The sequence below is a fragment of the Gallinula chloropus genome (assembly GCF_964237585.1).
Source record: "Gallinula chloropus genome assembly, chromosome: 7".
Classification (NCBI taxonomy): Eukaryota; Metazoa; Chordata; class Aves; order Gruiformes; family Rallidae; genus Gallinula; species Gallinula chloropus.
The window spans coordinates 6,012,295-6,137,736 of NC_140092.1; the positions used below are offsets into that span (position 1 = coordinate 6,012,295).

General features: G+C 40.9%; 1 protein-coding gene across 1 annotated transcript; it reads right to left on the minus strand.

The window, feature by feature from the left end:
- Positions 1 to 32,549: 32,549 nt before the first annotated feature.
- TAPT1 (transmembrane anterior posterior transformation 1) lies at positions 32,550 to 78,096 on the minus strand (the record flags this gene model as incomplete). The annotated part of the gene is made up of 14 exons (XM_084266941.1): positions 32,550 to 34,704; positions 37,309 to 37,469; positions 41,658 to 41,734; positions 43,162 to 43,230; positions 44,576 to 44,635; positions 46,210 to 46,319; positions 47,171 to 47,251; positions 53,126 to 53,195; positions 53,359 to 53,456; positions 54,069 to 54,204; positions 58,001 to 58,163; positions 68,871 to 68,989; positions 73,045 to 73,175; positions 77,859 to 78,096. The coding sequence occupies 14 exons, from the start codon at positions 78,094 to 78,096 to the stop codon at positions 34,475 to 34,477; spliced, it is 1,743 nt and encodes a 580-aa protein (XP_084123067.1). The 3' UTR covers positions 32,550 to 34,474.
- Between the last annotated feature and the right edge of the window lie 47,346 nt (positions 78,097 to 125,442).

Genomic DNA, 125,442 nt, shown 5'->3' on the forward strand with positions numbered 1-125,442 from the left:
CCTTTTCATAGTGTAGCTCTGCCTCTGTTGCCTTTTTCAGCAGCACTAGTTAATAGAAATAGTTTCAATCTCCACATCGGTGTCCAGGCCATTCATTCACACAAGTGACAGCAAAATAATGCAAACAACTCGGCCCAATCCTACACCAAAACCCTGACTTCCAAAGCTTCCAGGTCAACGAGATTCTAAAGACCAAAGACTTCAAAATTGGTATTGAGCCTGAAGTCTCTCCCACGCTTTTAGTGTCTCTGGTAAGACACAGGCTAGCTTCCTGAAAACCAGTACTGGCTTGCAAAACCAGTACAAGGCCCTGCTGCGGCCTTGTGTAACAGCCCACACTGCATTCAAAGGGCGGAATAAGATGAAGAAAAACATGGAACAAAGGAATACAAGACCAGATCAAAAAAAACCAGGCAGTTTTGTTTCCTACAAGTCCGACTGAGTTCAGAAAGCCTTAAAGCTATCTTTCCTCCTCATGGCTAGTGTAAACCAAGAAGAATGAACAGTAATAACGCTATGAATAGCGGAATTATCCAAACCCAATTCACAAAGGCGGTGTTAGCAACCACTCTGAAACACGATGCTCAACACAGCAACATTAGAACTTAGGAAAATACTCATGGTTTGATTATGTTCTTTCTCCAAAAGAATGTTTTGTTGAAGACTACAAAAAGGAAAAAAAAAAGAAAAAGAGTTCAGCTCCAAAATACTATTTTTCCTCCTACTTTTCTTGAGACTAGTTTTCTTCAGCCTAGAAGTTATTTTTCAGCAGAACTTTAACACATTTATTTCTCTAGGGCTGGACATAGAAGCAGTTAGAAACTGAGAATTGCTTAGGTGGCAGTTTATTATCAAATTTACAGAAACTCTGTGGTACCCAAGACCAGAACGAAGTGAAAAAATAAATTAATTAATTTGCCTTGATAACAGAACAGTGAAGACTCTGCAAGTTGGATACAATTTGGTTTTCTTAAAAAAAAGTTTTAACAGTTTTTGTAAGTAAAGCTTAGTTTTCTGAAGACTTCTCAAGCAGTTGAAACACGTCAATGAGGAGAAAAAGCCCATACATGGTGACTGAGTCTCGATTCCATGAATTAAGGAAAGAGGTAAAAAAGCCTACAGTAGAGAGAAAATTTAGGTGTGTTTGTGAAACCTGAAACTGGGAGGAAGACTGCCTCCATAACTGGTGCCTTAAGGCAAAGCTACAAGGCAGGGCACATTCTTGTCTGCCCTCTCCACAGTATAACAGAAAGTACTACTGAGGAAGTACATACAACTTTAAACTGTCCTGAACTTAAAATCTAATTTAAGAAAAAAAAAAGTTGTATTTAGTTGTACAAACATGCAAATAAGTGTCTTCCCAGTACAGGAAAATAATCACTATGCCTGCTAAAGATGTTAAGTCCTGTATTAACCAAGACAGAAAGTTGGTAGTTTTAATAAGACAAGGACACTTCTGACATTGCAAGGACACTACCCATACTACAGATAAACAACATTCTGCTAAGTGGAGACACAAAACCAGCCTTCAGTTCCAAAGACACTACTGAGCAGCTCTACGTAATTTTCAGGTGAACTTTCACAAACCTCAGGATTTTTCAGCAAAGCTGGTGGGTTTCTTGCAAATCCAAGAACCTGCAGAATTCTGACCATGCTCTCTGCCCCTCACTTCATGTTCACAAATATATCACAATAAACACGGTGTATATAACCTTACTGGGTAATTCCTTCAGGCTGACACCAAATCTCTGTACTACATAACACACTAATGTATTTTCAAGGTTACATTAATAATGATCAGAAGCTTGCAAAAACACTACTAAGGATACCTCTGAGCATTCAGTGTGTATTCAACCAACCTAAAAATAACTCAGATGGAAAAAGCTCCCAGCAGTTATCCTTATCTTGGTATCTAAAAGAAACTTAGCTGGGAGCATGTTAGTAGTTAAACATGCAAGACAAACAGCACTAAAGACAAAGAACATATCCGTGATTTTAATTGTGAGAAGTGTAAGAATGACAAACACCTGAGTGACAGGAGGAGAATTACTTCGCAGTAGTTGCCATTGCAGCCTGTGGCCATCCCACTCCTCAGAAACAGTGATGGCATCGCTGCAGTCACAGAGCTGCCCTAACTGCCAGTAAAACTCTCCCCAAGTTCAAGTAAACAGTCAATGAAAAGAAGCTGTGTGAACCTCTGAAGTGCTTACATTAATTATCAGATAACCATTTCCTTATCAAGTTTCAATTAAAAAGAAAACAAACCAAACTCAAACCCTGTTAATTACTTAATACATTAAACACTTCCGTTACTATACATCTTATTTTCTGTGTGGTTTTCAAGAGTCCCTCTTTAAAAGACTAAAAGCTTTTGCTTTTTATTCTGCAATTGTCACTAATACTCTCCAAATGCAAGTCACTAAGCATAATTCCTGGGGTTTTAACCACTATCTGTGGAGAACATCATCACTCTTTCACAAACTACGCTGCAGTAAATAAAAATAGTAGTATTTTCCAAACCAGATAAACCTTCAGCAGCTTCACTGGAAGTTTGGGGGGGAGGAATGGAGGGAGGAGTCCAAGCAGTAGATGCAGAAGTTCAGCAACTACTTCCACGACACACCAACTCTAAAAGACCAGAGCTCAGGAACAGCCTGGTATCCAGCTCTTTGTCTCAACAGGACTGGCCTGCCTCTGTTTAACACTGCGATCTATGCAAATACAGCGCTGCAGTGCAGTGATGCAGCGATGATTAACCCTGTGAACTGAAACTCAATCATCCAGAGACTAGACTACTAAAGCTCAGTGTGGGAGCCTGCTGGCAGCAAACCACAATGGGATGGTGGAACATGCAGTCGTCCAGAGGAAGCCCACACAAAGGATTTGGCTTCATCTGTTAAAATTCTGAATTAGTCATTTGAAAAGCCAAGTCCATAATCCCGTTCAGTAAGGTTGCTCCAATGACAGCAACCACCATGAGAATGAAACGCATGAAACCAGCTACAAAACAGATAGTTATGGGTAGGTTACAACTCCTAAGTATGCATTAAAAAAGCCCAACCCACAAACACCACCTTCTCGTTCAAGAAGCACAGCGCAGCAAGCCAAGCTAGATGAGGACATGTTGAAAAGGTACAGCTTTCCATTACAAAAATCGGTCCTAAGCCTACTAGTAACAATTACAACCTGTTGCCATAGGAAGAGTAGGAAGCAAATAAAGCTAGTAAGCACTAGGCACTGCAGAATAGTGTCTGGCAGCACCAACAAAACCCCAAAATCTTCCACACAAAGAGGCCTCAGCATGCATTTGACACGCTTGATCTACGAGCAAAACGAGTAAGTGCTCAAGTCAGAAGAATCAGATATTCAGAACCCAGGTTGGTTTTGAGCTGCTACTTAATAATTTGAAGATAAATAAAACAGCAACACCAACCCCCCCCTGCTGTCTTACCAGCCACAGCAATTTGCAAACAGCAACAGACCTGTAAAAAGTCATCCCAAGAGAGATGTCTTCCCTGGAAGATGAACAAGCCTGATTTTTGGCTGACTGCCTAAATGCTTAGAGTATATTTTCACTAACTGAATTTTAAGTCCTAGACGTTTGTTTCTGTTGTTGAGTGGCGCATTTAGCCTAGCATTCACAGAACATTCCCATGTGAGAGCACTTTTCAGCATCCCATTGAAAAACTAAAGCGCGGTACAGCCCGCCCATGGACAGGCGGCTCGGACACATGTGAGCTGATGAGGGCTGAGTACGTGTCCCGGTACCAAGGCGCTGGGACTACGGACCCGGAGCACTCCCACTAGCAGCCCAGACCGAGCCGGTCCCTTATCTTCTCTCCCGTTACTGAAACCGCAGGCACCTCTCTTCCCCAGCCACGCGGCTCAGCCCTTGATCTGCAAACTGCAGAGTAGCGCGGGTACCGCAGCCCTGCCTCTGCCGGAACACCGACCGATTGAGCAGCTCCCTCAGCCGCTCCCCTGCACGCCTGTGCAGAGGAAGGCAGAGCCCACGTTCACCACCACTGCCGCCCCTTCCCATCCGCTCTCGGATGAGGCCCCCAGCTCAAAGCTGAGCTCACCCCCGACGAGAGAAAGGTCTGACCACCGGGGGTGGGCTGGCACGATGCTCCCAGGTACGCAGCAAGCAGCGAGGCAAGCGGCAGCACCGCCGCGACTGAACTCCTCCGAGGCGGCATTCGCCGCAGCGCGCCGCCGTGCCCAGCAAGGGACGCCCGGCGGGAGCGGACGGGCCCCTCTCCCCGCTCACATCCACCGTGTCACCGCAGAGCTAAAGCAGCGGTTTGCCTCCTTTGCTTCCTCTACCCCTGACGAGCCAATTTCGAGGCCAGCACGGTGTCTCCGCCCTCCCGGTACCGCTCAGCTCCCCCCTCCCCCTCCGGGCAGGTGCCCTCAGCGGGCGCTCTCCTCCCCGCGGAGCGTCTCCCCAGAGACATCCGGAGCTCTCCCCACCCCTCTCTCTTCAGGGGCCAAAGATTTACAGCCAGCTCCCGAGCCTTCCTCGGCCGGCCCCGCCACACGCGGCCCTCCACGGAGGAAAGCCGCTGCACTCTCAGCGGCCGTCGCTCCGCTCTCCTCAGCGGGCGGACCCGCCCTCGCTCCCCGCGGACCGGCACACGCTGCCCGCCGTGCCGCAGCCCCTTCCCCTCAGCCAAACCCGACCGCCACGCAGAGCCCCAGCCCTCACGCCCGCTTCCCCGGCTTCCCTCAGCACGGACCTACCCGGCGGCCGCTCCCTCTGCCCCCGTCTCACCCCGCGTTTTTCTGGGCCGGGGCTTTCTCCTCAGCGCCTCCATCCCGCAACTCCCCGCTCGCAGGTCGCTCTCCCAGCCGCTTCCCTCGACAGCCAACCACCCGCCCTCACCCGGGCGGACCCTGCTCGCCGACATCTCTTCTCCCACGGTGGAAGTGGCCGCACTCTCCCATCCAGGACCTTCTACCCCCCCAGCAGCGGGAGAAGCGAGGCCCTACCCCCACCTGCTGCCTCCCCTGGCCTCGCCGCCGGTAGCGCGACGGCGGGGCAGCGCAGCTCGGCATCCCTCCTCGCTTACCTCCCTCCCGGCAGCACTCGCCAGCGAAGCGGAGAGAGCAAAACGGAGGCGGCGGGGGCACAGCACCGAGCGACCCGCCTGCCGCCTCAGAAGCGCCGCGGTGGTGGTGGTTGTAGTGCCGCCTGCGCATGGATTATGGGGGCGGGCTCTGCCCCGGGCCGGGGCTGGGGGACCACCCCGGCAGGTTGGGGCTGGAAGGGGAGGAAGAGGAGGAGCGTGAGGGATTTATCGCCGTAGGGACCCGCCGGACGAGCCGGGGGGGGAGGGTGGGAAGGTTTCGTGCCTCGACTGTTTAAACGCGACCGGGTGGGTCAGTCTGAACCTGTACCCGTGCGGGAAGGCGGGTGGGGGCACGCAGCGAGCGCCGATCTGTTGCTCACCGGATGGGCTCCGAGGTGGGACCTGGTCCCGGCCGGAGGGTGCCCCGACACGGCGGGACAGACGGCTGGCATCCCCGAGCCGCGTCCTCCCTTGCCGCCCCCAGGGGTGGCCGTGCCAGCTCTCTCAGGCGGTTTCACCTCCGGCCTGGTTTGAGTTCAGGCGTCTTTGCTTTCCATATCGAGGTGTCTTACCCCATTAGCTCTTGGAAAAACATCTGAGGGGGTGTCCTATTTCCTGATGAGATCAGGGCTGGTATCTGTGTTCCTTAGCAGGTTTTGTTTCTGAGGACCAGTGATTTATTGGTAAGGCAAGAAGCACTTTTCCTACAGGTCGCAATGCAGTAATGTACTTTCAAAGGCTCCCTCGCTTTCTTAGAATCACAGAATCTCCTGAGTTGGAAGGGACCCATAAGGATCATCAAGTCCAACTCCTGGCTCCACACAGGGCCAGCCAGGTCAGAGCAGGTGACTGAAGGCATTGTGCAGATGCTTCTTGAACTCAGTCAAGTCGTCAGATCCAGAAGAATAGCTCCCGTCTTAAGCTTTGGATGGAAATTATTCTAAATATAAGGGAATGAATGTTCCTTGCAAACAACATGCCACAAGTGTCCAACACCATTAATCAGATGATCTGGTGAATCTCTTGCTCCTGTACAGTGTTAGAGCAGAAAGGCTGAATCTCATTGGTGTCATTTGCTCATTGACTGATTTTAAACTACCAAGTAAAGGCTTGTGGTTGCAGTGATCAAAAAATGGCAAGGGTGGGATAGTGTGTGGGAACCTGAAAATAATGTGGAAACATGGAAGAGAACAGTGTGGAATGAAAGGTCGGGAAATCTAGCCTTGTCAAAGACATTAAGATTTTCTTCTGGATTACTAATTAATAAAATATACTGGTTTACTACTAGTTTATGGTAGACTACCACAGGACCTCTAGGTGAGGAATGGCAGTAGTTTGTTTAAACAAGAAAATGCAACTAGAATTACAGGGAAAAGATACTGCCTGTCACAGAACTGGAACTAAATCAACATCAACACTACTAATGGAGGCATTTCATCAGTAGACTAAGCCAACATCTATTTTTCTGTTGCATGTCATCCATGTGTAACAGCTTTCCCACATTTTATAGGTGGTACCATGAATATAAGAGACTGAATGCTTTCTGGTCACATCTGGGATTCTTTGTACTATTGGTATCCAGCCCAAGACAAGGAGCTTGCCTGAGGTCTCTGGAAGTGACTGAATTAAGATAATTTATATAGTATTAGGTACTGAAAATAGTTTCTCTGAGTAGCACCTAGTTAAAATGTCAGCAGTTGTCACTGTGAGATGGTAAATGGAAGCATGACCTCTTCAGCTGCCTCCCATTACATTGCTGGCAACCCTAAGTACATGTCTGACCTGAAAGTGCTCTGAGCAGATGTTGACCTTTCCTTGATGTTTCTTCTCCGCTAACCACGTCAGGTAGAGGTGGACAACCGTGAAGTGGAAAATCCTGCACTAGTTTGCAGCCCTTCCCTTTGCTCCCTGACTCCCTGCCATCCAAATCACAACTGTGTCTGGGCTTCCCTAGCCCTAGCACACTTAACTTGTCATTTGGCTGTGGGCACTAGGAACAGTGTGCTGGCATGCGGTTTGCATGCGCAGAGTAGGACAGTCACACTGGAGAAGCAGAATGTGTAAAAAGAGTGTGGAGTCTTAGCAGGCTCAGAGAGCATCAAGAAAATTTGTCTTCTGGGGACTGAACCATCTTTTTTCTCTGGTCCTTAATGCCTTAGGGTGATCAGCCTAGAATGCCTTCAAATTTTATTCTCTGGGGCCAAAACATTTAAATGATCTCAGCACTTAGAGCTGCGGTCAGGTTCCTGAGACAGCTAAACCCCTAATTGCTCACATAAATGAGGATGCAGTCTTGCAAACCACAGCACGGTAGGTGCTAAGGCCTTTGAAAACCTGCTTTATTAAGCATCCAAAACAGGAACAGCTGGATAAAAAACCCCTGGCCCCTACTCCGTGGTGAGCATTTGAAAATCTGGCTGCGTATCAATCATCTCTGTTATCTCAGAAGAAAATCCTCAGATAACAGGAAGATACATGTGATTTAGAGCTTAACTATAATGGTTGTATCATGTAATTGATTTTTAAGTAGAGCTTGTGATTAAAGGTCTGTTAGATAGATAGCCTTTTTCATTAGTTGTAGTTAGGCTAAGTATAGTATTGTCTGAAAAGACTTGAAATCATACGTCCAACCTTTCCACCTTCCGGAAAGAAGAAGTTTGAGGTTGAAAAAAAATCTTTTATCTTGTATTTAGTGTTTCTCTGGCTGTCCCCTGAGCATGTGTTCAGGGAGAGAAAGATGCGTTGAAGTGAGATAGAGGAGCAGCATGCCTTCCCTGCACCACGGCTACAGAGAAAAGTGATTTATGCCCTTTTCCAAGAACACCCCTAAGAGAGAATTCTGCCAGCACTCCAAAATCCAATCAGTCTATCTATCCCTGTTGTCAGCTCTACCCTGTAGCCCAATACCTGCCCAGCTTTCTGTGGGTTACAGTCTCCAAGTCCTTCCCTGCCCTCCATCACAGTGCACTCTGCTTAGCTCTGCCCTCCCTCCTGCTGCCTGATGCCACCCTTCCCTTTGGGTCTGGCTTAGCTCTTCAGTTCCTGCCACCCTCCCAATGAACTAATGCTGCCCAGCAGCACCCACTACCTACCTACATACCCTGTGCCCTCCTTCTGCTTCGCTCCCTGTTGGCACTGTTTCTCCCCTCTCCAACATCCGCAGCTGCATCCCTTCTCATCCTTAATTCTCCTGTGGGATGTGAGGCTTAAGGGATTATGGGGTCTGTGAGTTCGCAGCCTGAACTCCGAGCCGTGAACTATTCCAGACTGGAGCCAGGCTAGCCCAGGCTTTGCAGGCTCTGGGGGAGCAGGGAACTGGGCTTACAGCAAGCAGGAGGAGCGTGTTGCTATATCAGTCACAAAACACATTCATTTTGAAAGAATTATTAGGATCTGTAAGAATGGTGGGAAACAGCACAATTGCTGTGTGCTATAGCCTGCCATGTATGTGCTTAATTTTTTACTCCTGAGGCAAAACAAGGAAAGGAAATGGACAGTCTTATTCACATTCATTCCCAACATTCTTAGAAAACGTGACATTTCATTGTAGACCTTTGATTCATGCCAGTTTAGGATATGATTTCAGTGAGGACTGCCTTCATTTGAAGGGAAGATTTATCCTGCTGTATATCACTTCAGAGAGCTGATGTTTTGTCAGCTACACATGTCTTGCCATTACATTCTGCTGTGCCCCCTTCTCGCAACTGTGATAGATCTTCGTGACAACTCGTCAAGGAACTTAAAAATTATGTTCATCACTTTTCATCTGAGGAAATCACTAGTAGTTCCTATAACAGATTTCACAGCTAAACAAAGATACAAAATGACAGGGATTACATGATGCATGTACTTGGAGCTTGTAGCTTCTTTTATGAGCTTCCTCCCTCCCTGTTTTTCCATCATCTCTGTGTTTTATTTCTGCTTGCAAGCTTTGACGCTTGACATCCTGATAAATTACTGTGTCAGAAAGGCTTGAAATTAAAATGGGAAAGGCACATCTCTTTGACACTGGAATGAAAGGAGCGCAACTTGGTTCGGATGCTGTTTGATACCAGACTGGGGAGTAATGGCCAGCTACCACCGCAGATTTTGGTTCCAGTTCCAGCACCATATGCTTCCCTGGTGACATAAAGGAGCTGCAGAGCAGTGCCCATGTTCTCTTTCTGTGGGAACATAAAGGCCCACCTGATAGAGGCTGTGGCCATGTCAGCAGTTTGTTAGAAAGCAACTTATTGCCTTAAACAGATGCTCTCAGACAAAGCCCTGACAAAATCCCGCACAAGTGGAATTACACCTTATAGAAAAAAAGATTTTAAATGAGGATGCTGCTGCTTAACAAACTTGCACGCAAGGCCTGATGCCTTTCCCCTCAGAAACGAGGGCATGGCCATGGGCCATGTCTGTTCTCAACCACTGCTAAGTTCTCCCTTGTGACCAGCTAGTTGCCGACTACCACTATGGCTGGGCCTTGTGTTGTACTGGTATTTAGTGGAGGCATGTAGGAGCTTCAGCCAGGCTGGGTCCCACAGGCACAGTCACAAAGCTGAGCCCTGGATGAGGACGTCACCTGTGTGTGCGGTGCGAGTGGCCAGCAGCTGTGTGAGGTACAGGACTGAGCCTGGCCTAGTGCCTCACCTCAGGCCTCAGCCATGGGCACCTGCAGATTGAGACTGACAGTTTCTTCATTCTCTCTTGTGGCTTATGTGTTTGATTTGATTTTGGTTTAATCAGTACATTTATTCACCGCTTCCAAGAACTAGGACCTGAGCTGGACTGCCTGGACAGAGGCAGGAGAGGCTGTAATAGGGGGTTTACACAAGCTGAGCATCTAAGAAGGCTGCCTGTATGTCAGCAAGAGCAAAACGCTACAGAAATAATTAATCAGCCAAACCAAGTACATGCCTGAAAGCTAGCACAGAAGCAAAGTCAGTGATGTCAATAATCAGTTATCAGGGAAAAGAAGACCAGTTTTCATCCCTCTGTGTGATTCTATGATAAGCAGACGTCCCCTCAGTGCAGAGTAACTATCCCCATGCTTCCCACAAAACATAATCCTACCTTAGGAGCTTAGCTGCTGCAGTGACCTTCTTTTGTCTGCTTGCTCTGGAGTAAATTCTGTCTGACGTGAGTAAAGAAGATTTGAAGATGGTTATTTTTAATATCAGTATAAAGTAATCTGTAGCACAACAAAATACAAGAAAGGAAAGCACCCGTTCATTGTGGGTTTGGGGAGAATGACACCACCACCTACACCATGTTGCAGGAAGCTCATAAACAGCACACATTGCAGGATTAACCTGACAGGGCCCCTTCGCTCTAGTTTCTATTATTAACTTTACACCTAGTGCAAGTCTCCTCAAATGAACTTGAAGAGGTATAACAATTTATCTTACAAGACCGTACCTCAGCTGAAAATTTATGAACAGAATAGTAAGAGGCCGGGGTTTTATATGCCCTTCACAGAAACCTGCTGAGTCCTGATCCCTAAGTTTCTTTTAGAAACTCTTAACCTAGTCCAGGCTTCTGGTCTATGTGGTGAGCTTTTCCCACCCTCTCCTCACACTTGAAAAACATACCGTTTCTGCCCTTCCCTATCCCAAGGCCCAACTTTCCACCGACTGCTTGGGATGGCAGCCTACTGTCTGCAAGCTGTTATCACACAAAACAGAAGTGCAGCTTCTCCTCTTTGTCACGTCCCAGATCCAGCTCCCTCCTTGGTCTTCTCAGATCTGGCACAAATATGTTAATTGGGGCTGAACAGGAGACTGCAGCCCTGAAGATAACATGCTCCAAGCAAAACACCATTTTCTATAATACAAAGGTTTATTGGTTTGTGGTTGTTTGGGGTTTTTTTTTAATCAAGGAAGAAGTTTTCAGAATTTTATGGAGGAAACTGGCTTTTTTAAAATCCTAATATTCTCATTAAGTTATTTTTTCCAGTATCCACCCTACCTCCCTGCTGGTTAAAGTAGGAGAGACCAAGAATGGGAAAAGTATTTCCACTGTTGAAGCATGCAAGGCATAAAAAAGAGAAGCTGACCTTTAACTCTGCTCCTTTGCCTTTCTGAATGTCAGGATGTCAAATGGCTTTCCATATTATATTTCATGGCAGCGCAAAACATTTCAGAACAGGGAACATTTATACTGTCAGAGGACACCTGAGGTTTGTTGGTTCAAAGTTAAACCGTATTCTCAAAATCTAGCTTGAATAAGAGATGCCACAGGGCTGTGTTTGTGCAGGCAGCAGAGCAAGAATCAGCCTCGTGCTCCAAGAGTGTGCATCTTGGTTCTGCCCTGCTGCAGGCTACAGCTTCCCTCCCTCTGTGCTTGAGTTCACAGTTGTGCTGATAAGTACAGCAGGCTTGCACCCACATTGTCATGTTGGTTTGCTCTTGGTCAGGTTTCTAGTCCCTGGCTGCACAAGTATTCATTCATGTGTAGTCTCCAGACCAGCACAGCTCAAGGGATAGTGGTCCCTGGGGTGCGGGTTGTTCGCTGAGCACGTCCCACAGTCTGCACCCTTTGGCCTGGGGATGGAGGCCCATACAGCTACAGAAAACAGAGACATTGCACACATAATATGGGCAAAACAAAGCCCAGTTCTCATCACCTGCTTTCCTAAAAGGGAGTGCAGCAAGTTGTGCACTCTTTGGTCTACTGTGTGTCTGGTGAAGAAATTAATGATCCGGTGGTGTTCCATAAGCTCCTTGATTCGTAGAGATTTTTAAGTCCAGACTGTTCTGATCCCCTTGTGTGTGATTCATATGCACAATGGACATGAAGCTGGGAAGACTCACATGCTAGTTTCAACTTCAGGCTCATCAGGTACAGCAGACTTCCAGAGAGAGGTGGCAGGAGACAGTAGATCTTCGTTGTATTGTGAGCTCTCTGAATGACCATATTCACTCATTACTGCAGATTAAAATTTTAGCCTTGTGCTGAGTTGTCTGGTTTCAGCTTCCAATCTCTTTTCTACTCTTCTGAGCTGTCTGGTATTAGCCATGAAAAACACAGTGGCTCTAGAGCACCAACCAATACCAGAATTAGGTGTGGTACTGCTTAGTGGTGACACTAGTCTTCAAGTCTACACTTCACACCCTGTTCCAGCTGTTTGGGGAAACAAACTAAAGCAGTTAAGACAGTGTAGCCCCATTCTTCATGAGAATCTTGCTAAGTATAACTTCAATGCTTTTATTTCCTTTCCTTTTCTGAAATAAATATTAGAAAGAACCATGTTAAAGAAGGTTTTTTAACACCCAGCTGCACAGTTCTTGCCTGGCCATTTGATTACCACAGTGCCTGTGATTGAATGGTGTTGGCTTTCCCTGCCATCAAATATGGTACAAGCTACACAGTGTAGAAAAGGAAGATCTGTGCTTGGAAGAGGCAGTAGTCTAAAGCAGACATGACAGTTGAAAGATAGGGATTTTGGTGCCAGTTCCAAATAGAAACCAGCAGTATTCTCTTCAGCATGTAGAGCCTGCAAATCCTACACTGCTGCTAAGGTAGGAAAAGTTTCCTGACAAATCTGGAAGCCATTGTTGGTTACTCTAATGCTTTATGTATAAATCTTAATCTAACTCCTACTGTGGCAGTTTTTCTGCTCTTGAATTCCCTGGACTTTGAATTACAGACATTTGAAGAACTGGAGATGTAATAGTCAGAGCTTGGGTTGCAAACTCTTATTCCTCTCACTAAATGGACACTTCATTTAACTCCTCTGCATATCATCCTACCTATCTGTTACCAATAGACCCTACGGGACAATCAAGGGCAGCTACCTGACATGCAGAGTATTCCCACAAATTTAAGGGCTTTGTGTCTGTGGGGCTTTTTTTATTTCACTTTACAAGTCCAAACAATAGTAATTTTCAACATATTTTGGTAAAGCTTTCTCAAGGCTACCAGATCTTTGGCTTCTCTTGCAGCTCACTCTTCCTAGCATTTGTCTCTATAGAGGCTTAAACATTTCCTTTTATGTATTTGTAGTGTTTGCCCACTGCTATTTGTAGTAAGGAAAAGAAACAAATTCCCAAACCATGCTTCAGTTGTACAAGCAATCCTTGTATAAAAAAGTAATCCACACAATGCTGCAGTAAAACATATTATATGAGCTATCTGAGAGTTGATACAGTACAGGCATGCAATTAAAAACTGCACATTAAATGTATTTTAAGCTTTCTTCAGCAGCTGTTTAATATTACCAAGCATGCACACTGCAGTGGTCTTGTAGTTGGATTTAAGCAGCTTGTGGAGTATCTCTACACACGGAGTGAAACCCAAAGCAACGTTCTAAAAGAGCGTGCACAGCAATTCTGCCCGAGCTGCCAAAGCAAGAGCAGGGAGATCGCATGAAAAATGTTTCCTGCCTGTGTGAAATCGTTGAGAATTCCCAGGAAGGCTAGCAAACAAAGCCTGCCCTGGGACAGGCAGTTTACATTGAACCCCACGAGAGGAGATATGTGTGTGCAGCTGTCAGCCAAATCCGAATTCTGGAATACATCAAGTGTTATTAGTTTGCACTTAGTGACACAGCATACCACAGTCACTTGAAAAAAATCCTTCCAGTTGAATTTCCAGCCTAAGTTTTATGTATATTATAACCATTCCAATTTTTATTTTATGCAGTCACTTTGCAGCATCTGACAGACAGTAAATTAAATATCTTGTCTTTTGATTTTGACGGAGAAGCACGATTTCTTTTTTAATATTGATGGTCTGTGATGGAGGAGGGGAGATAGTATTTTATAATTGGATGCTTAAAGCTTTTACTTATACATTTTATCACTGATATTAGAGAAAGGGGGAAAAAAACTCTTCTAAGACATTTTTTCTGCTGAAGCAGGATTTGCAACGCTACCAGGGACTGCTGTTCTATTTGTGAGCTAAGATTACTCTCAGTGAAATGGCTCAGCTCCCCAAGGTTCTCACAATTCCCGTTACGCCTTTGCCAGATTCATGATAGTCTCACATTTGTTATTTCACTAAAAAAAAAGGGGAGGGGGGGAAAGAATGTGCATGACTGAAATAAAAAGGAAAAGCATGGCTGAAAAACATCAGAAGCATCTCTGTAGACAACCTATGGGCTGAAGAACATTGAGGATCATTACCTGCTTATCCTGGAGCTGTGTATCCCAAGGTTTGGAACAAAAGACTAGGGAGCAGGCAGATATTGTGAAGCTAAAACCTCTCCCTGTGAATCTGTCTGTCCCCCTTTCTCTCACCTTGAGAAAACCACAGTACTCGCTTGCAGGTCGCTGTAGAGGTTTGCAGAATGGTTATAATAAAACTTGTCCTTTTTTACAGCTTTCTGCCTGTGTGTATTTGAGAAGTGCTTCTGGAGTCCTGTTTGTAGAGCACCGTGTGGTACAGTGCAGTGTCTTGGGAAATCACACAGATGCGTGCCAAGTTTAGAAATTATTTGTCTGTTAAATGAGATCATAATTGGTTAAATTGCTGGGTAATTAAGGAATCTTTGCTCTTCTTACTAGATAAACAGACTTCCATTGCAAACAGTTCACGTCTTTCTAAATCAGTTCCAGGAAACCCTATAACGTCAGTCACTATTAGCATTTGGAATAGCATTAAGAGCTTTATTCAAGCTCATATTAATCTGTCTAGGTTAACCTTTGTATCCAGGCTGCCTCAGTTGCTGTATTTCAAATCTGCAGAGTATCAGTTCTTCTCGGTGGACAGGAAGAGGTTTAGCAGAGATTTAGTGGTGCTTTGATCATAGTATGAAGTCATTTTGAACTTACTTGTGACCAAAAAAAAATGTCTCTGGAGCACTTTTATTCAGTTGTGTCAACTGAGTTGCTTAATCAGTCAGAGCAATATTTTAGCTTCTCTCTTTCGCTACAGAAGCTGCTATGAAGACCAGATGAACAGTAAAAGACAGTTAGTAATGTCAGGGATATTACATTTCATTCCAGCACTGGATCTTAGAACTTCAGAAATACCATAGAAACAGAATGGGGAGGGTGCTCAGTTCCCTATTCCAGCTGCAAAGTCCGCTCAGAGCATCCTGATGCGTTTGCCCAACCTGCAATCCAGCACCTCCCATGAGAGCAGAGTCCTCAGGCAGTTTGGTCCAATGCTTAATTATGCTCATAATTACAAAGTTTTCCTACTATCTAACCTAAATACTCTTTGCTGCAAATTAGGTTCCTTTCTGCTCATCCTTCCCTCAGTGGACAGGCACCGCAATGGATTCTCATCGTTTTTATAACAGTGTTTGAAATACTGGAACACACACTGGAACATGGTACCACGTCCTTCCCCCAGTCTGCTGTTTTCTGGATCAAAGCCCAGTTCTTCAAAGCTATCCTGAGAGCCATGTTTTTATGTCTGTCTTGTGACCTCTCTCCAATTTGCATATGTCCTTTAAAACATACAGGTCCCCTCTGTAAACACCCGTCCCCAGCTGAGGGTGCCCTTCCCGAGGAAAGCAACCTAGTGATGCCCCATACCATACATAGTCTTTTCTTCATGCCCTGTTGAATCTGCCTGCTTAGTAAGAGCATCCCATCCTTGGCACATACTCAGAGTGTGTGTGTGTGTTGCTCCTTGTAATATCCAGAACTGATTACACAGCACCACTGCCCAGGCGAGCATTTCCTGAGGATTTCTTGTGAGTTTGATTTTTTTCTTCCTTTTCAGTTTGCTTCCTTTAATTTCATATATTTGGCTTCAGCGTTTTCCAGTTCATAGATTATTTTGAATAATCCTTTCTCCAAAGTGCTTTCTTTTTGTCTCAAATTGGCATCAGTTTCATGTTTTACAGAGACATCTGCAACTCCCTTATCTATATCATTGAGGAAAGTATTGGAAGGCAAAGAAGATCCCACTTCAGAGGTTGTCCCCAAACCACGGATATTTAGCTGAACTGCCATGTTATGTGCAATGAAAAGATTGACACACCATCAGTTTCCTTGGCTGCATGCAGAGCAGGGTTAAGCATGGTTTTGTAGTAGTAACATAAAATTAGGAGCCAGAGTTGGTGTTTTTGTCATTCATTTTCTCCCCAACTTGAAGACATCTTGTAGGAAGTCATTATCACCTCATTTTTCATTGGTTTCCTTGTCTGTGAAATGGAAATGAAGACGCTTGTGAAGTACATGGCTCCTTAGGAGGAAGATGCTATTAAGTGCAGACTATAAATCGTTGTGTGTCTGGTCTTGTCTTCAGTCATGACAGTTGAAACTAACGTTGCCGAATCCAGTGAATCTGTAGGACTTAAATCCTTGGTATCAGAGCCCAGGTCTGTACCATGCTGTGGTCTTGTTGGGACTTTTTGCTTCGGTTTCCTCGTGGAGCCTTTGGCAGCAGGACGTGTGTTTGTGCTTAGCTGGCACCAGCGCTGTGTGAAACGCGGCTGGAAACAAATTCTAATTACAATTCTCTGTGTGCCCCTGGCACAAACTTTTTTCACCATTTCACCATTAAAATGTACCCCAGTCACCAGTGGAGATGGGGTGTGGGATGAGTCTCTTTGGTAGTGGCTGTTGCTGTCTGTTTTCAACTCACATTAAAACAGTTGACTTCTTTCCTTTCTGCTTTTCCGCTTCCTAGCAATGGCACAAACCAGTTTTTTAAAGCTTATTTTCAGCAGAAGATTATAATAATACAACAGCTTGAAGCCACAGCCAGATCTGGAATGGCAGAGGTAAACAAAACTGGTTCCAAATACAAACGTGCCGAAGTGGCTGCTCAGCGCTGCGAGCAGCACTGGGTAACTGATTGGGGCGGCCAAGCCGAGCACCAGCCCTGCAACCCAGGGGAAGGGTCCTGCTGTGCCAGGGATTCTGGACCCTGCCTGGCCTCCTCCTGCTCAGTGGCACCAGATGCTGAGCCTTAGAGGAGAAAAGATGAAAGTTTGATGATCCTGGGGGGGGGGTGAGATGGTAAAAAAAGCATTGATGTTTATGACTGGCTGCTTGCTTGCAGGGAGACAGCTGATAAATATTTAAGTAGCACCAATTTATTTAGTGCTGTACATGTTTAACAAGATGAATACTAAAGAGGCTAAATAGATTAAGATCTCTGAAATGATTGTGCCACATGTGTCTCTTTACTTCAGGCCTCCGCGTAGCAAGGATGTTTCCCCACGTGTAACTGCCTCTTAGTGTATTAATAAATCTTGTGCTTTGAAACCCCAATGAACATATTCTGCACCCAGGTAGCCACGCTGAAGTAAGCTGTATTTTGTGCCTCTGCAACACATCCATGGTCTGTGTATGCCAACAAAACACCTCCAGGTCAGACCAGGCCAGGGATTCTGCACCTCTGTGCTGGCTGTCACCTTGAACATCTTTATCCTCTCCTTAAAGGGCTTTGCTTTTGTGTGGAGATGGTTTGAATGTTTACTAGTGCCCTTGCACACATGAACACTAGTCTCACCAAGCTCATGGGTAAATATCTGTGTATATACATTAAATGTGTGACCCCTGTGTATTCCTGTGTCAGTCACGTGTGGTGAGGAGTAAGTGTGAGTGTGGCAGATTAGCTGGAGTACTTTATATCACATATAAAGCCTCACTGATTACTTGATTACTTCTCCTGTCCTGACCCTAATACAGAGGTAAAAATATTTAATGGCCTGTACTAAATTAAGTAACACCAGACTGTGACTCAAGTATGCATGACTAAATCTAGTTTAGTGATTCTTATGTTTCAAGCATGTTCACCGAGCTCCCCCCAGGTTTAGGTAAACACACCATGGGATCAGCTTGTAAAAGAGGAATCACTTTTGAATACTTGTTTATATTAGTCATAGCCACGCAAGAGCCCTCTGGCAGTGCTGAGCTTTTGTTTCAGACAGTAGAATCCCCTTTAGAAATGAAGTTACAGCATCAGCATCACTGAGAGCTTTTTGCTTTTGTCATATTTCGCTGGAGAGGAAGCCTGCCTTCAGCGTGATACTGTGCAGCTAGGGTGGCCATTGACATCACTGGGGAAGACTCCAAATATATATATATTATCTACCATTTAATGCTTTCATTAGCTCCCTCTGCACAGAGATTCAACTTCACATGGGTCAGGACGGGACAAGGCCAGTGCAAGTCGTCTCAATGGAGCAGACAAGGCTGAACTTCTGTTTCTTTGACAAGAACATCTCTCTGAAAAATAGGGGCAGAGTTGCCTCTGTCCCGCCACTGGAGCAGCCCCTGCCCCACACAGCCGAAACCCTCAACACCAGTAGCAATTCCCCCTCTTGTAGGCAAAGGAGGCAGTGGCTGCCTCTTGTAGGGCTTTTACTGTCCCTGTCAGGCTTCTGGCTTCAGCAACTGCCTGCTTTGCCCATGAATTAAGCCCCTTAAAGGAGGAGGAGACCTTCTACATGGTGAATTCTCTTTTGAGCAGAACTGGAGCCATAAAAATCTTACAAATGGTTTAGAAATTACGCTGTCATGTGTGAGAAATACAGCCTATGAGTCCATATACATATATATATATATAAAGATATAAAGAACAAGATTTCATATTAAATGCATTTATCCTCATTCTGTCACCCACACAAAGTTATTTTCACCAGTGAAGTTCTGTGTGACAACTTGTTTATCCATTCTGTGTGCATTGGATGGGAGATGGTTTTCCATATCCAGAGCAGTACATACATCATCTCAACACTTGAATATCATACTGGCTTGAGATGCTTTCTGGAAGATTTAATTCCTTTATCAGTCCCAATGGTGTTTCAGACAGGAGCAGAGCACTGGGTTCTGTACTATCTGTAAGATCTTCCATCACTCTTACTAACGTAAGAGAAAGAGTGTTGAAGCTTTTCCAAAAAACAGCAAGGAAAGGACACTGCCAAGGAGGCAATAAAAAGCTTATGGGAGGCTACCAAAGCCACAGAATTATTTTATTTGGAAGAGGTTTGGAGGGAGGCAGGAGTCCTGGTGCCTCAGGCTGGGGGTTGAAATAAAGACCAGAACACTGCTGTCAACTAGAGGGAGACCCAGGCCTTCAACTAAGTCCCACCAGTTTATCTGCTGAAATCAAAGACAAGGCAAATGGGGTTTGCTTGTCCTCTGTAACTGGAAAAATATATAGAGGAGCTATTTTCTCTGGATTTCACAAGACTTGGTTACTTTTACTTACCAAAACATTATGGGAGGGTCTGAAGAAAGACTCCCCAGCATGTGGCCCTGCTTTCAGAAGGTACAGTTCTTCATGCTCCAGCCAGGCAGGGTTACCTGGGGCTTCCTCCACCACCAAGACCACTGCATTACCAGAGCCAAAAGGCAGCAGATAAGATGTTGGGATAGAGGAAAAACTAGTTGCCTCTTGCCTTCTGTATTTACGATCATTTTGCCCCAAATACAAGCACTGCAATCTACTGCAGAGAGCCGTTCAGGGTTGTGGAAGCAGAGGAAGAGGTCAGGGTGAGTTTGTGCTGCTTCTGAGTGAAGGTTTCAGTAGCATACAAATACTCCCAATGCTTGGTCTCTTGCTGTGAAAATCCTTTTTTTTTCCCTAGTCCTGGGGTGAATTGCAGTAGGAGTTACAGCCTTTAGAAAAGCATTAATTAGTATTTCCAATCCACAGCATCTAGCTTCAGCCAGCTGTTCGTTGAGATTCGTCTGCAGCACATGCCCATCTCTGCGACTGTGCAAACCAACCAGACCATGTGTGTGTACTTGTTTGCAGCAGCACATGAAGGGGACACGCTTTCTGTGTGCATTTACCCTCCAGCAACTGAGAAGTTCAGCATTTGAAGAAGCCAGGCATTGGGAGCTCCCATCCATATAGTCACAAAAAAGGCTTCGTAATGAGTGAAGGGTAAAAAGGGAGAAGGAATCATAAAAAAATACAGTTCCCAAGTTGTCAGTCTGCCTCTGTAATGGCTGCAGGGAGCTGTATGTGTTCACGTGGCTTAGACTTATTTTGAGCATTATTATTGCCAGGCTCTTCCTGGTATTTTCTCCTCTGTTTCAGAAGCGATGGGTCAGAGTTACTAAGGTTATGTGCATTATTTACACACCAGTTCTGCACATTTCCATCATCCACCTACTGAAATTATCCAAATTCAACAGCACACTTGCCTATTAATTATGCATAGCTTCCCAAGCCTCAGCTACACCCTTCAGGCCATACTTTCCTACATAAAATTACTTAGGCTTTTTTTTCCTATTTATTAATTTACTCCTTCTTTGCCCTACAAATATATATTAATAATTTTGAATATTTTATGCAAAATGCAATACTAATGGGATTTGAGTCTTACTGATAAGGATTCAGGTTCCATAACTGGTATGCCTATAAAACTTAGTCTCTAGGTTTCAAAATAGATGCAATTTGCCATGCAAAACTGCTTAAAGGCACAGGAATAACGATGTTTAGAAGGGGAAAAAAAAAGTAGTAAGTGTCACTCATGCAGTTCCCCAAGAATTCTTCCTGAACAGGAAGTCTTTCTTTTCCTCAAGAAAATTACAATACTGAAACCTCTACCATTACCTGTTCGGAAGAACATGAAGAAAAAAATATCTATGCTCAAGTTAGCAGATGATTCGTGCTGCAGGAGTCTTTTTTTCAGTGTTCGTGGTGTTCACAGTCTGGTGTGTGGCCAGCTGAAGCTTTAAAGGGGGGGAGGATGACATCACCCCCCCCCCCGTGGCTTGCAGCAATTTGCACCCTGAAAGCATAAAAAAAAAATTATAGAATCAGTTCTTTTAATTCCTAGTTGTACAGAAATAGAAATATTTTTGTTCAATCTGGACCATTCTCTCAGTATTTTCTGGTTACAGAATCACAAGGTTGGAAAAGACCTTTGAAGATCATTGAGTCCAACCATTCCCATCCTATGCTAAACCATATCCCTAAGCACCTCATCTACCTTTTTTTTGAACACATCCAGGGAAGGTGACTCAGCCCCTCCCTGGGCAGCCTGTTCCAGGCCCTGACAACTCTTTCAGTAAAAAATTTGTTTCTAATATCCAATCTGCCCCTGCCCTGGCACAGCTTCATGCCATTGCCCCTTGTCCCATCTCCTGTCACCTGGCTGAAGAGACCATCACCCACCTCTCTACAACCTCCCTTCAGGTAGTTGTAGGTGGTGAGAAGGTCTCCCCTCAGCCTCCTCTTCTCCAAGCTAAACATCCCCAGCTCCCTCAGCTGCTCCTCATAGGATTTGCCCTCCAGCCCCTTCCCCAGCCTGGTTGCCCTTCTCTGCACTCGCTCCAGGACCTCAATATTGTCCTTATGGTGAGGAGCCCAGAACTGGACCCAGCACTCACGGTGTGGCCTCACCAATGCCGAGTACAGGGGCACAATCACCTCCCCAGACCTACTGGCCACACTGTTTCTGATACAAGCCAAGATGCCATTGGCCTTCTTGGCCTCCTGGGCACACTGCTGGCTCATATTCAGCCTGCAGTCAACCAACAGTTACACCTAGTTATACCCTGCCATGGGCTGGGGGTGGCTATTTCTTTCTATCTACCTGCAGCTTGGTTGACTGGAGAAATTTGGGTGTTATTTGCACTCATGATGCTTCTACTCACCGTGATAGTCCATATCATACTGTGTCCTCATCACTCAGCATCCCTCTGGTAGGCAGAAAGGGCTAATACTGCTTTCTGTATGGCATTCACTGGTCAGGGAGAGCTCCTTCATGCTCTCAAACCCAGAGGCAGGGAATCCAAGAGCCACTCAGATAATTAAGCTGAAATCACCTGTAGCTTGCAAACAGAGAAGTTATCTGGCATGTGATTATACATCCCAGCTGCAAAGAGTCTGAGTTTCCAGGACAGAATATTTACAAAAACACTGGGAACTGACTGGGCATCTTGTCAAAATAAGTTTTCTGAATACCTGGCCTTTTAAATTTGCCTTTTTTCAAAATAAAAACCTTAGAGGAGATAGTGGTCACACGAGGTATAACTCTCTGATATGCATCACAATAATTCCTGTGACAAGACCATTTATATTCCTCAGGTGGACATCAAACAACTGGGCAGAGCAGCACACACAAACCTGCAGAATTTCTCCCCAGCCTCCTTCACAGCTATCAGATTCCAGCTGAGCCTCTCAACTGCTGAAAATCCGTGGGGAATAGATGAACTATCTCTTGCTCATATGTGTGCAAGCATCTTCCCTGATCATTAAAGCTATTGGGAGTATTACAGTGTCTGAGAAACAGACGGAGACGAATGCAGCAGGACGGGTCCAAAGCAGCCTCCCCTGGCAGAACTCCAGCAGCTGGGTTCAAACACTGCAACAGCTTGTGTGGTGCTGACTGACTCTCCCTGCAGAGTTCAGGTTTCCAGCATATGGTGGCCATAAAAGGGCAAAAACAACTCGCACTTATTCTGGGAGAGAGAAATAAGCAGTAAGAAAATGGGAAGATCAAAGAGGCTATTAGTATCAACACCAGACACTCCAGAAAAAGTGCTCCAAAGTGACTGGAAATGAGAAATTCATGATAACCCTGTTTGTGTGCTAATTCACAGTTGCATTTATCTCCATCTCCTATCTATTTCCACTGAAACAGAGTCTTCTTCAGAAAGGCAGCTCCTGGTGGGTATGCTCAAGGCACTGTCCTTTGATGGCCACTCTGAGGGTCAGTTCTCCAGTAAAACCCACAGTGGGAACAGCTGTGTTAAAGATGCCATTGTTTTAAACGAGATTATTTGGGTTTGTAAATGGCCTTGTAACAGGAAACAAACACACCGAGGCGAGCATGTTCAAAGGAAGGTCATGGTTTGGGGGAGGGAAACTGTGTGCTGAGAGGGGAGCGTGTGAAGTCCCACAGTGAGCCTTGGCAGTCTTGTTCAAGCTCATTTCTTTGCATCAGTGACCAGGATTAACTCATTTAAACCATACCCAACCAGGGACAAGGGCTGCTACAGTAAAGGGGATGTGTTTTCGGAAGTGGGGTCTGTTTGAAGAGGAAACCCTCTGTGGCTCTTACTGAGGGCAAGGCTAAGCCACAGAGCTCACCTGGGTATGGCTTAGGTGGGTGTAGGGTTGAGCACAAGAGAAGGAAAAAGAACTCAGAGGAAGCCAGTGGGGGCTGCCACGGGTACAGCTGCAAAAGCACGTGCAGCAGAACCCTAAAAGAAAGTCCACAAAGCCCATCCACCCTGGCTCTGGGCCAGGGTGCTGACTGTAAGGCTGAGGAGATGTTAGAAAGGAAACGTCCCCCTGCTTGATCTTTCTCAGGCTCTGCTGAACAACGTCAGGGCCTGTGTCAACAAGCAGCACCGCATCAACACTGCACCCGTGCTCAGCTCCTCCTGCAGCTGAAACGGTTTGAAAGGCCCTTCTGATCTTCCACTGCCTCAGCTCAGTTGTGCAGCAAGCCAGAGTGAAACCTGTGAAGATGCCAAGTAAATCCCAGGTGAAATTGGTGCAGTGACCTTTGCTGCTCTAGGGCTTGTCGTTGCATTATCAGGAACAAGACAATATGAGCATTACTCTGCTTCCAGAGCCTCTTAAGAAAGGTTCCCATTAAAGACCCCTGAAATTAATGGGATGCTTCGTGTGTTTGTGTTGAAGAATATTTGGGAAACAGGACTAGTTTCAAACAGCTTTACTGAGTCTGTGATCAGTTCTATACGCTGGAACCGTGCAGGTGTACGAGGTTTGGCTTTTGAAACAGGAGTGCTTGATTTACATTTTGTCTTTTCTTGAGAACAAGTTTGAACTACAACTTACTCAGAGTTTGTTGAAGAGAATTAGCCTATCAAAACTCCAGCCTAAAGCTCAGTTAGATACTAGTGAACAGATGAAAACTGCCTGGTTTGAACCAGAGGCGTTGCTGTGCTGCTCCATTTTCACACTCTCATTCCGTTTCTGCAGGGGAATCCTGCTAGAAGCCAATGGTACTTGCTCAAGTCAAGTTTCCAGATCATCAGTTGCTATCCTTGACTGTCTACACAGTGATGGTCATTCCTAACACACGTTTATAGCTCCCCCAGCACAATGTGACCTGAACAGTGGTTGGCACATGTCAGCTATAGCTGTCAAATAACAAATCCTCCTGCTAGAGAGAGAAGTACATTCAGAGCACATCTCCATGCATGTGACTAGTGCTGAGTTTCATTACATTTTAAAGAACAATTTCTAGGTAAGGACTGAGCAACAGACACTCAGATTGATGTGTTTTGAAGGATGCTGCTTGAATGGAATGAAAATAGAAAGATGCTTTTCCAGTCCTTCTCCCATCTGAATTCTGCTGTTAGCTCTCTGCTACAGCCAGTGACACTTCTGCCAAATGCACTGAGGAGCTCCAGTGGAGTGCTGCTGCCACAACCAGAACTTAACTGGTAGTTAATAATGTATCCTTTGTCTTCTGGCAGCAGTATGATCATTTTTAGACTGCCATGCTAAATTTGGTCCAACAGTACATCAGATCTGGAGCAGACCTGCCTTCTGATCTCTAATTGTACCATTGAAGGATGCTGAGGAATTCCTTGGTCAGGGAAGCACCAGGTGTACTCTTTAATGACAAAGGCTGAAGAGTTAAGAATTCTCAGATAAACATGAAAGAAAGAAAAAGCCTTTGCTGCATTATCAGGTTGTTATCTTGAGAGAGCTGTAGGTGACTCTAAACTCAACAACTTATGACAACTTCCCAAAGTCAATTGTCCTGCAAGCCAAGTATCAGCTTAACCCTGTTCATTAAAGGGTCTGTTCTAATTGCTGCCTTGAAACAGAGCTGCATGCACAGCCCAGGCAGCACTCACCAGTGTGCTCACGACAGAGATGGGAATTAGGAGCTGTGCAGTTCCTGCAGCGACTGCTCTTAGAAAGCCCATGTCATTATATGCTAAAACTACTTCTGTGGATTCTCTGCAATAGGGGAGCATTTTGCCCTGGGAGCAAGCTCTCAGCTCAGGTGGCAACCCTCCCTTTGGCACTGCTGTCCCTCCAGTCCCACAGCACTCACACCTGACGTATTTCCCCAGCCCAGAACTCCAGGGGCCTCCTGGATTTATGACAACTTGCAATGTATGTATTTATTTTAGAGAAAAAGCCTCCAGCTCTCAGGGTTACAGGCAAAAGCTTCCCAAATAATAATAATAATAATAATAATAATAATAATAATAATAATAATAATAATAATAATAATAATAATAATAATAATAATAATAATAATTTATTATAATAATATTATTATTATTATAATTTATTATAATTATAATAATAATTATTATTATTATTATTATTATTATTATTATTATTATTATTATTATTATTATTATTATTATTATTATTATTATTATTATTATTATTATTAAAAAAGATGTCCCAGGGGTCCAGGGAAAGAAAGTCATGTCTAAACCTTATTCTTTTTAAATCTCATGGTGCGTATCAATCATGGTGCTGCAGAGAGGGGGGAACCTGCTCAGCATTTTATCCACGGAGGACAGATGATCCTGAAGCCTAGGCTCAAAATACCTTGCCACATTCCCTTCTAGGAACCCAACACAATGACAGTAAACCAGTTTCATTTCCTTCAGGGAAGTGCTGTTCTTTAGGGGGGACCAGCACTATAGGTCCTTCTGCCTTGTTCCTTACTACCAGACAGATTTTGGGGCAGTGAGCTAGATGCCCTGTGCTTCCTTTCATGAATTTCTTAAGCAGGAATAGTCTTTCATGTCCCACTGTGGGAGGAAGGGCTGCTGCAAAGCTTAATTGAGATTCATTGTTTTTGAGATTATTGGCTGAAATGCACAGGGATTTATTGCACATTTCAAAAAGCAGGAAGGATTGTGGCTTAAGTGAAAGCCATTACAGAATTTGGGGTAGACGTTTTGATATGTGTATCACTTTCAAGCAGACATAAGCTTTTAAGTAGTGCCAGTTGTTTGCTAGGGGGAACTATAGCGTATTTCCTAATTAATTACTTCAGATTAAAGGTATCTTTGAATGTGACTGCATCAAAGGGCAAGTTGTATTGGTGCTTTCAATTTACAACCTAGGAATTACTAATTGAATTTGTTTTCATTAGGAAAAAGTCAGCTAGAACTGTGGAGCAGCCCCACATCCTTTTGAAGACTTTTGTGAATTGCAATGCCCTGGAAATCTCTATCATTTGCCTTAAAAAGAGCGTGGGGTGGGATTTCTTTGTTAGGTGGGGGTTTTTTTTGTGATGTCTTGTGTTTGTTTTGGGGGTTTGTTGCCGGTTTTGTTTTGGTTTTGGGCTTCAGTGGTTGGGTTTTTTTCATTAGATGTTATGGACAAAAAGTGGAGCCTTTACACTGAATTAGCACTGAAAAAAATACATTCATGGCACAGGAAACCTGTCAGGGTGAAGCATGTCTCTGATTCTTTGTGGTCTGCTGGTATTCCACTGAGAGTACAGGCTCAGAGACTTAACTTCTTGCCTGAAGTATTTTATTTCAATTCTCATCCAAAAATAAAACATCAAAATCTTTGACACCTCACTGGAAGTGTAAATGTAAAGATTACTGAAGTGCAAAGGAAATCAGGCAAAGCTTGCACCTTTCATCTCTCCTTCACAGGGCTGCGCCTAGGATTTCACATCAAGATAGTGACATTGTAAGTGGAGCCAATATTGCATCTTAATTGCCTGCTTCAGGTGTTGAAAAAAGTGACTTGATGATCTGTAATCAAGGCATCTGGGTCCCAAAGCAAACCCATTAATCCATCGTTGTGGCGATCTCACCTTCATAAAGAGAAGTGACAATCGCAACAGCATACCCAGAGTTGGGTTTTCTAAAAGCACTCAGGTAGCTAAATAAAATTCATTAGCATTTAAAAACCTTAAATGCACTGCCATCCAGAGAGACCTGGACAGGCTGGAGAGCTGGGCAGGGAGAAACCAGATGAGATTCAACAAAAACAAGTGCAGAGTCTGGCACCTGGGAAGGAACAACCGTTTGTATCAGTAGAGGCTGGGGGATGACCTGCTGGAGAAGAGCTCTGTGGAGAAGGACCTGGGTGTCCTAGTCGATGACAGGTTGGCCATGAGCCAGAGGTGTGCCTTGGTGGCTGAGAAAGACGATGGGATCCTGTGGGGCATCAGGAGGAGTGTGGCCAGCAGGTCAAAGGAGGTGATCCTCCCCCTCTACTCTGCCCTGGTCAGGCCCCACCTGGAGTGTTGTGTCCAGTTCTGGGCTCCCTGGGATAAAAAGGACGGGGATCTCCTGGAGAGAGTCCAGAGGAGGCTACAAAGATGATGAAGGGCCTGGAGCATCTCCCCTATGAGGAAAGGCTGAGTGAGCTGGGACTGTTCAGCCTGGAGAAAAGAAGACTAAGGGGGGACCTTATTAATGTTTATAAATATCTGAAGTATGGGGTGCAGGGGGAATTGGCCAGCCCCTTTTCAGTGTCTGTGGGGACAGGACAAGGGGCAATGGCTGCAAGTTGGGGCACAGGAAGTTCCACACCAACATAGGGAAGAACTTTTCCCCAGTGAGGGTGAGGGAGCCCTGGGACAGGCTGCCCAGGGGGTGTGGAGTCTCCTTCTCTGGAGAGATTCCAGCCCCGTCTGGACACCGACCTGTGCAGTACGAGCTGGGGAGCTGCTTTGGCAGGGGGGTTGGACCCAATGGGCTCTCGAGGTCCCTTCCAACCCCTGTGATTCTGTGATTCTATGATTTTATGAAAAACCTTTCAAAGTCTGGCCCAGACTCGGTGCAGTTGGCCATGCATCACATGGGAAATGTCCAAAGTTTACCTTGACAGAGATAATTAAAGATTTGCTTAATCAACTACAAGATGCATTAATAGGAGCAGAACATGGGAAGCAAATCATCATTCTGTTGGTTTTGAGCCCCGTGAAGCCTTGACAGGAGGTCTGCCTCCTCTCTTGGGGACAGCACTTCAAAGGTGCAGAGAAATTACAGAGAATTGGAGAGGAAAGAACACTCAGCTGCTTTGGTTTAGAAGGAAAAAAATTGATCATGAAGAGGTATGAAAAGAGTCTTCCACTAAAAACATTGCTAAGTGATTCATTGCTTGCTCTGTCTGCTGGGGCAAGGAGAAAGGAAATGAATATATTGCAGGCTTCCTCTGCTTCCACTCTTAACACGTAGCCACCAGATTAAAGGTGGGTTAAACTACTGCTCCAACATCCTGCCAGAAAGTAAGGATTTGCTCCTTGCTGGTGAAAGTAATGGATGCCTCACCAAAAAAGCATTTCACAGTCGTTGCTTCAAGGAAAAAGCAGCAGGGACTGGTGGACTTTCAGCTGGGTGGGACAGAAGTGCTCCTGCCCAGAAGACGAGGTCTCTCTGTCAGCACCCAAAGGACAGCCAAGACTCATGCACCAAGTTACCATGGCTGCTCAACTAAGATATATTTAGCAAAGGCTTGGACAAGAGAGAAAGCAGGGGCAATGTTGCTCTAGACGTGTGGATCCTAATCCTTCTGCTTGAGGATCAGGTAGAGCCAAATGCTTCCTGGTGACAAGTGCACAGATGATGTTTCCAGGATGGCTTGGTCACCCTCAGCTGTGGGGTGACCTTGTGTGAGCTGTTGAGGAAGATAGAAGTCCTCTTGATAAAGGAACACCTCTTTGCCTGACAGCTTCCCAGGGTGGTGGTGGTGGTGGGGCTTTGGGAAGGAGAGAGTAACATGAGCCCACTGGTAGGCAGTAACAGCTCGACCTGCACAGAAGTCTAAGGACCAAAACAAATTGGGTCGTTATTTAAATCCAAGGGAAGGACAGGAAGGAAATGGGGAACCCCTCTGCTGAACATTTCAGATGCCAGAGCACTGCCTGAGCTGCACGCTGCTCCCTCTACCCGGGCCAGCAGAGGACAGGGATGGGAACAGAGATGCAGCCCTCACCCTGTGCTCAGGGGGACCCACAGCAACCCTGTCAGTGCTGAGGTGTGGGAGGCCTTTCACCCAGCTGAGGACCTATCCTGGGCACCTAAGCAAAAATCTCCAAGGAGTGCCTCACAGAGCTGGTAGTGGTTTTCTGGGGTGTTAAAGAGCAGCCTTTAGAACAGGGAGCCAGGAAATGATAGATCAAACCCACTGCAGTCCTCCAGAATTTTTCTGGGCAAGTAATCAGACCTGGGGTTTGTTCTTTTTAGTGCTTGAAAAGTAGCATGGAGATGAATGAAAGCCAGCAAAAAAATGTCAGATTGCTTTAAACCAGTGCATTTCCCTTCAACAGCCTTAATAATACACCATAAGGTGAGAAGCAGCAGATACCACACATGTTGGTTTACATGAGGCTTTACATCCTCAAACCAAGGAAACAGAGTGCTGATTGAAATTGCTTGGAGCAGCTGACAAAACTTGGGAAACTCTGCTTGGGGAATGTTTCTCACCATTCATCACACAGCAGAGAGGTTCTGCAGAGGTGTCTTCACACTCCGTTGCCATTCAGTGGTTTCAATCCGTAGTGGTGCGCTGTGCATACGCTGTAGGGCAGGAGTTCAAACCAGACCTGGCTAACCACAGAAACAGATGGCAACAAAATTAAACTGAAGCCGCTCTCATACAGGTCTTACATAGTGGCAGCACCACAAGTACAGGCTTGGGAGCAATTGGGCAGTTCCATAGAAAGCACTCGGGTCTCATAATGCCATCGGCCTCTCCTGGGTCAGAAGTGACATCCTGTTTTTAAGAGGTAGAGCCCATACCAGGATGTAGAAACTAAATCTGACTGAGGTAGTCCTCAGGCTCAGCTCAGCTGGGTAGGAAGGCATCAGCTGGAGTTCTGCATCTGGGACGAGCACGGGACAAGCTGCCCACACAGAGAGAAGCTGAACTCATAGGGGTGGTTTAGCAAAGGAGCCTTAAGGGAAACATGAAGCTGTCTCAGCTGCAGAGGGTGTAGGAGAAAGAGAGGAGGATGAAGATGTGAAATTTATTCTCCATGCATAGGATAGATAAAATGTGTGTGTGTGTGTGGGTAAATTTCATTAAGGAAGACTTAAAACAGACAGTAGGAAGCTTTCCATGGGCATTTGCAGTGTACATATTTAGTGTTCAAGAAGGTTGTGCCACCTCTGTTATTTAAGGAAGATGTTCAGCAAATATCTATCAAGAGGTACATTGAATCAGGATGCTGCACTGGACAGGACCTGATCTAGGGTAAGTAGTTCTACCCAGCCTCTGATACTGTCAAACAGGCCTGATTAACAGGATTGTTGGGCTGGGTTGTTTAAAAAAAGGTAGACAAATAAAACAAGCGAGTGCAGCAGGGTCTGGAGCTCCAGTGGCCTTCCCCATACCTCCCACAGTGTATGTCAGGCTGCTACACACACACCCACCCCCCACTGAACATGGGAAAGTGGAACAAAGTCCCTCTGCCTTCTTCCTGTGTCAGTCAGGTGACATCAGCACCACCAGCACAGCACCATCCCTCCCCTCAAATGTGACTCCTGAGCTACCTTGACACTTAAATTTTATCTTCAGCAGGAACAGAGGAAAGAAGGATGTGTCAGGACTGGGCATCACAGGAACATCCTCCTTCCAACACTCTAGTTGACATAGACTGAAACTTACTGCTTTTGTCCAACAGACCAAGTACAGATGGGAAGGACCAAGATCAACTTAAACCCTGAACTCTCCTCCAACACCAGAAATCAGCCTATTCAAAATACACTTACCTTGCAGCATCACTCTCACACCAATTCAAGATCAGTACGAAACGTCTGATACAAACACACAGAAGCAGTAAATGCAGTGTAACATCTAATACATGCAATGGGTTTGCCTATTTGATATATTTTCTTTTAGCAAAGTTTATAGTAGAACTGCACTAGTCACCCTAAAAAAAACCTGAAGAGGTAGCGCTGCTGCAACCCACATCTCTGTACTTACACAGCATCGATGCTTCTCCTTCTCTCCCTGCTGGATGCTCACCACTTGCTGCAGCTTGGCTGTAAGAGAGAACTTGCCTCCAACTAAGAGTGAAACTTAGCTCTGCTTAGCAGCATTTACTCTCCTGTGAAGTAGCACTGAATGGAAGAAATGCAGAGCCTGGAAGAGCAGCTCCAAGTTACAGGTGTGCAGTCTACGTACAGTAAGGTCACGTTTAGAAATCTGAGTTTGTTTCATCACAAACATTGTAATGTTTTGGTCAAAAAACTGAGAAATATTAAAAAAACCTATCATAATGGATTTTTGTTATCAGAGCTGTGAGCTTACTAGAGTGCTCTTTGGTGTTATGTATTAATGATCCCTCTTACAGCTCCTCTGTAGGCAGCTTGTTTTCTAAATCAGAGTGTAAGAGATACCAAAGTCCTCAAAGGACTTTGGCTAGACTCTGGCTCAGCTGGCATGGCCAGCAACTGCCTAGGAGAGAGCACTTACCCTAAAGAAGTTGTAAGTCTGCACTTTGTTTAGCAATTATGAAGAGCATTTCTGAAGCTGTGAAGCCCCAGAACTGTCACAGCAGAACCAGCTTACTCACAGTGGAGTGTTTGCAAGACAAAATGCTGCCCGTTCCAGCTTCAGAGCTGGGCTGCACTCGTGCTGTTAGTTAAGCTGCATTCACCCTTAAGGACTTGCCATCACCCATTCAGAGTTGTAGCCCAAGAGCTGAGCTGGTGTAGCAGCCACAACTGGGCAAATACCACCTTTAACAGGTGACTGTTAAGAACTATGCTGACTTACCAAAACTGACTGTTCTAAGTATTTAGAACACAGAGAATTTTTCACTAAAAAAACCCCCAAACAACCCAAACAAGACAATTTGAAAAGTTTCAACAAGCTCTCTCTAAATTAGAGGCAAGTAAATTAGCAGCACACTTGTGACTGTAAAACTCCTTTGCTTGAGGGGAAAATTCTGCTCAGCTGATGAACATCTGAAAGGCTTCAAAAGATTAATTAAATAATCCTGTGGAAAAACATGGTTGTTCCTTAATGCTCTCATAATGAAGAATACTAATTATGAATATAGACTGTACTTAGTATGAGCTTTTGAAATTATTTTGGCACCTGTGACAACTAAAATATCATGGTTTGCATCAAAACTGGCTCAATTTTGGGTCTGGAGGGATTTGTAAATTGAAGAACTCAATTTATTCACTGCTTAACCTCTGATGCTCTTATTTATTTCACTGTTAAGACAGCAGCTTTTCAAGAAAAGCTAAAGCAATAAAGAACTGTATCTACAGATGACAAACATGATGGTGCTGGGTTTTGTTGTGGTTTGTTTCCCCCTCCCCCAAATCCAGTCACCGGTAGAGTTTCGAGCCCCTCAGGGCCAGAGCTGAGGCTGTGACCTTTCATTAAAGATGCCCCATTAGATATCCAGGGGATCCCTACTGATCACAAACAAGAACACAAGAACAATTAAGAGAGCTTGGAGGAAAAGAAAACAATGACATTTCATCTTCCTAAAGGTGGCAATAACCAACTGCTACAGAAATAAATCTGAAGTAAAGCTATGCAATACCCCACTCCTCAGGCACATTTGTGCCCCACCTTGGCAAGAACATTACTTTAATGGAAACTGGAATTTAATGCAGTAAATACACCTCAATTTCACCAACTCTGAACACCAAGAAAGAAGTGTTGACGCTGTACTTTTCCTTTTTTAAACAAATATTACAAAATTGAATTTTATTGAGTTTCACACAAGATGCACTTATAAAATTGATACAGAATGTCATTCAACAGGAAAAAAAAAAAGAAAGCAATTCCAAGCTTCCTTTAGCAACTGCTAAATAATTCAAAAATAAGATACAGCAAATTGACAGATAATCTGAATTTCAATGTGTGAACATGTCCAATTAGTATAAAATACATCAAAAATTAAAGGATTTCAGATTTTACCCCAGCACAACTCCTCCTATTTTTACTGTCATCCCTGAACCATAACCACAGATTTTGGCTGTGACTCCAGCTACTCTTGATGGGAGAGAAAAGGCTGAAAGACTGCAGCAAGAAGTTCCCACCACAGCAGACCAGCACCAGCCTGCATGGCAAAGCCATCCCATTCCCCAGTCTGCTCAGACACATGGTGACTCCTACCAACTGGCTCTGTTTGCCATTAGTCCTGCAAGTTTCAGGGATCAGTATATACATTAGACTTTCACACATTCAGAAACCAAACAACACGCTTTGGCTTTCCCCACTCTCACAAATTATGAAACCAGCAAACAGCAAAATTTGTTCTCCTGTGTTCAGCACTGAAGCACTTTTATGATGCTGTTTGGAAAGTGAAACTGGTACTTAAATACCCAAGAGGCATTTGAAGTTAATGTGGTCTTTTAACAACAATATATAAAGAATTTATCATTAACTAAGGGGTCTCTTCTGAACCAAGTTTCCAACCTATGTTTCCAGCTCAATTTTATTCCATTCTTGGTCTAAAAATTCCAAACCATATTTCATCAGACTCCAATCTTTCCACCAATCTTTCATCAGTTCTTCCACAACTGCATCTCACACCAGAAATTAAGATGCATTGTAATGCTTAAATGCTGTTTATAGATCTAGTCCCTCTATTTAAGTTTGGCTGAAACAAAATCAATCAAAATGGAAAATTCCAGTTTGACTGTCAGCATGAGCTTTTATAGGCATGTTCTCAGGCAAGTTAATACACAGATGTCATTTGTATCAGAGGCAAACCCAAAATGCAGTGCAATATTCCTTTCTGCCCTACACACAGTTCTAACAGCAGTCCCCTGCTGCAATTAGAACTGCCTTTCCCCAACATATATAAGTGCCCCTTTATTATTCTTTTCCTACAGCAACAAAAAAATCCTCAGCTTTTAAAAACAGTTTTATAAATAATCTGCCTTGCAGGACACACAACACAAGAAATGATTATGCTTCATATTTGCCCAGTTAGGCAGAACCTTCATTACTGTGATCTTTCCTCGACGCTCAGCACTGAGATAACATAGTATGCAGGAAGTCTTTCATTTAAAGGCAAAATTTTATTCTGATTACAAGATCTTCAAGATACATCTTGAAAAGACTTCTGCTGACAAGAATAACTATCCTGACTTACTGTTGCATGTACCAATGGTTTTATGGTTTGTTGATACAAGTTTTGAATTCTGCTTGAAGATGTTTAATGAAACAGGTAACTGGGAAGGCAAGCTTCTGGTCAAGCTGTCACACGTCCCCAGGACTATCCTTACACTGGAGGAACCTTCAGGAAGGTGGTCTGTTCTGGAAGCAGGTTTCAGAACGCAGAACAGGGTTACAGGGTTTTTGTCCCCAGTCTGTTTCCCAGACGTGTGATACTGCAGCTCCGTCACCGGGCTAGAGACTGGTAATCCAACACATTTTCCCAGAGCCAAGTTAAAGATCACTTACTTGACCAGATACCAAGCCAGGTTACTTGTAGAAAGAAATTCATATTTTTTTTTTCCATTAATAATTTAATGTTTTTAAATAAATATTTATGTGCCTTTTTTATGGCAACTGTCCATCCTGGTAGCATCTGCTGTCCCAACAGCTCAGTATCCTTAGCACATTGATTTTTTTTTTATTTAAAAAAAAAAATCTTAGTCAATTCTGTTTCCACAAATAGTAAACCTGTCTATCTCCAGCAAGTCTTTCTTTGAAGACCTGTGTTTTAATTCTGAACTGTCTTGGCTTATATCTTTTTCTTCTCCGTCAGGGGTTGTCAGAAATTGATCAGGATTGCTTGTTAGAAGAAAAGAGGGCGCATTCTCCTTCTGATGCACAGGTTGATTGGTAACTGATGTAGATCCATTTTCATCTGTGGAAATTCCTGTTGGAACAGAAGACAATTAAAAAGATAATCATGAACTTAACCCAGTCACATAGATAAATCTCTAACATCCAGATTCACCCAAAGCTCTCCTGACAAAGGGTGTATCAGCAGAAGCAACAGAAGAATCCTCTGTGGAAGCCACTATCTCTTCTTAGTTTTACCATAACATTTCCTTTTCTAATTTGGTAGTGGGATAAAAAACGAATTCTACAGAAGTTCAGATCAGGAGGAAGAGCATAAGCAGCAGATGTTAGGACATACACTGCATTCTTCTGGTTTACACACTCATTTTTGTTGGCTGAGGCAAAAATATTTTTGACAGTCATGTGAATCACAAATACTTTCTACTGAAGTGAAGAAAAGGACCTAGATGTGCCTCATCCTATACACACGTACAACAAACCTGGCTTCTCTAGGGATAGCTAATAAATGACTCATACACTGCTACACACTTGTGAATAGCACTGGCTCCTAAAGCAGCTCTATTAAAGATGTCTATTTTTATTCCTGCATCTTACTTCAGTGGAACTGAACAATGGCTCCATTAACTTAAGATATTTGTAAGTAATATCCACGTATTGTTTCCACAATTTGTTAGAACATGTAAAGAATTTGGCTGCCCAAGCAAGCAACAAAAAAAATGTTTTCTTATTTACTATCCCCTCATAAAGATTGAGTTATTGATTCTAAAAGAATCTGAAAAAAACCTGACTAATGTGGAGAGTACAGCAGACCAGCCCATGGGAACATTCTATGCCAGAAAGACAGCACTGTCTGAAAGTGCCTTTCCTACAGCGGCTCTTCACAGTGTAAAACCATCTACTACTTGAAGGTGAACGGGCTACTTTTGACCATCTTATGCATGTTAAGGTACTAAACATCCATCAAGAAAGGAAGCAAATAATGCTAATTGTAGAACTTTGTTACAAAGGTAAGAGTTTTCTAACCCAGAAGCTTCCAGAGAAAGCTGACAAGCGGTTATCAGTCATTAGAACTTGCACCCTTCAAGAGCAAGGAGAAAATTTCCTCCTTCAATTTTAAACTGTTTCTGGATGAGATGGAAAGCTCTCATGAAAGTAAACTGACTTACATTATGAGCTGATAAAAAGCAGACCAGATTAATACCCTCACCCTCATTCTAGTAAGAGATGGGTTGAGAGACTGTATTTTTAAAAAAAAGATAAGGGGCAAGGGGGGTGTGCAGGGATTAACCAATATTGCAGAGCCCAGCAGTAATAATGCAGACACACAGAAACTGGGAAAGGTGAAATCATTCTTTCACAAAATTGGGGTTTCTACTAAATAGTGAGCTGTTAAAAGCTATAGAAAACCCTGAAAAACTGTTAAAACCTGAGCTTTTTCATCACTGATGGAAGCTAAGAATATTCTCCATAACATCAGCAAAAGCTTTTTCATTGCTACTTTTCAATCAAAATCTTTCAGTTTAAGGAAATAAGCATCTCTGCTGACTGACCTGGCAAAATTGCTGCTGCTTCAGCCAAAAACAGGCTGCAGGATTTATTTACTGTAAGTTTAAGAGTCAATCTAAGTCAGTATGACTTACGAAGTCTCACCTCCAAGTGTAGTACTGGAATGTTTAATTAAAACATTATCGTTATAATAGTTATCTAATGAAATGCAAAAGACATTCAGACCACTTCATGTTACGTTGTTTCACCCTGAAACTAAAGCAAATCTATGAATTTAAGCTAAGTTTCTGCATGATGTGATTTGACACAGGTGAGATACAGCTTCACGACTGAAACACCGACAGATTCTTAACTTCACCAGTGCTGGCGAGACACTACGACGACTAACAGGCACCTGACATTTCAAGCTGCTCAAGCCTTTGGCAAGCAGTGGGGTGAACACAATAAAAGCCTCAATGTGAAGTTCTCTAGGGCTCTCACTGAGCTCTTCACAGAGGAAGACATACAATCCAGTTCAGTTGACTGGAACAATGAAGGTTTCTGTTTCCTTCCACGATGCATCGGAGGAATATAACAACGCCCCACTCCCCCTGTGTATGGACTGTGAATGCTGAGGGTAAAACCTGGCTGCACGGACTTGAAAGAAAGGAGAGACCAGCAGAAAATCCTATTTGGATTTCATAAAGCTCTTCATTAATGTGTTTATGACAACTACACATAGTTATACCTGTTGTGTGCCGTGGTTTATGTTCATTTCCATAACAAGCACATAGATTTACTCCTTCCTAAACTTCAGCACTGCCAGACATACTGTGTAAATACTTCCTTAACTGTGTAGTGACATGGCAGAAAGGGTTGGACTAGACAATCCATTCTGTCATTGTGATTTTCAAACAGAAACGTGCTGCTTTTCTGATGTTTCTATCACCTCCACACATCAGAGTGGGATCTTACCAGAGACATGAGTGCTTCTAACTACAAGAAATCACAAACTACAAGTGATAAATTCTATTACATTTCCAGACTTGTGTTTGCAGCTGTGATATTGTACAAATAAAGTCCAGCAAGAAGGTTACTGTGCAGCAAAAAAGCACTGTACATCTGGTTACTCAATTCAATTCAAAAGCAACTTTTGTTACACTTGAAAACAAAACAAGGTACTTAGCCTTACCTTGGTTAGATTTAAACATGCCTTGCTGTTTGCCAGATGGCTTCCCTGGAGTGGCAGTTAGGACAGGATTGAATAATTTCTCCTCCATTTTTGCCTCCTTTACGTACTGACACGATTTCCCCAGCAACACAATACTGTTAAGGACTTTTAGAGATATTAGCCTGGGAAAAAACAAAGGGTTTGTTTACATATTTTCATTAGCATATGAAAATAATTGCATGGTTACTGCTGTCTTGGAAGGATTAGCTAACAAATTATATCCCTTCAACAGCAAGATCAAAAGGTAATTTCCTTTTCCTAACAATTTGCTTCAGACTCAACGCTTTGCTTTTTTTTTTCCACCTAGAGAAAAACTTGAAGCTTAACAAAAGGATCAGAAGGGCAGCTAAGCAGCTGTTTAATACCTCAAACAGTTAAACACAGAACTAAAAACGGGCCCTCAACAGCACAAGCCCAAATAAAATGCAGTGCTGTTAAAACTGCAGTCTTATGTGTGCCCAGCCAAGGATCAGTACTGGAGCTTGAACCACAAGAAAGCAACTACCTCTTTCTCCAATGACACAGTGATCATAAAAAGTCCTTTTTCACACCACAAAAGACAGTCAATAAAACTCAATGAATCCAAAGGGGCAGCACTACACTGCCATCACAGCACAGTCCAGTTGGTGGCCATGTACCATCAGCTGCTTTTAAATTTACAACTCAAACAAGCTTTGTAAAAATCTACATTCCATTGCTAGTGCTACATGACACACAGACTAACGTGGAGACCAGCAACAAGTGGTGTTCCTCAGGGGTCTGTACTGGGACCAGTGCTTTGTAACATCTGTGTGACATGGGCAGTGGGATCACATGCACCCTCAGCCAGTTTGCCATCACCACCAAGATGTGTGATACAGGCAACAGGCTGGAAGGAAGGGATGTCACCCTGAGGGACCTTGTCAGGCTGGAGAGGTGGGCCCATGCAAACCACATTTAAGTTCAACAAGTCCCAGTGCAAGGTCCTGCACATGGGTTGGGGCAACCCCAAGCAAAACTAACTACAGGCTGGGTGGAGAATGGATTAAGAGCTGCCCTGAGGAGGATGACTTGCAAGTGTTGGTGGACAAGAAGCTCAACACAACTCAGCAAGGTGTGCTTGCAGCCCAGAAAGCCAACCATATCCTAGGCTGCATCAAAAGAGACCAGTAGGACTCCCCCTCTTCTCTTGTGAGAGCCGGTCTGGAGTACTGGGTCTAGGTCTGGAGTCTCCAGTACAAGACAGGCATGGACCTGTTGAAGCAAGTCCAGAGGAGGGTCACAAAAATGATCAGAGGGCTGGAATACCTCTGGTATGAGGACAGGCTGAGAGTTGGGGCTGTTCAGCCATCAGAAAAGGCTGCAGGGAGACCTTACAGCAGCCTTCCAGTACTTAAAGAAGGGCCTATAAGGAAGTTGGAGAGGGACTGTACATGGACAAGCAGTAATAGGACAAGGGAAAATGGTTTTAAGATGGAGAAGGGTAGATTTAAATAAGATATTTGAAAAATTCTTTACTGTAAGGTGGTAAGAGACTAGAAGAGGCTGCCTAGAGAAATTGTAGATGCCCCCTCCCTGTCAATGTTCAAGGCCAGGCTAGATGGGGCTTTGGGCAACCTTGTCTAGTGGAGGGTGTCCCTGCCCAAGGCAGTGGGGTGGAAATAGATGACCTTGAAGGTCCGTTCCAACCGAAACTATTCTGTAATTCTGCATCCACTCCAGAGGTGAAGGCTCAGTATAGAAGAAGGAAATAGTGATGTATTCTGTGGGATGAACAGAAACATTCTTCATGCAATTAAAGTATGTAACAGAAGTGAGCCAAATGCAAACTCTAAATTCATTCTCCACTCTGTAAAGATCTGTTTATCATGTACATCACTAACAGATTAAAAAGGGGACTTCAAGTGAACATTCACAGATTAAAACCCATGGAGTGGGTCTAACGGCCTCATCATAAGGTGACCCAAGCATACTTCAGCAGCAGCTCCACCACCTCTGGCTGCACGAATGCAATCAGAACTTGCCAGACTGCAAAACAAAGTACACTGCACTTTTAAGAGAATTTTATGCATCACCTTTACTTGTAGAGGAAATTTACAGAAATGGAAGAAGGAGCAGAGTAGACCACTTTCAGTACTCAGAAGAAACTGACATTTTAGTATCCAAGCAACGGCAAAGATGGTATCAGTTTATACAAGTTGAAAGCCATGATTCTCTCCAATTTTATTAGGTTATCAGAACAGGTATTTTTCTCAGAGTTCAGCAGCTCTCCTCCATTTCTAATAAGCTTTAGATTTTTTTTCCCTACACTTTGTGCAACATTCTTTTGTTCTGAAAGATGTTTACAGCATGATTTAACTGTGATTTAATGAGATCAGAAGTTGAAAAGGCCACAAATCAACACTTCACTGTATCAGTTCCAGCTTCTTGCGGAAAATTATGCAAGATGTTCTTGCAATTCTCCTTTATTCTTGTCAGCCAGTCTACCCCAGGCTCAAATTTCTAACAACAATCTAAGTTTTCAGTTGTTCAAAACCCTCAAAGAAGAAAACTCAGGTCTCTGGGGCTAGGCAAGACTTAAAGCATTACAGTTAAATGTCAATACAAACCAGCACACTCTACAGTCTCGATCCTTTGCTTGGTTACCTATTTCAAACTTTATCACATTTTTTTCTCAGTTATCTGATGAAAACCTGAAATTTATCTTCTGAACACAAATTATTTGAAAGGTGCAAGTGGTGAGTTAGCACCAAAACTGAGATCGTGGCTGAAGTAAAAAAGTGTGGCAATTTTTTAATAAGGACAAAATAAATCAAATTATGATTCTGATGATCAAAATTAATTACTCTGATGACTTGTGCCTTCAAAGGGCAGCATTTAATCTTTCATGTTAATCACATTATTTTCTGCCCTTCACATTCCAAGCCAGAGGCAGGTAAAAACCCAGGACTGTGCTGCAGCACTGGAACAGGAGATGTAGGGAAACACAACATATACTGGGAAACAGGAAAAAACACAGAGCAAAATGAAGGTGCAGAGCTTGGAATACCACAGCTTCAGTGTGATGATCAGGGGCTAGTGCTTTCAAGTATATAGAGCTGGCTACTGGGAGAACATGAGCACAGCATGTGGTACGCTTGGGAAGAAACCAGTGTGGCCCAGAGGAATATGGCTAACGGTTCAACGTTTGGCCTACATGCAATCTCTCAGATTCCCAGTTGTCTGACACTGAAGAGATGTGTCTCTACCACAATGCAGGCTGGACACACACATCAGATCAAGTTGTTCCTTTTTTGCAGATCAAGATCAAATTAGAGTCCACCCACTGATAAAAAAACATGTAGTAATCCCATTCTTTTCAGAAGGCAAGACAGCAGCCTCCTGTCCACCAGTGTATGGGCTGAACCACTGCCCCAGACCTAGAAGTCTCTTACTTCCCAGGTTTTGTTTCCTTCAGTCACAAGCACAACTTGTTAGGGCACTGGAAGAGCTATTCCCACAATACCATAGTCACGTTCCCTGTGCTGCAGCGGTCTGAATCACTCAATTCTTTATGATTGATTTGAGGCAGATTTCAGTATCAATTGGTACTGAGACAACAAATGCTGACACAATTCAGTATGCAGCTTTCCTAGAAACTGGTCATCCCCATACAGTCTACAGCAGGTGACAAGACAAGCAAACCAGACTGGATGTGAAGTACAACTAAACACATCTGAGAAGAACGTATCAACTGGTGAGAAGTTAAAGAAGCCACAAGCATAAACTGAGGTGGCAGTGGAGGGATGTTTGCCAATCAGCAGTTTTGGAAAACAAATTGCCATAGGACATTATATTTCTTAAGATTACTTACTGACTCCATCCTGCCCAGCAAGGTGAGCCTTGCACTTACTTGTTTTTCATAAAGCAGTTTCCTAACTCAAACAAACCTCACATTTAACCACCAAGAGCAGAATTCATGATCTGCTCAGAGCACTTAAAATGCTTATTCTTGTTGGCATATTGAACCTTTTCACAGAAAGTTTCATTCCTTACAATTCAATTTTCCCTTTTACACAGAGGTATGGTGCTTGTCTGTCCAATTTTCCCATAATTTTTCCATTAGTTATTTTCATTACTGAAGGTAATTATTGAGGGCTATAATACCCCAAATGCAGTTAGAGTGCTTAGGGACCAATCTGCACTCCAATTTGTTTATGAGCCTCAGTGGTTTACTTATGTTCTACTGAACATAATCTCTGTTTACACTTACACTGAGAAGTATCAGCAGAAGCTTTTTTTTTTTTTCACATATCTGATTAAATAACAGTAAATACTTTTTGATTACTTACCCACAGTAGAACAGCACAACACAAACATAAGCTAAGACTCCTTGAACTTTTATTGAGCTTGTTACGACTCTGATAAGCTGTTTTAAGGATAAAAGTTAAATAATTAGAACATTTAATAAATAATTGTGTGCTATACTTAAGATATTTCTTACTTGGTAAATTCAAACACAAGTAGAAACATTTACATTAACAGTTATCTATTCCAATGCACTCCTTGGTAGTGCTAATTATTCAAGACTTTGGGATGAGTAAGTATTATACCAGCAGATTTGCCAAAAATACAGTCTGATGTTTCCTTCACCACTGACTTCCAAGTAAAGTCACAAGCAAAAAAACCACCTCCTCAAAAGTCAAGGGCTGAAAGCTGAGTTAACATTTTGAATACAAAATTGTTTTGTGGACTAGACATATGAATACCAAACTTCACTAAGAATGATCCTGAAATCTCAGGCTTACTTCAGTATTTCAAGTTAGGGTCCCAAGTTAGCAAGCACTTCAGTTTAAAACAAGCTTCTTAGTATCCAGGATATTGTACCAGAACACAATGAACTTGAAAAAAGTACTTCAATGGAATTTGCACTGGATGTACTGTAATTAGTTATAAAAGAAATCATGATGATGATCATAGTTGTTTCAGGTTTCTGTGGTTAAGGCCTCTTTTTGTTTTGTTTGCTTGGTTTGGGGGATGGAAGGTTGAGGAGGAGGTGTGTTTAAATCCTGGGTAAAAACCAGGCAAAGCCTCTAACTAGTAATTTTTTTTTTTCATCTTCATGGGTCAATTTAAAAGCTAATTCATATTAATATTCTTCCAAGAAAATTAAAAATCAGCACATCTGCTGGCAAAGCAAAGACACTCCCCATACTATGGCTACTGCTTTTCTACACGTGTGTATGGGGAAGGCCAGAGCAGCTAATTCTAGACAACATTCTGCAATAATTAATTCAGTACAGACAGCCTGTGGACATGATCCCAGTAATGAAATGATTCATTTTATAGCAGCATGTCCATGTAGCAGGGTCAAGCATTTCAGAATCATGTATTCTACAACAGTTCAGTAGTTCAGTGCCCCATATAAAAGAAAACTTAGTCACTAAGCATACCATTACAGGGACAGCCACAAGGACTCCTATGAAAACCTAAAAAACCCCCCAACTTAGTACACTACTGCTAACCTTCTGGCAACCAGCTGCTTTGTCTATTCTGAATGAATGAACAGGATAATTGCCAAAAGGAAGAGATGTTTAATTAGCACAGATGTAGTTTAATTCCACTGCTACAATTCAAGTGCTTATAAATACTACACATTTAATATATATTCAATTTTCTATGAAAGGTTGTCACTGTGTTACTGTTTGTCAAAGCCATAACTAGTATGTGATATAAGTTATATTGAAGTTACTTAAGGTGATCATTTCATCCTCAACACATCAAAATGAGCTAGCTATCTCACAGGCACATATTCTCCATCTTATTGGCAGAAAGCTGATAGAAAAGACAGCTTACTAAAACAGCCAGTGGAAGAGGAATGAAACCCATTCTCCTGGAAACCGAATCACTATAATCTGTATATGCCTAGGGAAAAAGAAGGAAGAATAATGAGTTACTTATGCAAAGGAAGGAGCTTACTTTAGCTTGGCACATCCTCTCTAGATAAGAATCAATCTGCCAACAAACACTATACTGGTATAAAGCGTACCTATTCACATTTTGAAATTCAAATGCAGATAGCTGTACTCTCAGACAAAATGTAATACTACCATGACCAGCAAGATTAGCCCCAGTGCTCTAAATCAAGAGCAACTGAGTATAATACAAATCTCTAAATCGAGAGCAATTAGGATACTGAAGCCAAACGCGCTCTGATATTTCATCTGTACATTGTAACCAGCTTAGAGAGCTTTTTGTATTAATTTGACTTTGATCCTCAAATACTGTACAGAAAAACCCATAACAGGGATAAAAGAACAATCATCCATCCCACTAGCAATTTTAAATAATTCTAAAACCATCTCTAATTAGCCCCAGGATAACTGTGCTAATATAATTTTGACAATATGTTTACATTTGAGATCTCAAAATACAACTCCTTTGCATGACAGCTTTCACACAGTACTGAACGTCATGCCAAAGTTAGGTAGCATCATACAGGCACTCATTTTCCACAGAGGATCCTTAGAAACAGTAATGGCAGATTTCAGAACTAATAAATGAAGTGGGTTTTTATTTTATAATTTGTTAATGATTAATTACTTGTAATTGCAGATGTCTAGCTACTCGATGAGGTATATTACATTCCCAGCAATAGTTATTAAACATGCAAGAAAACGATATAAATTCTTATAATAAAGTTCATTTAATAGAGCACTGATCCAGAGCACTCACAGGCAGTTAAAGTTTTGCTGTAGTCTTCCAAAAAACATATTAAACACAAGCAGTCTGTGTTCTCTCTGCATACCCACACTGCAACAGTAACATGCATGGTACAAAAATCCCTATACATCTGTTCACACTGTCTGTGAAGAAACAGTATAAATTCCAAGTGAATACTGTACATTGATCCAATAAATGGAAAACAAAGTAATTTTACATTTTACCAAGAGTATCTTGTTAAGCCTGCTTGCTTCTCATATATCTCAAAAAAAGTCAAAGTTGTTGCAACCATCACCTGACTACAGATATATTTGGAAGAAGCTTCTCAACAATATATTAACACCTGAACTGACCTGAACAACTAGACAGCAGGAATATTTGTGACTTTATATTATTCCTATCTCTTCTTAAAAAAGAAGAGTAGAATTTCAGTCCCATAGGAGAGTAAAGTTCTGTATGTATTTCTGCAAGGACTTGGTTCCCATATCCTCTCCCCTGCCTAATTATGTTGGCTAATACAAGAAAATGCCTTGATTTTCAGGCTTACATTCTTCTGTCGACTGCTCACAAGGTCAAACGCAAGACTCGCTCTGTATTCACTGTAGACCTGGAAAAAATCCAGCAGATCAGATGTGTGATTAATTTGTTATCACACTTTAAAGAAGCAACAGAGATATTAATAAAATATTTCTGTAAAAACATTATAAATACTTATGTACAGGCTGAAGGAGTCAGACAGTTTTTCTGAGGTTTAACTACACTCTTCATATATATGACACCCTGCAATAATGTAACTCACATATGTACAGAACAAACAACTTAGGAACTGAACCAGACTTTGTAAAGCATTTACTGAATTTCAGGGACATCAGAAACACACTGATAAATATTTATTACTTTTTTCCTACAGCTCATGACTTGCTTTAAGCTCTTTGAAAGGTAGCACTGGGTTAAAATTAAACAAATGAGAGTTTCCTTATGTACTAAGCAAATGACTCCATGAAGAAAGCTGATTGTATCAGAAGCTTTTCTTTCTCTTTAAAACAGTTCTGCATATTAAGACAGAAAAGCATCCATGTTAAGGATAAGTGGCAAGGAAAACTTGCACTGAAGGTGTTCAAAACTTCTGAAAAAGTCTGACCTAGCAGCCATAAATCTGTAGAACTTCATACAAAAAAAATAGTTTGTTAAGTAGTCCATGTAAAATTGTCTCTCACTACTCCCTTCCTCCAGCTGTTTCAGCACACTGAAGCATGCTACAGTTTTGGCCATCATGACTTCATTATTACTCTTTTCCACACTCTCTCTATGAAAGTAGGGCATGTATAAAAGCCTCTAGCATCAGGGAGCTTATTAAGCACATCTATTAAACTTGTTTCTAGACCGTACAATGCAGTTACTTCAGAGATGTTGAAAAATATATCACTTCCAAGTTCTGATCTCATTTCCTGAAAAGTGGTTTTAATAGTGGTAAAATGCTACCTCATTTCATCACACATTTATCAAGTGCATCTGAATTCACACAATAGGCAAGACAAATGCTCAGTGCATCACACTGCTCTACACAAAACATAACCTCATTTGCTACTTTGAAAGAAGAACTGCAGAAAATGTAGACTGCAGAAAATAGATGGCCTAAGACATTCCAGGAATGGGAAACTAACATAACCTACTTCCTGTGAGAGCCCCAGGGACAGTAAAAAACCCACCTGATTTTAGATTCCACCTTTAACACAGATACAAGAACAGAGATTCTGCAGCCTCACAATATCTGTTTGTCCTAAATCCTGAATTTTAACCTACAACCCATTCTGTTCAGAAAAGGCACCAGGTGTGTTCAGACTGTGGAACAAGTAACCCTCTGTCAGTTTAACCAGAGATCACAAACCGACCTGTGAGTTATGAGAACTCTGGTTATTATTCAAACTGTTACACAACACTTTTAATAATTTATGAATCTGGAACAACTAGTTTAGAAGCAGAGGTGTTTGTTCCACATTATAAAGATCCTCACAAGTACATTGTATCAGGAAGTTACCCAGCTTTCCCAAATGATATCTTATAGATGAAAATAACAATTTTTACATTTTCTGCACTGGAATCAATTTTAACATTAAAACAATATTAGTAAAATAAACTGCTACTTAAAAAAAGCACTCAGCATTCCAACAGAATACCTACATCAGCTGTGATGTCGTTGAATTTTGTGATAAAGGCATGTTTCACAATATCCACCGCAATTTCTGAGGCAACCACCATGCAAACATCTGGGAATAATACCCAAAGATGATCTGAAGGGTGGGAAGAAACAAGTCAGGCCATTTAATTTCATGCCAGTATACAAACCAAAAATTGTAACACTTTTACTCAACAGTGAAAAGACCTCAGGAGCCTGAAGAATCTCTAACTTCACATCACCACTCAGCATGTAACATCCAACTTCCTGTCCATACCACTGCTGTTCTAGAAACCTACTAGTACTACACAATCACACCACAAGTAGAAGCACATTCTAAAGCCTTCACTTCATAAAGCTTTATAGATACCAGAAGACAACTTTTGCAGGTGTACTAGACAGATGTTCAGTAGGTATGAGGAATAGACAATCATTTAAAATTGCAGGTGCTCTAAGGTAAAATTCAGGTAGACTGGTAACATTCAAGCAAAACATATCACACAGATCAGGGTTGAAAACTATCAAAGCAACAGTTTTAATTTAACTCAATATTTATCCAATGAGATAAAAAAATCACAAGTATAATCAATATTAAATTATTAATTGTAATTTTTAACATAATCTATCAAATTCCAATCTCTTAGCCTCATAAAAAGTTCTCTAGGGGATCCTTCATCCTCAATGTACTCCAAGGAAAAGGAAGAGCTGGGAAAAAAATCTATTCAAGATAGTACTTGAAACATTACTATGCATATTTGTAACATAACAGCATGTTACTTCTAGCAGAAAGAACATAAGCACTCTTACAAAAAAGCCAGGAATAGAAAAATGAGAATCTAAGGTGTCTGACAAATTAAGATTCCTAAATTAAATGTCTTGGTTACCTTTACCTTTCAGATTGAGCAAGGGATATAGCTGACAGCACAGGAGTTTGTCATTCTGTATTTCTTCTTCTAACTCACTCACCTGGATTCCATGAGAACTGTTCCATATTTCTTAGACACACAATTAGTAGCAGCACATAATTAGTGAACCTCTCCTTTATATCTAGTAAAAAAAAAAATTAAAAAGAAAAGCTGTCAACTTCAAAGAAACATTTATTTGCAAACATATATATCTATTCATTCTAAGGCTCCATCTTTTATTAAGTCTTGGATTAGACAATCTTTTCCACAAACTATTTGATTGGATTTGAGGGGAGGGGATGCTGGGAACCTCACCATGGGCAGGATCTCTGTCATATGCCTGACTAGACGTCTGCCTGATGCTGCATCAATTGGGTTCCCAGCATCAGGTGGTGTTTCAGCTGTAACTTGCTATCACCTTTTCTAATACATTAATAAAAGAGTCATCTTTCTTGACAGAGTCTGTAGTTTTCTTATGGGATTCAAAAAGAACCAGCACCTCCTGGTGCAAAAATGGAGACAATACAGCTATCTGTCAGTTTTCTACAGATCACAGATATTCAAATTGCAATATACTGGGTCCAGTTGTAAAGGGGAGGGGAAGACAACTATCAACACTAAGTTCCTACTAGCCTTTCCCAATGCCACCTTTAAAAGGCACAGCAGGCTGAAACTGTATGATTGTCAAATGGGATAAAACCTAAAGTCAACACAAATTAGCAAGTCTGAAAAAGTCCTTTTAAGTGACAGAAATATTGTGAAAATCAGTGAAGACATCGTTATTGCTTGCTACACCTGTTTTAGTAACCTTAGCAGTAACTTTATGGGCAAGTCATCCCCAAATCCAAAGGGTTCATCTCCTTAAGTACTTCAAATATTCCATAGGCTTCTACCTACTGATTTTAGTCAAGTTTGAAAGAAAACAAGGACAGAAGAAGTAGAAACGTTCATCGGAACACACAATGATTGAGCTGGCCAAAAATGTATTTGCTATTGATTTTGTGTCAGCAGCTTCCATCATCTCAGACTACAGACCCACACCAACGTTTATGGCTGCAGTTGCCATGGTCTATGATATCCCTCATTTAAAAAAAAGAGTTAAAAAATACTGGCAAGCTTGAAGGAAAGGAGTAGAAAGGAAACTCTTCCAGGAGAGGAAATGAAAAGCACACAGAAGTCAAGCAGCATGAGACTGCATGCACACGTGTAAAAAGGCACATTTCAGGGTACATAAACTCATCTCAGTACAGGCTGGGGACAGGCTTGAGAAAGCACAAGTTTCTAAAACAGAAGCAGCTGTGTATGTGTGGGGAAAGAAACCATGAAATCCTTCAGTAAGATAAATTTAAAACCCAGGAAAAAAAAGAGGACAAAGACCTAATCATGTTTGCTTGGTTTCCTGCCGATACCATTCCAACAAGTCAAGTATGTTGATCTATGCCTCTGAATTCACCAAGTACCACCTAAATTATCAGAACACAGTATTTTCTGGTAAATCTGGTTATGAAATTTCATTTAGTGCTAACTCCAATGGATTAATAGGCAGTCTAGTGCTCCTTGATCTACATTCTTTATCACACCTATTAGTGACTTGAAAGTAAATCACTGAGTTTTTCAGACTTCTGCCCCAAAAAATCTTATATCATAATTCTGCACTGCCATGATACATCATTGATCAGCAACGTGTAAGGCAATTCACAGATCCCCATCTCTGTCACTTCTGATTCTAGGGAGGTGTGTACACAAAGACATTCTCAAGTTGGAAGGAAGAACCTTAATTAAAGGCCTGAACATTAAAGCATGTCTCAAGTCAACCCTTCAGACATTTATTAACTGCTCAGTACCTGTTAAGACTGCCACTTGACAGGATTAAATTAAGGGACATCTTTGGCTTTAAATTTCCTTCTATGCTGTAACAATAAACGTTCTTCCCCCCAGAAATTTCTGAAACTGGATGACAAGTTGATATCTATTTTTCCTGTGCTCACTGGGCTCCCTTCTAATCTCTGCAGCCACAGCTGTTCAAGGCCACTGAGCGAGAAGCGTGTGTCTGCTTCTCTCTTCATCCTCGCCCTCTCATCAACTGATTCTCAGTGATGCAAGCAAGGGAGAAAGGGCATTTTACAGCAGCTTCAACAGCAAACCCAAATGATTCAGAAGTCATTTCCTCACCCTCAAGCCAAGAGCAAAAAAGGCTTCAGGATATACAAAACAACCAACAGTAATCACTCCTAAATCCCTATTAAAATCTCAGAATACAAAATGTGCACTGATAACCTTTCATTATTTATTAACAACTCATTTGATGTATATGCACACCACTTTTAACAGGTGGGGGGAATCTGCTGTACTGTGTATTGCTACAACTGAGACTAGATCACTAGATTCACACTGACACACTTCATGCTCTTAAAGAACAACAACAAAAGGAAAATAAATTACTGTATTGGTGTATCTGGGGACACAAGCCTGCAGCCCTAGTGTTCAGTTAGGAAAAGCACAGGTACTGGCAAAAGGAAATCTCTCTTCTGCTTTAGCATGATGAGTGCAGTGTGAAGAAAACTGCATCTTTTCTTCATTCCCCTCGTGAGAATCCTTAATAATACTGTTATAAGCCATTTCAACTCAGTCCCAAATGTTATCTCACAGAGCATTGGTGATGAGCAAATCACGAGCCTTTTCAGTTAGAAAATGGTATAGCTTAAATAACCCTTGCCATTGTAAGACAGGGTTAAATAACAGCCAAAACCACAGGCTGAGGACATTTGAAAAGGTCTTCAGCTCCCTCCACAAGCAATTAAAATTCTCACTGTTTATGCTCCTAAGCATTGAGAAGCTGGCATCTATCAGTAACTCCGACACACTGATTCCCTGACTGGTCTCTCATCAGCACATACAGACTGCATTATAATACAGTGCTTAAACTCTAGCCTTAATAGGGAAGTCTGGCTGCAGATCATACTATATACTTCCCATGTACACTTTAGCTGGAATTTCTAGCAGCTGTTCAAAATCTAAGATCTTTGCTGATGGCCTACACTTCAAAGACAACAGGTCTGGCTTTATTAGATAACTGGGTGACCAATGCATATGTCACGGTCTGGTCAATTACTTCTAATATAGATGATTCACAGTTTTTCAGTCCTGAAGATTTAATGAATTAACTGTCACAGCAGAATATTAAGTGACCATACAAAGGTGAGAAGGATCACTGACTCCACTGACACTAAGTCCAAAACAGGAATTACTGGGGAAAAACACTACAGCAACACATCAGTGTGTTACCCACAAGCCAGTGCTGAGCCCAATGCCAGGAGAAGATTATTTCACAGTTTCCAGATTTAAACTGGTAGTTTGGTGGCACTTCATATCCCAGTGTGTCTTGCTGTGTAGTGCCTTCAATATCATGCAGAGCTCAGCAAGGTATTTCAATGCATGATAAATGACGTGTCTTCAAGTACAACCAAAAGGTCTTTTCTATTTTCATGCTTCTGTTCACAACATTACTTGCCTTTGAATTCTATTTGTAGCAACTTCTCCTGACCACAATGTCTGTCCTTGAGGCCATTAATATCTTACTTCTCCACTAGTTCATATTTTTCTTTTGATTAACATGTTAAATAAAGAGGAAGTTTCACCTATTCATGAGTTCCTCAGATACTTCTGAGATTGACCTTATTTCTCACCCCCCAAGAATTAGTATATGTAGCTTCTGTGTCCTAAGCAGCACCTTTTTGGTTTTCACCGTTTTTCATTTAACCCATAATATTCTGAGCAGAGCAACAGAAAAGCTGGGGCACAAGGGCATGCATACAGCCTGTCAAAGCCTCATCAGCTACTGTTGCCATTGTGGTCCTGCAGCACAGATTGCAGACCTGAGAAAACAGCTGGAAGAAGTTTCCCACAGACAAAGGTGGGAAACATATGGAGGAACCTATATGTAGTGCTTTATTTTAGCCTTGTTTAGTGTCAGTCCTGGCATACAGTTTAAGCATACTGTGTTCTAGGATGCACAAGGCACTCCACAGGCTAACCAGAAGCTCTGTCCACAGGACCACAGTAGCCTCAGTTCAAAGGGCAGGATGTAGCAGTGGCACAGGATGTCAACACCAAATGCGCTACCGTTTAAGCTACGGGAAGTAAAACATTTCAGAGATAACAACGTTATCAGGATACATGAACTGAAGCAATGCTGATCCTCACTGAGCTGTGATGCAGTAAATCTGTTCAAGTTCAAAAGAGGTGAAAATCCCTCCTAAGAACCCGTCTGTCTACGTTATTTATCTATGAGATGAAAAACACTGCTGTCCATAATCCTGCTGAGAAGGGTTCCAGGAAAAGTTATCTGTTTGAAGGGAATACATTAGCTTGCTTGTGCACTCTCCTGTGTGTGTGCTCACCTGCTTCCATCCCCGTATTGTGTAGGGAATGCTATCACTTTTTCCACCAAGTGATAAAGGAAGACCTGATATTGCCATTATGGGTCTTCAATAAAAATGTCTAGCAATAAACTATTGATATACATTTCTTCTAGCATACTATTGCAGGTGCTCTTTATGGAGGCAATTAGTAACCATTTCTAATAGCAGTCCATCATTTATTTCAGTGTTTAAATCAAGAAAGAGGCCTGACCTTTCAGTAGGAGCTGGGTGCATATTTGTAGCTATTTGCTACAAGTATTGTGATTAATGAGAGAAAATTTGTAACTCATCTATGTTTTCTGTCAATATTTTAGTAACCATCACTTTTACATGTTGTCACTGTAAAGTTAAGTTTTTTAAATGAAAAGTATTTAAGTATTTAAAACTTGGAATCAAAAATACAGAAAATAAACACCTTATCAACCTGGCTGGGAAGACTATTTTTGGGGGGTGGTTTAAGAACTTCTACGATGGCATTTTTTCTGTTACATGTTTATTTAAATAGTCTTTCACCCAAAGCATCACAGAACAATTACCATCCGCACGTAGTATCACTGCGGTTTGCAGGTGAATTAGACAAAAATCACACCAGTAGCCAATTCAAAACCTGAAACAAGCCCACTGACAGTTTAGCTCTTGATAAAAAAAATACAAATCCTCCATTTTTAAATAAGCAGCAACTTTTTAATCTCAAGGGTTTGTTAACATTTGAATTATCTGGCTTAAAAATTAGGAGCTGGAATAAAAAAACATATTCTTTTAGTTTATCTGTATAGCTTTGACCAAAAACAGTCAGATGCACAACGTAACACAAACAACTGTGTTTAAAGATCAGAAAATAATACAGCAAAGAAACTCTAGAACAACCACAAAAGTGTAATCTCTATTAGTTTTGAAACCAAGAATTCAACAAATATTTCAGGTGGCTGGTATCAGTATTAGAAAAAGCTCCAAAGGATACCTGTAACAGCTTTGCCTCGTGAGACACACTGAGTACAGCTCACAAATTTCCTATTAAGCAGCACTACAGTTAAAAAGTACCAGAAGCATAATGTGTTTCCAAGGATCCTCTACTGTTATCTTGCTAGCTTCTCAAAAATTACAGTAATCTCTGGTATTTTGTTCAAAAGCCAGCTACTTCACCATTACATTCTTTTTAGGGAGAGGAAGTATTTTAGAATCCATCCTCAGAACTGCCAAACACCACGAATTCTAAGGTCACTGTCAGTGTAGCACACTAGAAAGTTAAGTTCTTTAAAACACAGATGACACTAGAGGCTTGAAAGCATGGATGTTTTAAGCATCATAACTTAAACTGGGAATTTGTACTTAATGACAAGTTTAGTGCACAGTCAAGAGGTTGTTTTAGCACTTCAAATGAAAACTAGCCACTTAAGGAAAAACAGTCTTCAAGAAAGCAGAATCTAAATTGCATCCTACTGAACCAAAGAGTAACAGGTAAGATGATGAATTCAATTCACAATGCTGCAATTCCCCGCAGTAAAGTTGTTTTAGCATGAATATTATATTAACAAATACATTAAAAAGTCACCTCTCATTTCATATTTTGCTCTGATTAGGACAGCTACACTTACCACTGTTGGACATTTGAAAAAGATTGTTCTTCTCAAACTTCTTGAAAACACTTCCTTTTATTTCAACAAACTGCAATTTTCGAGAAACATTTAGTTAGTTCTTATTGATTAAAAAGTGATATTAAAAAAAAAACAAACCAGACATTCAAGATGCAAATAGACATGTGATGAACAAAGACAAAACATCCTGGAAAAAAATTTAGGGTAGCTATATAACAAGGCTACATACTTACATTGTTGGACATCATGATGGTAAGCAGTGATTTATTGTGGGAGTTGAAGGCCACGTTAAGGGTTGTTGCTTGAACCATTATAAGAATAGCATGCAGGACTGTAGATAGCAGGGTTAAGGAAGCATATTTGGAAATAGTTTTTCTGCACAACAGTACTGAATAGCACCAAAAGTCAAATTTCCTATTTTGTTTCCAAAGTTTTAACAACAAAAAAGTTGTCTATCTCCTGTCAAAGAGATTTGCAAGAAGACAGTACTTAAACTTTCCAGATCACCCATATCCCTTTGATATGAGGTTACTTCACAATAAACTCATTTGCATCCTGAATATGTATGAGTTTATTCTTTCATTTCAAGAAAACATTTTCAAGCTAGGTACTTGTAGCATTGTACTAGATAACAAAACCTGACTGTCTTCAAGACCCCGTGACATAAAATACTCAAATACAAATCAGAAATCAAAGTTTTCATGAACTATCTGATAATTGGTTTTCATTTTACTAAACATTAGGTTTTTTTAAAAAAGCTGCAGTGGAATACCAACGTTTTTTAAAGCAGATTAAAAGGTTTTTTCAATGAATTTTGAAAACCTGTAGTAATGAATGCTGATTTAGGAATGCTATCAGTTTTTCAAATATATTGAAGTAATGTGAAGAATTATTGTGCAATTTCATTTACAAAATTTTACAATTTATTGAATAAAAAGGATACACACATACAGCACTGCCATGAAGAAGTGAGGAATCACACCTATGTGAGCTCTTTTTCTTTCCTTAGGTTCTGTAGCTGTCCAATAAAGAGCATCCAAAATATCTTGTCCAAATGAAGAAAACAGACGATCAGCCACCTAAACAAGAACAACTTTTTACTGCCTTAAAGCAGAATTTTTCTCTCCAAAACGTGACTGTGCCCCTGTAAGTACAGCTCAATCCAAAAATATCATTTCACATGATATATTGCTTTCCATTTCTTGCTCATTCCATTCCCACTCTGGGTTTCACAGGGATGTTTTTCCTTTTCTATACTCTGCAGCCACCTTTCCTTCTCAAATTTACAATCCCCTTTTCAACAGCATTTTCAACATATAACCATGAAGTGTCATCTTAGATGCTTCCTTGGAAGACATCCAAGTATAGTTCAAACTTCAGCCTTTGATAAAGCAATACATATTGCATCAACTATCCTAAATGTGTTTTTACCATCCCTCTGGGTTTAATAGGTGGAAAATAATAACGAAAAGTGAATTTCAAATGTTTGATGGGGAGCAAACATTTATAGGTACAAAAAGGACTGAAATTCAATTTGGTTTTACTGTTTCCTTACATCTTGGAGTAGAGTACATTCTCAATACGAATCTCTGCTTAAAGCAGAACTCAATATTAGAAGTATTACAGCGCAACAGCAAACGATCAGGAGGGACTGAAAATTCTGCCCAAAAGGGAAAATCAGTTTAAAAAAAAACAACAAAAAACCTATGAACATCTGAAGTGTAACCCAAAGAATATATGAACAAGTAGGAAAAAATATCTTGCAGTAATTTGAAAGAGAAGAAAAATGTAGACAGCGATCTAGGCTTGTAATTCAATGCCACAACAAGAAAGGCTACATGGAGTCCCACTAGCTCTCAGTATTTCATCATTAGCAGGCATGTAAAACTGAAGATTATTACAAGGAAGGTATTGTTTTCTGTCTATGTACTACAGCTTAGTAACTTTAAAACTAAGTTGCATGGGGCTACAGAGAGAGCACTTCAAAAATTAAATTCAGTGTCACAAAGGCAAATGGCTGAAAAAAAAGTTATCTTTCATTGCTTACAAATGCAACCAAACTGAAATAGTTACGTATGACAAACTGGTTATCTATACTTAACAAAGGCAACTGATACTTCCTCTTCCTATCATTCTGTAAAACAATTTTGGACATGTTAAAACTAAATGTAGCAACACAGAAATAGGTACATGATGTGCCTGCAAATGTTGATCCATACCTATTAACTAGAAAATCTTGGGGCAACGTAAGTAAACCTAGATTTGAGATCATTTCCTGACTTTGCTGATTAAACGTTCTAAAAGTAAAGATTCTGAAGGGAGGGAATGCATTTACTTAAACTGATTCAAGCCAGCATTTATTGAAGTTTTCTTAAATGTGCAGGCTGAATTAAAACAGATGATACTAGATGCCTCAAACTACCTTTTAAGCATCATCGATGAAATAAAATAACCATAAACTGATGGATTATTATAAATCTGAAGCTCAAATCCCCTTCACAGTTGGAGAGATATTTACAGTGATACTGTTTTCGGCTTTTAAATTTTGTGAATTAAGGTGTCTGAGTTATTCGGTTCCTGCTCATTGTGATGACCCACTGAGTCACTGCACCTGGTGTGGCAACACCAACTACAGAATGCTTAGAGTTTGGTAAGTTTTTGTTCACAATATTGTGAGGGTTTTAATAGATAAAACGGTGGCTTTGCTTTCTTTTTTATTTAAACAGTCCTTGCTTCTTAGCTGACAGGATAGAATGTATTAAAACCCACCACACAATATTGTTGGTTGCTTTTCCAAACAGGACTTACCTAAACCCTACATGCCGGCTCCAGGCTCCAGCAGGTTTCCATGGTGAGTGCTGTCACCAACGTAACGCACACTGGGGCTTCACAAGGAGCAGGAGCCGGTGGGTCTGAATCTAAAAAAGAAAAGTGTCATTTAAGCTAAATGTGCTGAACGCTCCCCTCAGGCTATGTGGAGCATTCAGCACGTAATTTGAAGATTTTGCATTCCTCCTACCTGTCCAGGACAATATTCCCTGGACTTGCCAACAGCCGAAAACATTAGGACATTGTAAACATCTCTGTGGCTATTTCAAATTTAAAAACCCTTCCTGTATTGAAACCTTGTGAAAATGCACTTTATTACTTAAAAGAAGTGTATTTAACAATTCCTTAAGAACAGTTGCTTTGCTTGCATTAATAGCAAAGACACATAAAAATATTCACCACAGTAGTCTAAGCAAGCCAATGCTGCTGAAAGCTGGCTACTGACCAGATCTTTCAGTGGGATCCCGTGACATTTTCTGCTGATACTTTGGCTGCAACCTACCATGGTAAAAAAACCCCAACTCTTACAACACATGTCCTCTGTCTGGCACCTTGGGTTTAATGGTGCACCATGGAAATTAAATACCATTTCCAATATGAAAGTATAATGTAATTTTTCACGAGTGGTATCAGACTTTCCCCTTTCCTTAAAAAAACAAACCCCAACCAAACACCAAAACAATTCAGGCAGCACTTTTTAGCTGAGACACACGTTTTTGGTTCTGCCAGGCAGCAATGAAACTCAGTGCTGCTTCTCTTCCCTCAAAATGGAACAGCACATGGCTTCCAATTCACAGCTAACACTCCAGTCTCTTTCAAATTATGGGTAAGCACATAGTGCTGTACTTTCTCAGCTTTAAGAGTAGTGACACAAAGCACTCTTCAAATAGAGAGAAAATACTATTTTGAGAACATGGATTTCTTTAGTAATACATCTCTCTCAGATTATGGAACTATATATAGATGATTATTTCCCAATGCAACTAAAATCCACATAGTAACTCAGTGACAGCTTCATATTTGTACATGTTTTTCAGCAAACCTAAAATCAAAGGAAACAAAACTATGAAGAAACAACTGAGGTGGCTTATATGGTATCTATTTAACTTAGAGCTGTGTTCCTTGTGCAATATTTTCATATTTTGAGGACACTAAAAATGTCTTTAGACAAAATAGCCTCTGGACAAAGTGTAGCTCTGTTATAACAGTCTTCAAACAAAGGTACAACAGATGTTCAAACAAACATTAACATTACCCAGAGATCCCAGAATCCTAGTAAAGTAACTCTTGTGTACAAAGCTCTGATTGAGTCCTTTTAAGAGGTCACATTGTTAATATGTCCTGTATTTACAGGATGGAGATAAGACTGTAGCTACATTACTTACTTTGTGAATCATTGATGATGGAAGTGGAATTAAAAAAACCTCATGCTTTACACTAACAGAAATGTTTTTTTTCCCCCAGATTTCTATATATCTTACCTCCCAAACCAGAATGCCTTTTCTTGCTTCACTATATTCACTCAAGTTACTGTTTATGTACTCAGGCTTTTGTCTGCTAGCCAGGACTGAGACAGGTTAAGCAGTAACGTGTATCCTTGCATACAATGAGAGCCATACTTCCATAATGAAGAACGATAAACCAAATTCCATGTCTTCCTTCCTTCTCTGTTCTATCTCAGGATCATCACTACTTCAGATAAATAGTTTCTACTTTACTCAATGAGTTCAAAGCCTCATTCATTCCACATTTCTTCTTCCATCTCCAGTTCTCAAATTTCATTCAGCTAAGCTGATTAATAAGCTTCAGGAACTAGGCAATAAGAAATAGTATCCACATAATAGTTTATTTTTCACAAATAGATGTGATTTTTCACAAGTTGATGTGATTTTTCACAAGTTGATGTTTCACTACATCTAGACTTATTATCACAGGTTTAAGAGAATATAAGATGTGCCATATTCTAATCACAAATACTGTAGCACAACAATATTTTAGATAATGTGAAAAAAGGCATGCTTGGTATTCCGATGGCAACATTCTTACCTCAAGCATGTTATAGATGATGTAGAGCTTTATGACAGACTGTCCCCTTATCAGATGATACATCATAGAGTAGTCAACATAGTGCATCATGAAGTAGCAGATGACCAATATAACTCCTTTGAGAATGTCACATACCTGAGCAGGTTGTAGCAAACGTCTATCACTGAAATACAAAGGGCAAAAAGTTCCACTAAATGTCATATACCCACAGAATACAAATGTTATCAAGTCAACAAGAATTTACAGATGTTGTTAATCAAGTATATATTTTAATGCAGTTCATTACTGCCCCTTCCCCTGCCCCTCACTCCAACACATAAGGAACACCATGACTGTGACACACTGCTATAGATCACACTCCTGAACAGGACCATATTCTCTTATCTGAAACATCCATTCAGTTAAAATACTGTATTTGTTGGGTAAGAATCTTCCACATGCATGCCCTTTGGTTTTTTACCTTCCCTCTTCCAGCCAATTCTACTTATCATTTTGACTTCCTCTGTTACAGAGGTTGTATTTGCGACAACCAAAAGAAAGAGAAATGAAGTAGCCATCTTCAATTTCAGTGTAAGGAACCAGATGCTGAGGAACAGGTTCTAAATGCAATTCTGTATCCTCTTTCAGCTCTCAGGTCTGCAGCAGCAAACGAAAATAATTTTACATCAGAGCCTGAGGTTGATCCTGATTCTATCTACAGTCCCACAAGTAACCCAGAAGACTACATGAATCATTACAAATTTCAGCCTGTAAACTAAAAACCACAGAAAGAAAATAGCTTTGCCTCAATTACCACAACAGTAGCCATAAGCACAATTACATTGCAAGGCAGTGTTTACTTGTCTATTTACTTATTTATTATTAATAAGATGCAAAACATTTAAAAAGTCTTCAAATTAAATCAAAATGTTGAGAATAAAATATTTTAAAATAGAAGAATAATTTCTATTACATTTATGTATATTTAATATACACTGAAAGGCCTTCACATAAGATAATGTTTCACAAAAGTCAGAACTAATTAGCAGAAAGCAACTTATATATTTTCATTCTCTGTATCTGTAAATCAGTAGGTTATCCAGGGATTAGACATGGCTCCCATAACCTCATAACGTTTGGAAAAAAATTTACAGTAAGTTGATAAAAATTCATGCTGCTTTAAAAAAAAAAATAAATCCTAACAGATACTTATAACCCCTGGGAGTCACAGTATTCTACAGCCCCTGCAGATAAAGTCAAAAATGTCAGCTACCCGACTCATTCTATTTAAATTAAACAAAAGTGTTATATGTTGAGTTTTTTAGCTGTCTTCCATTCAAAAGAAAAAAGCCCTGAAGACAGCACTCATGCACTGTAACATGCACACAACCACTCAATGTCAGTCTACAATGGGCCAACAGATCATGCTCGTTCAATGAGGGAGAAAAGTTTCCAGAACTCTCAGAATTACAAATAGATTGTCAACAGAGAGCAACTGCTCCTTTCATTATATATTTTTAACTGTATAAACTGTATTAAAATGAACTATTTTGTGAATAATGGAATCCAACCTGATCCAGCACATGAGAAGTGCGTAGAGTAGCTTTTTGACCCCAAGAGACATTTTCTTGTTTTCAGAAGTCATCCAGTAACAGGAACCATGCCAGATTTTTGTTAAACCTATCTTCTGCTCGTGTTAACTTCCATCAGTGTGACTACAGTCAAGTAAAACCAACTCAGTAGAAGCCAACATAAAGGCAGATAGAAACCTTCACATGGGAATACAAACTCTGACAGTACATACAATCAAGAGCACAACTGCTCTTCTAAAGGTGATCTCAACTCCAAAAACTACTCAAGAGGATAGTGCCATATGAAGTTGCATCCCAACTTGCATATACTAATTCCTATACTTTGGAAAGGTGAAGGTATTTTAGGAATACACCGTGTATAGAACAAACAGAGTGTCACTACAGCTTGACTGAAATGCTGCCCAAAAGGGACAGATCAGCTAACCTGGACTGCTGCACCTTACAGGAATTAAGCCTTTGTAGAATATATTCAAGCAATAAGAATTTTATCTCTCTAAGTCACTTGGATTTAGTTTCTTAGTAGTCTACCTCAAGAAGACTGCAACCTTTTTTTCCTCTTGAAGTTTAATTAAAAACACTTTATTAATGTTCTATTCAAAGTTGTGCAATACCCACTCTTCTCACGTGAAGCAGAATCAACAGTAATGCTCTGACAACTTCTTCAAAACACATCTTTAAAAGTTGTACAAATATCCTCACAGTTTCAATTTACTCAGTTTGATGACAGAAAAGCTCTCAGCACCTCTAACCCTTAGCCAGTACAAGGGATCACTGCAAAGGCTGACTACATAAACTGTTACTTAGAAAGTGAAAAGTATATCCTGGCATTTAAATATAAGCCAGTGTTCTTCTAAGGCACACTAAGAAAGACCCCCTCATATTGACTAGGCAAGTAATCTACAGTCAACAACTAACAAGTTTCTGATCAAAAGAGATTATCCATGACTACTGCATATACCCACAAAAGTACTTTTATTGCAGCAGGGTCCTTTTCTACACTGGCTGATAACATTTACAAAAGGCTTCTGAGGTGTGGCTCTGAATATAGTATGGATAAGGATAATTATTTCCTACAAAGACATGGAAATAAAGTGAGAACTGAACACTGCAGTTTTAGTATATGATCAGGCTCACACTGGTTCAATCTGTATTTGTGACAATTCCTATACTTTGTTCCAAATTGTTTAATACACATAAAAACAGAGAGGCTGATGTGATTTTATGCCTGTCATAAAAAGTCTCAGCCTACCCATTACACTTTCTGCATCCATTTTTCTCAATGTATGTTTCTACTTATTGTCTCCAGTAACGGTGCCAACACTGGAAAGTACTTTCACAACAATTTCGAACACTAAGTGATCAGATGTCACAATTAGTATCACATACAATCTCATAACACTGTATTCATCCACACTACCAGTACTACAGAATCTCAAAACAGCAAAGAAATCAGCTGGTATCAGCCATGCTGTGACAGCAATACAAACATAAGAAATGAATGATAAATACATAGCATAGTGGTGATAACACTTTTGGTATCTCATTTGAAAGGAGGGTGCCAAGAAGTAAGAACCAGACAATGCTGAGCTACTCTAGTACTCTAGAAACCACTGAACATAGGGAATAATGGCAAAAAATAATTAAAGTGAAAAGAAAGGATTCTTTTGGCTTGAGGTGCTTTCAAAGGCCATCCAAATGCCCTACAAGTTATGCTCTCCAAGATGCTCCTTACCAAATTTTACATGTGGTTTCATTATGCTAAGCCTCCAGTTGCCACATTTAGTTATACAGACTGGTCTAGCAAGTAATCAAACTTTTCCTCTAAAACTTCTTCAAATGTCAAAGTACTTTCATAGTAAAGAATAAGGCTTATCCATTCTTTAGATTATCTACTATGCAGTATCTTGTATTACTTTACTATTACTACCACTGAGTACACAGAGCTGTGTGAACACAAGGCAATCCTTCAATCTGCATGAACTCCGAGTGAAAATCCACATATTCCTCTACAGACACTCTCTCACACTGTAATGCTAATTAGTAAATTAAGAAAATACAGAAAAAACATACAGAGGGACTTCAATATTCTACAGCACGAACTTAACAAGATGTTCAAACTCCTCAGCCTTTGGGTACATTCACCATTATGTCTACTAATTTACAGAAAATCTCCTCTAAAACAAACTCTTATGTCTCCAAATAAGATAATTATACAAATGTTTGCTTAAGGGGAGATAAAAGCTTATTATTCATTTTAATATAAGAAAGTGATGTGCAACCCTTACCACTATACCTCCCTATTCCACCACAGCATGCTTCTGTTTCAGACCAACCAATTAACAAAAGGAGATGCCAAGCAAGCTCATTGTTCACCGTGCACCTTTTGAGGCAAAGTGAAAGTATGGCAAAAGTTGTACTATGCACTGACTGGTGTCAACTGAGAGCCAGGGATTCAGAAAAACACTCTGTTACAGAAAAAAAAAATATGCTTTTTTCAACACAATTCATAAGGCTTAATATTCATTCTTCCAACTTTCCAGTCTAGGGCTTGTCCAGTTTGAGACATTTAGAAAGCATGAATCCAAATCTTTCATCCGTTTAGAAAACTGTGGATGTCCTCCCCACTTTAGAAAGCAAATTCCCTTATGAATAGTTAGTAATAATTACTTGGTTACTCTATAAAATAAATTAAAATACTATCAAATTAGAGTACTACTTAATATTTTGGCTACCCACAAATTTGTTCTATACAGTTTAGGAACAAAACCAAAATATGCTTTATTTTTTTTTTTCATTATGTCTTGTGACATTTGTAAGAAAATCCACTCTTTAGTGTTATAAAATTGAGTCAAACTTACTTCAAGTTACACATAAAGCAGCCACCCGGAAGAAAACATTTGGTGTGAAAAATGGTGTTCACCAGAAGTTTGCCAACCTCCTTAAACAAATGAGTTTAAGGAACTTGACTGTCATTTTCAAGGTATCTATTTGATCCCATACTCAAAATGCCACATCCCACTTTTCATACAGTAAAAAGAGTTCTGCCTCCATCTGCTGGTTGAAAGACATTAGGTTCAATCACTCATAAGGGCTACGACCATAGAAATGGTCATACTGACGGTATGTAATGTTTGTCACTGTTCCAGCTGTACAGAACGTTGGATTTCACACTATATTTCCTTTAAGATATTAAAGCACAAAACCAGCTCAAGCCTTTCAGTGCTTTAATTGGGCATCTACCCACCAGTCCTTTATTTTTTTTTGTCCCAAGAGCTGTACAATACAGTCACCTAACACCAAGTGGAGCATTATTAAAGATAAATGTCAGTACACTGATACGTAGCTTTAATGTGCTACAAATCACAAGTAGATAATGCACTAAGTGAGTGACTTCCAAAAACCCCCAGATCAGTTAAGCGTTTTAATAAGCTTTGCTTATTGAACTTAAAAGTAGTTGAACCTTTTGGAACATAAAATGCACCCTAGGAAAAACAGGAATTTGTTCTTACTGTATAAAAAAGTCTAAAATAAAATCCCACTTCAATTATCTATTACTGTCACTGCAAAATGAGCAACATTTTCACTACACTGCATACAAAATAATAAGAAGACAAGTGTATTTGTCAAAATACTTAATTACTTTAGCATTCAATACATAAGCACTCTGCATATATTATTTTAAACTTAACTCTGCACAGACTGTCATACGCTATCAAACAATTTCTTTACTTTGTCAGGCTTTCTAGTGCCCCTCAATTCTTCACTAGTCTTTAAAGTCACCTTGCAGAGTTGTTTGGGTTTTGACTGTTGGTTTGGTGGTGTTTGGGGTTTTTTTTTAAACTAACAAGAATTCCATACATTTTACAGTTTGCTGCATTTTAACTGGTTATTTTAACAGTCTCACCCAAATAATTCAGATGACTAAACAATTACTCCTTTAGACTGTGCACAGAAAAAAATCTAACATCAGTTTCACAGATAATCTAAAGATACGAACATGCTATCATGACAAGTTTCTAATCTTACACAAAGCATGAACAAGAATGATCAGACTAACATATAGGGGAGTATTTTCCTGTTAGTACACTAAGTACAGATGTCAGGGAAAACAAAAATCAAAAAAGCTTGTCTGGAGGGTATACTTGCCTATAAAGCTACAAACTAAGAATTTTCAAAATGTACAAAGTATTCTACTGGAAATATTTTTCTACTGTTATGGTCAAGCTTGGAATTCAGTTTGGCTTCAGGAAGAAAAGCTATTTTGATCAAATCAATATCCAGTTTGAGACTTTAAAAAGAGATGCACCTTAGAGTATGAGGGATTTTACTGTTGCAAAACTGTGAGATACACAGACTATGTGCTGATGAAAGTACGTCCCAGATTAAGAATTCTAAGATAGGGAGAGCTGAGTTTGCCAAGATTAGATGGCATGTCATTTCTCAAACAACAGGAAGCCTCTACATGCACACAACAAAGCACAAGACCATGCTAAGAATGAAATAAAACCAACCTTGCTGTTAGGCCCCGATGAGAGCTGTCTCAAAATAAACAAAAAAAATTGAGGTTTCAAGTAAGTGACAACTAGAGTTACCTTTCATTAACCTTTCATTTTTAATAGTAAAACAAAGTATAACTGAAGTCAGTAAATGAACACACACTAAAGTGTTGTATTTTATTATGCAGAGAATCAACACACTTTAAGCCTAACACTAAGGTACTGGATAATACTAAGATACTATGGATAATACTAATGTAACTGGCAATCAACTTTCAAAACTCAGCAAAACTAATGTTGAGCACTACAAAAAACCCACAAGCTGCTTGAAGAGCACACAAAAACACAGCTATGTACCTGAGGCATTACTTGGAATAAATGTGGAAAAGCTAAAGGCACTATAAACTAAGTACAGCAGGGGCTATAGTTTTCCCAAGGTATCATATTTTAAATGGGGCTGAGCAGGTCCACAGGCACACTACATAAATAATGTTTTTAATCTATCAGGTTCACAAGCTACTTCCACAGTGATGGGAAGTTACATACAAAAATATACCTAAACAGCACTGAATCAATTTCATGTGGTGGTTATTAAAACTAAGTGTTGCCGACTCCTTTGAAGTTGGTTACTGTAGATGTACTACTCAATTGTAATCAGTGGTTTTTTCTGATTACATGTAGATGTGTGAATTTGGCTGACAGCATAAAAGGAAAAAGAAAATCAGGATTTACTCACCAAGGAGGAATCCCTGTGACACCACATTCCATCCTATAAAGGAAGTGAAAGTGCTCTTCCCTTCGGTCTGATTTACAAGAAAGAAAGAAAGAGAAGGTTGTAATGTTGCTACACTATGCACTGTTATGGAAAGGAGAAAGGAGTATTTGATCTGATAGGTCACTACAAAAAATACTGAATGCACCTTCCTTTTTCTGGTTGGAAGAAAGCCACTCATTTTGGTGGACAGGTACACTACTTTCTCAGTGAACTTAACCAGACAATAGGAAGTCTATGTATTTAACAGCTATAACCCTTAGCAAAACAAAACAAAAAAAGAAAAAAAAAGAAAAGGCTTGGGAATAAGTGTGCAACAGAGGTTCAAATTTATTTAATAACCCAGTAAGATGAACAAAGTAAAAATGCCCATAATAAGAATGCCAGTATATTTGGGGGGTTTGGTTTTTATTCACCCCAAGAAACTGTAGAAAGAAAGCATCTTTCTCAAAGTAATACTGCTCTCTTTCCTAATGAAAAGTGCACATCTGTGATTTCACAGGAAGGCAATGGCAATTTGAAAAAGTATGTATAATGCAATTGAAGTTAATGATGCTGCTGACAGCACCTAAATGCACTTATTTCAAGTAGCAGAACAAAAGAGAAAAAAAACAACAACAAAACACAAAACACCTTTATAATCTATATCTATTTCCACATGGAAGAAATGTAAAGATCTTGTCAATCAATCTTCACATGTAAGAAAATTCATAATCTATTTCTGTATTTTTCTGAGAAAACTAGAATTTGGAGAAAGAAAAAAATAAAGGTCTCACTTTCCATAACAAGTCCTTTCTTGCTTTGTGGACAAGATGTAAAATGCCTCAAAGTGTAATTAAATTGGGAGTCCCATCAGAGTTTCACTAAAATTCATCTTTAGTTTCATACCATGGTGTTTTTCAAATAATACAGAAGAGTTTTATTATGTTCCCACAAGATCTTTTATTGGTGTGCAACATATTTTCAAGGAAAATACCCATCTTGGCTCTATAAAAGCATTTCAAAACAAGCACAGATATTAATCTGCCCAGAATCTGTAGGTCTGGGGTATTAATAAAAAAAATGTTCCTTCCCTGTAAGAGGAAACCATAACTTTCAACCACAGGTAGAGTTGGTTTTAAGAACCTATCATCAACGACTATAGTTCTGAAGAGAACTCCTCTAGGTCCACTTCTGTCTCTACCTTAGATCTGTTGTTCCAGCAAAGTATGTGCTTTTATGCTGTTAAAGAATATTTTAATAAAACAAGAGCCATTTACAAGATTGAAATAGAGTAATTTAGGAAACTTCTTTCCATGACTTAGAAGAAAATACAGCAGAGCTGCTTTTTTTTCCGTGTAATTTCAAAAGATGTAATTTAATTTTGTGAAGTGTGTGTTTTGTTTTTGGGTTTTTTTTTTTTAAGAGTGCCCTGCTATTTCCACACCATAGCAGTAATGAAGTTGCACCTGCCAAAACCACTACAATCTGATGAATCGCCTCTACCAGTTTGACCACAGCAGTCTAACCAGCAGTTTAGGTATTGACCATCTTAGATTCTTTTGACTGCAGTTTCTGAGGTTTTAGTGTCTCTCTAAAATAACTGTATTAACACCACTATAGCTCTGACAAATAAACAGAAATAAATTTACTCAAAAGATCAAGTGATGAGGAATGATAACTTAGCAGCCAAACTGAAGCATTTATGCTGCCTCGGCAGAAAAAGGAAACAAAGGTATTTAAGATACATTACTCTTTGCTCCCTTTCAGATCTCTGTATACCAGAATATTAAACATGTGGAAGAGGCTATAAAGCACTCCCCTACATTTAAGCACTACACACAATACCATAGAATCAGCCCATCTTACATAGAATGTGGTTTTATTGTTTTAAAGAAACAATGGGTAATATAATCTTCGTCTACACTGAAAAGAGAAGAGTTATGAGGAAATAAATGAAGAGTAAACTAGAAGGGAGACAGAACACTCACTGCTCAATCACTTCACTGAGATGTTCAGAAAAAAGTCAGGATGAAGGGAGGAGCACTTTTATTTACTACACAGAATGGAATATGATGTGGCAGGTTCAAAGAACAACTAGTCATGTCTCTCAACACTTGATGTATGTGAGGAAAAGCAAGCTAAACAGCCACCTGCTTTGTAAGTACCTTTTTTAATTACACACGTTTTACCTATGGAACTCTATCTTGTTACAAACACATCATCTATTTCCTGAACTAGAATAAAATCCAAAATCTTTTGCCATACACATCAAATCCTAAGAAGGAAACAAAAAAAAAAAGCCCTTGAAATCAACGTGCAGGGTCTGAATATTTGCAAGTAAGAATCACCACATCTTGAAAAGTTGCATTACGTACTATAAGCATGAACTGACTGTCAACCTTTCAGCAAAAAGCCACCAACTTCAAAACATTAATGAACTCAAGCAGCAAACAAGAAATTCTAGGGAAATAAATTCCATAAACATTTGAGGAAACTGTGACAAAAGAAATTGTTTCAGGAGTTGTTACCAAAACAAAGCTGCCTTCAGTCCAGATAGTTTGACTTTCACTGCATCTTACCTGATAACACTTTAGTTGAATAGATTTAAACTGGATTCTCTCCTGCCTCACACACTAAAAAAATGTCTTAACACTGAAGGTATGGGTAAAGGTATACACACACACACGTGTGTGAGTGCATACGGTATTTTCAATGTTGCAGCAGCTGGTCTTTCAAATTGTTAACAGTAATTTCAGAAAAGCAGGGAACTTGTTTGTGAAAAAGCAAAGCCGACTTTAGAAACAAGGAAGAACACTCTGAACAGGAAAAAAAAAAGTAGTACGATCCAAATGATTGGTTAAAATTCATTCTATTTACCTGAATTTTAATAGTTTAGCAATAACATCTGTACAGATATGTACAAATAGACACATCATTTGTTTTGTCATCAAGCTAAAACTAAATAGCTGTCATTTTTCACACAGCTAGGAAAACTCTCTTAGCATAATGAAATCTGAGATTCAGCTGAAAATTAACAGCACAATAAACTATTAGAGACTGCCACCTAGTGCCTACGTTAAGCATCACCAAGTACAAACATTTTGACTTCAAGACTACTTGGAAATATTATTTCTTGTGCAACTGCACTAGCATTTGCTCTAATGAGAACATACATTCTAAGCTATGCACCTAAAAGCACTTAATATATAAAATAGTATTAATAATGCAAATGCAAACAACTCAAAAAAGCTACTGTAAATCAACTGTAAGTTTGGGGAAATCCAGAATGCAACCTTGAAGTCTTCATTTATTCAAGAAAAAATTACAACGTCAATATAAACCCTCCTTTTCTTCCAGGCTACATAAGGCTTACATAATAAGCTTTACCATGAAGGAAATTAATTCTATCCAATTTGCTATGCCTATGCCAGAAAGGCAAACCAAAATTATTATGTATTACCAACTTTTTCTTAGTACTGATCTGAACAAAAAAGCAAGTTAAGATCCAAAATTTCTTAGTATTATTTCATTTTGTCAGTCCCATACAGTTTTTTGAAGGAATGAAAATAAGTATATTTTATACATGGATCCTTTGGACGAAATTTACTGTGGAAATAAGGAAAACTTTTATTGCAAAAAAATCAAGCTCGTGTTTCAGGATCAGAGAGTCGATCAAAAGATACGACCCAAGTCAGCAACTCGGGTCTAAGGAATCTTAAAACAGGGCTGAAATAAATGCTAGTTAAAAGAACAAAACCACATGGTAAGGTTACCTCTCTGTCCCTTACTAACCTGAATATGCCTAAGTGGCACTGTTATGAAACGTATGTCTGAAGGAAACCATGATAACAGTTACTTGCTGGTGCCAAAGATTGAAGGTCTCATGCACTCCTTCCTTTGCTTTAGCTAGTTTAGACCAAAAGTTCTGTTTTACAGTGGAGGAAGTCATCGTTTGTTCAACTGGCACTGAAAGGCCATAAATTTAAGAACACACATAACAGAGAAACGTTATTTAAGGGTATCTACACCTTTCTCTTGAATCAACTTACCGTAAGCCATAGCAAGGCAACGTGATGAACCGGAACATTGCCAGAAAAACTCTCAAAGGAAGCAGGGTGAATACATACAGAAAAGCATCCAGGCACAAAAAGATTCCAAAAAACATCAACTAAATTACAAAAATAAAACAGAAGTATGTTAGTAGTTTATAAAGAGTTATAAAAATTTTATAAAGAATTTTATATTGTTTTATGAACAATACATTTACATAAGACTAATTAACCAAGTACAATACTCCCACTTGTTCAATCAGTTCGACTGTAAGAAAAATAACATGCTATCCACTTGGAAGACTATTCAGCAAAATTCTGCACCACAAGGTCCAAGAAGCAAAGGCTTTTGCTCAGACCTGCATAGCTCACCAAGCTCAGTCTTTAATGAACAGATCAGCTGCACTGGGATATAACTAGCTCAGTCTCCAATGATGACTTTCCTCCCAACTCCTTTTTAATATGCTTCCCCCAACCCGTCCTTGTCCAAAGAAAAAATATTCTTTTACCTTGCTAATTTTCTATTTCACAGCTAAGTACAGCTGTGGTACTACTCCTTCAGAGAATATCCATCTTTTTCATACAAAGAATATAAAATATGAAAAGGTAAACTTCCATTTGCCCTCAGTTTAAATGGTTTATCCTTTATTTACAGTGACAGTTAAAGCCATTTCATTAAAGGCACAAGCTAAGCAACTCTATGATAATTAAACTGCACCTGCACTCAGCAATTAGAAAGCTCTGATGTACTAGACTCTCCCCACATGCCATCGCTTCTTCATCTGTTCTTTCAATGTATCTAAGATTTACCTGATTTTTATGCTTCTGTCAAACCAGAAGCTACTGTATTTTTCCTGCAAGGAAAAGGACATAAAAACGCAAGCTTAACTGGCTATACAATTAAGACTAACAACACTCCCTAAACAAGCCTAGATATCCATGACAGCTATGTATTTATGTGTGAAAATTCTATATACTGATGACAGGAAAGGAAGACACTGGTATGAGGGTGGAAGTAAACCAAAGCACAAATTACTTTTACCTTCCACAATCTCTCTGCCTTTCAAAACACCTTCTTTGTCAGTTTGCACAACAGGCAGTTAGTTCAACGTTCAGTAACTAACAGCACTGAAATGCACCTTTGTTTTGCTCTTGCTCTTCATGCAGCCCTTCAGTGTACACCCCAGTGTATCTGTCTACAGGCCATGTAAGATGCTCACTCAGACATAAGAGCGCTGCTATGATCTCCGAGCTGTTGCCTTCCCCTGTAATACTATTTCTACCAACTCTGCAGTCTGTACTTCAATACCATCATGACATTAAGGTCTCCACCCTGACATTCAGCCACCCATCTCTAGTAACATTTTCTAAAATTTCAGCAAGGTTATTCAAAATTAACAGCAGCAGTTACAAATAATGGATGACTTGATGTGTGGTATTTTAATATGCCTTTAAGTTAACTATTTGCTAACTGGATATCCAAGCACTGACTGAAGCTGAACATGTATCTGTTTGGGTTTCTTTAACTACTTAACCCAAGTAAAACAGAAAGATGGCCAGTCATTTTGCCCCATACTTTGAGGGGATCTTCATAATCTAGAAAACACCTCTGCATTTTCTCTTTGATTTAGATAGGCTTCTTCTCTGCCCGAATGTAATCACACTTTTTCACATTCTATAAGCTCATGTTAATATTTGCAATTATTGTTCTCCTAATTTTTTACTACATTGCACTCGCACACTTACATGCACATGCTGAAACATAACCAGCACTGAACCTTCCACTCATTTCTGTTAACGCTATTTTTGCAGCTACACTCCAGGTACTGAGGAGCTAACAGAAAAGACTAGAGAGCTTTTCCATCATCATAACTATATTTTAGCAAGAGAGCACAAAGTTTAATTTTGAGATCAACTGAGATCAACTGACAAGTGTTGCCTTAAAATGGATGATCTTTTCACTTAGTACAAATAATCTATTACGATGAAAAGCTTCTATTGAAACTACACAAAAAGCTCAAGTGGAAGTAGAATTTATATTAGAAATTATTTAGCTTCTATAAATAAAAAGGGTATTCAGAACAGCAACAAAAACTACTACCCTTTTAATGTCACACCCCACTATAAAATTATGCACATGTAGTAGATACATGCTGAAGAGTATCTTCTGATTAGGCTTTGATAAAATTACTCCACTTATTCTCACTCCACCTGATTATGATTTTTATTCCTAGTCTGTAACTACACTATTAGGTAATAAACAATACAAGCCATTAAGAAAATTATTCTCTGTCTTTCCTACTGTCTCACATGCTTTATTTCAATTATTTGAATCACAGAGTCAAGTGACTCCTTCAATAAGTGATGATGTCTATACTATTTACTTTGCTTTTTAGATGCTCATCATACTTCTTCAAGTTTTTCAACAAGTATGATTAAATTTGATATAGCCAGTAGGTATACTAACCTGGACTCAGCCTATGAAAAGGACTAAGAAATTTATTTCATAATCTCTAATGCTAATTTAAATATACCACCTTATTACTCGGTACTCATTACTCTTCCATATTCAAAGTACAGGCTGAAGTTTCATTTACAATGCTAAAACCATCAATTTCACCACTTATAACATCAACCTTATACAAGACTGCTGGCCCTGACTTGTTCTTACACACTTAAGGTTTTATTGGAAATCTGTGGAAATGATCCTTCAGGATAATTTCACTGGCTTGGAGACAGCACATAACAGTCCACATCATCAGCGTGTAGGTGATGTAGAGCTGCTGTATTATTCAACTGTGACTACACATAACTGGAGTATTCCATGAACTGGAATGGTTATGAGGATGTGAAGGCATCATCCCGGGAAATGTTCACAGCTGAACTAAGCAACCTGCTGTAGGTGATGGAATTTTAGCAAGGGCTTGGACTATATCCTGTCCAGAGGTCCATCTCACACTCATGCATTCTGTAATCTGCAGTAACTGTGAATTTAAGTTTGTAAAACCAGATCTCATCATGATCCAAGGGTGAATTTAACATTACTGAAGGGGGAACCTGGGTACTGCTGACAAAGGAAATCCTACTCTCTCCCTCCTTCACTGGTTTTTTATCATTCTACCCCTACTCAAAGCTACCTGGCTCCCCTTCTGCCCTTGTGTAGACTCTGAATTTTCAAGAATACTTGCTGAGCGGTTCAGCTAACTATCCTAGCAAATCAGGTAACTACCCTAGCAAAAAACCACCAGAGCAAGGAAAGCAAAACATTCACAGCTAAATTATGAGCTGATTTAAGTCTCAGAATGGTCCAACAAGCACCACAGCACATGCAACACAAGCAGCATGCATAAGGCAGGAGACTGGAGTGAGAGGAACAGTGAAACAAGACTTTTCCTTTAATACAGAGTTAAATTGATTCAGTCCTACCATGTAACTTCATCCCTAGAAGTTTTGGGAACTTTAGCAATACTACTTTTAATGCTATCATTACACTGCACCCCAGCCAAACCTTACTACCAGTGTTGCCTTATTCATCATCCTTGAGCATACCACTGACAAATTCACACAGCTAAGCCATAATAGAGCCCTCTTCTACACTACAGCACTCACCACAGGGCCAGAATTATATCTAAGTTGACATAAAGGAGGTGGCCTCAGAAAGGGCCATGGCACTGGGATAGAGAGAGAAGGTGCAGGAAAATGTGGCAAGTAGTAAAATAGAAGGCTATGAAAAGTTAAAAAACCCTTACAGAGAAACTCATCCACCACTGTATCTTTAAAGGACTGAAATCTTCCCACGCTCAAAAACATTTTAGTCTGGAAAAATCTTCAAAACTTTTTTATTAGATGTAAAATTACATTCTGCTGTAAAAAGTTTTCTTTTGCTTGGCTACTCCTTTAAGGAGCAGAGGCAGCTTTCTATCTGAATTGGTGTCATCATCTGGACTTGGAAGTTAGTTATGTCCACCTCTGTTAATAATGTAAGTTGCCAGCTGCAGCAAGCAAACAGGCAAAGAATGGAAACACAAGCTTTTCAGCTACTAACATTAAAAATTAATCATTATAGATGTTTAAACATTTTTAGTAGCGAAAGTGTTTGATAAACATTTCTTTAAAGAATGTAATGCAATAGATTTCATCTCTAAATTAAAACAAATTTTAAAATATACTTCACCTTTTCCAGTTCTTTTGGTATCCGCATGCATGTGTATACTCTCTCTCTCCACTCTGTGTATTTTGCTTCATTATGTTCAAGGAAGTAACCTCTTGTTAGCTCAGCACTGATGAATCTCAGCAACGAAAGATCTACATTCAGGAACACACATAAGGAGAAGACACTTCAGACATGACCTCCAAAGAGTGAAGAGACTGCTATGCTTCCGTTACTTGCTGCACGTTTCATTTACACCACATCTAACCCAGGAGGTTTCTGCTGATTGCAACTGGAACATCAAATAACTTGGTATGGAAGGAGCTATTTGGGAAACCAGACATGGGCTCTCCCATTCCTGTTGCCTCCCAACAAATAAGCAAGCTACTTTTCATCAGACATCCCACTTCTCCAGAATGTTACTCAAAGCAACAACACTGAAGGCAAAATTGATATAATCCTTAATATACTGACAGTCCTAAATTTACTAAACTGTTTTACTGTTCTTGAAAAGTATTTTCACTCTCAGCAGCACTAGCAACTTGTTATTTTAAACAACTTCCTCCAAGATCAAAACTATCACGGATACATGATCCCAAGCGATTCAGTGCACAAACAGGAGAAGCATCCTGATCGTTTCATGATCAGACCAAAGTCTTCCAAGACCAAAAAGCCAACTAGCACATACAACTCTTCTGCATTTTAATGACTGTAGGCAAATAAACTGAAGGCTGACTGACCTATGTTTGGTCAACTCACGTGGCTTCTAAAAAACTTTGTGCAGCACAGCCTTGCAAAACAAAACATTAAATTATAATTATGAAAAATCAGTCTGTCAACACAAGGAGGTGGGGGTTGAGCTTAAGCTTTGACACTCACTGACAAGGTCTGACATTACCACTTCCTGGTAACACTTCAGACGTGACAGAACACTACAATAAAGTTCAACATTTCTGGGTTTTATTTGCATTTAAGAAGTCTCAGTGTTCAGACAACATCCAAAAGGTGAAAATCGCTTATCTAGACAGATGGGTGAAAACCTACAGAGCATTTATCATGACACAAGAACGTGCTCACAAATAGTAAATTCAGATTTTAGCCAAAGTCTTAGTGCCTACTGAGGGGGGTGGACCTTGCATGGGACACTGCTCCACAATTTGGTAGCGGGCTGCAAAACACTCCCTTAGTAAAGCAGCCTAGATAACAGCTGTTAAGATGAGTAATGCAAGTATAGATGCTACGTGTTAAGTGTTCACCCAAAACTGTCTGAGATAGTGGCTTCCCACTATTCATGACACTGAAAATAACAAAGACCATTAGCTGAAGAGTAGCAGGAGTTTTAAATCAAAGATGGAATAAGCTTAAACAGAAGTATAAAGAAGCAGAAGAGGCAGAGTGTGCTATAACCTAAAATGCCTTGAGTTGGGGACACATATCGAGTGCAATTAGAACTTGTGGGGGTTACAAACGAGAGTTCTGAAGTTTGAGGTGATGCATTAACATTCTCTGTACGGCTAGAATTGCAACTTATGATGTTGCTGATACTGATCACAGCTATATAATTCACTGACTGCTGGTTAACTATGTATTGTTAATAAATCACAATTTGCTTTAAACTATGTGAACTAAGTTCTTCCCTGTATGAGCTTGTTTGGATAACAATTTTGATTTATAGACTACTGGTCCACTTCCGGTAAGCAGGCCCAAACCACTGTAAACCTTAGAGGTATTTATTTAAAAACCAAACAAACAAAGCCAACATGTAGTTTAATGAGTAGTAAAAAACCTAATATTTACATGTAAAGTTTCAATCAAAGTTCATTCCAGTGAAACAAGGCAGAAGTTCATATCACTAAATCATTGTTCAGATCTCTTGCAAACTTCCTTCCGAGTCTTCAACTTTCTTGGGTTTCCCCAATTCTTACTTCTTAAAAAGTCAGAGGTAAAGAGAGATAATCTTTAGGTATAAACACCAAAATTAACTACTCTGTTAACTGCCCAGGTGTATTTTCTTCCACCTCAGATAAGTGACCTTATCTAACACAAAGATCCAATACCTCCTGCAAAGTATATATATGCACGTGGAAAACCACCATGGAGAAATTTATGGGTCTGTTCCAACTTGAGATAATCTATGATTCTAACCCATGAGCTATTTGTTCCCATTCCTCCTTACCTCACACAATCTGTTTCAAAAGCCTATTGCTGAAAAACAAGATTTTTAAGTTTCCTCCACCTGGCTAGACTTTCATGCCCTAGATATTAAAGAGAGAATCACTCCGCATGACTGAGGCTGATCAATACACGAGCACCAGACTGTGACTGCAAAACAATCTCTGCAGTGACAGGGGATGATGCACTGAAGCACACAGTCACTCAGCCACCTCCTTTCGGAGCACTTACTGCCACCCAGCATCGGCCCTAGTTCTGTGCCAGCTGTCAAACAGATCAGTGGCTGACCCTGCAGGAAAAACACACTAAGCAAAAGAACAGGGTGAGACACCAAGGCAGGAGACAGATCTGTTAATCACCCAGAAAAGAGCTTAATTCTGCTATCAAAGTATCATTTTCTTTTAAAATTAAGTAAACACTCTAATTCCTACTTCAAATTCCTCCCCTACTTGAAATTTCCCTCCTTTGCAGTCAGAAAGTTTTAGACTGTGACCTAACAGTTTAAACTGTTCAGATAACACTCTTAATGCTTCAAAGTATTCTCATTTATCGCATCATCTCAGGACAGAAAAACACAAGCATATTCGAAACATAAAAGGCCACTAATTCTTTCAAGGGAAAAAAGATAATGATTTCCCAAAGCTGTACTTCAATGCAGAGCTATGCAAAGGATAACCATTAACCAGAAATGGGGAGGTGAATTTGTGCAAGCGCAAAGCGCACTGCGCCTCAATAAGTTTCTACTGTTACATAACTGCAATTTTAATCCTAAATGCAACAATTCCAGGCACTCACTTCTTTCTCACCCATCCTAAATACACACTTCTTCCACAGACACTCAGATCAATCAGTCAAGCCAAAGCCAACACATTTGTTTAAAAAAAAAACCCAAACATCCCTCTAAACAACTTCTCTGGACAGTACTGGTCCTGCTTCGTCACCATGAAAAAACCCTACTTCTACCAGGAGTCTGACTCAATAATCCTTATGGGTCCCTTTCAACTCAGTAGATAGAATCACAGAATATACTATTTCATGTATTGCTACCGTTAGATAAGGTTGGGATTTTTAGCTGCTCCATCAAGAAACCTTTCCTAATGTTTTCTTGTCCTGAAGTGTCAGAGCAGGCCAATGACTTTAAACCATTTTTTAAATTTACAATCAACTGTTGGCACATAGGAATTTTACACAGACAAAAACAACAATTTCTTTACCTTTTGTTAAAGTTTTTTGTTCAGCTGTCTTTCAGGTACCTCGGTATGTATCCTGACCATTCCTTTTTTTCCACCACACAGTAATTCATACCACTACAATCACGGCAATTCCGTACAACTACAGCAATTACACAGCTTCCATCAACACCACAGAACTGCACTCCCTAAGATGTAACGTGTCAGGAACAGACACAGCACCTGTCAAACTCAGAAAGAGAGCATTCAACTGTTGGCAGATTATATAAATTCTAATCCCTATGCTTTCCTTTTTGGATTTGGTAAGACCCGCAGTACCCCATTCAAGCCAGCAGAACCCAGCATTACCCCAGGCAGAAAGCCTGGCAATTTGCACACCACTTTGAGCCCTCTCCAGATATCTGGCAAGCTGCTCAATTAAGAGTATGGTGCTAATAAAGTTATTTATAAACTTCCCAACACTCAATCAACCCTGCCACACCGAGTGACATACTTTTTTTTTTTACAAAAAACAAAGGCAGAGCTGTTTTCACAAATTACTCAGCAGGTACCTGCAATATCCAGTTCAAGTGTGGCAGTAAATACAGGTGCAGACTGGTAACAAAGGCCATGACATTCTCCCCTATTTTCCCCTATAAAATCCTCTGCAAACTGCATTTATTTTAAGAGCCTTCCAATAACTGCCTACACCTTCAAGGCCGTGACAGCCCCGTTAGCTATGTGCATGCAACAAGACCCGTTAAGACCACGAAGCACTTCTGGTGCTTCGGCCAGGGCCGAGCGAGCGCGGCGGGGCTCAGCCAACACCGGACGCCGTCCCGAAGTGCTCCCGCCGGGGAGAAGCGCTCGCTGCGGTCACCCCTGGGCAGGTATCCGATCCAACAGCCCGAGTTTCATACTCCAGCGTGCAGCACTTGGGCGGCCGATGCCCGCGTCGCTTTAAAAACCTCCCGACGACCAACGTGCTGCGCGACAGGGCACGGGGACCCCGCCGCTCCCGTCCCCCCCGCCGCAACAGGCTGTGGGGAAGCCGGGGAGGCGGCCAGTCAGGCTACTGCACCGACACGGCCGAGCTGGCGGACCGCACTCAAGGGCAGGGGGGAGAAGAGGCGTTGCAGCCGGCGGGCAAGCTCCCCCGCCCGCGCTGCCGGAGCGGTTCAGCGACGCCGCTCCCCAGGCCCGGCGAAGCTCCCGGCGCACTTTTTGAAGTCTGTCGCCGAAGTTTGCACAGGCGGGCGGCGCCGGCGCCCTCAGTCGCGCCTCAGGCACCCATCCCGGCCGCTACAGCCGGGCCGGGAGGCGCTGCGAAGAGCCGCCGCTGGCGACCTGCCCCGGAGGCGCCGCCCGGCCCGGGTAACACGGCCACCCCGCTCTCCCCCCTGGGGGCCGACCCAACGCCAGGGCCCTCGCTCCCCTCCATCCGTCCCGGATCTGCGGGAGGAGGCCTCCCGCCCCGCCGCCGCCGCCGCCCCTCACCCGAGAGGCTCCGCTTCTTCTTCCTGCCCCGGTCGCTCTCGTAGAAGCCTAATGTCTCCGTTCGCTGCTGCGGAGACGGCTGCCCCGGGCCGGCGGTAGGCGGCCGCAGCTCGCTGCTCCCCCACAGAGTTTTCGGCTCCCCTCGGGCGCTCTCCTGCTGCTCCGGGACGCCGCCGCGCCGCCCGTCCCCGCCGCTGCCCGGCGCGGCGGCAGCGGCGGCGTCAGCAACGCCGGCCATGTTCGCCGCCCGCTCCGCGCCTGCCGCCCCCGAGCCGCGCGCCGCGCCGCGCCCCTGGCGGTGACTCATCACCGCGCGACAGCGGCGCGGCCCGACCGCCGCGCGAGTGCCCAGCGCGAGGGGCGGGGGCCGAAGGTGACGCGGCGCCATCTTGCCGCCGGTGTTAACCGCTGCGGTGCCGGCACTTCTGTGCCTGGCTGGGCACGACACCTCCTTGCCCGGGCCTGGCGCTTACTCTCGATTTACAGATGCTGCAGTGCGGAAATAAAGATATCCGTGTTAGGGGAGAGATCTAGCGGGCGCTTTGGCGTTGGGGAAAAAAACAAGGGTGGAATGGTGACGGCTTCACGCAGGCTGGGGGGCAGGAGTTGGGATCTGTTGCAAACAAGGTCGTTGATCTACCCCAGCGCCATGCAAATAAAGACGTTTGAAAATAGGGAGAGGTGAATGATTAACCCTAAACCCAACAGGAGTTCGATGAACTGCCTCAACACGTGTTGGACTAGACAGGGCACGGGCGGTCACAGGTTCTCGTGCCCTATTTCTGTGGCTCTTCCCGTGTGAGGCCCCTGGAAGGAGCCACTGCAGCTGGGCTCACCTTGCCAAGGATGGCTCGTGTGAGGCTCGCAACGCTGGTGCTGGAGGAGCCCACAAAGGTCAGCAAGCCCCACCAGCCCCCGAGCCAGGGGCTGAAATTGTGTCATTCATGAAATACTGAGGCTGGAAAAGCTGTTAATTCCCGCTGGCGATAAGGCTTGTCAGAAGCCATATTAATGAAAAATAGTTGTTCCTGTCCCAAGTGTGTAGAATTTGCATGAGTAAACATGAATATGAGAAGGAGGCAACTCAAGGTAACGAGACTTGTTTGCAGAGGGAATTCACATGGGCGCAAGGTCAGAATACCTGGCTTGAATTTCAAGTGCAAGACCTCCTTCACATTCAGTTCTCATTTTCTTATCGTGCATTCCGAGGCCAGATTCAGTCAGCTTAATATTTAGCCACTCGTCCTGGGAAAACAAAGAGTGCTTTATTTTTTATTTGGAAGGCCACAGCAGTCTTCCTCTACACCTCTACCTCTAGGTTAATTGTGCGGTTGTCTCAAAGAGCATTTCAGGCTTTGGATAGACTTGAGGTGCCCATTGCCATTACTGGTTCTAAATATCTGAAATCCAGTAGGATTTATCCAAATCTTGATATTTTCAGGCAGTGGAGCACTTTTTACAGGCACTTAAAATGTGTGATACAGGTGGATAACAGCAATAGCTACTATACATCATCAGTTGGGGCTTTCTTCTTCCATCTTTGTGACTGTAAAAATACAGTTGGCAAAATAGGAAGCAGAACAGAGAGCTCCAAAAAGAGCTGAAAACTTCCTTCAGCAGCAGTGCTGTTGCAGTCTGTGCAAAGTTACGTCATACACAGATACTCTGCTTCTCTCTTCCCAGCTGTACATAAAAGCTATATCCACTCATAAGGTGCATTGTGTGATATTTAAGGATAACAAATTGTTACAACCTTGTTATGTCTTACCCAAATGAAGGCTTTTGCAGCATCAAGCATCATTTACCGACCAGCTTTGTACTTCTTCCTTCAGGCCCACTGAGAAGCGCTCTAATGAATTGCCAGCACTAGTTGCAACAGCACATGCATTTTCTACTCAGGGCCTGACCAAAAGACCCCTTCCTTAGTTTACAAGATACACAGTTTTCTGCTTGAAGTAGTTCAACTGAAGGCAAAATAATAGTAAGACTGCAACACAGTTCAGTTAAGAATTTGCTCCTATTTTTGATGCTTCAAAAGGTATCCTGAAGTTTCTACCCATGTTTTTTTCTGTACTTTGCATCCAGTTTGCAACCCATCGTTGGCCAGAATTTTACTGTGTTCTTTTCCACGTGCAAGGATATATTTCAGCTATTACATGTGGTATTTTCTTACAGTGGCTATTTCCAGAAGGTAAACCCAACTGTGGCAAAATCCAGTCTTTAGATATTTGAGTCCTTGAACTAGAGAATTCTGAGGGGAAAAGCTATTTAGTGGAAAATGTTAGCAGTATTGATATAGGAAGTAGTGTTTCATTGCGATATCTTCTGTTAGGAGTTATCTGGGACCATCTGCTGTTTGGGCACAAGAGGCTGTATTTTGTTGCTTTCCATAGCTTATCTGCTGTGAGACATGCTACAGAGCGACTCTGCAGCAGGTCAGAATCCACTTTGCAGTTTCATAACCAATCACCAATCTTTTCCTGAAACGATTTTCTTAGAACAAGACAAAGCTCTGCCTGTGTTCCCACAGCTGGGGTTTCACTTTTTCCACCCAGAGAGAATTAGCAGGTGGCGGGGTAGGGGAGGATTGTTTCACAATAATGATTGTCTCCAAGGAGAAACGGCAGCTTCATTCATACAACAGCAAAAACCTATTAGGATAGTCATGCAGTGAATACAGACTGGGAATTAAGAGTTATTTGGATTTTATTAGAAATGTCAGCACTGTTGATTTTTGGGGTTTTGCACAAGCTACTTCATTTGTTGCCTTACATTTTTCCATGCATATACTAATGTATCTTATACACAGTCATCACAGAGGGGTTTTTGCTAATTTTGTATCAGGAAAGTTTATTCAGGCACTGTTGAGTATAAAAACTTATGTATGTCCAGCTCAGTTGTGCTTTCATACTCATTGCTGCAGCTACTCTTGTGTGCTAGTGAGCACAGTCTTTTTCTGAAGAACATTGGTACAAGGTCTAAAACACCACCTTTTTGTAATGGATGGTTTTTTTCCTCACAAGACCCAACAAAAGGTCATTAAGAGGAAGACTCAGGAAACAGATAGTCATTTCTTGTAGTGCTTATTGCTGGCAGAATTTCATTGTCTTTTCAGTCCTTGTGTCAATGTCATTCATGCTCACCAAACAGATATCCCCTCTTAAATAGATGGTCTATCAGTGAAGTGTGCTAAAAAGAGCTCAAGTTAAGATCTTTTTAGAGACCAATAGAGACATGGAAAAAAAAATCTGTCAGCAAGATTATATCTGATATGAGAAGCAAATTAGGACATAGCTTAGGAAATATGAAAAAATCTTTTAAAAAGGCATGGAAACTCAATGTCCTGTACCAAGCAGAAACTGGAGAATGTATTAACTAGCAGTAAAGAAGAGGCAGGTGTTAAAATCATAATAACAATGCAATGCTCATAGCTGTGTGAAACAGTTATGACTAACCACAATGCTCATAACTATGGGAAAACATCTGGTATCTACCTTTCATTGTAAGCTTTTTGTCAGGCTCAAACTTCTTCAGACTTTGCAATATCATTTGAGAAAGACCAGATACTAAAAATGTGTGTTTTAATGGTTTAATTTCTTGAGTCTCCTGCAAGAATTATACTGAGTTATAGATTTCAGTATGATTTGCAGTCATTCTTTGTTTTTAAAAATGTCATCACTGAGTACACCTTCTGTGAGAAGGCAAGTCAACAAAACGCCTGATGGATCCCAAGTGCAGTAATGCTGATTTTCTTTCCACAATAAAATATTTTCTGGCCCATTTGTAATATAAACAAGTTATTTTGTATTGGGTTTGTGACTTAGTTCATCGATCCGCTTAGTATGTGGGTGAATATTCATTCTTCTACTAAAGGCAATGCATCTCTTAGCAACAACTGATATTAACAAACTTAGTTCTAAATCTTTCAGAATCGCAGCTGTCATATATTTGCAAGGTACAAAAGTATTGGTTGGAAGTATAATCTAATTCTGTCTCAGTTCTGTTTGGTAGCTGAAGTTAAAAATATCTGTTTACGCCCACAGGAGAAAAATCATGTAAAGATTCTTTCCTCCATTTTATGTTCAACATCTAAGCAGCACATGAATTACTGCATGGGATAATCTTCACATAGGAAAAATAATCAGTATAAGGGATTGTTGTACGGAGACTGGTACCCTATATGTTTCTTTATTTTTTTTCCTTATCTCAATATAAAATCCACAGTGCTAGAGTTTAGCATATCTTTTTCCTGAGGTGCAGGCTCACCAATGATTAGGTTGACTCCTAGGTAAGCTAAGGGCATTACTCAACATCAGCATGTCCTTGAATAATGAATGTACAGATTATGTTATGCAATACTACAGTACCTGAAAGTCGGGTTTGACTTCTCCCTGGTACATTTCCATTATTTGTTTGCTTTGGATACTGTATTACACAGCACAAGAGCTGCTGCACAGTTTAAATCAATGGTGCTTTCCAGTGACAGCATGATTTTCCACACCTGCCATCTTTGAAAATTTTGGAAGAAATAATTCTTTTGAGATACTTTTATGGGGCATTTTATCCTGGGTATAGAGTTCAAGGAGGACTGAATGCAGAGGTACTGGAAGTTAGTTCACTATTACAGTTTTTTTAAAAGCATCCTCATGTTTTCTGGAAAATAAATTTCATAATTTTTTTTTATTTTTGTTAAGATTTCTAGGAGTTTCCTGGTGTAAGAGTTTTACATCTCTTCCCTTGTCAGGTATCTTGAATGTTTTCATCAGATCAGTACTTTTTCTGTGACTATTAGCGACAGTTTTTTCCTGCCCATGGTCTGGTCTCCATTTCTTGGTGTCAAAATTTCTTCAGGTTTTATATTTTAAGTAAAATGCCACAACTCACATTTAAACTGCTGCCTCACTTGGAGCACAGATGCTGAACCTCTGACACCCATTATGTAAGAAAAGCAGCAAATGGGCTTCTCAACATCAATATAACTGAAACAAGTGATATATAGGGCGTTCCCCCATAACGTTCAAATATTTGAAAGTAAAGTAGCAAGGAGATTCCTAAATAGCTTCAATTCCAAGTTACTTTATCACAATCTTAATCCTGAAGTGCTGGAAGAAGGTTTCATAATCTCTGCTTTCCTCTCTCTTTTTTCTTGTTGCAAACCTGTGGCTATACCACATAGCATTTAAAGATGGCTCTATACAGGACAATAGGGTTATAATGTAACAAAATAAGAGTACAGCTGCCTTTGACTCCATCCTCAGCTACTTCCTCAGCAGAGTTAAGCCATACACAAGGTGTGAGGAAAATAGGTGCAAGGAAATTGGTGGAGAAAAAAAAAGATGGAAAAGTAGATGAAAACTCTGAAATTCATTAAGAGGAAAGTAGCTGGGGAACAGGGCATCAGCGCCATGAGTTTCCTGTGCCTGAGAATGCAATTCCCAGTATTGGGGAAGTCTTATGAGGAGAGGCTGCAGACCATTGGTTTGTGCAGCCTGGAGAAAAGGAGACTGAGGGGAGACCTCATTGTGGGCTGTGGCTTCCTGATGAGAGGGAGCGAAGGGGCAGGTGCTGATCTCCTCTCTTTGACAGCCAGCTATAGGATGGCATAAAGCTGAGACAGGGGAGGTTTAGGTTGGATGTTAGGAAGAGGTTCTTTACTGGGAGGGTGGTCAGGCACTGGAACAGGCTCCCCAGAGTCACAGCACCGAGCCTGTCTGAGTTAAAGAAGCATCTGGACAGTGCCCTCAGTCACCTGCTCTGACCTGTCTGGCCCTGTGTGGAGCCAGGAGTTGGACTTGATGGTCCTCATGGGTCCCTTCCAACTCAGGAGATTCTGTGGTTCTATCAAAGTGGTTGGTGTTTTGTTTAGTTATCAGAGAGTGTTACCTGTAAAAATGTGTTTCCTAATGTGTCTACCATGTGTTTCCTAATTCAATCTACCACTTATTCATATTTCTCGGATCTAGGGAACAGAGGTAAAATCCCAAATGTAGAGTGGCCTGGATTTTGTGCCTGAATTTACAATATGAGTTTTCAGTCATGCCAAACCCAAGTAGAGATGGAAATCTCTGTTAGAGGAATCATTAGCAATCAGTGTTGTTGTAAACAGTTGTATTGATTTTAATAAGTTAAAAATCTCAGCTCAGCAAGAGCATTTCTACTATGATAAAGTATGCAGATATGTACATAAATACAAGATTTGTGCCTAAAATTAGATTGTGACATCTCTAGATAAGATTTTAAGTCTCTCACTTCTGGAAAGCATCTCCACTCAGGAGAGAATTCAAATGTGTTAAGTTTAAACATAAGGATAAATGCTTTCCTGATTTTAGGCAGGAAAAATGTGTTCAAGGCTGTTGAACCTCCTCTAGGATTGAATGAATCAGTTAAGAGGTTTTTGACTCCTACATGAAATTCCTCTTTATGAAAATTATGGCTTTTGTTATTCCAGTTGCACATGAAAAACATGAACCGTAGCGTGCACAAAAAAGGAAATTTACAGCTTATAATGTAAAACTAATGGCTCTGAGACCAAACCTTCAGTCAAAATCAAGTCATGACCTTCAGTGAAGAGATGCAGTTTTCCTGATGTTGGGACCCGTTTTGAATGATTTGAAGTTTGAAAGAAGAAATGTTTTGGGTTTTATTCTACTTGTCATTTACTATTTAAACAATGTTGTGATAGATAGAGATCACCTTTATAACGAAGGTGAAAAAAACATATGCAGGACTGCTCTTTATGAATACAGATGTTGTTTTATATATATAAACACAAAAAAATGTTTATTTACATATATATGACAACAGAATACTGAAATTAAAGGCAACTTTAGGAGTTAGGCATTGTTTTAACATTAGAATGACTGATTTTAGAACCTCAGACAAGGGTACATTTTCTAACAATTGTAATCCCTTGAAATTGGTTCTTGCTTTAGTCATTGTTTGTGTTATTAACTCTTACAATCCCATTGTCAAACGTGGCAAAAAGCAAAATTAGTTCTGATTTAATTCCAGTAACACCAACATAGACTCTGTATGATCTTGCATATATTAACATGCAGACATAAATTTTTGATGGATGTCCAAATGGTGTCTATCAGTGTATCAAATTGTGTCTATCAATAGCACAGTTACAGCATCAAGTAATTTCTTAAGTCACACAGCGAAGACCCTCTATAGTAGCACGATGAGATAAGAATACATTGTCAATTGGAACTCAAAAATTCCCATCCTTTTTTTTTCGGTTTGAGGTTTGTATTTTGAAGCAGGCAATTTTAATTTGGCAGGCTCCATACAAATCCAATTACCATTTGGAACTCCAGGAGGATTGCTCTAATTTGATGAGTAACAAGATGCACTGGAATGTGTTTGGGATTGCTCTTTCAGCCCTGGCAGATCATAAAGAAAAGCACTTACACTGAAAACGCTTGATATTCCTGCAAAGTAGCCCTACCTGCCCTACATTTGCATCAACTAGCAAAGTGTTAACTAAACATGGTTTCCCTTTCCATTTTCAAATTATTATTGCTGTGAGATCATGTAGTTTACAAGTTAAATCCACCATAGGCACATTAAGAGTTGACCGAACTCACGGAGGGACGTTGAGGTTAAAAGGTGAGATGCCACCTGCCAGGCACAGAGTTCCCAATTGGAACAGCAGAACATACGTATTGGGGAAACCATCCACTGGCTAAAGAATCCAGCAGTTTAACTGAAATGATTTTTGAAATTGTTATGAAAGCACATTTTCAAACAGGACTGACTATGAGAAAATCCTGTAAATTATGTCTTGTAACACTATTACCTTTAAAGCACTATCAGCATTCCCATTACTTGGATTTACTGGGGAATACTAGACTAACTTCTAACTCAGCCTTAAGAATATATGCTGTTTTACAAGCTAATGGATTGTTTGGGCCTAAAAAACTGGCACAGGTACACATTGATGTTCACATGCTTGTTTAGAGCACCTGCACGCAGCAATGCCTGCATTTACCCAATCTATCCATCTCTAGAGAGATGTTTGTGAGCAAAAGGAACCCTGGACAAGCGATTACCATACAAGCTTGCACAAAGATGACTGCCATGCATACAGATATTTTTGTGGGCATTAGTCAGATGCTTAGTTATGATAACTTGATCCAAAGTCTGACTCTGGAGTTATTTTAGTGACCAGGATGGGCTATTTTAGTTCTCTATTATAAATCCCTATAACATAATTGCTGACAGAACCTTTAGCACAGCATTGCTAGCAGATCATTTGCGATCATTATGATCTGCTAGCAGATCGTTTATTCCTTCAACCCGGGAATAAATGCTTGATACATAAATTTTAATAATTGCAGCCCTGGCCGGTCAGGACGACCCCTTTCTGAATGACTGGAAGTTATATGACTCACTCCCTCCTTTGTATATTCCCAGCTGGCACATTCAGTTCCCTCCCAGTACTCCTATATTTCACAATCCATAACAATCATTCTCCCGTTTCTTTAAGTGAGATTGAAATGAAATCAGGAGACTTATCAATTAAAGTAAGAACAGTTGAGTGTCTGAGTGTTGCCACTTGGATGAACGCAGAGCTATCCTAGCTGGGAGCAGCATGCTTTGTGGAAATATACAAAGCACAACTTGCTTGATAGATGTTTTTCACACTCCCAGTAAGATGGTTAAATTGTATGTCCTGGTGATTCTGCAGAGCACAAGCATACATTTAAATTGGATTCCATGATATAGAAAGCAAGACTAATAAAGTAATAGCTGATAATTATGAGAAAAAAGAGATAGTAATGTACACAGAAATACTGTGTCTTCTGATTTACTCTTTCCTACTCACAGCATGTTCTTGGCTTCTGATGCTGTGAGTTAAGATTACTCATGGTGCCAATTCACCCTTTTTTTCCTACATGATGTCTCCATGGCAGATCTTCTTGTCACCTCCTTAGCCGTGTTTGGCTCATATCCTCAGCAGCCAAATTTTAAAACTTTGCCTCAGCATTATTGTTGGCCTTTCAGACCTCTAGTCCAACTCGAGTGAGCAGGTGTAATGCCTGGCTGAATCAGCTGCATGATCAGCATCACCATGCCCCGAGGACACAGCCATGAGGTGAGCATTTAACTCTGAGAAATAACTGGTATCTTGGGAGAGGGGAACACCCTCCCATTTGTTTGCAGTGATGGCTCAAACCCTGAGATGCTAGAAGCTGCTTGTTTTAGGAAGTTAAGGAATAGACAGATCCCGAGACATCCTTTTCTGTGTAACAAAGCCTGATTTCTGTGAGCTTTCAAGGAAGTAATTGAGCAGATAATTTAGCACTAAGAGAGTGAGATCACTGACAAGACTTACTGGGTTAGAGGAGGTGGCAAGCAGTTTTGCAAGGTAGCCACTTGTGTTTAGAATGTTAGTTCTGGGTTGAGAAGTATCATTTTAGACACACAGGCTTAAAAAACTGTAAATTAGATTCAGCAATGGACTAACAACTGAATTTCTCTTGTGGGAAAAGGATTTCCAGGTTGAGAACAGCTCTAACACTTAGGCAGTTTTCCCATTTACTAAGTATAGCTATTCATTTTAATTTGCATAAAGAACATGGATATGTAAGTCCCCAATTACTTTAAAAGCAATATTTCAACTGATACAGTAAAGTAATTAGTTCAATGAGGAAATAACATTACATAGTGGAAAGCTTGGTTTGCCAAGGATCAATTTGTTGACATTTGAATCCAACTAGAAATGAAATGCACAGAACAAAAAGTAGACTATTTTAGTAAAAAGCCATCTCATCAGTTTGGAACAAATGAAAAGGAAGCCTGCTTCTCAGTCAGAGGGGCTAATAAAGGATTTCTCTGCCTCCAAAAACTTAAAAATGACCACATAAAGCATGGGAATAGAAAGGTTTATGACTGGAGTTTATAGAGTGATAGGTGGTCTGCTCAACAGATAAGGAGGTGGTCAACATCTCAATGCCCAGCTGGAGATCAGTGACAAGTGGTGTCCCTCAGGAGTCAATATTGGGACCAGTACTGTTTAGTGTCTGCATCAGTGACGTAGAAGTGGGCCTATGAGAATGGCATGAGGTTCAGCAAGGCCAAGTGCAAGGTCCTGCACATGAGTTGGGGCAACCCCTGGTATAAGCACAGGTTGGGGGATGAAGAGATTGAGAGTAGCTCTGAGGAGAAAGACTTGGGAATACTGGTGGATGAAAAGCTGGACATGAGATGACAATGTGTACTCATAGTACAGAAAGCCAACCATAACCTGGGCTGTGCCCATCAAGGGAAGTGATTCTGCCCCACTACTCTGCTCTTGTAAGACCCCACCTGGAACACTGTGTCCAGCTCTGAGCTCCCCAGTACAAGACAGACATGGAGCTATTGGAATAGGTCCAGAGGAGGTCAACAAAAAAAAAAGATTAGAGGGCTGGAGCAGCTATCCTATGAGGACAGGCTGAGAGAGTTGGGGCTGTTCAGCATGGAGAAGACAAGACTGAGGAAACCTTAGCGTGGCCTTTCAGTACTGAAATGGGTCGTGTAAGAAAGTGTGATGGTTGAGCCCCAGAATTTTTAGTAGGGCGTGTTGCAGTAAGTGTAACGGTTTTAAACTAGAAGGGCATAGATTCGGACTAGATCTAAGGAAGAAACATTTTACAGTGAGCTTGGTGAAACACTGGAACAGGTTGCCCAGAGAGGTGGTAGATGCCACATCTCTGGCAACATTCAAGATCAAGTTGAACAGGACTCTGAGCAGCCTGTTCCAGTTGAAGATGTCTCTGTTCATTGCAGGGGGTTGGACTAAATGACCTTCAAAGGCTCGAGCCAAACCATTCTATGATCCTGTGATTAAAGCATGGGAAATCTGCTTATTTGAGAAGTAGAATCATTATTTCTATAGCACTTTTTTCCTAGATATATAATGAGAATACTACTACATATTCCACCTTTTCACAGAACTGTAGTGTATGATTCAGCAACATCTGATCGCTTTGAAATCCTCAGGCAGGAAATAAAACAGAAAGTCACATAGCATAACTCTGATTTACATCTGGATTTCTTTTGCTTAGTGGTTGCAGTTTATATATTGGCATATAAATTCATAGCATCTCCCCTACAAAAAAAGCACAGCAAAATTTAATTCCAACAACTTTCCTGTCTAAACTGAGGGTGGTACTAATAACAAATCCATTGATAACAATGAAAAATGAGTGAGCTACTAGGGAATGAAGAACATAGCTGTGAAAGGTAACAAAACACTATTATATACATATTTAATTAGTTCATCTAAGTGACAATGGGAAAGGACAAGCAACCTTTTGCAAGCAAGGAAGTTTTCTTTCTCAGGATGTGAAGATTGTTGATGCAATAGCTAAATGCAAGATGATTTATTATTGTCCATAGCACAGTAACTTTCAGCTATTCTTGAAAACCGTAGCAGTTTAATATTTTTATCATTACAAGTTTGGATTTAAACTATATAAGCCCCACATGAACACTTTTTGTGTTTTTCCTAGAATTACATAAATAACTATAGTAAATTGACAAGAACCATTAATTCCTATTCTCATTAAAGAGAATGGCAATATCTAAGATAATTCATATCAGCACTGGATAAACATTCAGAAAGAAACTAGTAAGGGTTCACTTTGTCCTCCACAGATTGTGTATTCACACCTGCCAGAAATAACTATATTAAAAAAATCTGCTGAAAAGCATAGGGGCTTTCTCTACAACTGCAACTGAGTCAAAACAGGGATAAAGAGAAGTCCTTTAAACAATAGCTTTGCTACACAACAGCTTCAAATAGAAAATTAAGATACAATATTCTGAATTGCATTGGTAGAGATTTAGGTCTGTTGTACGCATTAATCTTTGTTCTTTTGGACTTGAACCAAATTTTAACAGATGCAAGTTAGAAGAATCTGCCTATAGGAACAGTTTATTGCAGCCTGGTATGATCCAGAATTTCTTACTCTTTCCTCTTAAAAAATAGGGTTAAAGATAAGATGCTGGAGACATGATACTCCCTCTCAGTAAGTAGAGTTCTCATCAGCTGTGGCTGTGCTTATTTGTTTATCCAAAATATGCAGAGACTTTATGAATTCCAATATGACACAATAAGCAGTTGCCAGTAATTGAGAAGAGTTCTCTGCTTAAACACAAAAGGGGCTCCAAAGTGGCTGTGCTGCATTTCCAGGCTTGTACTCCCATGAATGAGCTTGGTCAAGCAGAGGACCTTCATTCCTCTGCTATATTTTGCCTTCACCTCCTTTTGCAGCTCTGACAAAAGTGGCATAAAAGGATTTCAAGCTGATGGAGATCATTCCTGTCGTGCTGATTGGCAGATACCAGTCTCTACCTCAAACTGCTGTTGTAACCTGGACCAAACTGCAAGCAGTACCAGGACAGTACCGTCTGACTTCACCTGGGCTTCTGCTTCCACTGGTCTCGATGGCTGCCTTTGATCAGCCATCAGAAATCAGGGTCTCACCCAAACATTTTTTAATTTATGCCATTTTAAGGGAGAAAAAAGGGCAGTCATATCACTACTTTGATGAAGAAATTCCATTTATCTTCTCTACATTGGTATTTCAGAAGAATTAGCAACAAACTATTGACTCTTCTTATCCATAATAATGATAACGAGCCAGCAACCTCTGTTGTCCTTAAGCAATTAACATCTTTAGCAATGATGCAAAGCATTGTGAACTGTGGAAACAATCAGCAATTAGTTTGTATTCTTGAGACTCCCCCCAGCTAGGTTAACAAAGAACACCTGCAAGGCAAAACCAAAAGGCTCCCCAAAATACCTGGGTGCAGCTAGTCATGTTGACAGACCAAGTCAGCCCACTGCTTGCAGAGGTCACTGCAAGATGTGTAAAAGCATTCTGGAGTAGAAAAATATGCTCTGGGTAGTCTGTCACCCCACCTATGGCTTGGCTCCTGTATGTTCTGGGGTGAAAATGAGCAGACAGGACAAGTTATGGGAGACATTTAGACTGGGCCAGTGCACTGCAGGGGCTGCATGCACCTCTGGTAGCATATATCCTTTTAATTACCACATTTCTTAGCTCTCTGTTGACCTCAGGGACCTTCAGATCAGAACTCTGTTCACTACTCTGTCTTACTGATGTGCCCAGGCTAGTATTTATGAGCAACTCCTTGATTTTTAAAAATGCATCTTTCACTTCACTGTAATTTTTATTTTTAATGCAGACATCTATCAGTGAAGAGTTCTTGCCAGCAGTTGAATTATCACACGCTGTGCTATAATTCTGATACAGCCATAAATTGTTTCTGCTTGTCTACTTCTAAGTACAATTTCTTTTTGAAAGATTCACTATGAAGAAAATAGGTAGATAAGCAGATTTTTTTTAGAGAAAGGCCTGGAATTCTGTAGACAAATGTAAAATAAAAAGGAGACTATGCTTCTGGAAAATATTTAATAAATTTAGCACCAAAGAGAAAATGGTTTTGGTGTCGTTAAACTCAGCATTTGTAGTAGAGAATCAAACTGGAATTCAATTAATACACATAAGCACAGCATTTCAGTGATCTTTTATTCTATGCTGCCATCTTGTGACGAAGCATGGTCTGCTGGCATAGGATCTCTAGAAAACCAGGCCCTCTAAATACCATCCCTGCAGCTGGGTGAGGACCAGTGTTGGGATGCTTTATCCTCACCTAGTCGGTACATACTGAACCAATAGAATGAAAACAACGAAGAAAATACTTTGGCTGTATTTCTGCTAATGTTGTCACCAGTGATGACTGCCAAGCTTGGCTGCTGTGGGTTGGATGGTTACACAGTGAAATTACTGCCCATGAACATTTCTGAGGAGACTTCTACAAGCACCTGATAACATCAATTCCCACCTGTGGGTAAACAGGTCCACCAGGTAGCCCTTCTTCAGATCTCCTTAGAGGAAAATACTGCGTTAGCTTTTCTATCATTGTGGGAAAGCAACATGAAGTAGCAGCCAGCCTGTGAGGTCCCTCTCCTCCTGGTAACATAGAGGAATAGGCATTTAGGTTGGGATGAAATTCAAGGTTGAATAAGTAGGTGTTATAGAGTTGGAAGGGACCCCAAGGATCAGAGAGTTCTGACACTCTGCCACACAGGGTTATGCAAATATCACTGAATAAAGGACAAATGCTCCAAGAATGAATTTAGCCTGGAATTCAGAGAGGTTTCTAACCACTAAATCTGTATGGTTTTGAAATGGCCATTTAGGAGAGCAAAGGAAACGGGGCTAGTAATAGGGTGGATCTTGTTAAAGCTGATGAAAATGTTTAAGACAGGTTGCTGGCCAGAATTCAGAAGAATGATTCACTGCAGTACAGTGGTTTCTGTAGTTAACAGAATTCCACATTCTCAATGTTTGGGTAATAATTTCAGTTATATGAACAAATGGAAAGATCTTTATCTTATCAAAGTAATGTTAGAAAACCAACCAACAACCAAAAAAGGCAAAAAGAACCCTAAACTTGAGAGGTTTAGAGGTAGCCTGAATTGGAATAGGGAAGAGCTTCAAGGACATAGGGTTATGTGCACAGAAAGGATACCACTTCCTATCAGGAAATGTAAAGGACATGGAAGACCTGAAAACAGAAGCCTCTGTTTTATCCATGCTGAGGTGAAACTGGAAGATTTAAGGGTTAGTTCAAGACCATTGTACCTAAATTTAAGCACACGTTGGCCCAACACTGATGAAGCTTGGCAGATTCACTCTTTCTTTGGGAGGCGCACCTGTAGTGAGGAGGAAGAGAAACTGCTAGTAAAAAGATTGTAGTGTGTAGGTCCAATTTGGAATTTTGCATGGAGAAGGGTGAGAAGTCCAGCAGAGAAATCATCATTGAATTGCTTAAGTAGCTTATATTTTAATTTGATGTTCACATTAAGGTTTGTTCAAACAGTATATGATTACTGTGAATTATGAAATAACATTATTTAGAGACTAGGTGGAGCTATTTACTTAGCAAAATCTGACATGTTGCACTCTGCAGAATAAAGTGCATGGTTTACATACATAGATGATGCATGTATCACCCATATTTCATGATACATACGTTTGATAGAGTTCAGGGGATACAATAATGCATTTGATGGATCTGAAAGCTGACATACTGTGTGCACAGTGTACGTTTACAGCACAGCAGTTCTTAGGTTAGATGTTTTCAGATAGCTTGAAGAAGGCAGTGGCAACAGGTTAAGTAAGTGGCAGAGATAGAGACGGCACTGGAGATTGACTGGTTAGGAAGACTTAAAAGGATACAGGTGATGCAGCTACAGATATTTTGAAATTATTGAATTGTAGCACAAAATATGAGATTAACATAGGAGAGGTGTGGCATTTAGAAGATCTTTTGAATATTCCACTGGATGTAGCAAAGTAAAAATACACTGTCATTTACAAGTGCTCAGAAAGAAAACAACAGGGTGGAAATTGAAGAGGGGTTGCAGTAAATGAACCTGAACCTCCATGTGCCACACTGCTCCTGCTTCTCAAGGTTTGATTCGACATGGTGCCTGCATAACCTGCTTTCTCTGAAGAGCTGCAAGCTAGTGGTGAAATACATGGCTTATACACCATCTATGTCCTATATCTCTTTTCTAAACCTACTTCATGGTTAGAACCTGGAACCACACGTTCAGAAATCTGGTTGTCTGCCTTTCAGTAGGGCCTCATGGCCCGAAAACCATGTACTGTTCCCCAGGGAGCTGCTCATGCCTTCTTCCTTCTCCAACTTACAGGTACCTCAAAAATCCAGATGTGCTGAAGGGTCAACATGCAAGTTGCAGCCATCTCTAGCATCCTACATCAGCTCCTGGAGTTGCCTACATCTTTGGCAAAACAAGACTCTGTTGCTGCTGGATGTCCTACACCTTGGAAGAACTGGAAAGCTTCTGCCTCTGATGTTTCCATAGAAGCCTGAACTCACAGTATAAAAAACCTGGCCCATGTTTGCCTTACTCATTGCAGCTGCTGACTTCACAAAAGTAAATCATTATTTTTGACTGTGGGACTTGGTGACTAATTCAGTTACCAGAACAGGACGTCCATGGCAAAGCAATACACCCTTTATGAGCTGTGAGGTCGCAAATAAACTGAGGGTTTTCTAACATATCACAGTCTACAGTTAGTGTGGAGTGGATAAACTTTTTCCAGGTTTTAAAGACAGTAATATTGCTTAATAGCTGTTTAAAATTCATTGTTATGACTGACAACATTTTGGTATAAGACCTGAGAATTCAATCAGAATTATTTGATTGATCATGCAATCTTTTCTGTCCCACTGTTTCCAAACTCTTGACCTTGCAAAATAAGTGTCTTTTTTTAAAAAAAACCCTATCTTTTCTCTCAGGTTTTCTGAAATTTTGCAATGCTTGCAATACTCGCCAGGAGCTCATTTATCAGAGGAGGATGCTCTGCTTTATACACCTCTAGCAAGTTAAAAGCTTGATAAGAGCATTCATTTCTCTTTGAGTTTGGCTTTCCATAAAGCTTACTTCCATTACCTGAAGTTTACCTAAAGTCTTCTATTACTCCCTACTTCAGCTCCCTTCTCCATTGCCCAGAGTTTTCATCCAATTTTATACATATAGGCAGTCTATGCATTTCTTTCCCTTTCTAAAGTAATCTTCTGAAGTCAGTTATCACTTTCCTTTCTCCTTTGATGCCTTAATGCTGCTTCATTTATGTTCTCTTTGCCGTATCAGTTTGCAAGAGGCAAATATCATTATTTTTTTTTGCTCCACACAATCCATCACACACTATCTCCTCTGCCCAGATTCAGGGATGTCAGCAAATAAGTACTTTTTGCAAGATTTCCATCTTCTGCTCAACTTTCATTAAAACAAAAGAGGTAATGCCCTCAACATTAGGGTTAAGAAGAATAATATGTGAATATGAATGAAGTCCAAGGACTTTTCTCTGATGAGAAAGTGACCAAGTAAGTATGCTCATACAGTAATAATATATGAACACATTTTTACCCATCCAGAATTAGTGTTCTTCCCCAGTTTAAATAAGCTGCCCGAATACAACATATGTAGATTGGGGAAATGCAGCAATGTTCCCATAAATCTTTTCCAGGAGGTGTTTGCCATCCTGCAGTGTCTGTAAAAAGAAAAGACAGGCATCTTGAAGTTTTACATCACTTGCTGTAAGTAATCTTTCCTTGGGGTCACTAGTGAGAAGCACTTTTTCTGTTTCCAGTAGGAACTATGTGAAGAAACTAGAGGAGAGGGAGCTCCTCCACACAGGAGGAGAGAAACTTTCAAGGATAAAAAAGTGGAAATGAATGAAAGTGCCCATAGGCTGCAAACATGGCAAACAGAAAGCAAGGTATAGTTGGAGTGGCCATGCTCTAGTGACAGGTAGGGAAGAGAGCCTTGAACATGTCTTCTCTAAGAAGGTGGGAAAGATGAGACATCTCTCTCCCCCATTGACTGTGTGCCTGAAGTGCAATTTGTAGAAAACTTCACATTTCAATTAAGAGGAAAGGATGAAGGTAATGAACCTATTCTGTATGAAAGATACAAGCAGGTAGAGTATTAAACACAATGCAAAAGTTTAAAGGGCAATATACCTTGTGGAAGTAAGCTACAGTGAGGTTAATTCATCCCTACATCAAGGTACTTTCTGTACGGAGAGGAGGGAAAGTCACCAGGAGGGTTTTGGACCAGTCAGCTGCTTGGTAAATTCTTTAAGCCTACAAGTACCATACACGTGTCATTTTAGATGATGCTGGAACATGGGCTAAAGATGGAGAAATATAGTTGGATGCAACAGCATGTTACTTCCTGGGAATAGGTATGAATTGTGTCTATCACTGTTACAGTCTGAACTAGCAAAGGATGTTGAGTTTAAATGCAGTTAGCTAGTGACTTAGAGTATTCAGGAAATTCAGGTAAATCCATAATTGCCATGCTTTTAGCTTTGTTAGCAACCCAAATTAAGGAAGGACCATGTAGACTCAGAGCACAGTTTTACTATGCTGGTGATCCAAAACAATAAATTCTGCTGTATCAATGTGGGAAGCACGAGTGTCAAACTTGAGTAGCCCTATTTCATTAGTTCCCCTCAGGTAGAGGAAAAGGATTTACTCTCATTTTCTCATGTACTTGACACAAAGACCTCATCTCTCAAGTCCCATTGTATTTATTCCTCTGAAGGGACATAAATCTGCATGCAAGCTTAAAAACCCCTTTTGAGTGAAATAGGAAGAGATTATTTCAAATACAGTTAGATATAACTTAAATGTTTTGAAAATACACCCAGTACCAGTTGCTTGATCTGACCCTGGAGCAGTTAGTAGGTTACTGTCAGTTCTGCTACATTAGACATCAGGGAGCAGGAAGCCTTTGAGCTCCAGAGCTCTGGGCACCATCCAGGCAGCCCAGACCCACCACCTCAAAGCTTAAACATAGGTGCTGGATCACGGGCAGAGGATACATAGAGTATATCCCAGGCAAGGCCTGAGGCAGCTTTCTCTCAGCTGGCTGTTTTCACAGCAGCTTGAGGCAGGGGCATGCTGCTGTATCCCATCCAGGCTGATCTAGGCTATAGGATCTGAGCTCCTCACGTGAAGCGATAGAACATGCAGGGAATTAGAGGTTAAATCAGTGTGGATCAAGAGATACTTCACTACCAAGGAAAAATATTTCAAGAAGTTAAGGAGCCTTGAATAACATTATTCATGATGAATGGATGAATTTGTTTTAATAACCATGGTGATCAAGGACTACCTCCTGATGCTCCAGTTGTTTCACTGCAGTATCTCACTACAGAGGTAGCAACTGATACAGGTACATAGTTGGAAGAGAGCAAGTCATGTGGTGAAGAGGAGGGCAGAAGCGAGTATTAGAAGTAAAAAAGCAGAAGCTAAGGACTTTGAATTGACCACAACTGCAGCAGTAAGCAGTCTCCTTGCAGGAGCCAGCAGTCCCCTGGCAGGCAAGGATAGTTTGATTTCCTGATCCCGTTTTGCTGGTTCATAGAGTAAGGTGGGGGGAGGACGGGGGGCAGGGGGCACAGGAGGATGGTAACTACAGCATTACTTGCCCGGATCTCATGCCTCTGCCTTGACAGAAGGCTATTCCTGTTTTTTCTAAGCTGGAAGGGCCACACCTGCACACCCAATTAGTACTAACAAATTGAAGGTGACTTACAACCCACTCTTTAGCAAGACATTATAACTAACTTCCAATAAACTAAACATGGGCAGAATTCATTACTGTATAACATTTTAAGCCTCTGTATTATCCATTATTGTATCAAATTTTAGCATTTCAAGTAGGGTAATACTAATTCATTGCTCTTGTCCCAACCTAAGCCCTATCACACTGTAGTGTTCTACAGTCTTAATACCAAAATAGTTCACTTTTCAAATGCCTGGATTTACAAAGGCTTAAACAATTCATTCTGTCACTCAGTCTTTTTGTCTGTACACAGGCAAAAGGGCTGACTGGCCAACACACATCTGTTCTGCATAGTCCTATAGATTATTTGATGCTTTCCTAGAGAACTACATAAAAAACACATTGGTTTCCTGCTACAGGACTGGCCTGTCTCTCTTCAAGCCACCTGGAATATTGTTCCTAGTAATAGAAGAACTGAAGGAACAGAGATTAGGATTCCTTTAAAGAGAATTTACCAAAACCTCGGAGAAGGTTTTAATAAGAGAAAAATGTAACAACAGAAAAAAATCCAAAGCTAAGATTAAAGTTGGCACTTCATTAAAGAGTGAGGGGGCTGAATAAGCTGGTGGTCCCACAGGTGCAGAGCATCTGCCACTACTGTTAACTTCCATAAGAGCAGCAACCAGTACATATGAAAACTAAGCTCATAATATAGCTACTTGAACATGCCAAAACCCAAGAGTGTGCCCCACACTTCCCATCCCTTTGACTAACCTGCTTTCCACACCCTCAGCTACTGTTTGTTATAGCCACCCAAGGTTTGGGATGGGCACTCCCACACCCATGCCCACTGGAAGTACCCTCTCCCCCAGCCATATGCTACTTGCTTATGCTAGTGATCACTGTCCTCAGGAGGAATCTTGTCAGCATTTGCTGATCTGCTTCAGACAGCCACAATTGGGTTAATTTAAACAGCTGATGCAAGTGGTTTGTGCTAGCAGAGCTAAGATTGCCTGAAGCCTTCTAGCAAATCCACCCAAGATCCCTTCCAGGAGCAGAACCATGGGGACAGCTTCCAGCTGCTGCCTGTGCAAACAGCTGGGTGTAGAATGGCTAAACAGGCACTTGGGATCTTGAGGAAGACATCTGCCCATGGCCTAGGATGGAGTTACCTGAAACACTGGGGAACCAAAAATGGGTCACAAGCAGAGCAGTGAATAAGGACAGAGTCCAAAATAAGTGTTTGTTGCTGATTTGTTTACCATGAATGGAGATTTCACCTAGTACTCACTGCTGGCATCAAAATGTTTTTCATCCTGACAAGGAGATTGGCTCCCAAGAAAAAGTCTTTAATGCCTCTCTGACTACTGATGGTGTCCAGCTTTGCAACCCAAGTACCACCTTCTGCTTTGGGATTTCAGAAGACAAAAGAAAATTATAACAAGCAAATAAAATGTAATCTCTCCAGTAAAAAAAATTGTGTGTATTAAAGCCTGCAAATAATGCCTGAAAGCTAACAGATGTATTTGCAGCAACAATGTCTGCCTCAATCTTTCCTCTCAATAGGAAAATGAAAAGCTGCAAAACTGTTCCCATTACCTCTTTCCAACATCTAGTATCTTCACCTCCTTAGTCAAGCACATAACTCAGCCCTTGCACCCATATTTTCACAGTTGTGGCAACGCAGCGTTCTCTGGGCTGCCTTTTGCTTTTTCCCAAGATATATTACTACCTCCTGTATATGATGCTGACTTCCTTCCCCCATATTTCTGGCACATCACATGCCCCATGTGCTAGATGAGAACATTATATGATCCCAGGGTTGTAAATAACTCTTTTAATAGATTTAAATTAATGCCAGATTTAGTGTAATGCTACTTCTACAACTATCTTTCAAGTCCGCAAACCCAGACTGGCCTTCTGGGCTGGTTTTGACTGCCACAGTGCTTGATCCTCCACATTGTAAGCAGGATCCTGTGGCCAGCATCTAAAGACTTAACCCTTCAAAGACAGGAAAACATAATCTGTGAAGCAATAAAAATCAGTAAGCTTCACCATGAGACCACCCACCCCCAGCTCCTCATTCACACCCCTCCAGATAGCCAGTAACATCTTGCTCCATAAGCTGAATGTTAACATGTTATCTCCAATTTGTCTCCCATTAGACACTAAAGTTAGTACTTGACATCTTTACATGTTTGATGTGTTTTGCTAGGGATATGCTCACTGGTTATTAACTGGATAAAACCTGACATTAGCTTGGCTTTGTTTAACTTCTGATGTTATTTACTCTGCAATAACTGACTAACCTCAGTTAACATTATGAATTATTTGCCCTGTAATGACCAGGTATTCCATTACATTATGTAAATTATTTGCATAGTGATTATGATTTAATGTTATTGGTAATTAGAATTATTTGCCTGCTGGCAATGCTGTATAAATGATCTGTCATTAATCAGAGGGCACACCTTACCAAGAGCTCTAATGAGGAAAGCTGCAGATAATGTCACTGAACTATCAGTCTTCTCTGGGCCATTGTTTTACATCACAGGGAACTGGTTTCTGTATTTATTGATCATTCATTGACCATTACTGTAAAGACCTGGGGCTTCGTAAATATCTCTATCCCTTAATGCAAGATATACCAGACTGAATCACAATAGTCAAAGTGTTTAGCTGCTAAAATTTGCTCATTGGATTTTTGAAACTTGCAGTCTTAAACCACATCTGAAATTTCTCATCCTGAAGAAAGAGGATCCATAGTCCACACCCCTTAGGTACCAATAGGGCCAAGGGCACATCTCTGCCAAAGGAAAATTTAAAAAGGCAAAGGCCAACAAGACTCCAGAGAGAAGAAGACTGTTTTTAATTCAGGAAAATAAACTTCCAAGGAGAAATCCCTCTTTCCCCACAAAAATACAAGGAGGAAATGTTTGTGTTAATTTTTTTGCACTCATACCCATACTTTGTATCCATCACTGTTTTAGGAAACACTCACTGTGCATTCTGCTTGGAGTAAAACACTAGCAAACTTGCTGAGAAGAGCAACAGAAGTTTACTGAATATCCTTCCTCCCTGTGTTGAGTGTTTGCTACATCTGCTTTGGTGAACTGACTTACTGTGAAGCAGAGACTCATATCCTTGAAAAGCTGTGTCCTCTTAAAGCCATGCCATGCAGCCAAACCAGTGGGTAACAGCCAGCTGTATCCATGCGCTGCAGATGTGTAGCAACACTTCCTACACATTGAAAGTAGGATGGAATAACTGATTACCAAGACTTCTAAAGAAAGAATTAAGAATTTAAGGATCCCAAGAACAACGCTCAGACCCAGAAAAGCAAGATTTAAGGAAGCTCCATGCACCCTGCAGGCCCTGAACAGGTACTTCATGGTCATATAAGAAGTCTGAGGTGGATTTCAGTGCAAAACCTGAATGTTTGTCTTTCCAGACTTTGAAGTTACTTAAAATCAGACCCATCTCATTAACTAATGTAAGATGATAGAGTTATTCCCAAAGGAGAAACACTCTGAAATGAGACTCATGCCTAGTAAAAAGCCTTTGCTATGACTTAACTGCAAGGCATTTAGTATAAATACTTCTTTCTGAGTATCTGAAAGAGCTAGAACTGTATATGAAGAATGAAAATTCTTGTCACAACACTTGCTGTAATTTTTTGTGGAATAAAGAATTGTTTACCTATATAATGATTCAGTCAAATTGCAATGCCTGTTTATCATGCTAAAAGATCTGAATAGCCTGAAAGAAATATTTGTGCTGAAAAGCATTATTTAGAATAAAAAGGGAAATAGCTGAAAACTACTGGACCAGAAAGTATATGCAAAGGAAGATCAATGTGAATGAAATATTTCTCTTAATATTTTTGAGGAGGGGGGAACAATAATCATTAATGTTACTTTTATTTTAGAGCCTCTGTAAGACTATGAACAATCTTGGGTTTGCCTTGGAAGGTTAAGCAAAAGGACTAATCAGTTGTGTAATGGAGAAGGGCAATAGAGGAACACAAAAACACATAAATACATTTAAAAGGCTACCTGATGATAGATCAATACAAATAAATATAGAATATGAATTACTTTTTTTTTTTTGAGCCCTTCTTATGGAATCCCCTGTGTGCTTTATAAAATCTGAACTATGAAAGTCTAGAAAATAACTTGGGAGACAAGTGTCCATGCATCCTTATTGAATAATGACATAAAATAAGAGATGAATAGATTTCAAAGTATTTAATGATATGTCCTTTGCACCTGTCTGTACCCTTCATAAAGTATCTACTGACAGAATGAAGCAAGCAAGTAGTGAGATGCTCATCCAGCAATATATTTGAAACATGGTGGGTATCTCTGGTTAATCGAAATACAAAATCTACCTTGTTCATGAAGGCAAATAAAATCAAGTGGGTAGTTTTTCCCTTAACATTACGCTTTTCTCAAACAAGAACATTATGTTCCTCTAACATGGAACAATTGCCCTGTAATAACACGAAACCGAGGAACTGTGTTGTAGGAGTTCTGTTCATGAGTATTTTGCTAAAACAGCAGCAAATTACTTTTTCTATGAGTGTGAGGATACATTCTGCATTTTGGCTCATTTCATTTTTCTCTTCCATCAGCAAATGAAATCACAGACAAGTACATTATTTAATTTAGAGTTAGATATTTTCCCTAACAGTGATTCCAACAAACACATTTCAGTACAGGGGCAAATACTGCCATCAATCAGACAGGGCACTTGGCTAAAAAGAGAATCACAAAACACAGAAGCATGGGTGCTACACAGATGCCAGGAGTCACAAAAGAACAGGCAGTTGCAGTGGTTCAGCCCCAGGCAGCAGCTCAGCACCACACATCACTCTCTCCCAAGCTAGAGCCCGTGAGAGACGAACAATTCCCCCCACCCCATGACAACACAGAGTACATTACCAACAAGTGAAAAACATCCTGTGCCTCCACCATACTCAGACTAGCACATCCAGCCCCTTTTATGGGGAGTGATGTCAGGTGGTGTGGAAACAGCCCAGGCTAACTCAGCTCACCTGGGCTGGCTGCTTGGGGAGAGTAACTCTGGCCTGGCTGGAACCAGGACAGCAGTGGTGATGATCAGTTGTGAAAGAAAACCAGAAACATAGGTCTGATTTCAAAGGTGGGAATCCAGTCACATATTAACTTTTGTCAGTGTCTGTGACTTCTTTTTTTCCCCATACTTGGACAATTAACAGGGTTGGGAAATGCCATTAATAAATCCTCTGAGTCACATAGGCACATAGGCAGAGAAAACAGCAGGGAGTTTAGGTGGGTGTTGGAGGGTTCTTAGAGACCTTGCAGTTCCTTGAAGTTTTTCAGAACATACATTGTGGAAAAAACAGTCCAGCTACTCCTATATATTCTCTGTCTGAGAGCTGAGATAATCTGAGTTTACTAGCAGGAGTTTATATATGAGGGGAACATGAAAGAAGATAGGCTTTTGGTCTGGATGGGACAGATGATGCAGGACAGGTGTGTGTGCAATCCCTGCCACATCCCAGACACCTCCAGATTCTCCTGGCAGTGGAGGATAGGGTGCATACTGGGCCACCTCAATTCTTCCTGCTGAGAGTCTTTGGACTCTCTTTTTCTTGTTCTTCCTGAGGAATGTGGGGAATTTCCAGCCATTCCTTTCTTCTCCAGGCTGAGGAAACTAGATGATTTGTAGATACTGGATTGATGCCACACTGCAGAGGCTGAAAAACCATCTCAGCAAAGGAAAGGGAATTACATATGCTAAAGTACAGCCTGCACAGAAACTTACATAGCACAAAACAGGGAAATAAGGGTAAGACAATGCTGACAAAGTTCTGCATAATTGTTACTGAATTTACAAAATAATTCAAAAAGCCACTTGCAAGGACACACTTGTTTATGTTAAAAATTAAAACATAGGGCACTCTCTTAGCAGTTTAATTCTGAGTAATATTGACTAAGCTTTGCTTGGCCTTCAGCTGAGAAGTAAAAAAAAAAAGTAGCATCTTAGAGTTACATATAATATTACCTCAGTGCCTCCCTAATCCATAACAGAAGCATTAATCACTGTGTCTTTGTCATGGCAGCAAAGCAGTTTGCAGTCTGTCTGGGTACTTGATTTATGAACAGCTGATGGCCATTGAACTGCAGCAATCCACCAAACAGTATTTTGTACTTCTTTCTGCTTTGAGTATAAATGGTACAGAACACCAACATTATATTCCATCTAGTATACACAAAGTTCATTTTGTAAGGTCCTTCATTTTTGCCTCTCTGGTTTTCATATCTTGCTCTTTCCTCCTCCACCACAAAATGTATTGCTTATCCCAGAATCCCAAGACCTTGCTTAAAAGTCTGGGCTTTGCCATGTTCAGGAGGAAGATCAGCACACTTCTGCCCTCTAGCATTTATCAAGGTGAGCTCCTATCCCAACTGAGCAAGAAACAGCACAATCTGAGCCTGTTTGACGCCTTCTCTCACTAGTTTTCCTCTGATCCCATGAATTTCACATGAAATTTGGAGTTTTGAGGTATGATACACATCCTTTTGGTCATGAGTCCCCAGTATGGCCAAACTACTTCACATAGTTTCTTTGGAAGGAAAATGAAGGGGATTTCCACTCCATTCCTTTGCAGATGACTAAGAGGTGAGGTACTTGGCTTGAGCTACCATTGAGAAACAGTTGGAGGGGCAGAGAGATGCTTGTCCACAGCCTCCTCCCTTACAAACAAAGCACGAGTCTTGAGCCCACAAGCTCCAGTCTCACCAGTGTGCAGAGGGCAGTGGCTCTCTACTGGTACGTGACACGGTGCCTATGGAAAGGTGACATGGTATCTGTGGAAACCTGCATGTTCCATGAAGGCACTCTGTGGGTTTCTGCTGTGAGATTCTGTTGTGATCTTTCTCTGGGGAAATTCTTCATATTTTTGAAGAAATATCCGTGTCTTCCCTTTCTCAAAATTGTCTTGTTCCCTAGGCCTCCTCTGCTATTTTTAAAGGCCAAGGTTATGTCCAAATTTCTGCTAATCACAAGGCTATGACAGTGCAGCATGTTGCTGCAGTCAGTAGTGTTTAGGAGGATGTTTGCTTTGTAAACCATACCAGGCTGCTCACCATTGCCTCTCACAAAGCACTCTTTGCTGGTTAATGGTGTCCAGAAAATAATGGTTAAATTTAAAGCATCTCAAGTTTCGAAGAGTGTGTTAAGAAAAAGAAAAAGCCAACAGCTGGAAAAGCTGGGGGGGTTGGGTGCTTTATCTCACCTTTGTGGTAAAAGAATGAGGGATGTACTCACAAGTATTTTCAAGGACGGATAGAAGAGATAGCACTGCCCTGTAGGAGCTCCTGGCATCAAAGGGCACATAACACAGCACAATGGGATGAAGTTCAGCAATAATGCTATCCAGATAAGCAGTCTTTCATCCTGACAGTACATTCCAAATGTTCTTAAATGTAACAGCTTTCCAAACATTTTTGGGGGAGGGTTCCTACCAGCAAGACCTATGCCAGGCTAGGAGGGGCAGGAAGGAGGATGGGGAGGCTGAGCAGTACCCTTGACCCAGCCAGCACAGCACTGGCTCCCTCATAGCCCCTGCCACCCTGGAGTGGGTTGGGCAGTGAGGTGTTTGGGGGAGTGGGGTGTCACTCCCCGGGGCTCTGACCCCTGCAAAGCTGAGCTGAACTGAAGAGCTAGTACGAGGCTCCACCTCACGCTGTAAAAAAACCTTGGGTAGGATCAGAAACAGGGTTTGGCCCAGATGTCTCCACGAAGCACTTGGTCCAAGGCCCAGCTGGTGCTGTGTGAGCCTGTCACTGCTTCCATGGGCATGGTGCCGGTGGCAGGGAGGGCAGGGGTGGGCGTGCACGGCGGGCAATGCTCGGCTCAGGAGGCAGCATGCAAAGCAGGTCAGGGATGCTGGTGTACGTTACTTATTTGGACTATACCCACCATAAGTGGTGAGAACAAATTACTGGCCCGTTTCTAATGAGAGAGTTTGAGAGGAAACACAAGATGAAGCAGAGTGAAGTCCGGTGGTGGGGCTGCAGAGGGGGGTGGCACTGGTTTGCTTTATCTCTCTGGGTTTGCTGTTATTTTTCAATAAGAAGCTTGTATTATCATAATTATTTTTTTTTTAAAAATGAGCGAAAATTAAAAGCATAAATAAAATGGTAAGCAGAAAGCACCTCCGCATCCACCATCTCCCACAAGATGGAGCTCTCAGCTCAGGAGCAGGCAGGATTTCCTTTGTGTAACCAAAACCAGCAACATTTTTACTCTCACCCATTTATAATTTCTCTTTTGCTAATATAATGCAGATTAGTTTTATACATTATTTATAGAGCCCAGAAATGGTATAGGGAATGCTGTCACTCACTTTAATGATTTAGATATGGTTTTTATTATTATTATACTGTATAGGCTTTGAAAAACCTTCATTTGGATACCATTTAGAATACAGGAAGTTGCCCAAAGCTTGGATGTGAACCTTAATTTACTGAAATCCTTGTAAGGCTGAGAATATTTACTGCTGGCATTTAGTGCTCCTGTGAGAGTCAGAGTGAGGGTGAGGTGGGGTGGGGGGGAGAAAGAGAGGAAAGGAAAGACAACCATAACTCCAGCCAAAATAGCAAAGACCATATGTTGGAGTCGTGCTCGGCTCTGTGAGTGCAGGAGCAGGATAATCTGCCTCTGAGCTGCTCTGCTGGGCTGAGGAGGTGCCTTACTGCCTTGGAGATTCAGAAGTCTAACATGGCTTGTCCTTTAGAGACCTGAATCTGCTTTTCTAAAGCCTGTCTTTATAAAGTGGGTATCACTACCAGTTACGATGCGTGGCTTGATGTACCGCATAAAGGACTGGGTGCTTTTATTGAAGCAGCAGGAGTCCCTTTGGACTTCTCGCTGTGCTCTCTGCAAGGAAAGACTCTGGGGATTTTAGCAGTGTGGAGTTGCAGTGGTTCTAGGGGTGCCAGAGGGAAACCTGATGCAGAACCTCAGGCATCCCTGCCTGGAGCGGGGAGAGTGCTGCAAACCTGCCACTGTGTTGTGGGGAGCTGGAGAAGGTGACCCAGCAGCCAGCACTAGTGGAAGCAGGAAAAAGATCTCTTATTTTCCCCCTCCTTTCAGTTACTTTGTGCCTGCACAATAACAAGCCTAAGGAAGTTTTGGGACAGGGGCAGTCTTTGCTCAGGCTGCAAGTGCAGGTGATTTCATCGGTCTCCAGCCTTTCAGAAAATCTGCACCTCAGGACAAGTGCCCCAGTAATTCTCACAGTGTTTTTTTACTTTAAGAAAGGCAGAGTAAGATTTTTAAAAAGCTTTTTTACATATTTCCTTTATGCTCCCCTGTTCCTCTACCCCCGTTCCATTCAGCTGCTTAACCTACCTTTCAACCAGTCTCTCTGGTGGCTTGTTTGTCCTGCGCTGCAACAATGATAAAGTAGCTGGCAGGAGGATGAATGAAGGGACTGTGCCAGCTGTTACTCTTATTGTGGGGGGCAAAATCAACAATGGTGAAACTTTGATATGTCTACCTTAAAATTTCCTCAGAAACCTGTGTATTATGGTCCAGAGATTTCTGAACTGGAAACACTGTTTTGCGAATCTCTGAAGAAATGCAGTGTATTTTCTGGTTTAATTTAAGAGCTTTCCTATTTAAATGAAATACCCACCAATGTTTGGTACTATTATTACTGAGACATGTTGATGGTGTGCTGTCATTAGTTTGGATTTAGTTATGCTGTATTGGTGTTTATTCCCAGCACTGTTTAAGGATCGAGACGTTGCTCTACAAGGCGTATCAACGCATGGCAAGAAGGCAGTTTTTTTCTCCAGGAGCTCACAGCCATGCAGGAAAACAGGATGGGGTAAGCAACTGGGAGATGGCAAAAGCAGAGAAAGGCAGGCTATGTAAAGCTGTCTTACGTGAACCTCTCTTACAAGAGATATACTGCATGCAATAGCAGAGTGCATTCAAAAGATTACTGCCAAGGTCTCAAATCTCAAATATAGCTCTGTTAGAGAACATGATTGAAAGAGCAAGTACTTAAAATTGGAAGATCTGCGTTCTTGATACACTATCTAGATGGTTACAGTATAATTATAATCATAGCACCAGCTTGTCTCCCGCATAAACACCTAACATCTCTCCAGTAAAGACCTTCTGAAGTACCTCAAAAGACGTGCAGGTAGTTCAGATATGCAATGTCTGCTTCTAGAATTAGGATTTGCAATTGCTTGTAGAGCTGGAAGGTTAGTGATCATTCTTTATCTCTTATTGTGTGAGTGGGAGGGCACCCATCTTGAACAAACCGCTAGACACAATTGTTCATTTTTACATTAGGATGTCATTTCACATTAATTTAAAGGACTCCACTGCAAAATGTGGCAGCCTAGTTTCATTTTTAATAATCCCATAATGATTTCAATTTTGAGAAGATATTTAAGCATTGGGATAGATAAAGAGAATGTGGAAATTCGATCATTAGAGCTGTTTAGAACAAGTTGGACATATATATGTCAGGGATGACATAGGTGTAGTTGATTCTCCCTTGAGGCAGAGGAATAGATGAGATGACCTATTTACTCTGTTTTCTAGGACTTGTCTGAGACTAGGTATAGGTGATTAAATGCAGAAAATACTCTCTGTCAAAATAGAGAAAAAGGCCAATGGGGATGAAATAAAGTTCAACTTAATCTGAAGCTAAACACTAAATCTGTAGGAATCATATAACTATCCAAAATCAAATATAAAAAAAAAAATCTAAAAGTTCAAAAGAAGGTGAAATTCTATTAAAATACATAGAAGATAGCATGAGAAGTGCTCAGGAAATGGTGTACAAGGAACCTCAGCTCTGCTCTATAACAACATTACTAAATAAAATTCCAGTGTGGGGCATTTTTGTGTTTCTGGTCCCAGATTCAAATGTTTGCCTAAAAATAGAAATTATCTATTCTTTTTTCCCCCCTCTTTGTGTCATCACAGTGTTCCCATTAAGAATATAGCCAGCAGCTACTTTCGTTAAGAGAAGCCTGTGATCTCAGTTGCAGGAAGAACAATGGAAACATGCTGTTCTTCTCAAAATGCCCCTGTGGATATAGGCTTCTTCTGCTCTTCTTTTTCATCATAAACTCCCTTCACACCAGCGCTGTGAGTCTCAAAGTAGCCAGGGAAGAGCTGGGTCAGGCTGGATTTCTGGGAACCTCCATCACTTGGCGCTGGCTGGGTGAGCACTCGTGGTGTCCACAGGTTGAGCTGCAGGGTGACTCTGCTGTCGTTCTGCACTGCTTTTGGTACTCTGGTGCCATAGTCTGGCCAGCAGCCTGTGGACCAGATTCCTTGGCATCCTTTCTAGAAAGGCACTCATTCCATCTCTCATACCTACAAAGGTAACCAGGACTGATGTGTAGCCTGAATTTTGCGTACTGTGGACACTGGGAGCTCAGCTGTAATCATCTTGTCTCCATAAACAGAGATAGTTGACAAGAATAGTGAGCTATATTCTGTTCATTTGACCATTTATTCAGGTGGTGTATAGATGCAGCATCATATTGGGACCACACTTCCTCTTACGAGAAAGCAAAAGTTTTGAAAGACACGTTTCCCACATTTTCCAGGAGATTTTCTGCAAAAGAGTTTTAAATAAATAACAATTTAAGGGGGAAATGGTTGTTAATCCTACACCACTGTCTTCAATTGCAGGACATAAAGACTTCCATAGTTTTAACTACTTGAAGAATGTGAAGTGTCATGTATTTTACTAAAGTCACATAACCAGAGGAACAGAGTACTACTGTTTTTCAAGCTACCCCTTTTAATTAAAATTAGCTCCCAAACTGACTATCCCGGTTTATTTATAAAATCCTAAAAATGTATAGCTATTTTGTGCTTTCCCTGTTAACAAGGGGGTTGTATTTGGCAAGGCCACAACCTTCTGTGGTCATTTGTTCGATGTTTTCATTGACTGATTGATGGATATGCTGCATAAGAACCAGGACCTTTGAGTTGGCACCATTTTTACTTCAGGATATCCAATGCTAGAAAGACATTGTCTTCTTGGCTCCATTTGATGAATTCTTGCAGGAAGAATTCAATCCAATGTGCACCAAGCAGTGTGCTGTGACTTGATTATTTATCTTGTCAAATGAAGTGTCCGGACATAACTATGAAGCTGCCATTGACACAGGAGTATAACCAGCTCTGTATTAAACTGTCCAGCTGTGATGTGGAGACTGCAGCAATTATTTACTTAAGAAGCATAACACACAGTGCTGAGGATGTTTGAAAGATGTGAGAGCCCATATAGCTGCTGCCTCAGTAGCCTTTCTGAAGGTTTCCCAACCTCAGTTTTCACAAGACTGCTCTAAAATGTCATGTTTATAATAGCTTTGGTGCAAATTAATGGAACGTGCCCACCACTGGAGGGGTTTTATTCTTAATGTTTTCATCAGCTACTTCATTTAATGTAGCAGGGTATGATCAGCTAATGAAGTTTCTAGATCTTGTCCACCAACAGCCTTCATTAGGCTTCTTAAGCCAGTTGTGCTGCGACTGCAGCTGAAGGGACCTCCTTCCCCTGGTGCCTCAGTTTCCCTGATAGGGGCTGTTTCAATACGCTGTTGAGTTGAGGCAACAATGATGTGAGGAGATCTTTCAGTCATTTATGCCATCTTCAGCCAGCGATACTTGTGCCAAAACCTATACTAATACTGAGGACTCTTGCTGTGCCCAGTCTACCTCCTACCAGCAGATCACTGCCAGATCGAGGAGACTGGTTTGTTGAAGACCAGCTGCAGTGAAGGATGGTGACCAGCCACATCTCTGATGTAGCTTCACATCGGAGATAACTGAACTATTGACTCGACCCTCTTTGGATCCTGTATAATTGCAACAATTATATAAAACAATAATTAGTAACTTATCTTAATTACAACCTATTTTTGTCAAGCACAGCTTGTGCACAAGGTTTCAATTAATTTTAACGACACGGATAGTTGAGAGAGTCTGTGTTTTTAAAGATTATTCAGGACAAAGAACAGATGCTAAATTTCTTTAAATGACCAGTTTAATTTTAGCACAAATTAACAGATTTGTTTATTAATGCTCAGAATACTCATCCTGTTTTTAAAGGATGAGGACTGTAAGTTTGAGGAAGGTGTGCTCATTTTTCATACATAATAAAAATGGTAAGTCTCTCCCTTGAATAGAGAAGTCTCCATAAACTGTAGGGCTGAAGTCTCTCTTAAATAGAGACGTCTCCATAAACTGTAGGGCTGTGACCGGGGCCTCCGTACCAGGACAGAGAGCCCAATAATTTTGTGTCAGGGTGGGGAAAGTGAGACTTTTTCAAAGAGCTTCTATAAAGTGAGATATTTTACAAAAGATTTGCTGTGAATTGGACCCGATGCAGTGTGTCCCTGCAATTGTTCTTTCCCTCTTCTCCTTCACTCTTCCTCCGACAGGCAGCCCCAAAAGCAGGAGCGGCTGCCCATCCCATCCCTCCAGCACCACGCTTCATCCCTGTGTTACCTCCACGGATTGTTTTCTGTTTATCCTTTGAGCACTCTGGTCATCGTATACTCATGAATGATCCCAAGCTATGAAACCATACTGCATTTTAAGCACAAGAACCAGCTTTGAGAGGCCCTCTCTGCCTGCCGAAAATCTAAGCATCAAAGTGCTGCACATCAACACCTATCAGAGCCCGCGATTCCCGGTATTCCCGGGAATTAATTGGCTGCATGAAATTTGAGAATTATACAGGTTCACTGCTAGAACTAAGTCACAATTAGTGCCAAGTGCTTTCACCACTAAAAAAGCCCCATGGATTAGGCCTTTCAGAATAAAGAAAACCTGCTTCTGAACTTTTCGCCGCAGTTGGATACTCAGTCACAGAATAGTCTACATACTGCCAGTACATTTACAATGTAAACGCTTTCTTTTCAAGGTCAGGGTTTTAAAGCACTAGACTGCTATTGAAACTGCAGGGGCAGAGCCTGAACAATTCTACTGGTTTTCTAAAAATAAGGAGCTTTATAGCTAAACTGCAGGATGTATTTTAAAAGAAAGACTCTCAACATTTTTCTTTTTACTGCTACTTGTATCCCATCTCTACCAATTTTTACTGCTTTACACAAAGGCACATCTATCGCAAGGCATGGCATAAAATCAACACTTCCATTCTAGCAGTTAAGCCCAGTCTTACAATATTTGTGATGTGCTACGATATTCAAATACCTTAACACAAAACCTGACCCTCCAAAGGGAATAGAGCTTTAAAAATAAAATGGCACAAAGGGAGAATGCCTACTTGGCTAATTCAGACTTTCCTTGCTGCAACTAGTATGTTGAATTTTACATTTTAGAATGCTATATTTTTGTTTAAAATCTGTCCCTCAAATACCTCATGAAATCCTGCAAGATTCCGAGGCATGAATGAAGCAATTGCTTCCTTCATTATAAATGATTAATTCTAATCAATTGGGGCTTAGTATTCCCAAACCTTTGGAGCTCTTTTGTTTAGTTTTGCAGCACTTGAAAATTTGTATTGACTGAAGGGTGGAAATGTTTTTTTCTTGCTATTGGAATATATTTGATGTCAAGTGTGATACTTTAAAACACTGAGGACTAAATTCTGGTCAGTTTGGAGCTAGACATACTGACAGAAAAGCAGTGAGGTGCTGGAGCACTTAGAAGGTTACCAAAAGATTACCTAGTGTTGTGAGTAAAGATTATATAGCTGCTCATACCCCTGCTTCTCTGGAGGCTGTGACAAATGGCCATGTGTTTTCAGGTCTGGAGGACAGCTTGGCACGTACCTGGCTGTTCTTGCTTCAGGTTTCAGGGTAAGCTACCCTGACCATAGCCTAGCTCACTGGTTTGGCAGCACAGCTGCTGAGCACTTGCCCAACTCATTTTCTTCTGCAACATTTTTCTCTTTAGCTTTTAGTGCCAGATTTAAAGGTGAAATACTTAATCTCTTTTATTCATGGCTGAAGATCTTGTTCTTCAACTCCAAGCAAGTCTAATACCGATTGTGTGTTATACACCATTAGCCAGTGTGGGTAAAAGGACATTTTTTACACACAAACTTTTTTTATTAATTTGGTCATTCAATATTACATGTAGATAGTGTATATGAACAGTTAATTTTACATGGTATCCCAGCTTTGATAAAGTCTCTGTTTGAGTATTAAAAACTAAGCAAATGAAGTTGTGATCTTCTGTTCCAAAATGTATAGTTCCAAACATAAAGCTTTCCTTTTCCACTTATCCTAGCTTTTGTCCTGAAAAATGACTTTTTTGAAGTCAGACAAAGTGTGGCAACTTAACCGTCCCCATCCAAGTCTGTCTCAGCTGAATTTAGGTTCTGGATTGGAAAACCTCATTTTTGTTCTCTGAACACTTTCTTTTCTGTTGTGTCTACATCTTCCAACTTTTCATTTATTTATTTATTTATTTATTTATTTATTTATTTATTTATTTATTAGGACAAGAGTCAACTCTTAGGTAGTTTTAGGGTGCAGCTGTGTTGCTGAGTATTTATTTGCATTCAGTGCGTTCTGATTTCATTCCTTCTTGAACCAGGTACACTAAGAAGACAATGTTTCTATTCTTCAGCACAGAGAAGCTTACCTATGGTTTGCTATTGCTGCTGCCCAGCACCAAAGCCAGCATATCGATCTGTGCCAACAGGAGGACAGCCTGCTTCGAGGTGGGCTGGAAGTGTGGAATAGAAGGAGGGAGGGAGGGAGAGTGAGTGTGTGACAGACTGTGTGCATACGTCCAGAGGAGCTAAGTAGTTAGAGCATCCATTAGGGAGATGAAGGACCAATACTCATATTCTTTTTCTGTATGATAGGACAAATTTGCTTAAACTCAGCTCTACCAGATCCCCAGTGGCCAAGTTATTCGGTTACTCTGTCTTTTCCAAGTGTCTCTTATTAGAGATATTCTATTGCCAATAAATAAAAGATATCCCTTGGAGCAGAAATGTTCTCTTCATGTTAATTAGCTGGTTTTCTGTATGTTCTGCCTCTTTATGTTCCTGCAGTAGATATATGAAGTGGAACAGCACCAGCGGGGCAGATGGAAAGCTTCCTCCTGATCTGACCAAGGGGATGGAAAATGTTGGCTAAAGTTCTTGCTGTAAATGAGAGCAGAGCATGGTCACAGCATGTGTTTCACTCCTCAGGATCCTTCTGGAGGAGCATTCCTGATCAGTGCCCAAATCCAGGCAGGTCAGCTGCTTTGGCTCCTGGGGCTTGTCCTCCCCCCTGATCTGCAGTTGTATCTGCCAAAGCATCTGTCTCTCCTTCCAGAAGTGCTCTCTGTTCCTACGAGCTCCTAAATCAGGAATGGAAATGGTATTGGATGGCAATCATCTATGAGTAAGATATTTCACTGACTAAGTTACTTGGAGGGTTTATTCATAGCTTTTACTGAAATCAGTGGGAAATGCAAGTCAGGCCTTCAGAGTTTCAGTGTGATAGGAATGTCTGGGAATCATCTGTGTTATTAAATTTTATTTCTGATGCCTCCATAGATTTTATAGTTTTGCAAAAACATGCAGCAAACATGGAATTTATTGCTCATAGCTCATCCAGGAAATGTGTTGTAGTACAAGATGGACTGAACATAAAAAATAGCTGTTTTGGTTTTGCTTTTCAAGTGTTAACAAGTATATGGTGATGGTCTGTAAAACTGTTAAATAGATCAATAAATAATTCCAGTGATAGCATATTGAATTTCAATAGTCAGTGAAAGCCAGCACTTTGAAAATGCTGAATTTTACTTTTCTAATGACTAAGTCTGTGTCACTTTACCATAAATACTCAACTTTAGCAATTATCATCAAGGCCTTATTCAACAAGTTTCTAATTTTAACAAATGTAATTTACTGTAATAGTGAATTGTTGATACGATACCTATTCTTTATTCCTTGATGAGTTTGACCCATAAATTGATTATATAAGTAAAAATGTCAGCAGAGAAATTTTCAGTAAGCTAAAGGATTTGGGGGTGGGGGGTGGAAGGGGTGGGGTGCAACAATATTTGTTACACCATTGGAATATACAACCCAAAGTCCCTTGATGTTTGAGTTACCCAGGCTTTAGGGAGAGGCTCAGCTATCCTGGTTTGCCAGGGCTGTAGGATTCGTTCAAGGGCCTTTGCTGTGGTTATTCAGTGTTTACATGGCAAGACCTTCAGTAGTCTAGGGCTGAAGGCTGCAGGACCTAATCATGCCGCCCTGCCATTTCAGAGCCCTGATGGATTATGAACTGGAAGAGTCTGGCACTAAAACTATGCTCCCAGATGGGACAGAAGACTTCCAAGTATGGGCTGGGAATCACAGGTGGTTTTCTGGGAACCACAGCCAGAAAAAATAAAGTATTGCAAGGCAATGATTTTAGAAAAGAAGTCAACTTAAAATACTGGTAATGGACTGCTGTACATCAATTTGTGTAACAAAAATACTGAATAAAAGAGGTAAAAGAGCATCAGAACTTTATAAATTTAATAGAAAGAACTCTAGCACCACAATTCTTCTGAAAGAACATAAGAAACATTAATATATTGCTATCCAATTGGCACTAAATTTTGTCCAAGCCCTTGCTGTTAAGGCATGGGAAACTGAGGAGCATTCTGCTGGGCAGGTGAGGCCCTTGGCAATCACGGATGCTCACGGATGCTGCTGTAGGGCATGTAGATCTTTATTGCCGAATCATTAATACCTTGTTATCTAAGCATTAATACAGGCTGCACTGTTACAATTACGCCACGGGGATGCATTCCCAGGTGCACTAGATGTAAGAACATTGGGGTGTATTCTGGGTTTAGCTTGCCCTGGTTCCCACCAGGACAGAGCTACCCTCCCCAAGCAGCCAGCCCAGGTGAGCTGAATTAGCCCAGGTGAGCTGAGTTAGCCCGGGTGAGCTGAGTTAGCCCGGGTGAGCTGAGTTAGCCCAGGTGAGCTGAGTTAGCCTGGGCTCTTTCCACACCCTGTGACATCACACCCCAATAAGAGGGGCTGGTCGGGGTGGATGGAGACTGGCTTAGTGGTTCCAGTGTGGCTTGGTCCTGGTCCTGCATGGTGCAGTGCTCCATGTTATTGCCTTGCTGGTAAAGTGCTCAGTGTATCACTGGGTGTGTGTGTGAGTCCTGCCCTGGGCTCTGTTGTTTGTGGTTCTCCTTTTGTGGTGTGTGTCAGTAACTGTCCTTATCCCAACCTGCGGGGCTCTGTCTGTCTCTCCTCCGGGGGAGGGTGAGCCAGCACCCAGGGTGTTCAGCTGCTGCCTGGAGCTAGACCACAGCAAGGTAAGCCAACCTCACCTCAACCTGGGTCAGTCCCAGCTGCACCAGATCTTTTTTCCTTCTTTTTTTGGTTGGGATTTTGGGTTTTATTGTCATCTCTTCTTACGTGACTTTGGCAGACAGACTTGCTTTCTGAAACACAGGAGATCTTATAAAATGTGCAAATACCTACTGGCATTACTGCATCTCCTCAGGCATATTCTTCCTCTATTTCTGCCTTATTCTTTATGTCAGGATCAGTTTGGGGTTTTTAAATGGATCTTTGTGCAGCACCTAGTCTAACAGAGCTTTGGTCTCACAGGTGCAACTGTGTGGAGCAGCGAGCCTGTAGGATATGTGAAGTAGACAGATGTAGACCCTGACATGAAAAGGGAAGCTGAGCAAAAGTAGAAAAAACACTGCTGCTCTCTGAGGTAGTTAGAACTAGCACTGGGCGTGTGGTCAAGAGGGAGTGTACCCATCAGATGTGTTCATAGCTGGTGTGAAATATATCCTGACAGTGCCAAGAAGCTTAGACCTGGGTAGTACCTAAACAGGCATGAGCTGAAGCTTCTCTCAGAAGGGAGGTTGTTCACTGTGAGCCACGTGGGCTTCCCACAAGGGGAAGTAATTTTTAGGAACAGGTTTATAGTGAAGAAAAAAATCGTAATTTGTTAACTTGGGCATAATGTTCAACAGAGCTCCTGTGTTTCCTGTTTCCAAGCTCTAAATTAAAGGGTACAATTATAACCACCAAAACACAAAAGTTACAGGTATTATTTGCTTTCCTCTGCCATGCATTTGATAGCTTCTACAGGTAAAAATCCTAGCATGTGTAATACTGAGCCCAAAAAATACATTCTCCTATTAGGACTAAATTATCCAACAACAAGTTCTTATGGCTTCCTTCCACTTCACAAAAAAACCCTAAGAATTTTCCCCATGCAATTCCTCTTCCTATCACACAGTGCTGTTCCTTATTCCTGTACAGCACTGTCTTCTCTGGATAAATAATGTGCAGCACTTCTGTGTGGCTCATGGAATTCAGTGCGATTTGTCTAGCTTGGTCTGGTTGTTCTCACTCTGGGCTGTCCCGTTCCCTGCCACCCTTCCCACAGCCTGGCCTTCCTGGGTTTTACAGTAATGCTAATGGTTTCTTAACCCACTAAGTGTGAACATTGTGGAATGTGTCTGGGAGCTGTAATTTGTTACCTATTTTTTAATCCAAATGCAGTATTTTCATAAAAAATGTTTGGCTTAGCTTCTAGATACATGAAGCATTTTGATGCAGTCAATGTGTTGCTGAAATCACTTAAATCCATTGGGAATTAATTATGTATGTGGAAAGTAGCAATCTCTAGAGGAACTATTTAATGCCAAGAAAAAAATATACCAGCCCAATGGCTAATGCAACAAATTTTGTAATATAAGAGCAATAAATTTTCTGTAAGCATGAGAGGTGCTGATAAAGCAGAAAGTTTAGTGACTTAGACTGCTGAAAGTTGCTCGATCACCTGTAATCCCACCAATTCCAGTAAGGGTACTGGGTCCTGAATGCTTTGGAATAAACAAGTCTATGTGGAAAACTATGGGGTTTATCCCTGGCACATATATTTAAACAGGAATATTTGTATTCCTGGCAGTAATTTCTGCCTGTGAAACAGCTATATGATGAGGTCTCTCTAATAATAATGAGAGCGCTATTATTTGCTGATTTTTAGATAAATATTTACATGTTATGAAGCATTAACACCTAATTACATGCTTTATCAAATGATCATGTTTTGTTTCACAGTGCAAATTTTTATACCACTTGGTTTGGCTTCATAGTTCTTCCTTATTTCTGTGTGTGTGTGTATATATACACAGTAGACAGTCAGCACCAAGCAACACAAATTGGCATGAAAGTATTACCTCACATGCACATTAAAATGATTTATAAAATGGAATCTGTAAAAAAAAATATATATATATATCCCAAACTGGACTGTTTATCACTGAAAAAGATTGTCGTTTCTGACATTTTATTTAGCTCATTTATAGACCCTGAGCCAAAGCTTTAACTGAAACTAAACTTCTGTTGCCATCAGTGGGGCTGGGTTAGTGGGGACAGATCATGAAGGAAATCTTTGAACTTGGTTCCAATTTTGGTGCTAGCTGAAACTGAGAGCTGCTTTTTCAGTTGTTCAGCTCCACAGTGCAAAGCCAGGGCAGACCTTAAGGAAAGTGGAGATTTCCCTGGAGAGTCCAGGTTTCAGCTCCGCTCTGGCCCATTTTTAGAAGCCTTAACAAAGGTCTCACAGTTTACTAACATCACATTTTGTAGAAATTTATGAGATTACTGTAGATCTTAAAGAGGTCAAGGAAGGCTTTGGGTTTCTTTTTTGCTCTGTAGGTGCTCCTGTTACTGAAATGTCTTGGCTCTTTAGGGAGTAAGCACTAACCTAGAACACGTTCAGACTGTTCTGCTCTATTCATAGCTACCCATAGGTGTAGAGCATGCTGTGGTTTGTCATGCAATGCTATACAGAAATTTATGAGCTTATGGTGGGACTTATTATTGTGTTTGTAATATGTTATTACTGCTTCTGGTCCTGGAGGAGGCTTGGACTGTCACTGCTTTGGGGGTTATTTGCGATGGACTTAGCTGAGCTGTGCAGAAATGCGTCTAGCCTGGGATCAATCCAAGCCTGGATCGAAGCCCGATCTGTTCCTGACAAGAAGGGAAGCTTTTCCCATGCCCCAAATCCTTCCTTTATCATTTCCTACCTCACATTACAGCCTGGGTGCTGACCCTTTGGTGACAGTCTATGCAACAGAGGTTTTTATTGCCTCCACACAGGGTAGTACTGCTTTCCACTCATTAGAAAAGAGTTACGAATTCCCATCACATCCTGTACTGCATTCTACCCAAAGGTCATCTTCACCCAAATGAAATCATCTTAGCTACTCTTCCCAGTCTAGGTCATACCCTAAAAACATCTCAGAGGCAGTTCTGTCTTTTCTGTATCACCCTTTCAGACTTCAGGCTTGTCAAGAAGAGTCTTTTGGGCTCGTCTTTGTGGGGAAGTTTGATGCAGAAGAACAGAAAGTCAGGAACTGAGATGTGTGGTGGTTTTGCTGCCTGAATTTCCTGTGCTCCTGCTCTGCAAGCCTGCCTCTGACAAACTTCTCAAGGGGTGAATCCCAAAGGGAAGGTTGCTCAGTGGCTGAGAACCTGTCATGCTTGTTCAGTTTAATGTGGGAGAAAAGGAGCCGCAGTGTAGCAGCGGTGGGGATTGCCAGGCACGGTGCTGACCTGTTAGATTGGTGACAACGAGTGAATTCAACCTCTACCCCATCTGTGGTGAAATTTCACTTCACCTGAGCACGTGTCCTGTTTACAGCCCTCTTTGCTCCTTTGTTTGCCTATTTTTTTTTGTGTGAGTGTGTAGCTAGGGCTTAGGTAAGGAAAGGAGCAAGTGCCCAGTTCAATCCTGCCTGCTGTTTGGATATGTCTCTTGAAATGACACTGCTTATTCCCATAGGATGCCCCAGATAAGTCAGCAGTACTCTGCTGTTGATGGCATTACGAGCTGCATCTTGCTGACACAGCAAGGGCTTGTGTCTTCCCTCATGGATGAGGTGGACAGTGGAAGACACAGTCATTAACAGATTACTTTTCTGTGCCCCCATTTCCGTGTTCATTTAGGGTTTGTGAGGTATGGCTCTCATACATAGGCACTGTCTCCTGCCTCAGGAGTTTTTAACATGCAGCTTTATCAGAAGGTGAGGTTTTGAAGGGATCCCTTCTGATCTGCTCCCTCTCTATTGCACTGGATTGGCCAAGCTGTTGGTCTTACTTGCTTTTAGGCCCGTTTGCACAGTTTGTTAATGCACTATAAAAAACCTAAATATAAAAATTCCCCATCTTCACATTTCACTTAAACATCCTTTTACCTCCTCTAAGAATAAAATTCTCAGTGTGCTTACAGTCCAAACTACCCACGTGCATGGCCTCTGTATTTGCTGTTTATTTAGGAACAAGATTGGGGAATTTCAGACCATTTCAAATGCTGGTTTTGAAATATACTTTTGGTATAATTTTTGGATTATTCCTTTTTATCACATCTTAACTTTGAATATCAGAAACCCTTCTCCTATGGATAAGGGTAGTTATTGCCAACCTAATTTCAAATGGACTTTAAAAATTCAATCTTTTTAGGTCTTTAAGTTTGATTGTGCATGGTTTGCAGGATTATAGCTTCTTAGTTTTAATGTCTATTTTTGAATGCTGGTTTAGGGTCAATGGTTAGAAACTCAGTATCATTTTTAGTGCTGAAATATCCTTTTGATTTACATGGTGGAAGCGACAAAACCTCTTATTGTTATCATTTCTGCAAAAAAATTGCCAAGATACAGCCAAATCTTTCACTGCTTGCTGCACAGAGCTGGTTCTTGTCTTCGTGTCATGTACTGAAGAATTCATTATTGTAATGCCTTGTTTACTTACGTTTCTTTCTGGTGATAATAGGCTTTTCAGCCTTCAGCATTCAAGGCCTTTGTCCACAGAGGAAAAGAAAAGAAAAATCAGGCACAACATCAGGGTCTTTCATCAAGCTTTTCAAATCTGATTTCCAAAGTTTGCTGTTAACCATTTCAGTGTCACGGTAGAGGAACAAAGACCTTCACAATGAAAGGTCTGGAGTCAGAAATACCTCTGTAGGGAAACAGCTTTTGTTCATAAAGCTGTTTCGAGGCAAAGCGCACCTTCTGAGATGTATACTCCCCTTTCAGTAGTAAGGGCTGCCTACCTTCAAACACATTCTCCAGTCTGTTTCTTTCAATAAAGTCAGAACATAACATGGTAGCAGCCTTTCTATTGGCATTTGGTGTATGGTCATTAACTCAGCAAAGTACCAGGTTTGACTACTGATCTATACCTCTCTAAATCCATGAATTGTCTTGTACACTTCCTTTAAGAATGGCAGCCAAGGCTAATGGGTCTCAAGAAGCTCTTGAAAAATTCTCAACCAATTCCCTTTCATTTTAAAACCAACATGTTGTCTGAAAAATTGCTGCCATTGTCTAACATGCTTTGTTTTATGATTTTTTCCCACTTTGTTATACAGAAAGTGTTTACAAAATGTTGGTTTTAGATGTAACTGTATTTTCTGTGACTATTGAAATAGTAAGAGCTTCCTTTCTGCTAGCTAGACTGTTCTGTGCCTGAGCCATCCCTCAGCCTGATAACCAAAATATACTAGGTACAGGCTGCTCAGACTTCCCTGCAATGCTTCAGCTCTGTTGAAAACACTTGTCCAGTGAGAACAGCAGCAGTTTTGATATGGACTAACAATTCCTCTTGAATTTACAGTTAGTTTTGTTTTCATCCACCTGATAATTAAGCTCTGGTTAGACAGTTTTAAAATATTGAAGCTATTCATGAGAGTACCTACCTTCCCCATACCATGGAACAACACAGCCCATCTGGAGATGTGTCACAGGACTTGTCAGCATACTGGGGGAGTGGTAATTTTACCTTTTCCCATCACTTATATAGTATTTGTTGATAGCTAAATACAATTACTTGAATTTCAACCATTAAAAAACCAATAACATGTTTAAATATGGAATTTAAGTGTGTTAATAAACTGCACACACTTGAAAATAGAGCAGCCAGATTCCTACTTCACTGTAAAGATAAACAATCCTTTATGAGTTGAGGTAAGGATCATAAAAGTAAGCCTTACCCTGTGCTTATTAAGCATCTTACTGATGTATAATAATTTTTATTCATAATGAGACTTGTAACACTACAAAGAGGAGAGTGAAATAAAAATGTTTGGGAATGTATGTTTTAGTAAGTGCAAGCTGCAAGCACACCCATCTGTAAAGCTGAGCTTTAACATTCAGGTAATTGTGCTGTCAGTTTGGCATCTGTCTTATGGTCAGCACTATGGTGCTAGGAAAACTAAGAAGTACTGAGTGTCTTAATATTCCCCCGTTTGAAACAGGGTTTTCCTGCTATTTTCACTTGCAGCATTGGCACATGAGGATAAGTTTCTTTTCCTTTAAGGCTCTCAGAGCTGGGTGAAGTCCCCACATTCTGTGCATTCCTGTGGGTTTTGAATTGCGCTCAATGGGTGAACATATGAAGATGTAAAAATGCTTTACCCCCAACCATAAATTATTCATACCAATAGGCCACTCCTGTGGAGGCTGGGGAAGTTGGTGAACAACACATGGACAGGCTGATACTCCTAAGTGCTTTAGCATGAATCATGCTGGAGAGGTGTTAAGACAGCCAGCGATTCCCTAAAGATGGACTGTGTGTGCTTTCTTCCTGGAGCATGTGCTCATAAGAAACCTTCAACTTATCCTCAAGGTAGAATGCATTCACCAGATCATTTTGAGTATATGAAGTAGAAATGCTTCAGCCTTCATTAGCAGACCCAAAGCGAGCAAGACCATTAAAGAAAATATTGGCACACAAGTTAGATGTGATCTTGCAAGGAGTAGCTTTCAGAAAGCATTAAAGCAGGATTGAGACTATAGCTTGCAAAACACCAAATCCATCTGACAAAGAGAAAGCAAGAGGGAGAATGAATGTGTGAAGCAAAGCAGGAAAGCTCATTGGTGCGAGGAGGCTGCATCCCTGTTCTTCAGATCAGCTTAAGCAGGCAGCAGAGACCTGAAGGCTAGCTGGGAGCCTGTTGTGGAAAAGTCTTTGTGTATGGCTGCTAGTTTTCAGGTTGTGTATGAATGTCTTGGCTAGAGGTTTTTTCCCATGTTTAATTTTGTGATGACAGCAGCCCCCAATTCAACAACGTGCAACCCTCTATGGATGTCAATGGGATTTACACACATATGTAAGTGCTTTGTTGAATTAGGGCCAGTGGCACTGATGATATCAGTATGTGAGAACCAGATAGGAGGGGTGTAATGGATTTAAGAACCAAAACACAGAAAGTTGGTATTAAAAACTGAAAAATTAGTTGAACGTTTCATCTTGGCACCCACAGGCAGAGGAAGGCAGATATGAGATTTTAAGTAAGGTCTCTGAAGAGGTTTTTAATTGCTTTAATTTTTTTTTACTTTTATGTCCTTTATTCCTTTTTACTCATGTATTTAAAACTAGTAACAGTGTTATTTAAAATCATTTTTTCTTATGCCAGAAGATATGAAGTTGTACAACATAAACCCAAAACAATCATCTCTCCCATTAGGAATTACTTTTTTGATGAAAAAAGCAGTATGTTAAAAAGAAAAAGATAGTTCTTCAAATCTTCAGTCAGAATCAGAAGAGCCTTCATAAGTAAAGACCCTTTATATGGGCAGATCAATCTCAAGTATAAAGACAATGTGCTTGTGTAGGATTTAAGGATCACTCTAGGATCTGGATGTTTCCTTTTCATAGTTTCATGTTTGCTTGTCTTATTTTAAGACAGACTGAAAATGGTTGAGTTTCCTTACATCTATGTAATTAATATACCCTCATTAGAAATCAATTAGCCCTGTTAATTCCCATTGGTGCCATGGTTGATAAACTGAATGCCAATCAGTGTAATAAAAAGAGTGAAATATAATTTCTTGTTGTTCTAAGTGATGATCAACTAATCAGCAGTATATTTAATCAGAACTTATCAACATCAATCAAATGTATTAGTGCTTATAAACTATAATAATCAGCTATGTCTGACAAGTTATGGCTATTGAAGCGATTGCAGACCGTGTACACATTGAAGTATATGGTTTACACATACATGTGCAAGCAGTTTAAATGTATATGAAGAAAGTAGGTAGCCCTGTAGTAAATGTCCATTGCTGGAACAGTCTCCTATGGTTTCTAAAATCTAGACTGTTTTCTATTGTTAATAGATCCAAGAGACTCTTATAATGAATGCCAGCTTTTCTACATGTCCTATAAATGTCTCCCCACTGCCTGTTCAGACAGAAAAGCTTTAGTCTCTTCCCCCTTGGTGGTGAGCAGCAAGAAGGGAGAAAAAGGCACCTAACTGGTACATTTTCCTGGATTTTCTTTTGTTACTTACTGCAAACAGTAAGGAGGAGGTAAACTAAAGACCCTCACCCATTTGTGTCTGCCCACCAGTGGGGACTGTCAGGACTTCAGAGTGGGGACCTGGCTACAACTGAAACAGCTTCCAGGGCAGTTCTCAAATCTGCATTGGGCTATTTTCATTGGATTCATCAAAATTCAAGGTATTTAATGAAGAACTTGATCTCAGGCGTGTAGGATTTGTGGGAATATTTTTAATTCCTATGGTGGGAATGCAGACTTCTCTGTTCAGGTCCTGACCTTTAAGATGGGTATATTTGCAGTGTTTAATTCTGCACTTCACATGTTCCTGTTAATGACTGAAAATCTGAATAAGCATTTTGAAGAGTATTTATTTGATATTAAGAGAAGCATTTTAATTTATCTTCAAATAGACCACAAGTGTACATCAGAGCAGTGTACATCTGTTCAGGGTTCGTTTCCACAGCTGAATGAGTATTTTGTAGTAAATAACCTACTTAATTGATCTAACCTTTCTCTGTTTGCATATCTTCTGAAGATACTCCATAATTTTCTTACATTAGTTGAAATTAGGCTTTCAATAGATTCTCTGAAGATCACCTGTAGATTGTTTACGTTTGAAAGACTCGTTATTCAGAATTTAAAGTGTAAGATCTTTCTGAGCACCCCTTGCCATGTATCATTATTTCTATTCACAAATTAGGAGAGATTTCTGATGAAACTGCTCCGAGCTACAAGTTTAAATCCACTTTGTGAATAGTGACATTATTCTTCAACACTCCTGCCTGTGAACTCATCTGCAGGAATATTCAAAGAAAGTAAATAGAAAGAAGACAAACAGCCAAGACACATTCACTGTTTTACTTCAGTGAATATTCTTAGAAAATATTTAGAAGTATTGGCTCTGTTATTAGTTATATAAATATTCATACAAATCTGTCTATCAGATTGCCTCCCTGAAATTACTCAGGCTTTTTTAGGAACTTGGAGAGAAAAGTCTCTTAAAAATATATTTCTGCACATTTTCCAGAAGTATAATAGACTGGATATGGCCTTATAAATTACAGGCTTTCCCATACTCATCCAGTCATGGGGCCAAATCTCAGAGTTAACTTTAATGGGATTTTGGCTCAGCGATGTTGGAGGAAGGGCAGCAGAATTTAGCCTATGATTTATACTGCTTTCAGAAATTGCTCAGTGGGGGGGGAGGGGGGGAAGCAATGGTACTTATGTAGTACAGTTGCATGCAATTTATTTTCTGCATAACCCACATGAAATTTAATAAGATATAAAAAAGTCACATTTTTGACTGAAGTCTTACAAATTCTAGCTCTAGTGAAAATAGCTCCTGGCTTCTCAAATGAGTTGATCAAGTAAGGTAAATAAGTGGAAAATATCTATTCATTGCAATGTGGCTTATTTGATTATTTTATTTTAAAAGAAGGGGATTGCATTTTATGAAGCACACTAACATATGATAGAAATTAGGGAATGTGCTGTAGCTGTGTTCTCAGTGAGGATGAAAAATGAGAATGCTCAGGCAGTCTAGGGAGGGGGCTCAAACTCCAGGGCTAGGAGTTATATTAGTCTCCAAGATAAAAAGACTGATTTTCGTTAAAAACAGTGGTACCCACTGCCTTAAAGTTGTCGATTTAGGAGCTTCTTTTGTAGAATGTCATAAGTTGGAACAATTACCATTAAATAAACCCCAACAACCAGCAAAGCCCCCCACCCCAGCAGCCAACCAACAGTTTTCTATTGGCTGTGATAACTTTTCCATAGAATTTTGTACACACTTCTGTGTGTTTGACTGATGATCACATACCGAGATAAGGTGGCAGCAAGCCCTGATGTACTCAATTCAAACAGTTTTGTGGCAAATAAATGGAATTCAGTGAATAATATTGTTTATAGACTTACTGAGGTAAACTTTGAAGCAAAGCAAAACAAAAAAACCCCAAAGCCACACAGAGAGATGGGGGTTTCATCCACCCAGAAAGTAGCTGCCAGCTGTGGGGGCTTTGCTGTGCACTTAGCATCTTTTGCAGAAGAAAATGATAGGAAATTTTACCTAGGTTCTGTAGTAATTCTTCTTATGAAATATGTGTTGATTACAGATCCAG